At 37.5% G+C, this 144,179-nt stretch overlaps 1 protein-coding gene across 1 annotated transcript; it reads right to left on the bottom strand.

The window, feature by feature from the left end:
- Positions 1-68,155: 68,155 nt before the first annotated feature.
- Positions 68,156-116,455, bottom strand: QQT1 (P-loop containing nucleoside triphosphate hydrolases superfamily protein). Its single transcript, XM_089404701.1, has 10 exons — positions 116,109-116,455; positions 115,581-115,625; positions 115,099-115,178; positions 114,843-114,917; positions 70,305-70,408; positions 69,889-70,045; positions 69,235-69,322; positions 69,066-69,138; positions 68,829-68,959; positions 68,156-68,713 (listed from the first exon to the last, which is right to left on the bottom strand). Exons 1-10 carry the CDS (start codon positions 116,198-116,200, stop codon positions 68,668-68,670), a joined length of 891 nt encoding a protein of 296 aa, XP_089260827.1. The 5' UTR covers positions 116,201-116,455; the 3' UTR covers positions 68,156-68,667.
- Between the last annotated feature and the right edge of the window lie 27,724 nt (positions 116,456-144,179).

The following is a 144,179-nucleotide window of genomic DNA, read 5'->3' as shown; positions in this document are numbered from 1 at the left end:
TATAATGGTTTCTTGGACAAGATCCCATTTAAAACGGAGCTTGCCTGGTTAATAAGAGAGGTTGGCAGAGTGGAAGCATCGATGGGCGCAACTATTCCTGTAAATGGCCTCTTATCATTTAAAATGATAAAACTTCCAAAAATCCAGAAAACACTAAGAAATCTGCCAAAACCTGTTCACCCAGATTTCAAATATTATTAAGTTAGGCTTATAGTTTGTATCGTGTCCACGCCAAAGTCGCAATCGGCCTATCGGGGGTGTCCTTGTCCTGGTTATCGAGAATGACCGATCAGCGATCGCCGATCGTCGATATCGGCGTCAACCGATCACATCGGCGTTCCCTCATGTATCGCTCACACATATATATGTAAGACCTCCAATTGCGATTGCCTCCGATCTGCCGATCCAATTTGATTGGAGATCAGATCGGGGGTTCCATGGTCTGATGCTTAAGTCTGCCCTCATGCAACCTCCGATTGTGATTTGCCTTTAAGGCTTTTAAGACCCATTTCTAATGGAAAGTCCTCTTTTTCTTAAGGATTGAAGAGCCCTGCTTTTTGCAATAACTTCATCATCCAAACTCAGATTGAAGTACCGTTTGTGCCGTTGGAATTAGAATGACGAGATCTCTGTTCTGGTCCTAGGTTGACCACATTCTGATCACTTTGATCTTTCAGTTTTTTCATGCCCTTGCATCTGAAGATCCACCTGGATCATTCCTCCCCATTAAGGAGCTTTTGGATTGCCAAAAGCTTTTCATTAGTCAATTGGAAAGTGAGGGTATTGTGCCCTCACTTTCTCTTTCTCTAGCCATCTGGCCTTGCTGGGATGCATTCTATTGAATCCAAATCGAAGGTATTCTACATCTCCTCACCTTGATGTCCTGGTTCTTCTATCGAGGATTATGTCTTCGGGTAACTCATCGAGATATTCAGGTGCAAAATCATCGACAATAGGTACTGTACCCACCTCATCAGTGTCCATGATCAAAGGAGGTTCATACAGCTTCAGGTTCTCCACATTCACTACTGAGTACATCTGCATATATACCGGCAAGTCAAGACGAAAGGCATTGTTCCCAATATTCTCCAGTATGGTGAATGCTCCATACCCGATTGGCCACAACTTCTTTCCTTCTCCCTTCATCCTATATTTGCTGATGTGGAACCACACCTTGCCACCCACTTAGAATTGATGGTCAACCCGGTGTTTATCATGTCGAGCCTTGTAACGGGCTTGACTATTTTCCAACTGTTCTTGCACTTCTTGGTGAATCATTTGGATTCGTTGAATGAACTGTTGAGCTTTGCCTTTGTCATTATGTCCATTGGAGCCATCCTCCCTTCCAAAGACCATGTCTAAAGGGTCCTTTGGCAGGTAACCAAAGCATGTCTCGAATGGTGAAAATTGTGTCGATGAATACACTGCTCGGTTATAGGAATGTTGTATATAGGGGAGTTGTTCATCCCACAACTTGGGATGCTTCCCACAATAGCCTCGTAATAGATGTACCATGGTATGGTTAACAACCTCTGTTTGCCCGTCGGTTTTCAGGTGAAATGTCGTACTCCTTTTCATTTTGGTGTCCATCATTCTCCACAAACTAGTCCATAACTACCCAAGGAAGCAAGAGTCTCAATCTGACACAATTGATGTGGGTAATACAAAGTGGACCCAAACATACTTAAAGAAAAGACAAGCAGTCTGCTCTGCAGTAATCTTCTTTTTACAAGGCATAAGAATACACATTTTTCTAAACCGGTCAACGACGACATACAAATAGTCTTCCTAGACAAAGGTATACTTCCTACAAATTCCATTGACACACTTTTCCATGGACAACTCGGAATAGGGAGTGGTGTGTAGAGCCCAAGTTTTCTATTAGAGGGCTTTGAAATAGAACACATCACACAACCCTTTACATAGCAAGTCACAATGTTTTTCATATGAGGCCAAAATCAAAATCTTTGTACATGACTTAAAGTCTTCTCAACATCAAAGTGTCCAGACACAAGAGAGTTGTGGGCCTCTCGAATTACATGCACTCTTTTTCCTATGGGAATACACAATTTACCAAGGTGATACAACAATTTCCCCTGCAAGTGATAGTTGTCCACCTGTGAACCATGGGTTAGTTTTGCATAAACCTCCTTAAATTCATCATCATTAGCATATTGTTCAACATAAATTTCAAAAGGCAACGAAGCATTATGCAAAATAACAGAAGCAGAAATAGGAGGGCGAGATAGCATATCGGCCACTTTATTGCCAGTTCCCTTCTTTTACTTTATTACCAGATGAAACTGTTGAGGAAAGCCCATCCACTTGAAATGACGAGTTTGTTGCAACTTGGTTTGTGACTGAAGGTACTACAAGGGCTGATGACCTATATGGATGATGGTCTCCTTGCCGATCAGGTAGTGTTTCCACATTTTCACACTCTGCACCAAGGCATAAAGCTCCTTGTCATAGGTGGGATAGTTTATTACAGCTTGAGAAAAATTCTCATAATGGTAACAAATTGGCTTCTTTTGTTGCATCAGTACAACTCCCATGGCATAACTGTTGGCATCGGTTTCGATCTAAAATCTCTGTTGGAGATCAGGTAAGGCTAAGACTGTCGTGGTGATAATTTTTTCCTTCAATGTTTCGAAGGACCTCTGTTATCTTCCTCCCCATTGGAAGACCTATTTCACACTTGTCAATGTGTGCAAAGGTGCTGCAATAACAGAAAAATTAGCAATAAATCTCCTACAATACTAGACTGCACCTAGAAAGCTACAAACCTCAGTTACACTAGTAGGCTTAGGCCAATTTACAATTGCTTCAACTTTAGTGGGATCAATTTTTAACTGACCATGACCAACAATATGACCTAGGTAACCCAAAGAGGTTTTCCTGAACTCACATTTTGACAATTTTACAAACAGTTTTTCTTTATTCAACACATCAAGCACTTTCTTTACATGACCCATATGTTCAAACCAACTCTTGTTGAAAACTAGTATATCATCTAAATATACGAGAACAAACTCATCAATGAAGGGCTTAAATATATTATTCATAACCCGCATAAAGGTGGCTGGAGTGTTGCAAAGCCCGAATGGCATTACCATCCATTCGAACATTCCCTGCTTGGTTTTGAAAGAGGTTTTCCACACGTCCTGCTCCGCAATTCGAACCTGGTAGTAGCCACTGCACAAATCCAATTTTATGAAGTATACAACATTTTTTAATTGATCCAATAAATCATCTATGTGTGGGAGGGGATAGCGATATTTTACTGATATTTTGTTGAGCACACGGTAGTCCACGCACATCCTCCAGTTGCCGTCCTTCTTTAGCACTAGAACAATCGGCGACCCGCATGGAGAGGAGCTCGGCCTGATCATGCCTTGGTCCAGCAATTCCTGTACTTGACACTTGATCTCCTCCATTTCGATTGCTGACATTCTGTACATGTCGATATTCGGCAGAGGGGCATCATGCAATAGGTGGATCTCATGTTGGATCTCCCTCTGTGAAGGGAGTCCCCGCGGCTCCCGAAACAAGGCATTATAATCAGCAATTAAATCCATCAATTCCTCTTTATGCTTCCCATCGCAGCCTTGGAATGCATGTGCGAATTCGGCCTCCTTTTCCCTGATTACCATAAGCATGCATGCCTTGTTGGAGTTCACCATCCATTTCATCTGCCCAGCGCTTACGAGGCTAGCGTTAATTTTGTTTTGATGAGCCCGCACTATGTACTCTATCCCATCCTTAGTGATGTGGTATTTATTTTCATGGCGGAAAAAGACAGCTTTTCTGTCATATAGGTAGGGGCTCCCCAATACCATGCCATAGATGTCCAATGGTATAACATCCATCTCTACTTCATCTACCAGCTTAGAAGTAATCACAAATTTTACCTTGCACTATTGGGTTACATTCAATTTAGCTTTATCATGTATCCATCCCAGCGGGTAAGGCTTTGGGTGTGGTTTTGTTTCTAAGCCTAGCTTCTTTACTAGAGATTCTGTAATTAAATTTGCTTGGGACCCTGTATCAAACAAAGTTTCTACTTTGGTATGGTTTACTACTACTCTGATATGAAATAATTCAATCCTTTTTCTATCATTGGAAATGGACTCATCTACAGAACTGGTGCTTCCTTGTGATTTAGAATCAACAGGAGGTGTAAAGGTACCTTTTGTTCCCACTACTGTGACCAGCACTTCATCTCCTGAATCTAATCCAAGGTCTTGTTGTGTTGCTGCCACTGTTTTCTACTTCCCTTTTCCTCCATACTTCTTTGGGCGTTTCTCTGGGTGCTACTTCCAACAGTGATCATCATTGTGGCCTTCTTTCTTGCAATGATTGCAATAAGGCCGCTCTCCTTCTTTGGCTGTTGTTGTTTTCTTCTCCTTCCCTTTCCATTTCACATTGGATTTGCCATTGGGAGGTTTGAACGGTGGCTTTCGGGATTGGTCCTCTCTTTCATTCTTGCCCCTATTTTCAATATGAATGTCTTTCACGCTAGCTGTGTCAATAGTGGTTGGTTCAAACAACAATAATGAAAGCAAAATATAACTATGCAGTGAGCCAATATACTTAGTTACAACTTCAGCTGTATCTCATGCAATACCCAAATTCAGTGCTTGCTTCCTAAATTCTTCTGTAAAAATCTGAACTTCCTGCCCTTTGCCTTGCCTAAAATATTGCCAATTCATCAATGCTTTCTGTTTGTATCCTAAGGGACAAAACTATTCCTTTAATGCAGAAGTAAAAGCAAACCATGAGGAAAAGAGCTTACCCACATTTTTACTGCTCTGTAATTTACTCTCCCACCAAACGAGAGTTGTGTTGCCCAGCTGTAGAGATGCCAGCTGGATTTTCACCTCGTCCTCTACAATTTGTTGAATCCTACAATAAACCTCAATCTGCCTGATCCAATTGTTAAGCTTTTCTGCATTACTTTCACCATAAAACACAGGAAGATCAAATTTAACATCTAATTTAAAAAAAGGTTTCTTCGATGCATCCTTTGGATTTCTCTGATTATGGTGGTGTGGGGAAGAAGAACCTTCAACACTAGAAGGACAAGGAGGAGGTTCTTCTCCATCATTCCCATGTGCTGAACCTTGTCCTTTTGGATTCCTCTCTTTAGCTTTTTCCAGTCTTATAACTAGCTAACTGATATTCTCTGCCAATGAGTAGAAATTCTTTCTGAAATTGCACTCCTCTTCAATACAAGCTTCCTCTTCAGCCATGTTTCTTCTTTGAGGTGCACACCTGGCCTCTGGATCTAAAGGTTCTAGATTCCCTTCGCCTCTTTGAAGCCTGCCTCTTGTTAGCATACAAACATGCAATTCACATCTAAAAAGCCCTGCTCTGATACCACTTGATCCCGGATGTTTTCGCTTATAGATGCATAGAAAAGAACTACATATATAAATTGCAGCTTAACACATAAATGTGCACATATGAAAAGAAGAAGAAAACACATGAAAAGGCACAAAAGAGAACACCAAGGCTTGATAACAGAGTTCGTCCAATTCGGACTACGTCTCCAGGCCCAACTCAACAATGGGGAGGCCTTTCTTATTAAATGGCATGAATAAACATAATTACAATTATCAATCTATCCAAAAAGAGGCTTATACCCCCAATCAGCCTGATGGCAATGAAATGAATGCCTGAGATGGAGTGGTATGCAGCACCAAAGCTTCCCCGCAACAATAGAAGAGGGCTGGAGTCGTATAACTGTCCAAAACAGATCAAAGGATTCTCTCGGCCTTTGCAAAACAGCGTGCTGCAACCATAAAAATACCTCCACCGTGCTCTTCCATTGATCCCTTTATATAATGATTTCCTGGACAAGATCCCATTTAAAACAAAGCTTTTCTGGTTAATAAGAGAGGTCGGTAGAGTGGAAGCATTGGCGGGCGTAACCATTCCTGTAAATGGCCTCTTATATTTTAAAATGATAAAACTTTGAAAAATCCCAAAAACAATAAGAAATCCGCCAAAACCTGTTGACCCGGATTTCAAATATTATTAAGTCAGGCTTATAGTCTGTATCGGGTCTACGCCGAAGTCGCAATCAGCCTATCGAGGGTGTCCCTGTCCTGGTTATTGGGAATGACCGATCGTCGATATCGGCGTCGGTCGATCACATCAACATTCCCTCATGTATCGCTCCGATAATGATCGTCGATCCGATTAATCACCAATCGCAACCTATCACCGCCGATATACACACATATATATGTAAGACCTCCGATTGCGGTTGCCTCCAATCCGCCGATCTGATCTAATCAGAGATTGGTGATCGGGGGTTCCATGGTCCGATGCTTAAGTCCGCCCTCATGCGACCTCCGATTGTGATTTTCCTTTAAGACTTTTAAGACCCATTTCTAAAGGAAAGTCCTCTTTTTCTTAAGGATTGAAGAGCCCTTCTTTTTGCAATAACTTCATCATCTGGACTCAGATTGAAGTATCGTTTGCACCGTTGGAATCAAAACGATGAGATCTTTGTTCTGGTCCTAGGTTGACTTCATTCCAATCACTTTGATCTTTGAGTTTTTTCATGCCCTTGTATCTGAAGATCCACCTTGATCACTTCAAACTTGCGCTAGGATTTTGATGTCAATTTCTAGGCCCTTTCGTATATTTGTCCCTCTCTTTTCATATTTGGATAGGTGACCTGAGTTAACCCTTCTTCAACGTTGACATGCTTTGGATCATGTGTGAGTACCTTTGCTTCATGTAAATTTGTTATATTTAACTGACATCCTAAAGATAATCAACACCGTAAGATATAAGTTTTGTCACAGCCATATATTGGAGAGAGGGTGTTTTCTGCTTGAGGATTGGTTAACTATTCATGGCTTCATGGATTCATTTTTTGACTGCAAAATGAAATTTTTAGTCAAACCTAGAATTTATCAACTATTTTGGGGGTTTGGAAAAAAATTATGCTCTTGTGAGATGGAGGGTTAGAAATATGAGGAATGGACAATGTTTTAGAATCAAATATTGCCCACAAAAATGTGAAACAAGGGATTCATAAACTTGAAAAATGAGTAATTTTTACAGTGAAATATTGTCCATGAAAATTGCCCATAAAAAAATTGGAGATCGAGGATTCAAAAAACATGAGGAGAAATCAATTTAGTGTAGGGGATTTAGATTAAAAATAATAATAATTAATTAATTAAAAATCACTGTCAAATTTCATCCACGAAAATTTCCCATAAAAAATTGGAGAATAAGGGTTCAAAAAATGTGAGAAGTAAGCAATTTTTAACAAAAAATATTGTCCATTCAAATATTTGGAAAAATGTGTTTGAGAGTGTTAACTTTTGTGCATATTCATTTTCATAGCAAAAATAAATGTTGCTAAAACAATGTTATTAATTTTAGTCATTTTTTATTAATGACTAATTCCATTCTTTATGTTAAGGTATTTATTTGATAGATTGTCCCTTATATTTAAGAATTTATATAACGGATTTGAAATAATATATTGAATTTTTTTACTAAATCTTGTGTTTATATATATATATAGGGTTATTTTGATAAAATTGACATTTATTTGGGTAACTTTGGTAAAAGTAAAATAATAAAAATGATAGATATATAGGGTTATTTTGATAAAATTGACATTTATTTGGGTAACTTTGGTAAAAGTAAAATAATAAAAATGATATATTAAAATTTGTCTGCATAACATTATTTTATTAATTTCTTTTTTTTCTTATGTAGTATTTTATTTTGTCTGATGAAGGTGGGTCATTTATTGTGAGGTACATTAATCATTTTTGCATTCAAATACTTTTATTTAATGTTTAAGGAATTATAGAATGGATCAGGAGTTGACCACTTTTGGTTGTGTACTTGTTCCCTTATTTCACCTTCGTGGTTATCATTTGCCCGTACTCTAGTGTGGACTTCCTTAAGGTATTTCTTTCACTACCTAGGAGAGACACAAATATGAGGCTTTGATGATGGTAATGTTCCATGTTATCCATACTTAACACTTGTGATTGTTCCCCATATTTTTTCCTCCCATCTTTTGATTAGTTATTATCAATATTTTGTACTAGTTTCATGTATATGTCATTCCATGGGAACAAGGAGTTGGAAATACTTAATGTTAATGTAGCTATAAGAAAAGAAAAAACATAAGTCAAATTTTAAAATGTAAAAGAATGGTAATGTATGTATAGCAATCGAAATCCAATTATAGCTTGAGATCTACCCCCTCTTGTATAGCCACTCATCCCCGGGAGTATCCATGCATACCATGCTTATCAAAGTAAATGAAACTCTCAAAGAACATACCAACCTTGTTGAAGAAATAAATTTCCAATCATTAAAGGGATAGTGTATCATCATTATTACATGATAAATCAATCAAGCTCTTTAAACAAGCCATATCAAATGAAGAAAATGGAAAAAAAGGGAGATTGGAAAAATAAAGAGGGGAGGTAACTCAAGTAGCTAAGCTCTCCCTCTATAAAGGCACTCCTGGACAATAGTGTTACATAACCATTATAAGCTTATGACCCTTTTATGAAGTAAACCTCAAACCCTAACACATATCACTTGCACCTATGTAACTCAAGTAGCTAAGCTCTCCCTCTATAGAGGCACTCATGGACAATAGTGTTACATAACCTATTATAAGCTTATGACCCTTTTATGAAGTAAACCTCAAACCCTAACACATATCACTTGCACCTATCATTTGAAAGGGTTGTCCTAAAAACTATTCCTCCCTTTAAGGTCAAAGCAGCTAATAGGGTCATTTGATAACCCTTTTGTACCTAAGTTTGATAAGATGTATACAATCATATGCTAGCAAGGCATTTGAAGTTGGTAATTGCATGAAGTACTTTCATGATTTTGACATTGAATATGTCTCACCTTGATGCTCTTATGGTTCTTGTACCCATGATGTTTGTCTCACTTGATTCCTTAAGTATGTGTTAGATGGTTCTTCCTAATGCAGCTAAGATCCCTTAAGGGATGATATGATGCTTCTTTAGCTCTTCGAATATTATATATAGCCACTTTGATGGTGACATAAAGCACTTTGACAAAGGACATTTATCACCTTATGATAGGCGTTGACCTAGAGTTTGGCTTGTAATAGTTGATGAGATCCTCCCTCAACCTTAGGACTTTGGATGTTGGTGATCTAAGCTCTGGCATTGCTTAGATATCAGGTGCACCTAGGAGGTGACAAGATTCCCCCAAGCTAGGATTTTACCTTCTTAGTGGATTTTTCTCTTCTCCTAACGATGTTGGTGATGATTGATGATGATGACGGCATGCAACCCCTTTAAAGGGGATTGTACGTATTCTACCATAGTATCGCCATGCCCTAGTATGATGGCATCAACCTTATGATGTATCTGATGATGACATGGGATTTCTAGAGGAGGATGTTGGACTTGAGAGGGTTTTCATTCATGATGAGCCACCATTTTGATGATGAAACATGACTTTTTGGATAATTCAAACCCCTTGCATCATTCCTTGAACCTTTTCATGGAGATACATGCCTTTTTGGAGATTATATCACCCTTGGAGGGTTTCCTACTCACACCTCTGGGTTAATTAAGGTTTACTTTTAACTTATTACATTATGTTGGTTATGTTTGTGGGTTGGCTTAATGACTTATCCACCTTGTATCATGGGTAACTAATTTTAAGGGGATCTTAGTGCAAATTAGAGCTAAATCAACTTAGTTGCCCTGATATATATGGGGACGTTGATTTGTCTCTTTCTTCATTGTCATACTTGGAACATGACTTCTATTGATTAGTGATTCTTTTCTCATGTGTTGTGGAGTCCTAGTTGAGTGACTTTTTTGGGTGGATTTGTGATATGATGGGATCTCTTTTCATGGATGTTACATGGTGAAGTAAATTAGTTTATTTCATTTATCTTAGTATTAAGTTATGTAGGGTTAATGTTATTTTTCTAAGTCGGTTATTTTGTATTTCCTTTGTTGTCCCTTATTGAGATAAACCTTTCCTCCAAGTATTTGAGGAATAGAGATAGGTTTTTCTTTCCCTTAATCATCTAGAAAATGTAGAACCTAAATTTCAAAACATAGGGTAAGTTTGATTATTTTCCCTAGTTTTCATAGATTTTGTATCATCCCAAGGAAACCCTATAATTATTTGTATCCTAGAATCAATGTGACCTAGATTGAGAAAGCACTTGTCCATCTCTCTTGTGGCATTATTTTCAAATATAAAAGTCAATTTTATTTTTAATTCATGGTATTTTAGGGTTAAATTACAGAAAAAAATATCATAGTTTCAACATTTAATGACTTGTTCATGTATGCCCTAGGGTTAGACATTGTGTAAAAGTGTATTGGAGAAGCAAAATTGAAGTTTTTAATTCAAATTTTTAGCCATTTTCAAGGATTTATTTCAATGTTTTATTTATTTTTTTGAGCCTTATTAACCATCCAAATTTATTGCAACTTTTCCCTTAGTTTACTCTCTAATTTAGCCTACATTTCTTATAGTTTTGATGCAGGAGCATCCGAATGAAGAGGTGACAGCTGGGAAATATTTGTGTTGTTGGGTGTGGAGCCTGATTATCTTTTGTATTCAAAGGTCTCAACCAGATGTATACCCCAGGAAGATTGTACACCCCTCCACGCGGGGGGGTGCGGGGGGGGACTTGTCCTCCCCGCGGAGGTTCGGGAGCCAACATCCCCAAAGCTAAAAATAGATGTAAAATTGCCTTGTAAAAGTCTAGTAATTTCTAGTCAATCTGGGTTGTTCATTGGGCAGATGATATGACGATGGAAGTTATGTTTAGTTTAGGGTTTTTTGCCCTAGAAGGCAACCCCTCACTATAAATGAGGGAATTGTATTGCGTCTATGTATCTCTGTATTCTGAGTGAGGAAGAGAGAGGAGATTGAGCGCGAAGAGGATGTTACAGCGGATCTATTGTAGGTTGTATCTCTTTAGTTTGCTGGATAATATAAAAATAAGGACTGGTTGTTTCTTCGTGGACGTAGCCCAAACTGGGTGAACCACATATATCTATGTCTCTCTTGTTTTATGCATTTTCCATGTTTATATTTCTGTAATATTTTTATGTGTTCCATTGCTCTGTAATATATAATTTTCTAATAACTGGTATCAGAGCCGAAGGTCTATTTGGCTGATAAACTCGTAAGAGAGAAGGGTTCCTAGTTCGAGTGGGCGCAATGGCGGAATATGGTAGGTTTAGGGCCGAAAAATTCAATGGCCAAAACTACCAGTTGTGGAAGATGCAGATGGAAGATTATCTGTATCAGAGAGATCTATACCTACCATTTAGCGGAAAGACAAAGAAGTCAATGAGTATGACAAACACAGAATGGGATATTCTCGACAGAAAGGCACTTGGAACAATACGGCTATGCCTAGTGGCATCGGTAGCATTCAATATTTCAAAGGAAACGACAACAGAGGGTTTAATGTCGGCATTGGCCAAACTATATGAAAAACCCTCGACCTCAAATAAGGTATTTCTTATAAAGCGCTTATTTAATATGAAGATGTCAGAAGGTGGATCTGTTGCAAACCATTTAAATGATTTTAATACAGTAACAAGTCAATTAAGTTCTTTAGGGGTAAATTTTGATGATGAAGTTAGGGCTCTGTTATTTCTGCGCTCATTGCCAGAAAGTTGGAATGGCTTAGTTATGGCCATTAGTAACTCTATCTCTCGATCTAGTACTTTAAATTTTGATGATGTTGTCGGTGCAATCCTTAGCGAGGAAATGTGACGGAAAAGCTCCAGTGAGACAACAGGCAATGCTTTGACCGCAGAGACTAGGGGAAGAAAAATGGAAAGAGGAAAGAGCCCAGGATATCGTAGTAAGTCAAGAAAACGCAAATCCAAGTCTAGATCGGGGATAGTGTGCTGGAAATGCGGGAAGAAAGGACACCTGAAGAAAGATTGCAAGTCTCGGAAGGGAAAAGAAGGAGACACACAACAAGAAACTAATCATGAAGCGAATGTAACAGGTGATGTGTTGCAAGATGCTTTGATTCTTTCATTATAAAATATTATTGATGCCTGGGTGGTAGATTCAGGGGCCTCATTCCTTGCCACACCTGATAAGAAACATTTTCATGATTATGTTCAAGGAGATTTTGGACAGGTTTGATTGGGTGATGATAAACCCTGTAAAATCGTCGGAATGGGTACAGTTTTCATAAAAAAACAAAATGGAAATCAATGGCTATTGAAGGAGGTAAGGCATGTTCCAGATCTGAAGAAAAATCTGATTTCAATAGGGCAGTTGGGAGGTGAAGGTTGCATAATTACTTTCACAGATAAAACCTATAAGGTCACTAAAGGATCCTTGGTAATAGTGAAAGGAGGAAAGGTTGGTACATTGTATTTATGCAATGGTATTTCTAATTATGTTAATGCTTTAACCTATATAAGAGAAGATACGGTATTATGGCATCATAGGCTCGGACACATGAGTGAGAAGGGGATGCAGATTCTTCACTCAAGTAATTTGTTGCCAAGATTGTGATCTGGACTTAAACAAGAACGCAACAAATTACAGAGATAACCATAAACACAGATATGCAATGGAAATAATACTTCATTTCATTAATGTAAAATACTGAAATATGCTTACAAACAGTAATGGAAATAAACCAGCTAAGGCGATGGTAGCTTATCTCTGAGAAGAGATGTGGTGGCTACATGCCTCTGAACTGTTCTAAAACTATGTTACAATGAGGCTCGAAGGCCTATTTATTGTTGAGAAACAATGGAAAACCCTTCACATCGCAAAACCTAACCCTAGAAGATGAAACGCCAAATTGTGGGCCCCGTTTGGGTAAATTGGTACATCAATTTCCCGGGGTCGTAACTTTGGCATACGATCTCCATTTGAAGCGTACGATAGCTCATTAGAAAGATCTATCCGAGCACTACCACTTTGGGAAGGGAAACATCGGTCCATGGACCCATGTTGCCCCCAGATTCCCCAAAAAACGTCGCTTAGGGCCTCAAAACAGCTCCAGAAGTTCAGGACCCGAAAAAAATGCTAAAAATAGTAAGTTGTGCTACAATTACGGAAACTGAAAATGCTGAAAGAGACAGTTGTGGGGGTCGAAATGGGATAGGTGGGTGGCCACCAACATCCACCTGGATCATTCCTCCCCCCTGAGGAAGCAATGGTCCCCATTGCGTTGAGTTCCTCCATCTGCTGAACTTGTACTGCAATCTCTGATGTGTCCAGTAATAGTGGGAAGCATGGTCGACGACGGTCCACATTGAACACTTGGTGCAGGCGAAGGAATGGAGGAATGATGTGCTCCAAAGCATTATTCCCCACAGCCTTGGTACTGCTATAAGGACCATGTCAGAGAGCTATGAGCTTCTTATGGGTTCTGGTAAGGTGTTCTTTCTGTCGATGCAACCAGACTTTGTTTCCCACCTGAAACTTGTGTGGTACCCCTATGGGTGAGGAGAAGTTGTTCCTGTGTTTTGTCATGACTGTATCCCTTTGCTGATGTTGTTGCATGGAGGAACCCTTTGTAGGGGTCATGGATGTAGCAACGATCTTCCCCTTACTTTGGGAGCGAATCAGACAGAAAATGAATTTCCTAGTCTGGGAGATGAGCTTAGTGCCTTTCTTAGCAGTGATCAAAGAGGTGACGGTAGGTGGGGCTACCTTTGGTATCTTGTATAATGAATCACCCAAAGAAATGATGATAGCGCGAGGCCTTGACTCATACACAGCATGTCGCCTCCACAAGTATGGCTGGCCTAATAATACATCACAAACATCCAGAGGTGTAACATCACATAATACCTCGTCTGTGAAGGGCTTGATGTTGTAGGGAAGGCGGCACTGCTGGCGAACTTTGAGATCTCGTCCTTCATGAAGCCACCCGATACTGTACGGCTGCAGGTGTGGTGTATTCGGTAGGCCCAACTGCTTCATGACCTCTACTGAAACGAGGTTCTTTTGGCTGCCACTATCGACAATGAATTGCAGCGGTGAACCCTTCACCCACATTTGTGAGTGGAAAAGACGCTCCCCCTCCTCTAGGTCTTCGGGCTCATTCTTCTGGACCTTGGTGGTGGAAAAAGTGGCGCTGGATCCGCATCAATGATCTGCTTCCCTTTGCCATTCCCCTTGTTGGGTTCTGGCTCAGGGTCAGAACATGCATCTAATTCAGAAGCCTTCAACTCGGCCACCAGTGACTGCTTGGTCCAACACTCACTTGTGTTATGAGTGGGACTCTTGTGGAACTCACACCACTTTCCTATGTCCTTCTTCGGCTTCATGGTGTTGTTATTTTCTTGCGGCTTCAATGGGTTGTCTTAGGTCACCCCGCCTTGGCTTTGTCCTTTAGGCTTCAGATTTGCAGATCCAAAATCTCGCTTCTTCTGTTTGAACTTTTGCTCAATTTTGACAGCGTATCGGTACGTCCTGCGGAGCGAGGAGATGTTCAGGAACTCCATCTCTTCCTGGATGTATCTGTGTGGGCAGCCGTAGTATTTGAGTACCAGATGCAACTCAGAATCTTTGATATCCAACTATGTGCGAAGGGTATGAAAAATGTTTGTGAACTCCGGCACATCTTGGTCTCGTCCCTGCCACAGTGTAGTCCATTTGAAGTATTTGTCCTCATAGCTTTTTAGAGGGTAGTACTGCTCCTTGATGGCATCCCGGAAGTCATTCCAAGTGGGTGCGGCTGAAAATAGTGAGCCTGTACTTTCATCCTTTTGCTCGCAGTAGGTTTCCCACCAGTCCTTGACGTGGGGGGCTGCTTTGAGAAGAGCAAAAACAATCTTTTCCTGACTCGAAAATTCATGAACAGAAAAATACCCATCTAGCAGATTTAACCATTTATCTACGGCATCTGCATATATTTTACCCTCGAATATGGGGATTTCAAAATTCACTTGTACCTTAAATGGTGTGGCGTTCCCAGAGTAGCTGTTGGAAGCCGATGCGTCGCCTCTGGGTAGCCGCTGAAGGATATGTGCAAAGTTATCCATATTCGCGTTCCTTTGCCACTCGAGGGCTTCTTCGAGCAAGATTTTGATAGGATCTCCTACCCCCTCGTCTTTCTTCTCATCCACCATGGGAGGTCGTCGGGATTTGCGAGGCTGGTCTTGCAAAGGTTCGACCAGTTCAAGCCTTAACTCCTTATATCCCAACCTTGTTGGGGACACGCAAAGAAAAACAGAGAAAAAGCAGACCACTCTGATACCACTGATCCAGACTTAAACAAGAACGCAACAACTTATAGAGATAACCATAAACACAGATATGCAGTGGAAATAATACTTCATTTCATTAAGGTAAAATACTGAAATATGCTTACAAACAGTAATGGAAATAAACCAGCTAAGACAATGGTAGCTTATCTCTGAGAAGAGATGTGGTGGCTACATGCCTCTGAACTGTTCTAAAACCGTGTTACAATGAGGCTCGAAGGCCTATTTATTGTTGAGAAACAATGGAAAACCCTTCACATCCCAAAACCTAACCCTAGAAGATGAAACGCCAAATTGTGGGCCCTGTTTGGGTAAATTGGTACATCAATTTCCTGGGGTCGTAACTTTGGTATACGATCTCCGTTTGACGTGTACGATAGCTCGTTAGAAAGATCTATCCGAGAACTACCACTTTGACAAGGGAAACATCAATTCATGGGCCCATGTTGTCCCCAGATTTCCCAAAAAACGTCGTTTAGGGCCTCAAAACGGCTCCGGAAGTTCAGGACCCGAAAAAACTGCTAAAAATAGTAAGTTGTGCTACAATTACAGAAACTGAAAATGCTGAAAGAGACAGTTGTGGGGGTCCAAATGGGATAGGTGGGCGGCCACCAACATCCACCTGGATCAGATTGAAGCATGTTGATTTAAAATTCTGTGAAAATCGTGTTTATGGAAAACAGAAGAGAGTCAGATTCCTTAGAGTTGGGAAAGAAAACAAGAGCGAAAAAATAGAGCTTGTGCATACAGATGTATGGGGACCTGCTCAGGTATCATCTCTTGGTGGCTCTCATTATTATGTTACTTTTATTGATGATGAAACCAGAAAAACCTAGATTTATTGTATTCGAAATAAATCTGATGTATTTGATACTTTCAAGAAATGGAAAGCTTTGGTTGAAAATGAGACAGGGAAAAGGTTGAAGTGTCTCATATCAGATAATGTAGGTGAATATTGCAGCAAAGAGTTTGATAGGTATTGTTCAAAGAATGGAATTCGCAGAGAGAAGACAGTTCTAGGAACACCACAAGGAAATGGCGTGTCAGAAAGGATGAACAAGACAATCATGGAGCGTGCAAGGTGCATGAGATTGCTTCCAGGATTGTCTTTACAATTTTGGGCAAATGCTATAGATACTATTGTTTATCTAATAAATAGAGGGCCTTCAAGTTCCTTCGATGGTGGTATTCTAGAGGAGGCATGGACAGGTAAAAAGGTAAACTACTCATCACATATGCATCAGCAATTGGAAGCTTAATGTATGAAATGGTCTGCACAAGGCCTGATATTGCACATGCAGTGGGAGTTGTAAGCAGGTACATGAAAAATCCAGCAAAAGAACATTGGATGGCGGTGAAGTGGATTCTTAGGTATTTGAGAGTACCACAAATCAAGCATTATGCTTTGGTAATTCAAACATTGCTCTATAGGGATATGTTGATGCAGATATGGCAAGTGATAGAGATAATAGGAGGAGCACTACAGGATATGTATTTACTATAGGTGGAACAGTTGTCAGTTGGGTTTCAAAAATCCAAAGTGTTGTTACACTTTCAACAACAGAAGCAGAGTATGTTGCTGCTATAGAGGCTAGTAAAGAAATGATTTGGTTACAAAGGTCTCTGGATGAATTGGGTAAGAAGCAGGAGTTGGGCAGGTTATACAGTGACAGCCAGAGTGCCATACATCTTGCAAAGAACTCTGCATTTCATTCCAAGGCTAAGCATATATAGCTCAAGTGCCATTTCATACGTTCATCACTGGAAGATGGACAATTGAAGCTGGAAAAGATACACACTAGACAAAATCCTACAGATATGTTAACAAAAGTTGTAACCAAGGAGAAACTGAGAATCTGCTCAGTTTCAATTAGTCTTCAAGTATGATGAAGAAGATGAGAAACAGCCAGGTCCAAAGTGGAGTCATTGTCTAGCGAATGAAGCAGCGTTGGAGTTGCTATAATCAGTCTCCAAGTGGGAGATTGTTGGGTGTGGAGCCTGATTATCTTCTATATTCAAAGGTCTCAGCCGGATGTATACCCCAGGAAGATTGTACACCCCTCCACACAAGGGGGTGCGGGGGGGACTTGTCCCCCCCACAGGGGTTCGAGGGGGCTGATCCCCCCCGGTTGGGGGGTCCTGGGGCCAGCGGTCCTCCCGGCGGGGGTTCGGGGCAGCGCGCCCGAATCTAAAAATAGATGTAAAATTGCCTTGTAAAAGTCTAGTAATTTCTAGTCAATCTGGGCCATTCATTGGGTGGATGATCTGATGATGGAAGTTATTTTTAGTTTAGGGTTTTTTGCCCTAAAAGGCAACCCCTCACTATATATGAGGGAATTGTATTGCGTCTATATATCTCTGTATTCTGAGTGAGGAAGAGAGAGGAGATTGAGAGCGAAGAGGGTGTTACAGCGGATCTGTTGTAGGTTGTATCTCTTCAGTTTGCGGGATAATATAAAAAGAAGGACTAGTTGTTTCTCCGTGGATGTAGCCCAAACTAGGTGAACCATGTATATATGTGTCTCTCTTGTTTTATGTGTTTTCTGTGGTTATATTTCTACAATATTTTTATGTGTTTCGTTGCTCTGTAATATTTAATTTTCTAACATTTGTTTCTATTTTATTTTGTTTCATTTAAAATTAAGGCTGAATCAGTCATTTCTAGTTCCTAAATTAGGCAAACAAATTAAGTTAAGATTAGTTCAGAACTGTTTGAAGAAACTGTTGGGCAACCGAAAAATCACTGAGGAACAGTTTCTCAACTGTAAAAGAAACTGCTAACAATGTATTGAAAAGAAAGGAGAGAGAGAGAGGGAGGGGTTCTTCTTCTTTTTTTTAGCCAGGTTAGAATGTGTTTGTAAGCCTACGGGCAGAGTGTAAAAGAGGCCATTGATATTAGAAGAGCAAGCTAGAGAGAGAGAGAAACAAAGTCCAATATGTAACCCTATGTTTATTTGTTATATGCGGAGATTAATTCAAATCAGTATAAATGTGTGTTTTGAGTGATTGAATGTTGAATTTAATGTGAGTCGAGGTTTCTGTACAATAAATATATATGTGCAGGTGAATTCAACAAACATAAAGGGGAGAGCGAATACATAGAGAGGAAAGAGTGAAAACAAGGCGGAGGATCATGATGGATCATTGAATCCATTCGAAGGAAGAACCAAAGAAATGCTTGAAACATTCATGATTAAAGATCACAGAGTTTAAGCTCATGAGAGAAGAATTGCACAGCAGAATAGCGAAAGGAATAACCTTTGAAGAAATCCCAAAACCACAAAAGAACTAAAGAAATGGCGAAAAAAAAACAAGTGAAGAGAAGGGTGGAAGAACAAAGTATCGTTGGACCGTAGTCGTTGGATCTTTATGATCAACAGCCAGGATTAAATCACATCGGTGGAATCCTTTTGAAACTATCGGAACCAAGCTTTGGGCAGTTGCGATGAGCGATCACCGATTGATTGAGGACCATTGGATCGAAACCAGATCAACGGTTGTGATCTAATCACAAATCAGAAGTCAGAGGTGTCAAGGGATAGTAGCCATAGAATTGCGATGTTGTAAAGGCCGATACGACGATCATAGATGAAGCACTGATCGAGATCGGAGGAGAGTAATGCAACATGCAAAGTTAAGCGGACCTGATAAGGAATAAGCATCGTTGTATAGCGTTTGGAATACGACGTTATCACATATCGGAGGAGAAGGAGTTATGTGTTGTGTGACCACGGACAACCCCGATTGCGATTAGCGATAAAGGGGAGCCCTCGAGAAATGTGCAAAGACTATGGAAGAAGCGAGAAAAGGTGTGTTACACATGTTTTATGTGAATTTCCTTTATAAAGGTTTTATAATAATTATAACGCCGATTTGAAGGATTTATGTGGTAAGTCAAAGATAACCAAGACTAAAGAGGAGTGGTTATATATATGCAGGATTAAGGACTTAAAGGTTTATACAGGGTTATAGAGTTCCGATAGGAAGAAATGATGAAGGGAAAGACTAGGTTACTGAATTAAATCATTCCATAGAGACTAGTTAAAGGGGCCATAGCCATTAAGGTTTGAAGATTGGTGCACATAGGTATTTGACGACATCATTTTGGTATCAGAGCAGGTTTTCCTTCTCTTAGTAAAGATGGAGGTAGGAAGAAGGGGTCGAGGAAGAGTCGTCCGAAGAGCAGCAGATGAAGAGTTACGAGAAGAGATTAGAAATGTAACTCCACGTTTGGCAGCAGTGGAAGTAGGGAAACGTAGAGATCCGAAAGGTGGGGATGACAGTGAGGAGGAAAACATAGCCACGACAAATGGGTCAGATGACGAAGGACCCGAAATTAAGCTATTGAAGTCAATTTTTTTGGCTAGCAGCAAGCCAAGACCATAGCTCTCTAATTATGATGGTAGTTTGTCCACAAAGGCCTTGTTAGACTGGATAAGTGAATTAGATAAATATTTTGAGTATGAAGAGACCAGCGAAGACAAGAGGGTCAAGTTTGCTATCACAAAATTGAAGGGACATGCAGCATTGTGGTGGGATAATGTACAGGCAGAAAGGAGGAGATTAAACAAACCCATGATTAAAAAATGGGACAGGATGGTTGCTAAAATGAAGAGAAAGTTTCTGCCTAAAGATTATCAAATTTCCCTTTATAGACAGGTACAGAACCTGAAGCAGAGAATGATGACTGTGAAGGAATATACTGAAGAATTTTGTAAAATTAACCTAAGAGCTGGATATGTTGAAGATACCCCTAAGAAAACAACGAGGTTTGTAAATGGTCTACGGATGGAGATCCTAGATGAAATTAGTATTCTTTCCCCTAGGACCATGGAGGAATCTTATCAAAGTGCTTTGAAGGTGGAGGAAAATATTGCTCGGAAACAGAATGCCAGAAGAGGACGTGGGTTTGGTAGAGGTAGGGGACAAACCTTTGGCATAGGTAGGACTACCAATAGAAATGAAGAGGGTAGTTCTTCGAAGACTTTAGGACAGAGTGAAAAGGAAGGTAACACCAGAGGAGGAAGGCCATACCAGCGAGGAAGAGGTAATGGCAGAGGCAAAGGAAATGCCTATCAGTGTTACAAGTGTCACAAGTGGGAACACAGGTCCTTTGAATGTCCTGAAAATGAACAAACGGGGCAGAGGGGAGCATATGTTTCTCAACCCGATGAAGCGGAGGCACCACCACAGGAGGTGGAGAATATACCAAAAATCGAGGAAGCCTTGGCGTTGAACAAAGTATTATTAAAACCAGCTAAGGAAGTAGTTGATCAGACACAGAGGAAAGCATTGTTCCGAACTCTATGCGAGTTGCATGGGAAATGTTGCAAATTGATTATAAATAGTGGAAGTACTGATAATCTGGTAGCTACTGAAATGGTGGAAAATTTGGGTTTGAAGAACTTGAAGCACCCAAATCAATATAGGGTGTCTTGGTTGCAAAAAGGTCACCAACTGCTGGTCGATGAGCAGTGTGAAGTAGAGTTCCATATTGGAAAATACAAGGCCAAGGTGATTTGTGATATCATGCCTATGGACGTGTGCCATATTCTGTTAGGAAGACCATGGCAGTATGATAGGAAGGTCATCCATGACGGGGCAACAAATTGTTACAATTTTGTTAAAGATGGGATTAAGCATACCCTAGTGCCTATGAAGGAAGAAGATGCTACAGAAACCAGTGGAACAAAGACACTACTGTTAGGTGGAAAAAAGTTTCTGCGACAGATGGAGGATGATGAGGTGAAGTATGAAATTGTGCGAAGGCCAAAACCAATATTGGTCCATACTGAAGTCACTGACTTACCTAAGGAAATACAGAAAATGCTAAAAGAATTTAGTGATATTGTGGTAGACGATCTACCGAACAAATTACCACCGAAGAGGAGCAATAGTCACCATATTGATTTTATTCCACGAGCCAATTTTCCAAACAAGGCTACCTACCGGATGATTCCAAAGGATAATGAAGAAATCCGGAAGCAGGTGCAGGTTTGTTGGACAAAGGACTGATTCAGGAGAGTTTAAGCCCTTGTGCGATGCCAATGGTTTTAGCTCCCAAGAAAGGAGGTGAGTGGAGAATGTGCACGGATTCCTGGGCCATTAACAAGATTACTATCAGGTACATATTCTGATTACATCGGATGGATGGTATGATGGATTGTTTGAGTGGAGCAGCGTACTTTTCAAAGATAGACGTGAAAAGCGACTACCACCAAATCAGAATTCGAGAAGGTGGCAACTGGAAGACAGCTTTCAAGACTAATGAAGGCTTGTACGAATGGCTATTTATGATGTTTGGATTGAGCAATGCCCCTAGCACGTTCATGCGGTTGATGAACGAGATGCTCAAGGAATTCATTGGAAAATTTGTGATTGTGTATCTAGATGATATACTTATATTCAGCAAGACAAAGGAAGAACATTTTCGACACGTGAGGTATGTATTGGAAAAATTGCAGCATAATAAATTACTTATAGATTTGAAGAAATGTTATTTTTTCAAGAAAGAGTTAATTTATTTGGGATTTGTGGTTTCTAAGAATGAACTAAAAATGGATCCGGAAAAGGTTGTAGCCATAGTTAGCTGGCCATCTCCCAAAAGTTTGTTTGAGGTACGGATTTTTCATGGATTGGCGAGTTTTTATCGGAAATTTATTAAAAATTTTAGTGGGATTTGTGCACCTATGTTGGACACCATTAAGAAAATAAATCAGCCTTTCCATTGGATAGAAGTGGCAGAAAAGAGTTTTCGGCTACTCAAAAGGAAAATTACCGAAAAACTGATTTTGAGATTACCAAACTTTAACAAACTTTTCCAAGTTCGTTGTGATGCCAGTGGGACAGCCATTGGTGTAGTACTTAGCCAAGAGGACAAGCCAGTAGCCTATTTTAGTGAGAAACTAAATGAAACTAGGCAGAAATACATGTCTTATGAAAAAGAATTTTATACAGTGGTTCAAGCGCTAAAGCATTGGAGACATTATTTGTTGGCTAATGAATTTTTCTTATTTTCAGAAAATTCTGTGTTGCAGTATATTATGCAGCAGCATAAGTTGAACCATAAACATGTGAAGTGGGTGGAATACTTGCAGAGTATCACGTTTTTGTTGAAACACATCAGCGGTCAAGCCAACAAAGTGGCAGATGCGTTAAGCAAAAGGAATTTGATCCTATAGGAAAGTACAATACAAGTACTAGGATTTGAACATCTTAAATACTTGTATGAGGCAGATGCAGATTTTACGGAAGCTTATGAAGCTTGCCAAATCCATTGTTGAGAGATAACAGTTCATGGATAGACTATAATATGCAGGAAGGATTGTTGTTCAAAGGAGGGTAGTTGTGTATTCCGGAATGTTCTATGAGAGAGAACTTAATCCAGGAAAAGCATAATGGAGGTTTAGCCGGGCATTTTGTCATAGACAAGACCTTGGATCAGTTAAGCCACTTTTACTATTGGCCGAAGATGTGCAGAGATGTACAAAGGTTTGTGACTAGATGCAAAGTGTGTCAGCGTGCAAAGGGACACAGCTAAAACATAGGGTTGTATACGCCCTTACCCATTCCGAACAGACCATGGGACTCAGTCAGTTTAGACTTTGTCTTAGGTCTTCCAAAGACGCAATGGGGATTTGATTCCATCATGGTGGTGGTGGATCGTTTCACCAAAATGGCACATTTCATTCCATGTAGGAAAATCAGTGACACCACACATATAGCACATTTGTTCTTTACCAAGATAGCTAGATTACATGGCTTGCCAAAGTCTATTATTTCGGATTGAGACGTTAAATTTACAGGACATTTTTGGCGAACCTTATGGAAGAAATTAGACACCAAACTAAACTTCAGTTCAGCTTATCATCCACAGACCGATGGTCAAACTGAAGTGGTGAACCGAAGTCTGGGAAATTTATTGAGGAGTTTGGTTGGAGAAAATTCTCGATAGTGGGATCGTGTGCTTGCACAAGCAGAATTTGCTTATAACGATTCGCCCAACCAAAGCACAGGCAATAGTCCTTTCCAGATCCTATACGGAATGCACCCACGTGGAGTACATGAGTTACGGGATTTGGGACAATTGGAACGCAGGAGTGTTGATGGTGAAGACTTCGCAAAGGCAATCAGCAATCTTCATGAACAGGTGAAATTAAAATTACAGAACAACAGCCAAAGATACAAGCAGAAGGCAGATTTGAAAAGGCAAGAGGTACAATTCAACATAGGAGTCATGGTATTAGCACACCTACGCAAGAAGAGGTTTCCTAAAGGTGAATACAACAAGTTGAAATGGAAAAAAATTGGGCCTTGTAGGATTCTTCAGAAGTTTTCTGCGAATGCTTATGAACTGCAGTTACCCACAGGTATTGGAATTTCACCCATTTTCAATGTGGCAGATCTGTATCCCTGCGTTGCAGCAGATGACGAAGACAGTTCGGAAAGATGAACACGGGACACCCAGAAAGAGAATGATTTGTGGATTAAACAAATGCCCCCAGCAAAGCCTCTAGAGATCGAACAGATCCTAGATACCCAGGTGGCCAGACGGACTCGAAGGAAGGAATATTTGCAGTACCTAGTCAAGTGGAAGGGTCACCCTATTGAAGATAGCTCTTGGTTAGATGCTTGCCAGATTCAAAGCATCGGGTACTCTATTGAAGAGCTCATGGATAGGAGCCATGAATTTAATTTACCCCGGGAGCCTGATGCAGGAGCATCCGAATGAAGAGGCGACAACTGGGAAATATTTTTGTTTCTGTTTTATTTTGTTTCATTTAAAATTAAGGTTGACTCAACCATTGTTAGTTCCTAAATTAGGCAAATAGATTAAGTTAGGATTAGTTTAGAACTGTTTGAGGAAACTGTTGGGCAACCGAAAAATAATTGAGGAACAGTTACTCAACTGTAAAAGAAATGCTAACAATGTATTGAAAAGAAAGGAGAGAGAGAGAGGGAGGGGTTCTTCTTCTTTTTTTTAGCCAGATTCGAATGTGTTTCTAAGCCTATGGGCAGAGTGTAAAAGAGGCCACTAATATTAGAAGAGTAGGCCAGAGAGAGAGAGAGAGACCGAGTCCAATATGTAACCCTTTGTTTATTTGTTATATGCGGAGATTAATTCAAATCAGTATAAATGTGTGTTTTGAGTGATTGAATGTTGAATTTAATGTGAGTCAGGGTTTTTGTACAATACATATATATGTGCAGGCAAATTCGGCGAACACAAAGAGGAGAGAGAATACACAAAGAGGAAAGAGTGAAAATGAGGCGGAGGATCATGATGGATCGTTGAATCCATTCGAAGGAAGAACCAAAGAAATGCTTGAAGCATTCGTGATTAAAGAATCACAGAGTTTAATCTCAGGAGAAAAGAATTGCACAGCGGAATAGCGAAAGGAAGAACCTTTAAAGAAATCCCAAAACCATAAAAGAACTGAAGAAATGGCCAAAAAAAACAAGTGAAGGGAAGGGCGAAAGAACGAAGTATCATTGGACTGTAGCCATTGGATCTTTATTATCAACGGCCAGGATTAAATCGCATCGGCGGAATCCTTTTGAAGTTATCAGAACCGAGCTTTGGGTAGTTGCGATGAGCGATCACCGATTGATCGAGGACTATTGGATCAGAACCAGTTCAACGATCGTGATCTAATCACAAATCGGAAGTCGGAGGTGTCAAGGGACAACAGCCATAGAATTTTGATGTTGTGATGGCCAATACGTTGATCACTGATGAAGCGTTGATTGGGATCGGAGGAGAGTAATGCGACATGCGAAGTTAAGCGAACCCGATAAGGAATAGGCATCATTGTATAGCGTTTGGAATCTGGCATTATCGCATATCAGAGGAGGAGGAGGAGTTATGTGTTGCATGACCACAACCAACCCCAATTGCAATTAACGATAAAGGGGAGCCCTCGAGAAATGTGCAAAGACTATGGAAGAAGCGGGAAAAGGTGTGTTACACATGTTTTATGCATATTTCCTTTATAAAGGTTTTATAATAATTATAGTGTCGATTTGAAGGATTTATGTGGTAAGTCCAAGATAAACAAGGTTAAAGAGGAGTGGTTATATATATGTGGGATTAAGGACTTAAAGGATTATAAAGGGTTATAGAGTTTCGATAGGAAGAAACGTTGAAGGGAAAGATTGGGTTACTGAATTGAATCGTTTCGCAGAGACTAGTTAAAGGGGTCGTAGCCATTAAGGTTTGAAGATTGGTGCACGCAGGTGTTTGAGGGCATCAAGTTTATTCACTATTTTCACAGCTAAATTTGTTGTTGTCATAATTTATTATTTTGCAATAATTTCTTAATTTAAAACCCTATTTTATAGCATCATTTAATATTTTATTCAATTTTGGTGTGTTCGAGAAGCATATTTGGCACTCTTTAGGATAATAATATCCTTTCGATTGACCCATATCTCACTTGAACCAAAATTTGGAATTTATTCCTTCATCCACCTCAAACCCTAATTTGCCATGCCCTTATATGATGGATCTATGTTGTAGGATCCTTAGGAGGGACTTAGCTTAATATCCTTGGGTTACTTGATCCGTAAGCCCTACCAAGGAAGCCTCCATTATGTTGTATTATGTCATTCACTAAAGAAATGGAAGTAGTGATTGAAATGGCAGTGGTGACACTCTCATGTGTTACACATTGTCTATGTCGCGTATAAAGGCTTTTCACTAGGTTCCATATTTTTTTGTAACCTTTTTGGTGTCATTACCAGAGATCCTTGGGTTTCTTGATCCTCAACTTAAGATCCTAGGGTTTCTTGATCCTCAACTTAATATCCTTGGGTTACTTGATCCATAAGCTATACCATGGAATCTTCCCTTGTGTTGGATTTTGTCTTTTACCAAAGAGAGGGGAGTACTTGTTGGGGTGATAGTGGTGACACTCTCGTGTCTTACACTTTTTCTATGTCACCTAGTGAGGCTTTGCACTAGGTGCAATATTTTGTTGTAAAAATCACCACGTGACATGACTCCTACAACTGCTTAATGTTCTTATGTCCAAATGGGAAGTTATTTCTATGGATTCAATTGTGGGTTTTCCACTCACATCACAAAGGTGTGATGCCATTATGGTTGTAGTAGATAGGTTAAACAAAAGAACACATTTCATTATAGTTACGAACACTTATGATGTCACCAATGTGGCATGCATGTTTACAAGTGAATTTATTTGATAACATGGGTTGTCTAAAAAAGTAATTTTGGATAGACTTTTGGTTTATGTCCAGGTCTTGCATAAGTTTGCAGTTAGCATTATGGGCACTTGAACTTTAGCACAACTTATCATCCTAAAATGCATGGGTAGATAGAAAGACTGAATTGAGTTATGAAGACATGTTGAGGATTCATGCTATGCATAACCAAACCCATTGGAAGAAATACCTACCTGTGATGGAGTTTTCTCACAATAACAATTACAAAAACTCAATAGGTATGCCTCCTTATCAAGCTCTATATGGAAGGCCACATAGAACACCATTGAATTGAGAAATGTTAGAGGACCGAGTGACATTTGGAGCTAAATTGATAGAAGAAATGGTGGAACGGGTGATTCATATTAGATAATGGTTAAAGGAGGTGCACAATAGACATAAGAGTTGTGTTTTTGTACAAATTAAAGTTATGAGATAGGAGATTAGATTTTTATTTAGGTCGGACATAATAGGAGCATCATTTAGTTTGTAAAGGGGACAAAGTTGTCACATTGATTTATTAAGCCATTTAAGATTTAAGGAAGAATTGGACCAATTGCATGTTGTCTTGTATTTCCATTCCATTTGCATAAAACTCATGATGTTTTTCATGTATTAGTTTCACAAAATTTTGTTGTTAAGGAATATCACAAACTGAATTGGAAGGAATTGCAAGTCTCATATGTGGAAACCACTATGGTTGAACCATTATGCATATTATACTATAAGGTTTGACAACTTAGACATTGTCTAGTGTACCAGGTTAATATGCAGTGGGACAAGTATAGCCTACAATCTTCTACTTGGGAGCCTCTGAAGACCATATATCAATATCATCCCTCACTTTTTTTACCATAAATTTGGGATGAAGTTTTATAAAGGGTGGGTGTACGTAACACCCCATTTTGACCTGGGAAGCTACATTTACTTATGTCCTAATTGTATTTTCACTACTTGTTATCTTTGGAACATCGCTAAACATTGGTATCTTAATTGCCTATACTTTTAAAGTATTAATGATAATCCCTTAATTCAAGATAAAAAATCGAAGTAGACATCCAACCTTGACACATAAATCACAATTGGGAAGTTTTAAAGAAAATGTTATTGTCAACTTTGAAGGAGAAAATGCAAAGGTACTTTAAGTGTTGTGAGTGTTGTTTCGATCTATATGTGAGATAATCAAGGTATAATAGAACAAAGTGGACCATATCATAGAATGAAAATGATTTGGTTGGTTGAGAAGTTATTCTAATGTTCTGAAGGGAAAGGGGCATGACATGATAAAGTGAAATTCCCTAGGTTATGGACAATTTGTTCTTGAATTGATCCTCATGGTGGATATGGATGTGATTATACATGGAGAACTTGTCCAATAAGGAGATTAATTCATGGTTAATGCATTCATGAATTACTTGGTCAATGAAATGAGTAGAGAAGTTTCCTTTGGGACAAGTTTGGTTGATATTCTTGAAGTCAGTGCAAATATGAATATTGTCATGGTTTTTAATATGAGGGAAGAGATTGGATACATATGGGTAGATAAAATATATGTTGTAAGGTTTATCAACTTCTACTTTATTAGCAAGGGATTTTATAGGGTGAATAGGTCATTATTTTGTTGAATGAGTGTTTCATTCACTAATGTCTTGAAGTAAATTTTGATAATATAGGGTTCTATGCCTAGTTCTTTAGAATACGACTAAGCAAAAATTTCATGGAACTCTCAGCATAGTGCTTTCTAAGTTGTAACCTCTATGGGGGAATAAGAAATGATAAGAATATTTCAATGGCCCCACTAGTAGAAAAAACATCAATAGAAATGGTTCCAAAAGGGATAAGAAGGAAAAGTTGGGTAAGTGTGTGAGTGGGTTGGAAACGAGAAAGAGTTTGCTTGTTAAAAGGACAAGAACCCAACAAGTTGAATATCTGATATTTCTTTAGTGATTAAAGAAATTATTATAAGAGGGGTAATTAATTGGAATAACTAATTTCCTTAGGAATTTGGACATGTGGATCTTATGGATTAACTAGAATAGGAAACAAAAACAAAAAAAATTATCATTCATGGTTGCTCGATCATTATTTGATATGTTGGGAGAGTTACATGGATGCTTTTGGGTTGGCTGAGAAACCCATGACCACTAAATAGGAACACTTCAAGGAATTAAACATATCATAATTCCATCACATTGATATGAAGAGGATCAAATCATGAGATGGCAAATGTTATTACAGATAAGAGCAAGGACAATGTGTTCAAGTTTATATGTCTAAGATTCAAAAGTAACCCATTGTTTTAGGTATTCCACAATAATAAATTAGGATATTAGTGAACCACTTTGGAGGTTGACATAGCCTCCAAAGGTAGTTGTAACTTTTGAATTGGAAGCACACATGAACCAAGTAATAAAGCTTTTAAGCTTGAGCTACACATGAAAGTGGACTAGCAAAAGTATCAAGAAGAGGCATAAAAAAGGCATGAAATTTGAAACCACGACTTAGAAAGAAAAATAATCCAAAAAACACTACAAACATTGTGATGTAGATGGACACATGGATACAAAGTGTTTGAAGCTTCATCGATAACTATCCTTGAAAAAATACAAGTCTAAATGTGTTGGAAGTTTCATCAATAATTGTAACAAGATCGAGAGAGGCTTCTCAGTGAGCATGTGTTGCATCCTACAGAGTGCAGTAAGGTTGGTGATCAGTTTTATATTTTCTTATTTGGGACATTATCCTAGGACGAGAGCCCAAGTAAGTTCCATTATAAATTTATTAATGAAGAACTATTGATTGGGCAGAATTATGTTTATGTGTATGTGATTCAGATCAAGTAATTTTGCTTCAACTAAATATTTTTGGTTAGGATTCAGGAACTTAGTCATGTATTCAATGGATTCTTGAGAGCGGGAAAAAAAGCAGGAGCAGGGAGTGACATTTTCAAAAGCTCCCAAGTCGGGAGCAAATTTTATATAATATATATATTTATATATATTTTGATGCATATATGTCAACAAAATCATGTAAAATGATGAATTAGTGATAAAAAAACATAAAAACATGGATTAAACCATATAACATCATTCATATAGTAGTTATAATATTCATCAACCACAGGCCCACAAATTACAAGTTCTCATTTATATAACATGTAAGGGTGCACATATCCAAAATAACATTGAGTGAAATCGAGCTTTGAACTGCAAATATATCAACAAATAGGCTCTAGATGACCTATAGCATCCAAAAAATCATGCTACAACAAATACCTACATATCATCAAAATCAATGCCTATCTTGAGATCTTTGTCATTAATATCACCCTCTAAGCATTAACATAAGATAGAAAAAACATAAAATTTCAAGAGAAGATTTTTCTTGATTGATGGTTACATTTGTAGTAGGGTCATGATAGCACAGTTTGACAACCAATGTCACTAACATCAAGGTACATAGAGGGCTTGGTGCTATTGATTAAATACGAGTGGTACACGTCCAAGAAGGGAGTAATGGTAGCTACATAGATGAAATGCTTATGATAGAATGCAATTCTAATTTGGAAAGAAACATTATTTGGATTATATTACAAGAGCCAAGGGAAAGTGAAGAAATAAATGCACTCTCTAAGTCAAGGTTTAAGAGGAGAACAAAAAGGTAAATGCTCTTTACGATAATGTTTCTTAATGTGATCATTTTTTGTAGCTTTATTTGATGAACTTGATTTTAAAACATATGAACATCCATGACCATTTCCATTGAGTTGGTTGCAAAACAATTCCACTACGTGAATCATGAGGCATTATAAAGTTAATTTTTCCATCAATGTCGATTTTGTTGATGTGATGTGATGTTTAGAAGTTCTTATCTATGGAAGAAGGTTGCTCTCTTTTACAAAAAACAAAAACAAATATTGCTTGGTCAAAGATGGTGGGGCCTAATTCATGGAGGCACATGGGGGAAAGGATAAAACAAGTTTGGGAAAGAAGTTAATTAACAATAGTTAGAAGAAGGGTACCTTTCAGCACATTATATATAGGACTTGGAGAAACCTTTGGAAGTTATTTGTTTCCACCTTCTTTATAATTGAGATTTTATGGGTCCCAAAATCCTCTCATATTCTGAGGCGTGTTTTGAATGGAATAAGTTCCAAGTATGGCTCTAAAAGGATAAGAAAACTAAGCTGGCCAAGTATGCAGATGACTCAGAAAACAGACAGTCTGCTCATCTGAATGCCAATAATTCAAGAGGTTGACTAAATGTGTGGTATGTATTGAGTGATCAAATTCATTGGTCCAAATGGTCATTAATTATCACATGTAATTATGATACGGGTTAGAAAAAATTGAAACCTTTCCAATGAGCTAAAGAAACTTAAAAGTAGAGTCCATATCAGATATATATGGCTTCTACAAGACACACACACACACATGCACATATTTCATTAATAGGTGAATTCTAAAACCAATATAGAATTTGTTACATATGTCTATAATGAGACCACTATGATCCCAAGTGGAATCACCATGGGTAATGATATCATTGAAGCACCAAGTGGAAGTCACACCAACTCTTGTTACTCACCCATCTGGATATAGCCATGTAAGAGTATACAAAAATATACATATAGAGATTTCCTGTGACAGGTTAGAGTAGTGAGTTCAACTCAACAAGCTAGGAAAATTTTAAAGATCCATACTTATCTTAAAGTGTAGAAAACTTGGCAAACCTTTTCAATTCTTAAAATGCCAACCATAAAATGTTTGACAATTTTTTTGTAAAAATACTAAAATTTATAAGAATTTTATATAGTTTCTATAAATTTTTGCTGATGTTTAGAGTAAAATACTTGTATGTTATAAAATTTAAGCAAATGGAATGGAAATTTGTCAATCCCTTTTTGGGAAGAAATGGAAAATAACCTATGGGTGAAATTTAGCCCCTCTTATTTTTTAGTTTTGGTCAACAAGGTGACTTATTCATACAATACTAGTCGAGAAGATTCCAAGGGAAGTCAAATTTTTATACCTTTGCTTATATTTGGTTAATTTTTTGAATATCTCTATAAAAAGAGCATAGAGGGATACTAGAAGGAGGCAATGTATAATCTAGGCAATCTTTTGAAGATATTCAAAGAAATTTCTTCCTTGTCATTGTGTTGCTCAAGAATCTAGTATGAGAACAAAGTACAACATGATATTGGGCTAAAATATTTTGTAGAAAATGAATGTAATTCCGTCTATCTAGCTCATTTAGAATGCACAAAAAACATTTATGTGGAGAGTGTTCAAGAGGATTGTAATACCTTTAGAATAATAAGATAGTGCATTCCAATGTTATAGTTTTTCTTCAATTGAAGTTTTCTCTTAGTGTAAATCAAGTATGTTATCCATACATGTTTGTTTTTCTTTCTGCACTTAGTATTTAACAATAAATGGAATGAAAGAGTGTCGGTTTGAGGCATTAACACTAGAAGTGACAAGAGAATAATATTCCTCTCTATTGAAGACATGCCCTGACAAACTATCTAGAAACATAGCTTAAACAATTTATAGACTATTTCCTACATGGACATTTCTATTGCAAATCTTAGATGGTCATTTTACAAGGTTTTTTAACTTGTCAATGTGAATATTTGAGTAGCACACCCCACAACTTATTATGAAACTCTCTCTCTCTCTCTCTCTCTCTCTCTCTCTTGCAACTAAGTGATTTGCATACAAATTACTAAAATAAGGGATGTCTCTCTCTGTGACACACACACACACTTACATATACTATTGCAACTAAATGATTTGCATACAAATTACTAAAATAAGGGATGCTTAGTGTTGGATGTTTAGTGTTTAGTGTTTTAGCCATATAATACTAGTTGGGAATATCCCAAGGGAATTCAAAGTCAATATTTTTTATCATATTTGACTAATTTTTTTAATATCTCTATAAAAAAGAGCATAAAGACAAAATAGAAGCAAGGAGTGTACAATCTCAGTATTTTTTTAAGTATAGTTGAAGAAATTTATTCATTTTCATTGTGTTGTTCAACAATCTAGTATGAGAGAAAATTATAACATGATATCAGGACATAAATATTTCGTACAAAATGAATGCAATGTCATCTATCAAGCTCATCTACAATGCACAAATATATTTATGTGGAGAGTGTTCAAGATGATTGTAATACCTTGAGAATAATAAGACAATGCATTCCAATGTTGAATTTTTTTCCTCCACTGAGGTTTATGTAAATCAAGTGTCTTATCCATGCATATCCATTTTTTTTTCCACACTTAGTATTTAACAACAAATGGAATGAATGAGTGTTTATTTGAGTCCACACGAGAACTATCTGAGCTCTATAACACACATACACATTTGATTGATAGGTGAATTCTAAAACTCACTGTAGAACTTGTCACATATGTTCATAATTAGACCACTGTGATCCCAAGTGGAAGCACCATGGGTAATGAGATCATTGAAGCACCAAGTGGAAGTAACACCAACTATTATTACTCACCCATGTGAAGCTAGTGACATAAGGTTATACAAGAATGTTCATGAAGAGCTTTCATGTGATAGGTCATACTAGTAATTTCAACTCCCAAGCGAAAGTTGTGCTCTCGAAAAACTAGGAAAAATTTAAGGGCCTATAATTATCTTAAAGTGTAGAAACATGGTGAATATTACTAGTTTTTAAAATTCCAACCATAAAATGTTTGATTATATTTTCATAACATGCTAAAATTTACAAGTATTTCATATATTTTATAGAAAAAATTGGTGATTTTGAGAGTAAAATACTTTTATATCACAAATTTTGGGTGGATAAAATGGAAATTGGCAAATCACTTTTTGAAAAAAAAGGAAAATTAGTCCACGGGTGAAATTTATCTCATGTTTTTGTTTGTCAACAAGATGACTTAGTCATACAATATAGGAATATTCCAATGAAGTTTGTTGATGATAGTAGCATTAGACAGGTACTTTTGCATTGATCTAAGTGTCTAAACATGTGGGATTCATCCAAAGGACCTTTAACCTTAGCAAATTATTTTAATTAAAGGAAATTCCTTTTACAAAAAAAATAAAAAGGTGAGTTAATTTAATGAAATTGAAAGGTTATTTACATTAGTGAATTAGGTGAATCTCAACTGTTGATCTCAAATGAAATTGATATCTAATCTCAACCATTAATCACATTGGAGATTAGGGTTTTGGATTCGATCATTAACTCAAATTTATAAAAGGAAGGTTAAGTTAAGGGAACAAAACATCAAGTGAGTATAGAACTGTGAGATAGTGAGGATCTAAGTGATTGGGTGAAAGACATTCATCCAAGTGTTCAGGATCAAGTGAAACACAGTGAGTGATAAAGGAACTTCATTCAAGTGTTTAGCTCAAGAAAGATAGCAAATAATTTTTTAGTAGCATAGTAATTAGCTAGCAAGAAGGGTGTAGTTGGGCATACAACAAGCCGAAAGGTGGTTGTACAATGATTTCATAGAATAAGTTGTATGCGCGGATCTAGTTGTACAAGTTTCATGAGAGTCATTGCAGTAGGATGTAAATTTTGTACAGGTGCCACAATAGGCCAAACAACGTGGCAATATAGTCCATACAATGTCATGAGGGTCTGTACAAAAAATTGTCTGCAAGCAGTAGGTTTGTTGTGTTATTCATGTTTTTTGGAGGGGCCTTACCATCCCTATAGGTGCCCAGTAATTTCTAGAAATGTGTTGTAGGTTGTATTGATTCTCTAAAGGTTATTTTCCCACAAAGGGAGCCCTTGTATGCTGAAGAATTTAATTAATCAAACAATATATTTGAAACGAAACATTCATGTGTGTGCATATGTATGAGATTTGTTGTTTTACTTCCGTTATTTATATTTTAGTTGTTTGTTAAAATTCAAGCAATGGTTTTATCGAGTAGATCTATAGTAAATTAATTTACAACAAGAGAAATTACTAAGTAATAAATTTCCAATAGATAGGGTCAAGAAAATTAACATGGTATCAGAGCTTGCACTATGAGGGGGGACAACTTTTGGGTTTTACATAGATAAGCTAGCAATGAGATTGGTGGAGGCCATTCTTTGAAGGAAGAGAGGGAGGTTGTACTAGTCAATGGTTTGGTAGAAAAATAAATTTGTGTGGGTGTTTAAAAGGACCAAAACATATATCCATATAGATTTATAGTAGATCTATTAGATATACAAGGAAATTTGAGCATACCTATAAATAAACAACAATTTTTTATTATTCTGTGTGCTAAAATGACTTAGCACATGACATATTTTATCAAATCTAGTAATGGCAATAGGGAGGATCAATTTTGAAGACCTATTGGATGTAATGTCTAAATTCTTGTCCTAGAAGGAAAGGGTGACCTTTATTTAAAAGGAGCATGACCTTTGGGAGATTGCATAAGAGGTTGTTCCTGTATCGACAGATGTACCAATCAAGGCAGTTCATGGAAAGAAGGACATAAGAAACTAGAGAGTGATAATGGATGTCTTAAAGGATCATTTGATGTGACACTTGGTAGAGAATTAGTAGGCCAAAGAGATGTTTAAGGATCTAGTGGATTTGTTGCTAAGTGAGAACATGAACATGAAGATGATCTTGAGGAACAAGCTCAAATTCATGCAAATGTCAAAGTTCAATAATGTTACCTATTACTTCATGAAGATCACATAGATAGGAGATCAGTTGGAAACCATTGGGGAGAAAGTGGATGAGCCAACACTCATCAATGTGGCACTAAATGGGTTCACTAAGCCATGGGAAACACTTGTCAAGGGACTTTGTGCTTAGGAGAATCTTTGGGATGATTACATCTAGGAAGAGACTTACAAGGAGTTTAAGGCTAGAAAACAAGGGGATGGAGAGGAGAACTTGGCCTTGGTCAGTCTTACAAATAAGAGAAAAGGGAAGGGTTCCAATGGTAATGATGAGGGATCACAAACTAGGAAGAAGAAGGCTCACGTGCTTCATTTTCCATGATAATGGGGATTATGTATCACAATGTCCAAATAAGAAGAAGAGGAAGGGGAAGTTGTAGAAGACAATAGCATCAACAAAGGTATATCATAATGAGTTTGAAATGAATTTCAAGAATGAATTCTCATAGGACTCTTTTCTATTTACAAACGCCATCATCAGGAGTGCCTGGTACTTGGATAATGGTTTATCATGCCATGTGATAGAAGCACAATAGATTTTTAACAATATAATGAATAAATAATCAAGGTTTCATGTGGAGCTTGGTGATGATTCCAATTATGCAATGAAGGTAAAGGGAACCATTAAGTTCCAACTTGAGTCATTTGGAATGTTGGAAGCCATGGTTGTGTTATTTATACTAGGACTAGAAAAGGACTTGTTCTTAGTGCCAATTATAGAGGATAATGAATATAATTTCATGTTTAGGAATGGGTAGGTGCTTGTTTTTCTAGGGGATACTAACCCAAACACAATAGTTTCCATCAGGGTTAGAGAGGGAAAATTGTATAGGTTGAAGGGAAAACGTGTTCAAGATTTGGTATACAACCATGACATCTATGCTACAAGACATTTCCAATCCTGGGGGAGATTATCACTGGTATCTGATATTTCAATATTGCATAGAAGAGCGTGTGCACTTGGAAATAATGTCAATGTTTCTTTTCCAAGTACCTAGAGTGGGTCTAAGGGGATCTTGGATCTCCTTCATTATATGTGTGTGTACTAATGTTATTGGCATTAGTGAATTGAGTGTTATATTATTTTCACATTCATTGATGACTACTCTATAAAAACCAATATCTTCTTCATGAATACCAAGGATGAGGTCTTCAGCCAGTTGTATAAGTTCAAGGACCGGGTGGAGAACCAAACAAGCAAGAAGATCAAGGTCTTGAGGTTAGATAATGAGAGATATTGCACCTCTAGTGACTTCAAGGATTTCTACAAGGAGATAGGGATCAAGAGAGAGATGTTAGTCTCATACAACCATTAGAAAAATGAGCTTACTAAGAGAATGAACCAATCCATCATTGGTTTTGCCAAGGTTACACTACATGAATAGGATTTACCTATGTTCTTTAAGTAGAGCCATGTAACACTACAGTATATGTGTAGAATAGGGTTCATCACAGGGTATTCACATGATATAGGGGGACAAGACTCTTGAGGAAGCATTCATAGGAATGAAGCCATATATAGGATACTTTATGATCTTTGGTTGTAAAATATACATCCATGTCCCTATGAAGAAGATGATAAAGTTGGAGCCTTTAAGAGAGAAGAGGATATTTTTTAGAAATAGTTAGACCTCAAAAGCTTATAGAATCTTCATCCCAATGCGAAGGAAGAGAGTTGTGAGCAGAAATATTAAATTCAAGAACTTGGCATTTAGGAAGTCTCATGAGTTCCAACCCATAGTGACAGAGAATGAGGAGTAAGAGGCTCTGAAGGGAGAACAACACTTAAATACTTCTAGTTCAAGGAGTCAACCTTAAAGTGGGTAGTATTTAGTAGCTCCTTCCATTTCTTTCAAGAGACCTAGGTGTTTGAGCAGACACTAAAGGGTGCTCAAGAACATGCTGAGGGTCTTAAGAGCACATTCAGGGAGAGTATGCCTCCGAAGAAGTTTATGAAATACATGCCATTAATGACTAACATCATTGAAGAGGCGATAGACAAGTAGGTTTGGAGGAATTCCATGGTAAAGGATGATACATGGGACATTGTGTCAGGATTGGAGAGAAAGCTAGTTCCAGGTAGTTCTTTTAGAAGTACCTTCCTCACTAAGAGGGAGTGTTCATGATAGTAGCATTGGACAAGGACTTCTCACAATTTTAAGTGTTTAGACATGTGGAATGCATCCAAATAACCTTTAACCTTAGCAAATTATTTTAATTAAAGGAATTATTAAAGCAATTTCCTTTTAGAAGAAAAAATTGAATTAATTTAATTAAATGAAAAGGTTATTTTCATTAGTGAATTAGATGAATCCCAATCGTTGATCTCAAGTGAAGTTGATATATAATATCAATTGTCAATCAATTTGGAGATTAGGGTTGTGTATTTTGTTAATAAATCAAACTTATAAAAGGAATGCTAGGCTTAGGGAAAAGATACATCAAGCGAGAACAAGACAGTGAGATAATGAGGGTATCAATAAATAGGTGAAGAAGTACATTCATCCAGGTGTGCAAGGTCAAGAGAAACATAATGAGTGATAAAGCAACTTCACTCAAGTGTTTATTTTGGGAGAGATAATAAGCAATTTTTAAAGTGGCAAAGTAATTAACTGGCAAAAAGCATGCAACTAGGCCATACAGGGAAATCGTAGTACAAGTCGAGAGGTGGCCATACAACATTGTCACACAACAAGTCAAGAAATGGGTTGTACATGTAGATTTGGTTGTACAAATGATGCAAAAGTCATTGTAGTAGGTTGTACTGTTAGAAAACCATAAAGGTAGAAAGATGTTCTTATATTGATAATTACTTGTGATATTCTTGTGGACTTATTATCTTCTCTTTATGTTCTTATTTTATCTTCGCTTCATCAAGCAATAATCAAAACAAAACATGAATATCAACGACACCATATGTAGGCACTCAGTCAGGGCTAAAACCCCTCTCTAAGGGAAAACCCAGTCAAATTCTTCCACTAATCAAATTGAGATAGACCAAGACCTTAGACCTAACCAAAAGACTTTCCTTCTCTACCAAATAAACCTTCCAATATGATTCAAAAAACTTTAATAGTATATTATTTTCCAACAGCTACAGCCCAACAACAAACCTGAATTTCAACCCCCAGCAACCAAAATTTTGGCCTCCCTAGTAACTTCAGAATTTCGCATGTGTGAGGGTAGAGACAGAAAATTTGACTTCTTTTTGCTTGACAAGGTCGTCCTTCTTCTTCGCTATGGTTTTCTTCCTATTCATTAAAATTTTCACCATTTTTCTATCTCCAACTATTACAGATCAAACGTGTGGCTGATGTGCTCCAAATGAGCCAAGTTGTTGTCCTTTTATAGTGGATTCTACCTCCCTAATTAGGCTGACTTGTCTAGGTTGACGCCGACTTGGTGGAGGAGGCCTAAATGACCTAATTCACGTCAAATATTTTTTTCTTGATTGATAATGCCCAAGAAGGGTCTATTACAATATGACATGGACAAGGACACTTGACATAAACCCTAGAAGCCTAAAATAGAGGCTTTGACCTAATAACCATTAACCCAAGCATGAAACCCATGTTTTGATAAGTCAATTTCTTTTATAATAAAATTTAATTTTCTTTCTTTTGATAAATAAATTAGATCATGACTTAAATACAATTATGAAGACCTACACTAGTTACATTCTTCAACACTCCCTCTTAACTATGGAGGTATTCATAGTTACATATATACAAAGGTACGTGGAAGATCTCAAACGCTATACTCTATGAAGAGTCACAACACACGAAGTGCTATAGATTAGATACCTGACCAGGGTACTCTAATCAGGTGGGACTAAGGTGTACTCAAGCTTTAGACACTTTAGGTACCATCATGCTTTTAAGCTCTAATACCAACCCGGGGATCTAGGTGTGTATCTAAGGTCAGAGGTCCATGACCAACACCACCCTCCCTACTTCGGGATATAGACATCAACACATAGACCAGCTAGATGTCCTCCCAAGCATCTTGTTTCCATAATATGTTTCATCTCTCCTTATCAACTAAATCAGATATATATCCACTACTCCAAGCATGTTTCAAATGTTCAACCTTCTTATGGAGATATTTGCACACACACACAACCCCAATCAGTAATAAATATTTAAATATATAGACACAAACCTTCAGGGTCCTCAATCATTTATATCATCATCAAGCTGCACCAGAAGCTTTCTTCTTTCATTTCTCTAGTAGCACCAAATACAACCTTAGTACTTACTGATTCTTTTGTTTGCAAATTCATTTGTAGTACTTTCATTCGTTCTTCGGTTTCATTCTTTCTTCAAGGAATTCATTATGACTGTCATAATATGCCCTCCCTCTTAACTAGGGAGATATACCCTTTCTTTCATCCAAGCTCCCTCTTAACTTAGGGAGATCAACAAATTCCTTCTTTTATAACATTGTAGAGACTACAACTTTTCAAGGATTTATTTCTTTCTCATGGCATCAAGGTCATCTTGATCATCATCATTCTTATAACTTCCTTCGTCATGCTCATTATCAACATTTTCAACATCTTGAATATTATGTACCTGCAAAAATTTAATAGCAATTACAACCAAATACAAATATATAGAATCATGAAGTTAACCATATCAAAATCATGTCATTATAATGGAAGCATCAAAACATTCAAATACCTAAACCTAGTTAGGTTTGTATTCAACGATGGTTGCATATTTTATATTCTTGACTTCAAGAACTCGCTAGGGTTTTGTCACAAACCCTAGACTCCATTATCAAGACTTAAATCAACTCAAAAAATATATTAATCCAAGCATATAACTATACATCTACAGCTTCAATATTATTTCATAGAATTCACAATTGACTCTACTAGGGTTTTGTTACAAACCCTAGATTTCAGTAATCAACAATCAAGTTAGCATACTCATATATACATATCTAGGATTTCACTAGCATCTCATATCAATATTTATTAGGTAAACCCTAGATACAAACATCAATACATCAATGTTTGATATACAACAATTTTGACCAGGCTAGGATTTCAATCATACGGACAAATGCACCTAGGGTTTCATTCCTAGGATCTTACTTTAGTTATTACAAGGGTTTTGTTCATAAACCATAATTCATTAAACCCTAAAAATCTAATGTTTCATTATATAACCTAGACATTGAACAAAAAACCCTAAAGGAATATGGTTTTTACCATGACATTATCAAAACCTTAAACTTCAAAAGAATAGGATTTCATCATATGTTCTAGAATTTATCAACAATCCCTAAGTAGACTAGGGTTTCACTATAAATATTGACATACCCTTAGCACCAAGAGGTCAGGGTTTTAAAGTGAACCCTAAAGGTTAGGGTTTCACAAGAATAATAAAATGACAAGAGACAGTATATCGAGGGTAGATTCAATCTAATTATTAAACACCCTAACAAGAATCTTTATGATTCAAAACCCTACACCTAAGATAGTTAGTAATAAACGAAAATTTCAAAATAAAAATGATCATACCTTTTATATAAAGAAAGCCTTGTAACAAATATTGTAATCTGTGGCATACCTTCAGTTGTCTTTAACAAACCTTGTAGACCAACTCTTGAAGGGATTCCTTTGAAACAGAACTTATTCCATGCTTCAATTCTATCCTTTGAAGTCTCCTCCATAACCTTTATGTATTCTGCAAGCTTTCCTACCAAGGAAAATTATAAAGAAAAGGTTATTAGTATACAATGAAAACAAATCTCAATGTGAGGAGGAAACCAAACATAAGAGAGAAAACAAGGAACAAGATACTTATCTTTTGGTAAAATGGTGAAGGCTCCCTCTTAATTCAATATTTATGAGGGATACCTACAACATTATGAAAACAACTTCAAGAATTTTTAATAAGACATATTAGATCTATGAATCCTAAATATCAAAACATAAAACATTACAAAACTTAGAATAGTAGATTTAGAAGGATATGTGAGAGAAGACTTAATAGTATAAGCCTTTGACTTCAAATTCTTATGTCTTGTTGTTCTTTGGTGGAGCTTCATCGACAATATTTGCATGTTCTATTTCTATCTTCTTATTTCTTGGATTTTCAGGACAATGACTTTTGTAATGACCCATCTTATGACAATTGTAGCATTCAATCTTGGATAGGTCAACTCTCTTCCTAGGTCCTTTAAAATTCTTGAATACACCCTTCTTCTTGTGTTGAGCAGTGTAGGCATTTGAAATATTGTCTTCTTCATCCTCCTTTTTGTCACTTAGTAATGAGATGCGGTCTTCTTCTTGACTGTATGCATTCCATATTTGTTCAAAGGTTCGATTATCTTTCCAACAGTTGATCCCCGATGCAAAGGAGCTCCAAGATTCTCTTAGACCTAGTAGTGTAGAAATCACGAGTCCTTTCTCTGGTACAATTTCATCTATATCTTGGATTTCATCTCTTATCCTAGATATCCTTACAAAATATGATGAAATAATATCATCTTCCATCATCTTAATTGTTCTTAGTTGATTCTTGAGATTAGATATCTGACCAATATTCTTAATGGTGAACAATTGGAGAGGGATTCATACATTTCTTATGCAGATTCTAAGTTGGATATATATGGGATTAGCTTGTCCTTCACTCCATCTGCTATCATATTCATGGCCAAGATTTCAGTTTCCTTGTACTTCTCCTTTTATGCATCATTTGTAGGTTTCTTAACTTTTCCTTGAACAAGATCCAAAAATTTATGCTTAGCAAGAATAAGATATATCCTCTTCTTTCATGACCTATAGTTGGAGGCTCCTTCTAGCTTGTTTTTTGTCTTCATTTAGATTTTCATAGTCTTTAAAGATAGAAGTCTTCTCTTCTTATATGATCCTTTCCTTAATTACCTTATTTTTTTCCTTCCTCCCTAACTCGTCTTTCAATTGACCTCCAGTTGTCTTTTCCTTCCTTCTTCACCTTAGCCCTGATACCATGCTAGAAAACCAGAAAGGCAAAAATATTCTCTTACATTGATAATTACTTGTGATATTATTATGGACTTATTATATTCTATTTATGTTCTTCTTTTATATTTGTTTCATCAAGAAATCATCGAAACAAAACATAAATATCAACGACACTATATGTAGGCACTCAGGCAGGGATAAAACCTCTCTCTAAATTAAAACCTAGTCAAACTCTTCCACTAATCAAATTGAGATAGACCAAGACATTAGACCAAACCAGAAGATCTTCCTCCTCTACCAAGTTAGCCTTCCAATATGATTCAGAAAACTTCATTAGTCTCTTCTTGTCCATAGCTACAGCTTAGAAAATACCCAGAATTTCGTCCACCAACAACCAAAATTTCATCCCTACTGTAGATCCATAATTTCGGCCTCCCCAACAACTTCAAAATTTCACACGTGTGATAGTAAAGAGAGGAAATTCGACTTCCTTTTGCTTGGAAAATCCTTCTTTCTTCTTCGTTATGGTTTTCTTCCTATTCCTTGAACTTCACACCCTATTTTTGTCTCCAACTATATATCGAACTTGTGGTTGATGTGCTCCAAATGAGTCGAATTGTTGCCCTTTTATAGTGGATTATGCCTCCCTATTTAGGCTGACTTATCCAGGTTTAGGCTGACTTGGTGGAGGAGGCCTAAATGAACTAATTCACATAAAAATAAATTTGTTTCTTGATTGATAATTCCCAAGAAGGGTCTATTACATTATGACATGGACAAGGACACTTGACATAAAACCTAGAAGCCAATAATGGAGGCTTTGACCTAGTAACCATTGACCCAAGCATGAAATCCATGATTTGATAAGTCAATTTATTTTATAATAAAATTTATTTTCTTTCTTTTGATAAATACATTACATCATGACTGAAATGCAATTACGAAGACTGAAAACAGTTACATTCTTCAACATGTACAATATATATAGGTGCCACAATAGGCCACACAGTGTAATAGTATATTATACACAGTGCCACAAGGGTGCATACAGTAGGTTGTCTGGAAGCATAAGGTTCAATGGGTGATTCACGATTTTTTAGAGAGGTTGTACCATCCGTACAGGCACCCAGTAATTTCTAGAAATTTATTGTGGCTTGTGTTTGTCTTTTATGGGTTATTTTCCCAATAAGGGAGCCCTTGCTTATTGAAGAATTTAATTAATGAAGCAACATATTTGAAGGAAAGAATTTATGTGTGTGCATAGGCATGAAATTGGCTATCTTACTTCAATTGTTTATATTTTATTTACCTATTAAAAATTCCATCAGTGGTTTTATTTAGTAGATCCATTCTAAATTAATTTACAACAAGAGAATTTACTAGGTAATGGATTTCCAATAGTTAGAGTTAATAAAAATAACAAAGTCAAGGTTAATATACCTTTGATCATATTTCACTAAGTTTTATATATCTCCATGGCAAGAGCACAAAGACAAAATAGAAGTGGGCAATGTGCAATGTGCAATCTAGACAATTTTTTCAAGATAGTCGAAGAAATTTCTTCCTTGTCATTAAGTTGCTCAACAATCTAGTATGAGAGCAATATATAACATGATATTGGGTTATAATTCTTTTGTATAAGATGAATTTAATGCCACTCATCTAGCTCACTTACAACACACAATAATATTTATGTGGAGAGTGTTCAAGAGGATTGTAACACCTTGAGAAGAAAGAAAATGCACTTTAATGTTGAAGTTTTTGCTTCATTGAGGCTTTCTCTGGAATAAATCACGTGTGTTATCCATGCACGCCATTTTTCTTTCCACAATTATTATTTAACAAAAAATGGAATGAGAATGTGTTGCTTTGAGGCATTGAGACAAAAAGTGACAAAATCATAACATTTCTTTCCACTTAAGACATGCTTTGACAAACTATCTAGAAGCATAGCTTCAACATTTTATAGACTATTTCTACGTGGATATTTTTATTGCAAGTCTTATATGGTCATTTTACAAGGTTTGGAACTTGTTAGTGTGATTTAATAACCAACCCCATAACTTATTGCGCGCATACACACACGCACATATACTCTTCCAACTAAGTGACTTGCATGCAAATTACTAAAAGAAGGGATGTCTATGTTGGAACATATTATTGTTAAATTTTGTGGTGTTCAAGAGGAATGCAATACCTTGAGAATAATAAGACAATGCATTCCAATGTTGAAACCTTTCCTTGATTGAGGTTTTCTCTAGAGCAAATCAAGTGTGTTATGCATGCATGCCATTTTTATCTTCACGCTTGGTATTCAACAACAAATGGAATGGAAGTGTTGGTTTGAGGCATTAACACTAGATGTGACAAAGGCATGGCATTTCTTTTTTACTTAAGATGCACTTTGACAAATTTTCTAGAAGCATAGCTTCAACAATTCATAAACTATTTCACATGTGGACATTTTTATTACAAGTTTTAGATGGTCATTTTACAAGTTTCTTAACTTGTCAATGTGAATATTTGAGTAGTGTATCCCACAACTTACTATGAAATTATACACACATACACACTAAATTAAGAAGGGGGTGAGTTAATGAATGCAAAGAGTGGAGATCCAAGACCAATGAACCAGTGTGCATGGAGGTGAGAGTGAAAACAACTAGAGAAGGCTATAGATTTGTATAGGAGTCCTCGTAGGCATGTTGAGAGTTCAATTACACCCAATTGTAGTAAAAATGGAAGGTCAATAGGAAAAAAAAATTAAATAAAGAGACATCATTACCTCATGCAAAATTGAGGGTACTAAATCACCAAGCACACAGTAGGAGTTGATGCAGCTCAACAACAGTTGAATTCCATTATGGCCAAATATGGGGAGATTGGGGAGATTGGTGCCCTCGAGTGGCTCCAAAATTCAAAGGCAAGTTGCCTTAAAACCATAATCCACACCAAAATCACAAAGATAATTTCACCACATTGTTTCCAGATCCCATTAATGTTCATCACATGATGATCATTACCAGGGTTGGTGCAGTAGCATAGAGCAATTATTGCTCACAATGTCTATAATATCCCAAATAGATAAATTTATAAGGATTTTGGGATATTATAAAATGTTCTCTTTATTTTTAATTCTTTTAATTTTGAAAATTTAGAACAACAACAATTTTCACAAAATGGGGTTGAATAGATGTGATTGTTGGGCTTCTGAGCCTACATAAGTTGTTGGCCGACTTTGACAATTAGTCCATAATAAAAATAAATTCATATCTCCATAAATACTTATCGGAATCGGATGATCTTTAGATCAATCCTACACCTCTCGATGAGAGGAATCTAATAAAAATATCATCATCCATGAATAAGATGACCCACATGAAGTTTGGCACTAGTTGCCAAGTTTAACAGATGGATTCTATGAGGTTAGGGTTGGAGAGAAAACCCTGGTTTATGGCAAAGACTTGAGATTTGATGTATGAAGCCCTAGATGGGATAATCCCTAGCAGATCTGGATGGATACTTGAGGGCAACATTGGTATATGGACCATGGACATTGATGACTCTTGAAGATTGGCTCAAGAGGGAGAGGATCGCTCATTGAAGATAAGTATTTCTTGACTTATGATGCTTCTTACTTGTTATACTTATAGATATGATGATTATGTTTATTGCTTGTACTTCCTGCATATGTATTTGAGTATATGGATGTTTCTAACCTCCTTGATGAGATGTGATGAGTAGATCCTTCTTGAGGATCATTTTGAGATGCAGATCTGGAAAGAGATAAAGAGGTACTTGATGAAAAGATGACAAAGTGCTTCAAGCGACCTATGTCTAATTAAAAGGTGCACAGGGAATACCACAAAGTATGCATGGTATGTTGTGTTTCAGCTATTGGCTCAGTAAGCCCTAAGGTATGATGAGAATGTTTCTTTCTTTAATGGCTCACACATGCATATGAAAGTGACTTGTATATATGTCTCCTATGATGGAATTATGCACTTGGTTTTGAAAATTTTGACCTTCTTGAATTCTATGAGGCTATCTAATGTTTATACATTGATACTCTTGATGTTTGGCTAACATTTATGATCTATTTGTTGGATATCTTGATCCTATAAAGAAGGCTAGCACCTTGGCTCTAGAAAATGATACTCTTGATACTTGTCATAATGGATTTCATATAGAAGGATAGTTCATTGACTCCTATACATGAGTTTGTTGGTAATGCTTGCGATAAGCATCATGAAAGCATATGGAGGAATGATTGACACTTTTGTTGTTTTCATAAAGCTCTATTGAATGACCTAATTTGATCTCATTGGTCATGAAGAGCATGATAACCTTGATGTGAGAGGTATAAGTGCAAGATTTACATTCTAGATCTCTTATTACCTGTGGTCTTATCTTGACAGCATATGGTCAAACTGGATACTGTAACTTGATGGAGTGACTTGATAAAAAGTGTTATTATGTTCATAATATTTGAGATCTATCTGCTGCTTTGAGTCTAAACCTTCGATGAAAGATTGATGTGATGATTTTGATAGTCATGTGTTTATGATCTAACAGATCTGTTATTGAATGACTCAAGTAGAGACAGGTTGCTTACATGAATGAAGATGAATGATGCAAATCCCCAGTCAGAGGGAGAATCTCTTCTCAAGATTCTTACCCTTATTACTATTTGTATTCTATGTTGCTGAAGTATGATTTATGTGCATCTAACAAGTATTGATCTACAACAGAGTCTTAGATATAAAGCCCATACAGAAATTAGGGTTTTTGCTCCGGTCACAGTCACAGATCTAGGAGATCTCGTCCCTAGACACACGCATGCTAAGGCCTAGACATCGTCTAGGCAACTAAAGTCGCTCTCATGCTAACTTGAAGGGAGCGACCAGAGGTTTGACTATTGTTGACCATCATCTGAAGCTTTCTAAAGTTGTCTGAACTCTGAATCATGATGTCCCTAACATATTCTGCCACTGTTAATTGATTTCTGAAATTGTTGAGTTAAATTGTTGATCATATAATGAAGTATTGTGCATGAAATCAGATGGTCACTTGGAAGATGTCAGTACCATAGATGTATTTTGAAGATAACAACAAGTTTTGCTGCAGGAAAAGCTTGAATGTTTTCCATAACATGAACATGCAGATTGAACTTGTGTTTGCAGGTGACCGGGACATATAGATATGTCACTATGTTTGTGCTACAAGAGATTGGCATGATTTGACTGATTGATATAGATGAACAATGTTTGTCATGGTGCATGACATTAACTTTGATGATTGAGATATGCTCTAAATATAGATCTCACTACGATAGCAAATTTGGACTTGAGTTGATGTCTAATAATTCGATCTGAGGATTGTTGATTTTCCCTAATGTCAATGCTATGTGGGCACTATGACTTATGTTGTGACTATGAGAATGACTTATGCTATGATTATGAGTATGACTTTGAAGCATAAAAACTGATAGACACAAACATATTTGTAATAATGATCTATTAATATATATATCAATGTATAAGTGATGATTGCTACAATGAGGACCCGCATATATATACCTAAGCAGGTGTCCTTTCGTGATGGGGCATGTCTTTTAGACATGCTTTTTCACTTAACTTAATGACTATTTAACCTAATCAATATTTGATTATTTAATATTTACATTTATTTTATTTATTTACTTGTTATGAATTATATTCATAACATAGCCCCTTCCTTCAGAAGCTTTGTCCTCAAATCTTATTGTCGGCGATTTCCTTCAGTTTGCTTTTGTCATCTCGGCATATGTAACTCAACACCATTGGTACCTCTGCCTGTATAATTCGCTTGGTAACGCTATCTTGAATCCAGGGTTATCAATTTTTTATTTTTTTAAATAACTCTAATTTTTTTTGTTAACAACTTTATTTATTTTTAATAAATTGATTATTTAAATAGCAATAACCTTAGTATATATATAAAATTATTGTAAGCCAAAAAAATCACGGCAACCACATCATTTTCCTGGTGAACCCGACGTGAATCCAGACTATTAGGGCTGCACTCGTTTGACTATGATTTACCCACGATCCAAATGACAGAGTGTGGTGTCGTGTTTGGTTCGAGAGCCCGGCCGACAAGCAGCGAGGTAATTGACTGTGTGGATGGGGCAGTTCGACAAGGGGAACACGTAGGGCAGACGAATGTCAGCACAAAAAAGGGTTCCGACTGAGAATGTTGTGCCTGGCAGCGTGTTTGACGTCAACGACAACACAGGAAAGGGTGCCAACTGAGAATGATGTGCCTGGCAGCGGGGTCGACGACAGCATGGACAACAGCGGAAGCTTGTATTCACATGTGAACTGACGCCCGACGCCATATACATATCGAGCTGAGTGAACCCACGCAAGACACGTGGGTTGACCCTTGACAGAAGAGATGTTGCTTGATGGCGGGGGGGCGCACGACGATGTTTTTGTTTTTTGTTTTGTTTTTAAACTAGGTGTCTGCCAGCGACAACTTAACATGTGAATCCTACTCATCCGCCATATCCTTCCAATAAAATTGCCAAAAACTCGTACAACATTGACCCTTATTTTAGAGCCTTCTTCCTTAAGAATTGTCTCCACAATATTTATACTAAATTGCAAATGAGACGATCCCAGGAATTTGAAACCCACAAGGACAAGTTTCAACATTATGACAGTTTCTGTTATTATATTTGATTCTTGCAGCGTCTCTTTGGACTGTCGGAAAAACTCATTTTCTCCTTCTTCAAGAGACGTGGCTGTGAGTATGCAATTGATTAACCAGAGTCCTCCTTAAAGTGCTACAACAATTAGATCAACATTCTTCACTTCATCATCCTCATTATTTTTATTTACCATTTTAGATTCATTACTTATAGTTGCATGGTGCAAGTAATGCAAATGTGAGATGCAAAGAATTACTGAATCAACTACAATGCCATCGTAATCACACTACGACTTGATTATAGTCAGAAATGACATCTAGCCTTAGGGTTAGGGTTTAATTTCTCACTATATATCGCAGCATTTCTTGTCTCAACTCAGCCTGGGGAATAACATTGCTAATGTCAAAGGGCTAGAGGGTAAATGGGTTAACTGCTTTGTGCTTGTCATCCCAAATAGTTCCCAGTGTCACTCTGTTTTATAGAACTTGAGCTGGGTCTTCGATGAGCAGTATTCTAACTGGATCATACATAAATTCTTGCAACAACAAATCTATATACCTGTCAGGAATCTCAGGATCCATTTTACACCTCAATGATCTGCAAGATTTGTCTTTTATCTTACACGATGGTTGCTTCAAAGTGTTGCTTGCAAAAGCAAAAAGGTCTTCAGGAGCACTTATGAAGTCCTCATCCAAGTCAACCCCTAAGGAAGCTACAATATCAAACCATGTCTCCTCCTTGCTGACTTCGGAATCTGCTCGGGTATGACACCATTAAAGTTGTCTTACATGGCTGTTTAAATTTGCAACTTCATTTCTTGCTTGCTTATCACAGGTCTGTGAAAGACTCTTAGATGATGCCTCAATGAAATGTTTCCTTTCACCACGTTCATTACCTTCCTCCCAAGAGGAATCTGGAATGCCTTGCTTTTCTTCTAACACAATGTTCTTGTAAGAAACATTTATAGCATGCTTCTCTGCATTACACTGATCGACTTCAACCCTCATCAAATCCGATATTTGTTCTAGTTTCCCACTATTCTTTTGGTTAATTGTTTCAATATCAACATGATCCCCAATATTACTCTTTTTTGTACTCTGCAATGGATCTGACATGTCTTGGATTTTGTTTGGCATATCAACCTCCATCGCAGTGTTTGTAACATGTTTTTTAACAGTTTCTTCCAAGCTTGGAATGTCATCTCTATTATTTCCATTTGGATCATCATCTTGATTATTTTATGCGACACCTTCATCTTCAACATTATCATCATTCTGATCAAAATCTTATTTTCTTGCTTCACCTAGTTTTTATCGATTTCCTTTCGACATGCTTTAACTTCTGCAATTGATTTCTTCTAAATGCTAAAATGCTTCTTGAATTTTACTAAAATTCTCAACGCATTCAGCACGAGAACGTAATGGCACATTGTGTGGCGAACGACGTTCAAATACCCACATAATTATATTGTGCGCCATGGCTTGGATACCACTGAAGCATAAAAACTGATAGCTTGTTGACTTAAATGTAAAAACACGCAAACATATTTGTAATAATATTTTTTTAATATATATATAAATGTATAAGTGATGATTGTTTCACTGAGTACCCGCATAGAGACCTAAGCAGGTGTCCTTTTGTGACGGGGCATTTCTTTTAGACATGCCTTTTCAGTTAACTTAATGACTATTTAACCTAATCAATATTTGATTATTTAATATTTATGTTTATTTTATTTATTTACTTGTTATGAATTATATTCATAACGGACTTATGTTATGATTATGAGAATGACTTGATGAAGCCTAAGACTTATATCACATGGATGATTACAACTTGTTGATATGATAAATAATCAAATTCAGACTTGATATGAGCTCTACCTGTCTCCTGGTTGAAATTATTGATACTGTGATAATGATGACTTTGATAATGATCGTGATCTGACTTCTAAACTCTGATGAGATGATATTGCTGATATGATGATACAATATTGATTTATGTAAGGCTGATTATGATGGCTTAGCAAGACATTATGCTTAGAGCATTGCATGAAGCAAGCTCCCCGATCCGATATGTCTATATTTGACAGTGACCTAATGAAGTCAGGATGATGAGTTCCAAGGTATGGCTTTGATATTGATTATGGTTTTGGTTTTATATCTTGATGATCTACTTGTGACAGGTGATGAGCCTCTGATGATTTAAATCAAAGGGAGATGGCTTATGAAGCCCAGAATGATGTATCATGGCATGATAAATCAATTTATGGAATTTGGGAAAGAAATTCCATATTGTAAAGCTATTGGGAAATGTTTTTGAATAATGAAAATGGAAATCCTTGGATACTCTGATTTGAAGTTCAAGATGTTATTAAACTTGGCATGGCTTTCGATGGTTGAAGCATTGTTCCGTTTTTGAACATCCTTATATATATGATGTGCATAGAACCTGAATAAATTCATGATTGAGCTGCTTCATTCACATAGAGTTGCCACCGAGCATCCTTTGAAATATCTGCATGAGGTGTTCTATTTTTTGAGATATTTCTCCTATGGTATGTGTCTGCATATATGTATTGTTGATAATGTTGATAAGCACATTTGGATGTTGCTTTAGTATGAGATATGCCATGATATCTTGGATGAGAGGTCCATAGCATGACCGAGGTTGATCATGATGCTGCTAGCATGGCTAGCTGTGAGGCAGGATACAAAAGCTCCTTAGAGAGTTGTTTGAGCATGATCTGGATATGACATGGTTATATATATATATATATATATATATATATATATATATATAGTTGGGACCGAAATACTCTCATATTTTGAGACAGTGCAATTGTTCGAAACAAGCTCAAGCTTGTGGTTGGCACCTCCTTGAGAGGGAGGATGATTATGACATCCTTTTATGATTTATATGATTATATATGACCTGACATGATATTTGATTTGATGTTCTGTATGAAAAGACAACAACTGTTATTGAGACAAACAAATTGCAGATATTTTCACAAAGGCATTACCAAAGAGAAAGTTCTTGTTTTTCAGAGAGCATCTTGGACTGATGGATGTATCCCCTTTGGATGAAGAGCAGCGCTGATTGAGGACACTGAGACAACTCTTCCTACCATGTTTGATCTCCTAGGGTGAGGAATCGAGATAGAGGGCTCCTAGTGTTGAGGGAACTTTGGACAATAGGGCGTTACCCCTATCTGTTACCCATAGGGTTGAGGATTTTACTCCCTTGTCTGGTCTTTGCAGAGTATACCCCGGTTGACATCATACCCACAATTCAAGCTTGTTGGGAGTACCGCTTGTTGTCTGGCCAATGCGTTGAAAGTGTACTTGGGGGTGTACAACCCAAGGCGATTATGATGCAGGGGTTCTACCACATGACTATTTAGGGTCATTGTTGGGAAGATCGGTAGACAATAGGATTTCGGGTTGAGGGTAAAGCTCCCCTATGAAATTCTAGGGTTGAGGGTGTACTCCCCTGTGTGATCTGGGGTCGAGGATGTACTCCCCTGTGAGATGGGTTATCCTATTGCTCAGTATGGGTGGAAGCTATTGGTCCCCGATGTGATTCCAGGTTGAGATGTGCTCCCTGATGATGTGCTCTCCAATGATGATTCAGGTAGTAGCTTGCCGACAGAGATTCCAGATAGAAACCTGATGAATAGAGGGTGGTACCTTGAGCTTCTCTCCAGTATCAAATTCTTCTTCTTCTAGATCCAAGAATGTTCAACATTCGAGCTGGAACAATCAAGAGATAAACAAGAATAAGAAAAGGATAGATTGAGATGTACAATGATGATTTGTGATGATGAGACACTTGAGATGGACATGGCACGATGACTACATGACAAAGATGATTTGTGATGATACATGATGACACTCGAAGATTCCAGAATGGCATATTGTTCGATGGACAAATATTGGCAGGTGGAATTCTCCCTAGTTGAGAGGGAGTGTTAATTTTTGCAACTATGGTCAAATTCCACCTTGGACAACTCAAATGACTAAGATGATGATTGCATTGTATTCCTCTTATCGAGAGGACGAAAATCGACCTAACGATCACACAATTTGGTCAAGCGAAAGTTGAGTTATGAATTATTTTATTCATACATGTATTATGGAATGGGTCGGCCCTAACCACATGAGTAACTGCTTGGGTCAGTCTTAACTCCAAGTGAACCTTCAGGAAAGCCTATAAATAGAAGAGACCTCAAAATCATTTCAACACATCTTCAACTAAGTTGGTCTCTTAGTTGAGATATTCTTACAAAATATGAGGCCACAGTGTCATCCTTACATCACAAAGCTCATTCTTCAAACTCATGACTCGACCAATGTTGTTGAATGTAAATAGATTAGTTAGGGCATCATACATTTTCTTTGAAGTTTCAAGCTTTGAGATATAGGGGATCAGATGATCTCTAATGGAATCCACAATAAGGCTCATGGCAGTGATGCCATCCTCTTTGAAATTTTCTTTTCTTGAATCATTTGATGATTCTTCAATCTTGCCCTTCACAATATCCAAAACTTTGTTCTTTGCAAGAATAAGATCAATCCTAGTTTTCTGAGTTCTAAAATTTGAAGTCCCTTCTAACTTGTTCTTTGGATTCATGGAGGAAGCCATGGATGTAGATCAACAATCACCATGGTCTCAACAATAGTGATCTCAATGTCCCTTCCTTCACCAAAGCTCTGAAACCGGGTTGATTTTTCAAAGCAACAGATACAAGCATAATTTCTGAAATCTGATAATCACTTCTAATGATGTTGATCTTCTTTTAATTTTTCTAGTATATCATTATGCAATTTCTCTTAAGAAATTTAACCATATAAATACAGTAGGACAATAGAGATCACAATGCACACAGAGAACATAAGATTTACTCTGGGAAAACCCACTTGGGGATGAAACCCAACAACCTTTTCAATATAGGAATTCTTCTTTTCAACAAGAGACACAACTAGACTCCTAATCAACAAATCTATGGTCAAACGTGGTCAACAACCTCCAAGTCAAGCCTTCAATTTCTCCCAACAATTTGGCCTTCTTGATCTACCTTGGGCCAAAATTTGGCCTCATAGCAAATGTCCGGAAACCCAGAATTTCCGTCCTGTGATTGCCCAAGGAATTTCGGCCCTGTAACTGCAATTGCCCAAAACTTATGCAAGCTGGATAGACAGAGAGATCCTTCACATGTGTGAGTTGCATAGAGAGAGAAAGAGATGAATTCATCCTTCTTTTTTGTCCTCCTTGTCCTTGTCCTTCACTAGGATGCCTAGAAGATTCTTGCTTGAGCGAGATCAAATCACTACTTTGAGGAGGAGCTCCAACAATCTATATATAGAGATCTACTGGGTCGAATGGGTGTCTCTTTTGCTTGGGCTTACTTGACTAATTTTGGAGCCAAAAATTCAATTTTTTCTCTTTTTAAAAGTCCAATAGGACATGACTCAAAACTATTTTTTTTTCTCTAGTGGGAAGAACATGCTTTACATTAATCAATATTAATACATGAAGGGATAAAATATACATTATGAAGGCCGACCATAGTTACAAAATTCAACAGATTTGTAGAGAAATCTAGGGGCCAACCCCTAGACCTTGATTTTATGAGCTTTTTGCACTCATCATGGCACTAGAGTAGCTCAATGCATGCCCTAGAAGGGCCTACAACAACATTACGTCAACATGTTGATGGACTATGACATTTGGAGTTGTTTTGTCTATCTTTGGAGCTATTCTTTGGATGAATGGAATGGATTCTTTTCATCTTATCTTGTAAGTGTATCTAGATGTTGAAAATTTATTTTCTTACATGTCTAATGTATGGAATTTTGTTGATTTTAGAAATTGTAATTATGCCCTAATTGGTTCGATATCTATTGAATACCAATCTAGATGTTTCATGCATTACTCATAAATGTGTAAATGAATGTCCTTGCTGGTGAACTCTTTGGTAGCTCTCCCATGAGAAATCCATCTTCCATTGCATAGGCAATTGTTCGAATTTTGATTGCCAGGGCATCAAAATTTCGGCCTCCCTAGAAGCTCTTTGGTTGATCTAATGCATTGAGGACTCCATACTCCTAAAGAATAAGGGATTGGTCCATTTGGTTAGTGGTCATATGTCAATTTTATCCATTTTCTTCTTCTCTTAATTTCAGTCCTTTCGAGGCTAGGGTAGAGAATTAGGTCTTAGTGCGAAATTCTAGGGAAGAGGTATTTGGTGGTTGGAGAGCATAAACATCGTGAGGATAGGGTTTGCCACAAAACCTATCTATTTGGTGAGCATCCACTCCAATTTTGTCCATAAATTCTCTTGCCCTATGTGTTTGCCCTAAGAAGGAAACCCTAGTTTTTCATCCCTCAACTAAGGACTTCCTTGAATGTTTCATGAGCCTTGGCATTTTGGCATACTTTGTAAGAATCCTTTTCTTCTAGCCTTGATCTTGGGTTGCTTCAACACTCGTTTAAATTATTAAACCCTAGGTCTCATGCCTTTATTTCTAAGTATTTTTATAGAAAGCGAATTACTTCCTTGTGAAGCGTTGAACTGAAATTGTGTCTTTCTTGAAGAGTTCCTAGTGAGATCATTTCACCTAGAATATCTATTATAAGTGATCTCTTTCCTACTGGAACTCCTCCCATCAGTGAAAATCCGTAAAGTGTACGGAGTTTTGATTGTGGTGACATTGGTCCACTACCCCATTGTTTCTTCTCGGTCTATCTTATGCTTTGTAGGGTTTCCCTTTTCAAGGTCTGGTAGATTTTGCAGCAAGAGGGGCATCTATGTGATGACAAGTCGCCAAGTTTTTTGAAAATAGCAGATGGGAAGGAACTAAAATTCTTGAACCTGAGGAATGCTATCACCATTGAGTACATTTTAAAATCTGACAAGGACAAGGTGTCAAGGATAATTAATGAGAATATAGAAGGTGTTACAACAAAAACTAACACCTATAAAATATGTAAAGTCCCAAGCACCAAGGTGTTAACTTTTTGTACACACTGCCCATTGTGACCTTAGCAGTTCTTCCTGACACTTCAAGTTGGCTCTTCTCAAACACAAGTTGGGATTTCTGATGGTAGGATTGTTGAAGCTATGGAGTGGAGGCTCAAGGTGAAGTTTGAAGAGTAATAACAAAACAAAGGTTGTAGTATACCAAATCAAATGAAAATGGAAATGGGGAAAGGCGATATGGGAAAGGAAGGAAATGAAGATGAGGGGAACAAGGAAATGATAATGATGTGACCAATGCCTATCAACCTGTTGAGCTAATGGAGTCATGAAACATTGCATGAATGAAAGAACTAGTGTGTCACAAGCTAGGTCATATGGTAGGAAGGGAGAGTTTACCACATTCCACCAACTAATGGATGAAGGAACTATTTGATATATTCATGATTAAGGTGTGTACGTAAGGCAAAAAGGGCTTAATTTGATGCAATTTATCCCTAAGTATTTTTTGGATATTAATATGTGGAAACTTAATCTTGGAGTGCTATGGTTGCTAGTCATTAAAGAAATTTGAAAGTGTTGTTATATCTAGTTGAATTATAATTTCATTTCAGCAACTATGTTTTATTATTATTATTATTATTTTCTTTATTAAATTAAACAATTAATTTACCATGGGAAATATCTTTATATTCCATATGAGGAATAAACATGTTTTGGTCCTTGAGGGATTGCTCAACTCAACAACAAGGCTCGAAGCCATCACAACAAACTCATCATGTCACTTGTTGGAATTGAATTTGGGTGGGGAGGATAACAATCATTCCCCCCAACCCCCTGAGATAAACCAAAATGACCATTTGAGTAACTAGTTTATGAGATGAAGAGAAGTAAAACAAATTTATAACAGTAAGAAAAGCAATAGGGTGAACCTCTTCACATTGTTTAACTCATAAATGAAAAAAGAAATTCATTAATAAGCTTTCAAATTTAAACGATAGCAAGAGGTTTACTACATATAATTAACAAAAAATTGTAGAGCATAACAAGAACATACAAGAAAGTATATTAATGCCCAACTCCTTTAGTATTCTTTGAGAATGATATGTAAGTGAACTCCATACATTATCATCTCCAATCTTCAATCACTTTTCAATCTCTCTACATTTTTCATATTCCAATTACAGAATGAAATGGAGAGATTAATGCCTAACTCCTTTAGCATTCTTTGAGAATGATATGTAAGGGAACTCCATACATTATCATCTCCAATCTCCAATCTCCAATCACTTTTCAATCTCTCTACATTTTTCATATTCCAATTACAGAATGCAATGGAGATAAATCTCTTTTTTTTTCTAGAGGGAGTCTCTTCTTTCTTACAACAAAGTACATTATTTCTTAACTAATTTCATGAAAATTCAAAGAAATAATAAACTAATAAAGTTGTTAGATCTATCCTTAATCAGTGGTTGACCTTATCAAAATGGATGTGGACTATAGGCTCTCCAAGAGAGCTGACCCCTTGCAAAATTGTGAAAGAAAATGCAATTAAAATCAACAATAGAGGGTGCAACACCTAAAATAGGTATATTGGCCAAGAAAGATGTTATAAGGTCCACATAAAGTGCGCTCTCCAAGATGCATGCATGCAAAAATACAATAAAATATCTCTGATATGTGTTTTCTTGGAAATCTCGCTACATCTATCAAGATTTGTATATTAAAGATCATATCCAAACTTGCAAAGGAAGTATTAGATGGAAGTTTTTCTCCGCTTTATCCGGCATATTCAAGGACGAGAATGTATGGGTTATTGACAGTGGTGCCTCCAAAAATATGATGCGAGAATGCAGTGAACTCCAAACCCTATCTAAGGGAGACTCATCTCACTTTATCGAACTTGGAGACAACAAGAGCTATCTAGTGCAAGGCATTGGATCTACATCATTGGAGATCAAGTCAGGAGGAAGCATTCACCTCAACAACATTTTATATGTTTGAAGTTTGAAGAAAAAATTACTTTCTATTTCTTGTCTAGAGGATAAGAGTGATAGAGTTGCTTTTGTTGATGGAAAGATCTTCGTTTAGGGTATGGGCTCTAGTATTAATGAAGCAAGGGTGATTGGTATTCATCAAGGAACATTGTGTAGACTTTATACTCCCCTAGCTCAAGCCCTAGTTCACCTATAAGTGAGTCCTTAACTATGGCATAGAAGGTATGGACACCTTCATTATAAAATATTGCCATCCCTTAGTAAAATGGTCCATGGCATCCCTAAAATAAAAGATCATAAAGGGATTTGTAAGGGAAGTGCTCTGGGCAAGAATGTAAAGAAACCATTTGCAAGTAGTGACACCATATCTATGGAAATTTTAAATCTCATACACTAGGATGTTTGTGGGTGTATGGCAATAAAGTCTCTTGGTGGGCATCAGTATTATGTACCCTTCATTGATGATTACTCAAAGAATACTTGGTTATACCTTCTATTGTCGCACAAAATGTCTAGGCACCGTGACAACGGCTCAGATCGGGGGCTATCACCCTAATCCTCAATCTCTTTGTTTGAGTTGTCTCCCAATAGCAGACTAAGGGGAGTAGACCCTATGGAAATGGAATGAGGAAAGATTAGTTGAGAATCAACTAATCTAGGAGACACAGTTAAACAACCAATACTCGTTTAAATTGCGCAAGATTTTGAAGGATTCAATTTTATTTGAGGAAAATGACATCAGTGCCTTGTGGAGTCAACTATCTTGCGAAGGAAATAAATGTCAAGTAATGGATGAGAAACTGTGGCTAAATGATTAGACTATCTCATATGCAAATGCAAAACTTAAAACTAAGTGAAATGCAAGGACTTGGTTAATTTTAGTTAAATGCATGTTCTAAATTTGATCCATCAATCTTCTATCAACCAAGCTTATGCTTGGAAGTAAAATTTTAATGTGCAAGTACTAGCTTAGTATGCAAATGCAAAGTGAAATGATGTGATGGTAAAAGGGGGGCCTAAAATATGAGTTATTCTGAGATATTTTGTGAATGTTTTTAATTTTAAAGCTCATAAAAATTATCTTAATGTGAAAGAAAATACTTATACCAGCAATGTAATATATGAAGTCTACGCAAGTAATTATTGAAAACACAACAGGAAACCAATGTAAAATGTTGGAAATAAAACATTTTCTATTCATAAATCCATTTGTATGATGTACTCAATCAAAGATCATTAGATGCATAAGTAAAACTAATTAGTCCTACTTGAATGAGCATGTAAAAACAAATGTACTTCAGGAATTAAATCAAGTGTTTAAAATCCGATCACAACAATTAGGTGCAAAGTCTGAAATATCAGTTCTAGTAATTTGCTCTTAAAACAAATGACAATGCCAGTATTTTATTTTAATCAGTGATCCTATAACCATTCAAGATTCAGATTTTTTTCTGTGTAACAGCAGAAACTTCACATGACAAACTGATAACTAACAATTCAGAAAATTTATGGGTTTAACTATTTCCAATCTAGTAATGCATTTGATCTTAAAACTCATAAATAAATTACTGAAAAAGCAGTGAAATAATATTCAAAAACTTGTCAATTACCATGCAAAAGTTTCTGAAGATAATTCTATTTTTGAAATGCACTGGAGTTAAAGATGCAAACTAAATTTGTTGTCAAACTTCAGCTAACTGAAACTCTATGTCAATATTAGTCTTGTTTTCAACCAAATCAATGAAATGGGGTAAGGGTTTAGAGAATATGCACTAGTCATCCCTTGGGAACTTGAAGGTACTTGGAGATAAGCTTCCCAAATCACTGTAGGTCTTCAGATCCATATGCCAACTCAAAAAGAAAATGACAAAATTTTGTTAAAATTTTTAGGAAAATTTTGTCAAAATTGTTTGGAAATTGCAGGGAAAAATTTAGTGAAAAATTTTGGTGAAAGAGGGTGAAGGAAGAGAGGCTTCAGGGTGAGGGTCAAGGAGGTAGGGGACCGAGGGCTGAGGGAGAAAGGGAAGTTGCAAGGGAGGCCGAGAGAGGAGGAGCAGGGGAGAGAGGATGTCATGAGGGAGAGGAAGAAAAGACAGCAGGGGAGCCGAGAGCTAGGTTGAGAGGGCCAAAGGAAAGAAAGGGAGGTCGTAAGGAGAAAGGGAGAGAGGAGGCGCAGGGGAGGTCGTAAACTAGGCCGAGAGGGAGAAATGAGGAGGTCAAGGCCAAGAGGAAAGACATGAGGCCGAGAGTTGGAAATGGCCAACGCATGGCCTCTAGGGCCTAAAATAAAATTGTCCATGATCTTTCGCAAGATTTGCAGAACCTAGATTCAAATTTTTTGAGTTTCCTTTCTGAAATTTTTCTTTGACCTGCAAATAAAATGGAGATAAAATCTTGCCCTCCAAGGCCCAGATCTGTCTCCAAAATCCACAAAAATCATTGGCAATCTTCAGACATATTCATACACAAACAAAAGATAGAAAACCTCAAAACATGTATATACAAAAAACATAAAATACCTAAAACCCCAGTGAATTTAAAAAAAAATGAAATTTACAAATCTATAATAATATTCTACAGATTTAGCAGATCTGCAGATCAAAGCCCTATATTAGCCAAATCTAAACAATTTGCACGAATTTATAAATAAACTGGAAATTTTAAAGAGGCACAAGCCCAAAAAACCATGCAAATAAAATATTTTGTAAGATGATTTCAAAAATTTAAAACAATAAGCTCTTTATATTCTGTAATCTGAGAATCAGTTGGTCCAATTGAGGACTCCCCCAAACACCCAAATCCTGAATAATAACTTATGCACACTTAGATTTGATTGTTGGATTAATAGAGATTCAAAATAATCATAAAATCATCAAGAAATAGAGATACATGCTAGTTCTATTAAATCAAAATGATATTTTAAAAACCCAGAAATTTGTGCAAAATACTTTTGCACGGATCAATCTTCAAAGGCTATTATCGAGCAAATACAAGTAAAAGCAACATAGTATTAAGATAAATATTACCACATAAATCTGAAAGAGGAACACCACGATCTGTAACCCTAAAGTCTTTGTGTTTTATTAACCGAACAAAAAAAAAAAAAAGGAAGAAGAAGAAAAAAAAAAAAAAAAAAAAAAAAAGAAGAAGAAGTAAAAAGTTACAAGAGTTTTTCAGAGCAAGTACACGATTCAATAATCATATCCAAATAATGGATAGAGGCCTCTAATTTATAGATTCATTCTCCAACATCTAGATAATTTGATCCCCGTCAAAACAATATCAACCGTTGATGAAGATCAAATGATCTTTTAATCATCACCATTGAAATTAAGTTACTTTTTGAAGAAATGCGAATTTTACTTTTAATTTCTTTTTAATTAACTCAAAAATTATTATTTTGAGTTAATTGATTAAAAAAAATGATTTTGACTTAACTACTAAGGCCCAAGAGTCCAAAATATCTTGAAATTTTCAATATTCCTTTGGTCGGGGACCTCCAAAAATTAAAAAATTTAAAACCCACAAATTTTAAATTATTGAGAATTTATTTTTTCCTATGAGCTAAATTAATCAAATTTCTGGCTTAGCATTTTTAATTTATTTTAGCCAGAAAATTTAATTAATTGACTCATGAGGGGATTAATAATTTTCCCAACCCTCTAATATTTAGTCATGGTATCTAAGTATGAGAGATCATGCACTAAATATTTTTTACAGCGAGATATTACAATTTAATACATGAGAGGGGAACACATGTTCGTTATAGACCCTCCCATTTTTGTGACATAAAATATGATCTAGTAGACTAAGTGACTTGTAATAAAATAATCTAACCAAATAGCTAGAATTATTCTCAAATCACTTTTACAGAGACTCTATAAATAACACTAGGACTCATCTAAAATCCTGATGACAAAATCCACCCTAGTTTTGGGGTGAGGTTGGAGGGAAAAACTACGTCGATCATTCATGTTTAGAAACACACATGAATTGGTGAGATGAAAAACCTCCTATGATAGAAATCATCATTAGAAAAATAAATTAACCTTAGTTGTTACATACATTTGTCTTACTATAATCATTTACATTACAAAATGCAGAATGGGTTTACAAAACTCCAGTGTACATAAAGTTGATAATGTTGAATCTGTGGATCATCTGAGTGCTCGCACATGATGGAAATCCTTGTGCAAAAAATGTACATCTATGGGGTAGTTGACATGGAGTGGTCAACACCTTCTCAAGAACAAGGATGAGGTATTCGAAAAGTTTCAAGAGTTCAAGAATGAAGTGGAAAATCTAACCAAGAGAAAGATCAAAATTCTAAGGTCAGATAATGGTGGAGAATACACCTCCAAAGAGTTAATAGCTTTCTGCAAGGAAACACAAATCAAGAGGGAGCTCATTGTTCCCTATAATCCTGAACATAATGAAGTGGCACAAAGTAAGAACCGTACTATTGAAGAATGTGTCAAGGTTATGCCACATGATTAAGATCTCCCTCGATTCCTATAGGGAGAGATGTGCATGACAACTATCTACTTACAAAATCGAAGTCCTCACAGGATTCTTAACAACATGACTTCAGAAGAAGCATTTACAAGAAAGAAGCCAAGTGTGTATCATCTTCGAATATTTGCGTGTTGTATGTATATTCATATGCCCAACGACAAGGAGAAGAAGCTAGATCCAAACAATATATAGGGCATCTTTGTGAGGTATAATGCTTCATCTAAAGCATATAGAATCTATATCAAGGAGGTTCATTGATTTTAAGTAAGCAGGGATGTCATCTTTGATGAGAGCATAGCTTACAAGAAATCAAGGGATGTTCTGGTTGACTCTGATGAAGAAGAGATACCTATCTTTGAGGATATCTCTGGGGAGAATGATGGTCGTGAACCAAGACCTGCTCAAGAAGATGTTGAAGGTCTTTGTGATTCTATACAACAAGTAATTGTTCCAGAAAATCAGAAGAGAATTGTTTGGCTAAAAACTACTCTTTAAGAGGCAGAAGGACATAAAGCATCTAGAACATCCAAGGAAAGTAAGAGACCAAAGAGGTATTATGGGTATGTTGCATGCATGAAAAAGCTTATTGAAGCGAAACCTTTCTCCTATGAAGATGCATCTAAAACATAAAAAATGGAGGAATGTTATGCAAGAAGAATACTAGTCCATAATGAAGAACGATGTCTAGGAGATTGTCCCTAGGCCAAGTGATAAGTCTACAGTCACTTCAAATTAGATTAACGAGATAAAGCACACTGCAGATGGAAGCATAGGCAAATACAAAACAAGGTTTGTAGCAAAAGGCTTCCGCAGAAGGAATTGATTGAGGAAACCTTTGCTCCCATGGTTAAGTATACAACAATAAGATCGCTTGTTTCATTAGTTGCTACCATGGGATGGAACATCCATCAAATGGATGTCAAGACAAATTCCCTGAATGGGACCATTGATGAGGAGGTTTACATTGAGTGACCTCAAGGATTTGAAATAAATCAAAGGGAGACTCATGTCTGCAAATTAAAGAAAGCTCTATATGGCTTAAAGCAAGCACCTAGAGCTTGGTATTCAAGGATGGATGCATATCTATAGAGACTTGGTTTTACCAAGAGTACTGCAGATCCAAACCTATATATGAGGGTGGTCAAGGATGAACCAGTTATCATACTCTTGTATGTGGATGATCTACTAGTTACAGATGTAGAGCATTGAATTCAGGAATGCAAGAAGAAGTTAGCAGCATAATTTCATATGAAGTGTTGTGGGATTATGCACTATTACGTGGGACTAGAGGTATGGCAAAAGTTAGGAGAGATATATCTAGGTCAAGGTAAATATGTGATCAAGATGCTTCAAAAGTATGGCATGATAGATTGCAAGTCATGATTACCAATTTAAAAAAGTTGAGAAGTTCGGAACCTAGTCTAGTGGATCCTACTTGCTACAAACAACTGATTGGGTCCTTGATGTATCTAGTAAATACTAGACTGCACATTTGTTTTGCAATAAATGTCCTAAGTCAATTTCAAATGGAGCCAAAACATGATCATTGGATTGCATCCAAGCATATCCTAAGGTATTTACATGGAACTATATATCGTTGCCTCTGGTACACTAGTAATGAAGTCCAACTCGTGGGATATACAGATTCGGATTGGGGTGGCAGTGAGACAATCAGAAAAAGCACAAGTGGATGCTTCAGCATAAGATCTTCCATGGTCTCATTGATGAGCAGAAAACAGGATAAGGTTGCTATGAGTAGTGTTGAAGTTGAATATGTTGTTGCAAGCAAGGTCTGTCAAGAAGCAGGGTGGCTCAAAAAGTTACTATTAGACTTGTTTGAAGGACCACTTAGCCCTACATGGATACATTGTGATAATTAGAGTCGCATAAGATTGACGGAAGACCTAGTGTTTCATGTAAAGACGAAGCATATAAACAACAATTACTACTACACCAGAAGCTTGGTACGAGATGGGGTCGTGGAGCTGCACTATCGACCTACAAATGGACAGGTATCAGACACACTAACTAAAGCATTACCAAACAAAAAGCTTGAGTACCTTAAAGGTAAGCATGGTTTGGTGGATATCTCTTCCCTGATTGAGAGGGAGTGATATCGGATAGTTCTTGTCTTTGTGGGTCATCCACTAGACTATGACTAACAACCATAAATCTTAGTGAAGGCCATAAATAAATAATGGAGTCTAGAGGATTGGATAAGCATCTAAATTGGAACTTCTTATGGATGGTAGAATCCAATGAAAGAAGTTGTTGACCGATACTCTTTGAGGATGAGGTAGGGCATCCAAGAAAGGAGTAGTCGAAGAGGATCGATATTCTTTAAGGATCCAGGTTTGGGAATCCAAGATAAAAATAGTCCTAAAAGGACATACCTTGTAGACATTCGAAAGGGATATGTGCCTTAATAGGTGGTGTGGCAGCTCAAATAAATCCTCCCAGCATAACACTCATAATTAAAGATGATCTTGTCCAGTTAAGGCCTTCAGGGACAGTGTTGGTTAAGATAAAGATGCTTGAAAAAAAGATGGCTTATCAATCCGACTCTTCTTATGATAATGCTTCAAGATTGAGATTCCTTGTACCACGAATACCTCCCTAGTTAAGAGGGAGTGTTGAAAATTGGTTCGGTCTTCATTACAATCATAACAGTGTATATTCTTTATAAAAAAGAAAAGAGAAAGAAAAAAATATATATTTTATTTTTGGAGTATGGGTTTCATACTCAAGTTAGGTCTTCTAGGTCTTTCTAGGTTAAAGAATAATATTGGTCATGTGCCATATTCCCATTTGGACTCATTGTAACAAAGAAAAATATTTGCTTTATCGAGAAAAAGCCATGGATAAGCCCATGACCAAGTTGGCCCAAGAGCAAGATCAAGTCGGCCTAAAGGAGGGGTATTCAACCCTCAAGAAAGGATATAAATACAAGGGAGTTCGACCTCATTTTAACACACATCTCAAGCAAGTTCGATCTGCAATAGCAAAGGAGAAGAAGAGTATCTAGAAGGACGAAGAAGAACAGTGGAAAGTCAAAATTTTGTCAAGGAAGCTTTTCTCTTGTCTTGCTAGGGTTTGTGAAGCTACCAGTTGCAGGAGAATGAAATTTTGTAGTAGTTGCAGAGAGCCAAAATTCTATTGCAGGGGTCAAAGTTGCAATAGTTATGTAGCAGTATCAAAGTTCTAAAAGTTGGAAAGGAAGATTTTTCTGGGGGTTCATTTGGGACATGGATGATTTGTTGGCTTTGGTCTTTTGGTCTTGGAAGTTGTTTCTGTAAGCAGATTCTAAAGAAGAAGAGAAGCATTTTCTGGGTTTTCCACTTGGAGGGGTTTTCCCCTGGCTTTGAGCCTATATCTTGTGTACTTTTTTTCAGAGGGGAAATCCGCTTTTGAAGAAGCTTTATATTACAACATGATACAATTATATTACAACGAGATACAATATCCGTACATATGTTGTGTCAACCGACAGCAACCCAGCAAATCCATACAATCGTTGCATACAGCAACCCAGCAAATCCATACAATCGTTGCGTACAGCAACCCAACATGTATATGCGTGTTTCGAAAGCAGGTGGGGAGAACAATATTGCATCGTCCCAACCACCCGGGACAACAAAGCGGTCTTGTGTACTTTGTGTCTATGTGATCTCCATTGTTTTTGGTAATTGCTTGATGAACAGATCTAAAGAAGTAATAAAGAACCAAATAACATCACAAATAATTATCATGATAAGGAAAACAAGTTCTAATCTACAAGTCTCCATATTTTCCAACATCCTCAAGGTTCTTCATAGAGTTTAACTTGAGAAATCTCTCAGCGTAGCCTCCTAATAAATTTTATTTATTTCTATTGTATAATATCGTGAATTCATAACTATGGATTCACCCTGTATCTCAACTTCCTAGTCATTTTCGAAAAAACCAAGCTTTTAGAAGGCAAAGCTCCAGATAAGGAGTTTCAACATTAAAAAGGAATTCCAATTCCTCATTTGTAAATAATCTTAGTTTCTTAAATTATTATAGAAAGTATGGGTAATAGTTTTAGAAAAGCTATCGATGGGTAAGATTTTTTCCATAAAGCAAAGGCAAATCTGCCTTGAAAAGCATGAGAGATTTTGGGAATAAATAATGGAGTGATTCATGGATCTAGGAAAATCTACTTTGTTTCTAAAAGTTGTATTTAATCATTGTAAGCCTAAGGGAAAAGTTAATGGCTAAATGAATGCAAAATCAAGCCATAGAGAGTGAGGGAGACAGTGAAAAAAGGCCCGAGAGTACGCCCATCCTGGGTGGATCAGGCCATTAATTTATGTAATAGTTTAAGAATGAATGATATTCTCTGTGTGAATTAAAACTGTAACTGAGTTATGCATTTCCGTGAATAAATTTGTGTGGTCAATTATATGCACAGAAGCTTATATGTATAGTCTTTGGAATGGTTTTGTTGTGGTAGTATTTATCTACAGGAATTTCCTGTAGAAGGGTTGAATGGTTTTGGAATAAAAGTCGATTTCTGCTTATGTAAGTGAGAATCAACTAGTGGGATGATCGATCAAACAGATCTGATCATGAATCAATGAAATGGCTGTGTATGAAGCCATTAAATAACAGAAACAATTATTAATTTGAGCCCGGATTCCAACAACAATCTGAGATGATCACTGAGAGTGAGGATGTGATTCTGAATAAAATTACTGGAAGAGGTCATACAATCTAATGAAATGCTAGAGTGTGCAAGGGTTGGATGCAGAGACCGTATTATTAATTGATGTCATTGAAATCGAGGTAGAAATCTTTGTGGTTTAGCAAAATTGAACTCGTGGTGTTGTATTGGCATAGATCTGTGTTTCTCTGCGTTGAGCAACCTTCCAAATCCAAGGCGAAAGAGTACCCCGGATGCATGGTTGATAATGTATTTGCCCACAATTCAATCTTGACCAATGTCTGGTCAAATTCTAAAGGGAGAAATCGTTGGAATAGAAACGTGATTTGAAGTAAATCGCCCAGTGTGTTAAGGGAGGCACCTCGATGATCTCAATTTTGCATTGCAGGGTCAGTTTGGTTTCTGCTAATCTTAGCATGGCTGGATTTGATTGGATCCCTGAATTATAGAATCAGAGATGCCTCCATATGGGGAATTTAGATAGACAGATAGAGCAGCTATTAGAATGCAAGCCACTGTCAGAGCTGGAGGAAAAGGGCCTATGCGATCAGGCAAGTACTGTTTTAGTGGAAGATTGGGTATCCACTAAATGCTGCCAAACACCTCTAAATTTGAGCTGCAAAAAATAACAGAATTTTCAATACTAGACAATTGCATGTCCGTCGGGATGCATTGAACCTCAAAGGGTGTACACAGAAAGTGATCTGAAACATTAACTGCTTGAAGATCTAGAGTGAGGCGTTTTCCAGCCTTTGATACACTTTACCCCAGAATTAGTATTATATTTTCATCTTAACCGAAAATACAGACCAGAGGAGTTGAAGATGCAGGAAGATTTAGATTTTCCTGCATTAATTATGGAACCAATGGTGTATCTTAACATGGGCTGAGATGGAACTCCTTATTTGTAATTTTTTCTTTGGGTCCTTATCCCTCTCATATGAACGTTTCAAGGACAAACCAAGTAGTATCCTATAGAACGATGACGCACCTTATCCTCATATGAACATTTCAAATTCAACGATAAACAAAGTATCCGAAAGAACAATGAAGCACAATCCAAGGAGTGAATTTCACATCATCTGAAAATACCCACAAACTAGTTCTACTTACAATAAAAGTAAACAATGTCTTAGAAGTTAGAATATGTATAAATCAGCAATCCATCAGTCAGCCATGTTAGAATCATATTGTCCAATCAAGAAATACAAACCCATGGAGAACTTTGCATGAACTATGAAAAAAATGTCCAAAACCACTAGCAGCAAGCTAGACAATTGGTATGCCAGTCTATTCTGAAGGCATCAAATCTGAAATGGAGAAAAGATAGTCCGGATACTTTGAAAATCAGTGCCTTTGCTCAGCTAACATCAATACAACAAGAATTTGTTTGTCAACAGGAAATAAGGAAACAGATTTAACAGAATAGCCTCCGTTTCAGAACTGAAGAATGTGACAGAGCACCTTGATAGAAATTAGAAATGTCGAGAATTTGAGAAAAGATGTGTAAGATGCCTGATGACCAGAGCACCCACAGGCCACATGAGTTGGATTGCCACAAGAATGCCAACAGTTCATGTCTTGAATGCATCTTGAGCAGCTTTACAGTTAATGCAAAGACATCTCAGAGTGATATCTTTAAACAGGCCTGATTTGTAATTAGTCGTCGTCATCCTTCATATACTTCTCCTGTACAGCTGCAGTTGTAACCTCAGCTATCAAGAAAGACAATTTGCTGAACACAATAAAAAGATTATCTTGAAAAATAACTAAAAGCATATATCAAAAGTGCATATCATAAGCAAAAGTCAAAAGGATATCTGTAATAATCCCAGTCCAAGGGTGCAGCTGCAATTTTGCTAAACTCAACAATATCTCCTTCAATACCAGCAAAGACATATCCATTTGCTTTATCGATAAGTTTAACAAGATTCCCAACACTCTCCTTGTCCTGCCAGTTTGCAAAAAGAAAAACTTCAAGCATTCAAAGAGTGAGAAGAGAGCCATGATTTGGCAGACAGCATGATACATGCATTCTTTCTCAGATATATACTTGCCTGGATGTCCAAGGTTGCAAAACTAACCAAGGAGAAGTCTTCAATCATCTCACACAATGCCTTGGTAAGCTTTCTGCAATGAACAGTGGCATTAAGTTTCACTACCTACAATGAATGATACACCATAGCTACAAAAAAAAGATAAATATTACCAGATAACGAAGCTCACCTGTACTTAGCAGAACGAGGATCCTGATCTAGATATTGTTGTAAATATGACAGGTCTTGCACATCTGTGTAGAATTCTAAATTGAAAGCTGCAACAAATTTAAGCAATTTAGTATTCAAGTAAAGCATACTGTAGCCTAAGGGGTTAGCTCCACCAGTCATGACCAATGTAGCTGGGCATTTGGCCAGTTATGTACCAGCAGGTGGATAGTTCAAATTCCCCTAGGTTAGGCCCAAGAGTCTAAGCCAACAGGTTTACAAGAAATTCCATCCACAATTGTGGGGAAGGATCCCTCAGTTTCCCACAAGGTTTTCCTTGGGAAAAGAAAAACATACTGTAAAATTGCCAACATACAAACCATAATTGAAATACTATATAATGTTTTTCCAAAAAGCATGTCAAGAACACATCATGACTTCATGGATTCATATAAAAATGAAGGAAGAAATAATTGAAAATTAATTTGTCTGCACTGCCCACTTCGTCATCTCTACCCGAACCACCAAAATGGAACTATGCAAGTTAACACCACCAACATTCCCACTGCCAATGCCAAAAACAAAAGCATAGCAATGATGTAAAAGGATATCGTTAGAAAATCATACGTGACATATAAGATCTAGTCATCGTACAAAAAAAGGATAAGTAAAATACCGAGTTTTCCATAACTCTCAATAAGATCCATCTTGGACAATACATTAATATGTGGCAGCTCTAAATGCAACATTGTTGTCAAAGACAGCAACAGAGCACTAATATATTTCCCAGGTTCACTACAAAGATGAGCATCAACTAAGTGGACTGCTGCGAGCTGCATCAAAAGAACTTGCATAAGCCACTATACATCGAAACATATAAACTAAAAGCTACGACATTACTATTTATTTTTCATGTGGATTGAGCATTTCTATGTTGAACATGAAAAGCTTCAGCATAAAATCCTCTGTTTATATAAGCAACTGCCCATTCTTAGGACCTTAACTACACACATATACTTAGCCTATCTTTCCAGTCATTTCAAGAATGAAAATCCATTTGAATGAAGAGTGAGGTCTTAACTACAAACATACTCTATATTCCATCTTTGTTGTCATTTCAAGAATAATATTCTTGGCATTTGAATGAAGAGTGAAGAGCTCAACCTGCCCCGGAAAGTCAAAAAGGAAGTAGTGATCTGAAAATATGCCACAAAAGGATTGGGATCAAATTATGTTGAAGCTGACATAAATTTGCATATATCAATAATTAATGGCTGCCACAATACAAAAGACATTTAGTTGTACAAAATAATACAGTAGTAATTGGAGAAATAACTATAGAAAACAGGCAAGCACTAAAGCCAAATTACGATCTTTGATCAATGATGCAGAGTACAAAGTGAACCCCGTTGAGTTATAGAATTTGAGGAAATAAACTTCATTTAATGTCTTCGACCACTATAGTTACTGTAGAATTTTGTTTGCAGTTTCTCATTGTTAGAGACCATCCACTCCAACCAGAAGACAGACTCCCTAAGTCTTTTGCTATCTAGTATATTTTGTAATTTGTATGGATTAAAATATGTCAATCATGTTGAAAATTGGGGCAGCTATGGGATGAATTTCCCCATAGGAACCCAACTACCAGAAAAGAATCCCGCGTTGCCCCAAGGAAGAATTAAAATTGGTTAAAGGAAAATATTATCATTGATGTGTTCTTGCCACTCCTCTTTAATGTGACAACTTTACTTGGGCAAGCAATCATCAATGTAATTGATAAATTCATTTCATATATTTAAGTATGAGTTGAAGGGCTTTCTTCAAGTCGGCTTCATTTAATGAAGGGTCATGTTGGCACATAAAAAACCCCTTGGCACCTCCAACGTATTGTATAAATAGAACATCCTTGGAGCTCCTTCAAACACACATGACATCTCATTTTCTCTTGTTATTCTCTGATCTGAAGTTCATATGGTCTCTAGAAGCCGCAGATGTAATTTTCTATGGCCTTTTGTGAATGGAAAGGGGCTGAGTTTATGGAGACATCTTCACTGGTTGTGAAAGACTACTTCTGCACTTGTTAGGGCTATATCTAAGCTAATTGCCACTGTAATTTCTGTCTCTATATCTATGGAACTTTGCTCAAGATTTGTATGGAGAAAAAAGGAAGGCCGATAACTTTTATGGTGTCCTCAAGACCTTTATGGCAGGGCCGAGTTTGAGTGGTATCCTCACTGAAGTGAAAGGCAATTCTGGGCATATGACTTGACACTATCTCTCTGTGACAAGGCCGTTGGTACCTCTAGGCCGAGTCTCTGTTTTGGGTAAGCCGAAAAGCCTAAAAGACGTTGAAGTTAGGCCACAAATGATTAAAGCTAGAACGCAGGAGTGAAGGACCTGGAATGAAGATTATGCCAGGTTTTGAGGTATCTTAGTGACCGAAATTCAGGGCTGTCATGATCTAACAGAGAGCCCTAACCAGGGCCAAGATTCTTCAAGAATCAGTGCACAAGTTGATGTGTAATCAAGGGCTAAAATATGTCGTCCTTCAAAGGTATGCATTTGTCTTTTGGTTTTGATTAATTCTGAGTATAGAGGGGGCTAAGTTGGACAGTCCAGTATGGAAGCTTATGTACAGTTTGGAGAGCTGTTGAAGAGCCCTTGTCTGAAGGGCATAAAGGGAAATTATGTGGGCAGTATACTGTGCCCTAGGGATTCTGCATTCAACAATAATATATGGCAGAGGAATTTGTTCCTGTATGGCAGTAATGTAAGATGTATGGCAATCATCAGTGATGAATGACAGAGATGTTTGGTAATGACTTCAGATTTGTCCTTATAACAGTGTTGTATGACAGTGCTTACAACAAAGAAGTATAGCTGTGACTTATGTGCCTATGTCAGCGAAATATGGCAGTGTCTCTTGTGTTTTATAATTATGATATCTTCTATGTATCTTCAGTAATGTGATTCTTGACAGTGATTCTTAACAATGCGTATTACAATGATATATGGCAGTGTCCATGTGACAAAAATGGCAGTGATATCTATGACAGATGTGACAGTGCCTCTATGACAGAGGTGTGTGGCTATGCATATGACCATGATGTATATGACAGTGATGTACATGACAATGATGTCTATGACAATGATGTATATAACTATGATGTGTATGACAGTGATACTTATGAGAGTGTTGACAGTAACTCTTGTGACGAGGATAGGAGGGCTTCTGAATACCTCCCTGTGAGGCATCATGCATGTCTGTTGCTATCTTATCTTCCACACCCAAGTTCAATTGTTGCAATTGACATGTTGAGCTCTTAACAAATATATCATTGTAATAGCTTCAAGCCTTGTTGTTGACTCACTTTGTGCCCTGAAAATTCTAGGGTTTACCCTAGGTACCATCCTTGAAATGAGGAGAAGTACTTCGGAGTTTTATCGGGCATGTAACCTGGGAAAAACAACTCCCTAGGAAATTCCCAGGTACTCTCTTTGATCCAAATGATACCTGTTACCGACCAAAAAGTGAGTAACCTATAGGAGAAATTTTACTCCTCCTTGGACAACCAGCCAGCAAGCAGCCCTATTGATCAGCAAATGACATGATGCTATAGACCCTCCGCATATTGCTTTGGTTAAATTTCTTTCTCCCAACCAATATTCCTTCTTGAAAGAAGGTGGGTCATCCACCGGTGGGTACTTTAACCATGTTGTATTATGTGTTTTAACTTTTTACTTAACGTTTTCGGGCATACTATTATGAATCAAGGGGTGATCCAGATGATTGACTGATCTTGATTGTATTCTTGTTCCCTCACTTCACCTGGGAGGTTAGTCTTTGACTCTAGTCCAATGGGGCCTCCTTTGAGGCCTTAGGGTTCTAGGAAGGACACTACTAGGGAGGATTTTGTTGAATTTTGTAGCTACGGTCAGTAAACTCTAGTTGTATTAACCCACAAAATAAGAGGGGGGAATTTGTAATTTAAATTTGAAATTGTTTTGCCCCCAAAAAGGTCAAGTCGGCTCCATCAAAATCAAGCGGTTCAGTCAAGGTAACACACCACTTGGGGCATATTCGACCTCCTCCAGTAGACACCAACTCCGATCATCAAAGCTTATCTGCTTTTGTGCATCCATGTGAAGAAGAAGGAAGAGATGAAGGTCTAAATTTGTCCAAGTCTATTCTAGCTCAAGTTTGACTTCTGTTGACTTCGCATGTGTGGGAATCCTCTGTGATTTTTTTGGGAAGTAGACCGAAATTTCTGAGTAAAGTGCAGGAGCCTGAATTTGTCTCTAGTTGACAAGTTTTTCCCTGGGTATGTTTGTGGTCAATTTGATATTGTTTTTGACTAGGAAATCAAATTGTATCTCTTGTTGAATTCGAAAATTTCTCTAAGAAAAAGTTGTTGGGTTTTTCCTTGGTTAGGGTTTTCCCAAGATAAATTGTGTCTCTTGTGTTTCGCTGTCTCTTCATGATCATGTTGTCATTATTGTTTTACTATTCAAGATTTTTTTTGTATAATTGCTTAATGATGAATGTGACACAAGATAAATTAATGGAGAAATCATTGGAAGTAATTATCAATCTAGGAAATCATAAACTCAACACGGTATTAGAGTTGGTTGAAGAGTAGCCTTGAAGAAGGAAGGTCAAAGAGTAGCCATTTAAAGTGTATCCCTACTCAAATCAATGATGGTCAAGTCAAGAAAGGTCAAGACTCAAGACAAGGATGGATTTGATTTTGTTGATGACTTTGATTGTACCCTAGAAGAAGACCAATAACCAATACCTCTGGGTGGACAAGGAAGGTACTCTACCTAGATTGTGACCAGTTTACAAAGAATTGAAGTTCTGTCAAAAGGGTCGAAGAAGTCTGTGGAATTAGGCCAAAAAGCCTCAGTCGAAGCCTGAAGAATTAGGCCAAAGAACTCTAAGAAATTAAGCCAAAAAGCCTCAATAAACCAATTGCAGAAGGTCGAAAAGGCCTCAGGATGTTACAGGAAGCTTAGAAAGGACTGATAAGACTGAGTTTGGCAGAAAAGAAGTGGTGATTATTTCAAGCCTAGTTCGAATTGAAGTTTGCTTTAAGATTATCAAAATTTGAAGCTGGGCCAAATTTTAAGAAGTTTAAGGCTCCAAGGTTTCCTAAGGCGTCAAAATCTTATCAGCTTGAAAGGCATATTCAATTTGTAAGTACTACAATCTCTACATCAAACGGTATGGACATGCTTTGTGTAACCCATATTAGCATTAAGTGCATCTCTATTGCTCCATGATCTTGGTTTTTTTTTAAGAAAAGGTTAAGTTGAGGATGCCTTGTATGTGCTAGTACTGGCAGAGATATGGTGCCATTTACTTATATGGCAGAGTTTTAGATATATGGTAATTTTGATTAATCAAAGGGTACATCTTTGATTGATACACCAAAGGAAGTTCCTCTCTGAGCCAGAGGAAGTTAAGAAGGACATTGGAATGCCATTTTTTTATGAAGACATGAAGCATACTTTCATGTCTCTAGTAATATAGTAGCCAAAAAGGGCTTTCTTAAAGAAGAGGCCGAGTTTCTCATCAAGTTTGGAGATTGGAGTTTTCTTGTGAAGGTCGAGTTACTATTTCTACAATGATTTTGTCCCACAATTAACAACTAAAAAGCCCCTGTATAAGAATTGGAGGATAGTCTTATGAAATTGTATGCCATGAAAAGGTGTTATGTATGGTTGAAGCATCTGTGCGTTGTTGAGCCAATGTCTGCATCCATTAGGGCTTCTTACTATTGAAGAAATCCAAACCCTTAATCTAACTAGTTCTGCTGAACAGAGAATGTTGCGAGTTTACTCTTATTGATCAGGGTTTAGTTTTTGGAATGCCATATCCCCTTTTGAAAGAGACATCTTACCTCCAATGAAGATTTGTTGTTGGTAAAGAAGAAAAATACAAAACTATATTTGCTTGAACTAACATTGGTGATTTGACCAAAATGGAACACATCCTTGATTGATGGAAGTCGGGAAATCACAATTTCAAATTCAAAGGAACAGGTACTCTATGGCACATACTTTTCCACTTATGGTTTTGGACATTTGTGTGAAAATTTCAACTCTATTGCAACAACTAGAAATTATTCTTCTAGCTATAAATTAATTAACAATTTATTTGCTCACACAAATAACAAGTAATTCACCACTGCAATTTTCACCAAATTAAATTTTACGGAAGATAAACTAGAAACTGAGAAAACACTGGCACGCACACACACACAATAAATTTGGCATAGTTATTTTTGGACAAAATACCCAAGAAAAAACCAACTTGGGAAAATCAGTGCAGCAGCTTAGGGATTTTATTATTAAGCAACAGTGAGAAATTCTGAGTACAATACATATCACCAAACTAGCGAATCTATCCAAGAGGAATACTGGCAAAAATTCTCTGAGAGAAATTACCCTCTCTCCAAGCAATCCCAGCACTTGACTGCCTCTGAAAAGCTAGTTGTCCAACCAGCACTGCGCAAGCCCTGTGTCACCTTAACGCAGTCCCTCAAATGCATAGCCTAAATCAGTTGCCACTCTAGTTTTCGTGCCTGCTACTGACTGAGAAAACACTTCTTCAGCCTTCTGGAAAACTTTCTCGGCCTCTGGAACTGAAAACGTCTTCCTCTTCAACTGGATCGAACTGCTCTTCTAAGGCTTTGTGCTACCTTTGTGCAGCCTCCTGGAGAAAATCTCGACCTCCTCTTTCTGACTCTCCAAAACTACAAAAATTCATCCGGACTCACTGTCCTGCTCCTCTTTGTCTTTGCTTCCCTTCTTTGGCTCAAACTCTTCCGGCAACTGTTGCTCCTCTCTAGAAATCGAACTACCCAAGAAAATTGATCTCTAGTGTCTATTCCCCATCTACCCATTGACCTCCTCTTATAATCTCTAGTTGGGACTCCAACGGCCATTTATGGATGGCTGAGATTATTTCTGGATCAATCCTTGTGAGTTTCTAGATGATTCCCACCTTTCTCAATTAATACTGATTAATTACCCCCTTTTCCTAAGTTTAGACTTAGGAATATTTAAATATAGGCTAATAATCTAATTGAGACACTTCTAGGTGGATTTTCCAGAAATGATTTCTGGGTTATGGAGAACCATTGTAGCCTCTCCACAAAGTTTCGAGACTAGAACACCTCTGATGCTACAGACACTAACACTCCCTCTTAGCGAGGAAGGTGTTCTAGTGTTGCACTACTGCTATGACACCTTGTTTCTGTATCACCCTCTATACGTTGTTGATGTCTAGCCACTGTGACTTCCTGCCACTGCCCACCAACCACTATGCAACTCTGATGTTGCATTTCTGTTGCTGCAGACACTGTTATATTGCTGCCAACTTTGCATCTACACTGCAACACCCTCTCATTTGTTGTTGCTGCTACTGCAACTGAGAAGCATCAAAAATACTAAATCAATTGTCTTTGCCAATTGTTGCATATGCCTCCTAAGTATCTGACTGCTACTAGCCTCTGTGTTGTTCACTGAAGAATTTACGCTACTGTTGACTCTTCTACTGAGCCTCCTGCTTTGCTGTCAACACCGCAATGCGCTCCTCAGCACCTGACTACAACTAGTCTGCAACTGTCACTTTGGAATCTGACTGCATCAATTGACATTGATCCATCTTGCTACTGAATATTGTACCATCCCTCCCCTCCCGTAGCAAGGTAATGATCCATGAGCAAGATACCTCAATGGACCCTACCCAAACTCTACAAGTATGGGACTATAACTCCAAATCACCCCACCTCACTCCTGAAGGTATAGTTGTACACATGGAAAAATCTTCCTCCAACCTAGAGGAAAATTTGTCTATCTCTATGGATGTTGTCGCCTAGTCCTACTTCTCCTGCTTGTCCTTCTTCCTAAGAGGACACTGTGTACTGTAGTGGCCAAGCTCGCCGCACCTGAAGCACTTGACCTTAGATAGGTCCTTTTTCTTTTTCTTCTCCCCACGGTCCCTGGTTGGGAACCTTTGATGCTAGGGTCACATTCTCCTCTTCCTTCTCACCTTTCACGCCCTTGTTGTTGCTTCCACTGACAGTGTTATTTGATAGAGCTCGCCTCAACTCCTCCTATTGTAGGTCTAACCACATCTTGTCCCATCTAGGCAAGTTTTCTCGACCAAGGATACTTTGGACAAAGACTTGCCTCTCCTCTAAGACATTGTTCAGTGCCAACCGTACAAGCTCTATCAGTTGAGGTGCCTCCCCAACGGCTACAAGCTGATCTCGGACCTTCTGAATCCTGGTGAGGAAGGAATCTATGCCTTCATGCTTCTGCATCCTGATGGTTCCCAACTTCTCCTGTAGGAACATCTTCCGCTACTCAGAAGAACACTTGCCAAATACATGCAAGATTATATGGTCCTGGACTCCATCTAGGATCAACCACTTCGTCTTCGCCATCTCTTTCCCATTTTCCTTCAGTTGATCTGCATCTTGAGGAACTGCTACCACATTATCTACATAGTCTTTCAGGCCATGTTCATCTAGCAAGAAGGACATCCTAGCGTTCCCAATGACAAAGTTCCCTCCAACCTATCTCGATCTCCAAACCCAATTGGGGCCATCTCTAAATCTAGTCGAAAATCTCCCTCTTTCTCGCTACTCGATTATTGAGTCTGCTACACGTACTCCCTTCTAGAGTGAGAAACTCTGCTCACAGCTTCTGCCAATCTGCAACTGGAAAATCGGGTTTCTAGAACTTGAAAACCCTCAAGAGAAATTCTTTGTGTGTGTGCCTTTCTCTTCCACCTAGCGCTGATTTTGCTACTGCAAAACCCTTCTGCGCCCAAATAAGGAATTTGCCCAGCAAAAATACCTGAGATGTTGCTCCCTTTGCCTGATGGAATCACTCAACTGGCAAGCCGAATCTTTCTGCCAACCCACTATGCAACTCTAATGTTGCATTTTTGTTGTTGCGGACACTGTTATATTACTGCCAACTTTGCATCTGCACTGCAACTCCCTCTCATTTGTTGTTGCTGCTACTGCAATTGAGAAGCATCCAAAATACTAAATCAATTGTCTTTGTGTTGCATCTGTCTCCTAAGTATCTGATTGCTACTAGCCTCTGTGTTGTCCACTGAAGAATTTACGCTACTATTGACTCTTCTACTGAGCGTCCTACTTTGCTGTCAACACCGCAATGCGCTTCTCAGCACCTGACTACAACCAGTCTGCAACTGTCACTTTGGAATCTGACTGCATCAATTGACATTGATCCATCCTGCTACTGAATATTGTGCCACCCCCCCCTTCCCGTAGCAAGGTAATGATCCATGAGCAAGATACCTCAATGGACCCTACCCAAACTCTACAAGTATGGGACTATAACTCCAAATCACCCCACCTCACTCCTGGAAGTATAGTTGTACACATGGAAAAGTCTTCCTCCAGCATAGAGGACAATTTGTCTATCTCTATGGATGTTGTCGCCTAGTCCTACTTCTCCTGCTTGTCCTTCTTCCTGAGAGGACACTGCGCACTATAGTGGCCAAGCTCGTCACACCTGAAGCACTTGACCTTAGATAGGTCTTTTTTCTTTTTCTTCTCCCCCGGTCCCTGGTTGGGAGCCTTTGATGCTAGGGTCACATTCTCCTCTTCCTTCTCACCTTTCACACCCTTGTTGTTGCTTCCACTGACGATGTTATTTAATAAAGCTTGCCTCAACTCCTCCTATTGTAGGTCTGACCACATCTTGTCCCATCTAGGCAAGTTTTCTCGACCAAGGATACTTTGGAGACTTGCCTCTCCTCTAAGACATTGTTCAATGCCAAGCGTACAAGCTCTATCAGTTGAGGTGCCTCCCCAACGTCTACAAGCTAATCTTGGACCTTCTAAATCCTGGTGAGGAAGGGATCTATGCCTTCACCCTTTTGCATCCTAATGCTTCCAGCTTCTCCTGGACTCCATCCAGGATCAACCACTTCGTCTTCACCATCTCTTTCCCATTTTCCTTCAGTTGATCTGCATCTTGAGGAACTGCTACCACATTATCTAAATAGCCTTTCAGGCCATGTTCATCCAACAAGGACATCCTAGTGTTCCCGATGACAAAGTTCCCTCCAACCTATCTCGATCTCCAAGCCCAGTTGTGGCCATCTCTAAATCTGGTCGAAAATCTCCCTCTTTCTCGCTACTTGACTATTGACTCTGCTACAGGCACTCCCTTCTAGAGTGAGAAACTCTGCTCACAGCGTCTACCAATCTGCAACTAGAAAATCAGGTTTCTAGAACTCGAAAACCCTCGAGAGAAATTCTTTGTGTGTGTTCCTTTCTCTTCCACCTGGCGCTGATTTTGCTACTACAAAACCCTTCTGCGCCCAAATAAGGAATTTGCCCAACAAAAATACCTGAGTTGTTGCTCCCTTTGCCTGATGGAATCACTCAACTGGCAAGTCGAATTTTTCTGACAACCCACACTGAAAAATCGAACTTCCTTGAGCAACTCGCACTGCCTGGCTTAGGCTCTACGCAGCCTCCAGAAATTCGTCCTACTGCTCCCTCTAAACAGCAAACTTTACTTCCACTTCTAAGCTTCCCCATCTAATCAAGATTGCTCTGATACCATGTGAAAATTTCAACTCTATTACATCAACTGGAAATTATTCTTCTAACTGTAAATTAATTAACAGTGTATTTTCTCACACAAACAACGATTAATTCACAACTGCAATTTTCACCAAATTAAATTCTGCAGAAGATAAACTAGAAACTGCGAAAATACTAGCACACAATAAATTTGGCACAGTTATTTTTGCACAAAAGTCCCCGGAAAAACCCAACTTGGGAAAACCGGTGCAGTAGCCGAGGGTTTTTATAATTAAGCAGCAATGAGAAATTCTGAGTACAACAAATATCACCAAACTAGCAAATCTATCCAAGAGGAATACTGGCAAAAATCCTCAGAGGGAAATTACCCACCCATTGAGCAATCCCAGCGCTTGACTGCCTCTGAAAAGTTAGTCACCCAACTAGCTTTACACAAGCCCTAGGTTACCCTAGCGCGGTTCCTTAATTGCATTGCCTGAATCAACTGCCAATCTAGCCGTCTTGCCTATTGTTGATTGATAAAGTGCTTCTCCAGCCTTCTGGAAAACTTTCCCGGCCTCTGGAATTGAAAACGTCTTCCTCTTCAACTAGATCGAATTGCTCTTCTAAGGCTCTGCATTGCCTCTGTGCAGCCTCCTAGTGAAAATCTCTACCTCCTCTTTCTGACTCTCCGGAACGGGAAAAATTCCTCCGGACTCACTATCCCTGCCCCTCTCTGTCTCTGGTTCCCTTCTCTAGCTCGAACTCTTCCGACCATTGTTGCTGCTCTCTAGAAATCGATCTCTAGTGTGTGCTCCCCATCTACCCATCGACCTCCTCTTATAATCTCTAGTTGGGACTCCAACTGCCAAGATTAAAACATAATTGATGGCAGAGATTATTTTTGAATCAATCTGTGTGAGTTTCTAGATGATTCCCACCTTTCTCAATTAATATTGATTAATTAACCCCTTTTCCTAAGTTTAGACTTAGGAAATATTTAAAAATAGACTAATAATCTAATTAAGACACTTCTCATTTGAATTTCTAGAAACGATTTCAGGGTTATGGAGAACTCATGTGTTTTAGCCTCTCCAGGAGGTTTTGCGACTAGAACACCTTCAATGCTACAAAAACTAACAATTTGGATATGGAAAGAAAACTTGCATATGACAAAGGTGTAAAGAAAAAAATTGGAAATCGAGGGTTTATAAACCCTAGCAAACTAGAAGGCTTGATAAGAAAGCCCTACGGTTTGTGGATAAAACCCTAGAGCTAGACCTAGGTTGATGTTTCTGCTAAAAGAAGAAACCCTAGCTCATGCAAGGAACAAAAGGAAGACAACACACTTATGATGAGGACGGGGATGATGAGTTTGTAGATGGATTTCAATAATTTCTACAAGAAGCCAAGGATCAAGAGGGAGTTGACAAATTCCCTTCAATCCTCAAAAGATAAGCATCGTATATCTCTCTTCCTTGATTATAATGTTTACAATTAGTTAGGCCCTTGTTTTTTATTCTTTTGCTGGGTCATAATCATTTCCTCCATGGCCTCCTAGTGAGCATTGCACGTACATCGTGAAGACTGCCAAGGCTCTGGTAGCAGCTGGAAATATTGGAAGAACGAAATAAAAGTTTGTGGCAAGTGGATTCTCCTTGGAGTGATTCATTTTCAAGAGGGAGAAATTGTATTCATATCTGGAATCATGCCGAAAGGGCTCCTAGTTCAAAGGAAGAAGGAAGGCCAGCAAGTTTAAAGGATGTCATTGTGCCAAGATTTGTGGAAAGTCAATGGACTTCAAAGTGGATCTACAAGATTAAGCATTTGGTAGATGGCAACATAGAGAAGTAAAAACGAGGATTCTCCCAAGAAGGAGAGGACAGTAGGCATTTTCTCTAGTTGTCAAGAAGAAGTGTACAAGGAAAAACCTTTGTATTTTGAGGTACATGAGAGGGGATCTCATGTTTGCAAACTGGAAAAAGATTTGTTTGGACCTCGACCTTGGTATGATAAATCTAGGTTGATCTTGTTTCTAATGAGAGTGGAAGGACTCACTTGTCAGAGGGAGTAGCAGCAGAAGGAAGATTTGCTTATATGATAGAGGGAATAGTCATGACAAAGGGAGTTGATCTCTAGGATCAAGATGAAGGATCTTGGTTGGATATATTACTTCTTAGTACTAGAAGTGTGGCAGAAGTCAAGTGAGGACTTCCTTGGTCAAAAGGAAGTGTGTTATTACAATCCTTCAAAGATTTGGGATGATGGACAACAAGCCCATGGCCATTCCCATGGTATTCAATCTAATGAAGCTGAGTGGCAAAGGGATCAGCCTAGATTGTCTCAGCAGAATTTGTTTCAACTTTAGAGGGAGCACCCAATCAAGGTGATCGAAAAGTAGTTGTGGTGATGGATTCAAGTTGGTCAATTTATGGTTGAGCCAAGGCATGTGGCACAAGATGTGTTGATGTACCAGCATGATACAATTGCATATGGATTGAGATATGTCTCATACAATTGCAAGGATTCACAGATTCATATTGGACTGAGAATGCAAAAGACAGAAAAAGTACATAAGGATGATGATTCGGCTTGGGATCTTCTATGATGAGCAAAATGTTGACAGCACTACTGAAGCAGAGTATATTGCAATTTGTTTGGCGAGTCCTGAAGCAGTGTTGCATTGGAAGCTACTTGCAGAATTGTTTGATCAAGTGCAAGAGACGACCGTGATGACAGGTCAAAGCACATGGTACAGAAGGAGCAGCGAGGTTCCCTATGTATTTATATAATCGAGCTAGTTGTTACCATTCTCACAAAGCCTTTGTCCCTGCATGAAGTTGGCATGCTTCTCGGACAACCTTTGGGTGATTAAGAATGCTTCCCTTGGTTGAAGGAGTGTTGATGTTGTAACATCAAGGGGTGGATAATCTTCCTTAGGTCATGAGTATTGACTGGGAAGGCATGTAATATGGTTGGGGAGATTGGCCCAGTAGCATCATGGCCTAGATTGCTCCCCCGATCATGGGTTATCTGACCATGTTGCCATGGGTTTTGGCTAGTAGGTGGAACTTGAGCTTTGTACGGACCTTCGGCTTGGTATGAGAAATCTTGGTTGATCTTGTTTCTAATGAGAGTGGAAGAACTCACTTGTCAGAGGCAGCAACAATGGCAGGAAGATTTGCTTCCGTGATAGAGGGAGCGGTCATGACATAGGGAATTGATCTCTAGGATCAAGATGAAGGATCTTGGTTGGATATATTACTTCTTGGGACTCGAAGTGTGGTAGAAGCCGAGTGAGATCTTCCTTGGTCAAAAGGAAGTGTATTATTACAATCCTTCAGAGATTTGGAATGATGAACAGCAAGTCCATGGCCATTACCATGGTATTCAATCTGATGAAGCTGAGTGGCAAAGGGTAGCCTGGATTGTCTCAGCAAAATTTGTTTCAGTGTTAGAGGGAGCACCCAGTCAATGTGACGAAAAGCAGTTGTGGTGATGGATTCAAGTTGGTCAGTTTATGGTTGAGCCAAGGCATGTGACACATGTGTTGATGTACCAACATGATACAGCTAGATATGGATTGAGATATGTCTCATACAACTACAGGGATTCATAGATTCAGATTGGGCTGAGAATGCAAAAGACAAGAAAAGTACATCAGGATAATGATTCAGCTTGGGGTCTGCAATGATGAGCAGGAAGTTGACAGCACTACTGAAGCAGAGTATATCGCAATTTGTTTGGCGAGTCATGAAGCAAAGTTGCTTAAGAAGCTACTTGTAGAATTATTTGATCAAGTGTGGGAGACAACTGTGATGACAATTCAAAGCACATGGTACAAAATGAGCAACGAGGCTCCTATGTATTTCTATAATCGAGCTGGTTGCTGACATTCTCACAAAGCCTCTATCCCGCTGGTTGCTAACATTCTCACAAAGCCTCTATCCCTAGATGAAATTGACATACTTCTGGGACAAGCTTGGAGTGATTGAGAATGCTTCTCTTGGTTGAAGGAGCGTTGATGTTGTAGCATCAAGGGGTCGACAATCTCCCTTAGGTCATGGGTATTGACCTGGAAGCCATGTAATATGGCTGGGGAGATTGACCCAGTAGCATCAATGCCTCGACTACTCCCCCGGTTAGGGGCTTAGTCACCGGATTCGCCGTTTTTTATCCATAAAATTCGAAATTTGGCGAATTTGAAGGCCAAACGAACATATTCGTTCGAGTTCGCCATTAAATTCGGCGAACTCGAATTTCATGTCGAATTCGAATTTGAGACGAATAAAATCGTCATTAAATTCGTTTGAATACGTTGAAATTCGACTGCTGATGATTAAATTCGTTTTTTTTTCGCCCGCGGGTTTTAGTTTTAGGTTTCATTGACTGTTTCATTGACTCAGGTTTCATTGTTTCACGATAGAAATAGGCGTGAGGTGTAACTAAAGAACCCAAAACCAGTGGGCCTTCTCCATGTGTTCGCAAAAACCGAGGGCAATGATATTATGGATACAATTTGCAGTAGGACATATGAGTGTTACTTAAATCTGCGAGTACGTCTGGCAGAACGCCCGCGAGAGTGTATAGTATTTGATGCGTTCCTGCATATGTTCGCCCACATTCAATCCATAAACCGTGGGCTTTTGTTGCTGCGTAGCGTGAATCAAATGGCGAACCTATTTGTTTATTGGTTCAAAGTATCAGTCGTGTTTCCACTTGCCCGCCACGTTCTGCAGCAACGTATATCCATTTTTCAAATAAAACATATTTAATATGTCAATTATTTTATCTAAATTTCACGATCAAATCCAATCTTTTCATTGCCCTAATCTTATTAAGGTTACTTAAATAAAATTGTTAGAGCACTTTTTCCACGGGTGGTCCCCGCGCTTTGCAGCGAGCACTTTTTCCACGGATATTCCCCGCGCTTTGCAGCAAAGGATAGTAGCGTTTTAATGTTTTCGTTTTATAAACTTGTTAAAAATATATAATTATAAACATTTCACCAAAATATATAATGTAATAGAAATAAAAATAATAAACCGTATTCCAGAATCTAAGATCGAATGAAGTGTATTATCGAAAAGATTGCATATGTAATTTATATATTGCATTCTTAGAATCGAAAAGATTGTAATATATGTTCTATATAGATATCACGTATAAAAAGAAAAGGTCATATAATAATAAATTTAATGGCTATGAATTCACCTTTTTAATGGGTTTACAGTTAGATTTTAAATTTTAATATTAATGTGAAAAAAAAATAATAAAATTATAATTTTAAAAAATTTGGAGAAATTAAGTATATTATTTTATAAGAAATATATTTAAAAATATTTTAGTATTTTTAGGATGGAGATGATTAATAATTTGATGGAGGATTTGATGGAGGTGAGAGGGATTGGATCACTATTTTTATGCGAGAACAATTAGGTAGCTTAATAGTATATCTAAATAATAGGAAGATGGTTTGGCTTGTTTTTCATGCCTTGATTGATATATCTATCTTTAATATACATTTTTTTTTCGAATTTCTATATGTCGAATTTTATCGACAAAATTTGAGTTGCCGAACTTTATTCGAATTTCATGGTCCTCGAACTCGAACTCGAACTCGAACCTGGTGACTTAGGTTAGGGGTTATCTGACCATGTTACCATGGGTTTTAGCTAGTGGGTTAAGCTTGAGCTTTGTACGGACCTCAAGCTTGGTATGAGAAATCTTGGTTGATCCTGTTTCTGATCAAAATTGAAGGACTCACTTGTCAGAGACAGCAGCAATGGCAAGAATATTTGCTTCATGATAGAGGGAGCAGTCATGACAAAGGGAGTTGATCTCTAGGATCGAGATGAAGGATCTTGATTGGATGTATCACTTCTTGTGACTAGAAGTGTGGCAAAAGCCAGGTGATATCTTGCTTGGTCAAAAGGAAGTGTATTATTACGATCCTTCATAGATTTGGGATGATGGACAACAAGTTCATGGCCATTCCCATGGTATTCAATCGGATGAATCTTAGTGGCAAAGGGAGCAACATGGATTGTCTCAGCAGAATTTGTTTCATCATTAGAGGGAACACTCAATCAAGGCAACCGAGAAGCAGTTGTGGTGGTGGATTCAAGTTGGTCAGTTTATGGTTGAGCCAAGGCATGTGGCACAACATGTGTTGATGTACCAGCATCATACAGTTGGATATGGATTGAGATATGTCCCATACAGTTGTAGGGATTCACAAATTCAAATTAAGATGAGAATGCAAAAGACGGGAAAAGTACATCAGGATTATGATTCAGCTTAGGGTTTTCTATGATGAGCAGGAAGCTAACAACACTACTAAAGCAGAGTATATTGCAATTTGTTTGGCGAGTTGTGAAGTAGTGTTGCTTCGAAAGCTACTGCAAAATTGTTTGATCAAGTGCGGGAGACAACCGTGATGACAAGTCAAAGAACGTGGTACAAAAGGAACAGTGAGGCTCCTATGTATTTCTATAATCGAGCTAGTTGTAGATATTCTCACAAAGCCTCTGTCCTTGGATGAAGTTGGCATAATTTTGGGACAAGCTTGGTGTGATTGAGAATGTTTCCCTTGGTTGAAGGAGTGTTGATGTTGTAGCATCAAGGGGTGGATACTCTCCCTTAGGTCATGGGTATTAACAGAGAAGCCATGTAATATGGTTGGGGAGATTGGAACCAGTAACATCAAGGCTTGGATTGCTCCCCTAGTCAGGGGTTATTTGACCATGTTGCCATGAATTTTGACTAGTGGGTTGAGCTTGTGCCTTATAAGAATCGGGCAAGTATTTTCACTATTCAATAGCATGTGACAACATGTGGGAATGGTAAATGGGCCTCGAGTGTCACCATGGGTCAAGTGGGTTCCTGACAAGACTCCATGTGATGACTTGGTAGATTGGTTACTTCACCATGGGTGAGGTGGGTTCCTGAGAAGACTCCAAGTGACAACTTGGTAGATTGGCAACCCAATGACTAGTGGGTAGATAGTTCCTTTATTTGATGTTTATGTGGGGATAATTTTCACATGGTTCTAGTCTAGAAGGTCAATGGATTCATCAACATAGCTAAGCTCATTCAACCTTTTCTTAGTATAGAGAAGTTTTTCAACAAGAGAACATCTGAAGAAGTCATTATGAATACCACCCTAGCTAAGAGGGAATGTTGAATTTTGTAGCTACAATTGGAATTCTCCATTTGTATTAACCCACAAAATAAGAGGGAATTTCTAATTTAAATTTGAAAATGTTTTGCCCCCAAAAAGGTCAAGGAGTAGCCCTAAGGGCTAGTTCTTGAAGCACTAAAGACCATCCAAGTGGGTTTATGAACAAGACCTAGAGTTTGCAGACTTTGAAGGACTAAAGGAGCAGTGAAGTGGGCAGCCTCCAAGCCCTAAGTACAGTCTTTTGTGAAGGATTACAGGTTGTTAGTGGGTAGGTTTTAGAGAGCTCTCAAGGGAAGCAAGATGGCTTACCAAGGGTTGAGAGCAGATCACTGTTTAGAGGGAGCATCAAACTTTGTTCCATGGAAAGGGAGGATCACAATAGTGTTGGAAGATAATGGGGTGGGATAGTACATCAAGCAAGCGACAGCGCCACCTCAAGACCCCCAACAATTGGCCCAACATAATAAGAATGATATCAAGGCAAGGAAGATCATTCTAGAAGGGGTCAAAGATCATATAGTGCCTCATATCCATGAAAAGAAGACAACGTTTAAGATGTACGATAAAATCCTGAAGGTGTATCAGAGTACCAGTGATTCCAAGAAGCTTGCTCTTAAGGAGAAGTTGAGCAATATCTGGATGAGCAAGGATGAGCCCATCGTACCATATTTGTCAAGGTTCACTTGGGTACGAGATGAACTAGGTGGGGTGGGAGTGGTTGTATCTGATCATGATCTTGAGATTTTTTCCTTACTTCGACTTCACAAGTCATGGAAAGGGTTCCACGATGTTAGCGGGAGAAAGAACTTCCCAAATTGGTAAAGGTTTTGGACTGATTGCATATAAGAAGAGATCCGAAGAGGAACTACTGACCACATTTTGTCAATAGTCCAAGGAAGCAGAGTACAAAGACATGAAGAATTTTTTTCAAAGTTCAAAGTCATCAGCCAAGACCATTGTATCATTGTAAACACAATTTCTGCAAGTTGTATTGTAAATGATGCTAGTATGACCGTTTAATGATGTAACAACACCCAGGTAGGCCTTTGAATTTAGTAACGGATTTCATCCTAGGAAGTTTGATAACCTCACTGAATTATGTGTGTTTCTAAACACAGATAATTAACAAAGTTTTTCTTCCAACTTAAACCCCAAAGTCTTGACAAGGTCTTAGGTGAGTCCTAGTGTTATATCAAGTCTTTTGTAAAAGTGTGTTTGGGAATAATTTAACCACATTTGGCTAAATTATTTTATTACAACCACTAGATCAGCAGAATTGGATAATATCATAAGGGTCTATGTGTAAAGGTGCATTCCCCCTTTGAGGGTTCTGGCAATATTGTTTGAACTAGGAGCTTGTCACCTATAACCTTCTTTAAACATGAAACATGGAAAACTGGGTGCACTCAGAAAGCTGCAGGAAGCTCCAATTTGTATGCCATAGTACCAATCTTTTGCAACAGCTTGTACGGACCATAATACTTTGGTGATAATTTATTATCCTTCTTAGCTTGCTTGAGAGACATTTGTTTATATGGCTGTAGCCGTATAAATACCCAGTCACCTACATCAAAATTTATTTCGCTGCGATGTTGATCTGCCTGTCGTTTCATTCTATTCTACGCCAAAGTGAGGTTATCCTTTAAGAGTTGGAGAACTTCTTGTTGATGCTCGATGTGATCTTCTGCTGCTTGAACTTTAGAATTTTCTCTTAAATATGATGTGATGGACAGAGGATGATATCCATAAAGTTCCATAAATAGGGTCATTTTTGCTGCAGTATGGAAGGAAGTGTTATACCACCATTCAGCGATAGGCAACCATTTGACCCATTGTGTCTGTTTATCAGATACAAAGCAATGAAGATATCCTTCCAAACATTTGTTTATTATCTCAATTTGCCCATCAGATTGAGGATGATAAGATGAGCTATGAACTAAGTACCCAGACAAGAAAATAATTCTATCCAAAAATTTCCAGTGAAAATGGGATCTTTGTTGCTTACAATAATCTTTGGGTTTCCATGTAGCTTTTGAATTGTTTCCATAAATGCAGTAGCTACTAAACTGGCTTTAAATGGATGAGATAATGCACAAAAGTGTGCATACTTGGTAAGTCTGTCAACTACCACCATGATGACACTCTTTCCTTCAAACTTGAGTAAACCTGTGATAAAATCCATTGAAACATCCTCCCAACGTTGACTTGGAATGGATAAAGGTTTTAATAGACTTGGGGTCTTAATTGTTTCAACTTTATTTTGTTGGCAAACCAAACACTCCACCACAAACTTTTGAATATCAAATTTAAGGCCATCCCAAATAAATTCCTTCTTAACCCAGTGGTAAGTTTTTAAAAAAACTGAGTGCCCTCCTAAGGGAGAGGTGCGCAATACCATAAAAATCTTTTGTTTGAGTTGGTAATTCTTACACAGGTATAAGCAATCTTTGTACCATAACAAATCATTTTTCCAACTAAATGTATCAGATGTACTGGGATCTTGTTGTATCTTTTGAATGAGTGCCCACACTTCTTCATCATTCTTCCATTCATCCCTTGCTTCGTTTATCCATTCTAGTTGGATAATAGAAATGGCGCAAAGCAATGCTTCCACATCCTCATACTTTCTTGAGAGTGCATCCGCAACAACATTTTGCTTCCCTTTTTTGTAAATGATTTCAAAGTAATAACCCAACATCTTTGTGACCCATTTTTGCTGCTCTTTTGAAGATAATCTTTGTTCTAAAAAGTATTTAAGACTATCATGATCTGTTTTTACCTTGAAGTGTCTTCCCATCAGGTAGGGTCGCCATTTCTTAAGTGCATGTAGTATTGCCAACATTTCCTTCTCATAAATAGCTTTGTGTAAATACTTTCCTTTGATTGGATGACTTTCGAAAGCAATGGGTCTTTCTTCTTGCATTAAAACAGTGCTAATTCCATTTCCTGAGGCATCACATTCCACAATAAAGGTTTTTGTGAAGTCCGACGTAGCTAAGACCAGTGTTTGGCACATTACCTCTTTAAGATGTTCAAAGGCCTTCGTTGCTTCTGGAGTCCATGAAAACGCATCTTTCTTCACTAATGTTGTTAAAGGTGCTGTTATTCTCCCATAATTCTTAACAAACTTGCGATAATACCGTTTCAACCCGAGAAATCCTCGCATATGCTTTATGGATGTGGGGATTTTCCATTCCTTAATGGCTTTAATTTTGCTAGGGTCTACCTTAACACCTTCATGAGATACAATATGACCCAGATATTCCACCTCTTGTACTCCAAAGAAATATTTGGAGCTTTTTGCATATAATTGTTTCTCCTCCAACAGTTTGAGCAACCAGTCAACATGTTGAACATGATCCTTCCAAGACTTGTTGTAGATTAGTATATCATCCAAAAATACTAACACAAATTTTCTAAGGGTGGGTTTGAAAATGGAATTCATCAAACTTTGAAATGTAGAAGGTGCACTGGTAAGGCCAAAAGGCATGACCAAAAATTCATAATGACCCTCATGAGTTCTAAATGTTGTTTTCGAAATGTCTTCAGTCTCCATTTTGATTTGATGATATCCTGAACGAAGATCCAACTTGGTGAAGTAAATTGATCCATGCAAATCATCCAATAATTCATCAATGACAGGAATGGGAAATTTATCTTTAATAGTGAGCTTGTTGAGCTCCCTATAATCCGGACACATGCGCCATGATCCATCCTTCTTGTGCACCAATACTACTAGAACAGAGAAAGAACTTTGACTAGGTTGAATTATACCAGCCTCTAGCATTTCTATAACCATACGTTCAATTTCACTCTTTTGGGCATAGGGAAATCTGTGAAGCCCGATGTTTGGAGGAACACTTCCTGGAATCAAATGAATAGCATGATCATGATCACAAATAGGTGGGAGGCCTTTGGGAGTCTCAAATACCTTGGAATGATTGTCCAAGACCTTTTGGAGATCTGGAGAAATAGATGATTTCGATGTGGGAACCTCTAGCGAACATAATTGTGCAATTACACCTCGTTATTCTTTCTTTAGAAGCTTTGTCATGCTGTTAGAGCTTGATTATCTTTCCCGGTTTTCCTGCGATACCCCTTAATTCAACTTCCTTTCCTTCCTAAAAAAATTTCAAGAAAAGTTCATAAAAATTAAAAGCTATCGTACCCAAAGATTGTAGCCATTGGACTCCTAGCACAAAATCAGCACCACCCATTGGAATGGAAAGCATTGGGCTATTCAATACATATTCTCCCATGGATAGCTTGATATTATGGCACTTTCCAGAGCAATTTATGGTTTCTCCATTTGCAACCATCACTTGACACTCTTGTGTTGGATATAGGAAGCAATTCAATTCCTTGGTTATCTTACAATGAATAAAATAATGGGTACTGCCCGAATCAATCAACACTATTACCTTTTTCTTCCTGATATGTCCTTCTATCTTGAGAGTTTTAGGAGTGGTAATTTCAGCCAATGCATTACAAGATATGGTCAGACTCATTTCTTCTTTCTCTAGGGTTTGTTCCTGGTGTATATCCTCTTCTTTTGGCGTTTCTTGTTCTTTTCCTTCCTCTTCTTCACAATATGTGTAAAAAAATTTCTTCTGAACACACTTATGACCTTCAGTGTATTTGCTATCACAATTGTAACAAAGCCCTTTTGCACTTTTTTCTTCCAATTGTTGTGGTGTCAACCTTGTAGGTTATGGAATGCTAGAAGCAACAACACCTCCATCTTTATAGTTGTGAGTGGTTACTGGTAGGCTTCCTTGTTGCAATAATTTTGCTTTCAATTTTTCTTGCCAACCTGAATGCCTTCTCCAATGAATCAAGTTGCCGAAGGCGAACCTCATGTTGGATGTTATCCTTTAAAGCCCCTATGAACACATCAAACTTATGCTCCTCTGGAATATCTTTTATCCTTATATTCAATTTTTGGAAGTCCTCAATGTGCTCCATCATTGAACCCTTTTGTTTGAGATTTATCAATTGGCTAAAAAAGGTGTTGCTTTTTGTATCCTCATAATGTGGTATTATTTATTCCGTAAAAAGTGCCAATTTGTTTACGAGAGCAAAGTCATCGATACCATACAAATTGATTTGGTTCCAACTATAAAGTTGCAATGCATACCTTTTGTGTGTTTTGCACATTATGGAAATCGAAATATTGCTCCATCTGTAGTATCCATGTTACGGGATCCTTGCATCAAACTTCCTCATATCGATCTTTGGAACATGGTGGGTCTTCAATCCAACGTTAGAGTCTATGAAATCATGATTAACATTTCTCTTGTTCTCATTATGAGTTTCCTTCACTACCCTTTCGCCATTAGTAAGCATTTCTTGTAGCAACTTTGTCAAATCCAACTTCAAATCTTCCATGTTGCCATTAAGTTTTGCTTCTATACCATCCATCTTAGCTTCCATGCCTTTCTTTGAACCATCCATCATAGTTTCTATTACCTTTTGTGAGAGTGAAAATTGTTGCACTTGGTCTCGTAATTTTGATATATCATGTTGCATTTCTTCCTCTTCTTCATGAGTCATGGTAGAGCTTTCAGGTTGCTTACTAAGTGTTTCCATTTTATTTCTTCGAGGCATCAATTAATGATAATTATGCCTCACTATGCCCTTTGAATCACTTCAAACTAATTTTTCAAACCAAACTTATGCAAAAAATAAAATTAAAAACTAAACACATTTTTTCGCTTTGTAGGAGCTCAATATTGAATCTGTTGTATCTCTGTAATTTCGGATCTCCAAGGTCTAAAATTACGTCCTATGGTATCCCTCCGAGTCCTCTTTCTAACCCCACCAGTATGATCAATATTAGATTCTTCAAGCAAAAATTATGCCAAATCTCCCACAATGACCTGATTATAGACCAATTCAAGAGAGCAGACTTGTACGACCTGACATGTGTCACTGTTTCGACCTTCAAACCTGAAAACAATACACAAAAAACTACAGTTTGTCCTATTTTTGTAACTTCTTACGAAATTTCAATCCGATGCTCAAAGAGAAAGTTATGACGATTTTCCCAAGGTCACCTGTTTGGGATGTAATTCGGGAGCCTGCAAAAAGCCTAACTTCCTTGGCTCATAGCTCCGAAAATATAGCGAGAAAATATTTGAAATTCGAACCCGAGGTTCATCAAGATTTCGGCTCAAATGGGTTTTAATTTCAGCTTCTGAAACGTCGTAGAAAAAAGGTTATAGCAAAAATGCCACGATGACCTATTTGGAGCAGCGAAACCCTAAAATCCAAAGCTCTGATACCAAATGTTATGCAACCAGCTCACAAAATAGAAGAAAAAATAGATCAACGACTTCAAAATAAGCCTGTTCGAGGGGGCAACCTCCTTTACATTACACAAATGAATAAATTCTTCGATGATTCAAATGACAAAACCTTCTTTCTATATATAGGAGTCTAAGGGGTCACAATATAATCAAAGTTGACATTACAATAATAATATAAGGGCACAACAATAACAATAGTGGGCTTCTATGGGGCGCAATAATAACAATATGGGGACAATAGGGGCACAACAATAACAATAAGGGCTACAATGATAATAGTAATGGGGGAATCACTGGTATTATAGGGACATAACATTCCTACTAGCTTGACTCAACCTCCCTTATGACTTGAACTTCTTTCAACTCGGCTACCAAAAAGGACTGTTGTTCTTCTTGGTTCCTTCTGTTGCAACTGATCTTTTGCTACCCCACACATGTAGAAGAAATTATCCCAAAACAGACCTGAAATGAGCTCGGTTTATACCTTCCTTCCTTCGCTTGATAACAGACTTCCTTTAGTTGTACTATCGATGGATGCATCGTTGTATCTACCATACTCCCTATACTAGGATGACCTCCATTGATCTGGAATCAATGAAACTAATCTAGGATCAGTATGAGTGGTTTGAGACACTCTCTTGTGATATTGATCTGGGATCAATGAAACTGACTTCGGGTCAGTAAAAGTGGTATGACACACTCTCTTCATATGGAACTGACTTCGGGTTAGTAGAGAATGGTATGAGACATTCTCGATCAATTCTTCTTCTTCATGGTTTAGCAGAACTCAGCAGAGCAAGACACTGATGGCAGAGATAGTACAGTCAGACATATGGATCAGCGGATAGAGTTCTCCCTAGTTGAGAGGGAGTGTTAAAATTGGCAACTAGGGCCAAACTCCATGTGGGTCATCTTATTAATGGCAGTTGATATTTTTCTTGGATCCCTCTCATCGAGAAGTGTAGTATTGATCTAAAGATCATCCGATTCCGATAAGTATTCATAGAAATATGAATTTATTTGTGTTATGGGACAATTCGTCAAGGTCGGCCAGCAACCAAATAAACCCCACTTGTGCTCAACGTTTTAGCATAAATAGAGGTGGCCTTCAAGTCATTTCTTCACACTCACTTGGGATCTCTTCCTCTCTACTAGTCTTTGGGTTTTAGTAGGAGGAGAGATCCTAAGTGATAACGCTGCCCTAATGGAGCAAGGTTCTACGCTGCCCTAATGGAAAAGCCCTAACGCAGTTAATCAAAGAAGGCTCTATGCAGTCCTAGGAGGCGACACCTCTACGCAGTCAAGAAGGGTTCTACGTTGTCTTAATGGAGATGAGATGTCCTAGCCGCGGTCAAATCTAGGAGCTCAAGTCAATTGTCAAGGAAGGTCTAATGTTTCCCTATACACAGTCCTAAAAGGAAGTAGATCTTGCCTTATCTTAGTCGCAAGTAAGGGAGAGTCTTAGCCGCAGGCAAGGGAGAGATTTGGTCGCAGTCAAAGGAGAGCTCTAGCAACGTTAAGGAGGAGATAATCCACAATCCAATAAAGGTGCCTTAGCCGCAGTCTAAGGAGGCCTAACGAGCAGCAAGTAAAGGCCCTAATCCACAGTCCAATCAAGGATAGCTAGTCGTTGTTTTATCTACAATACGCAGCCCTTATCAACAACACAAGGAGGCCTATCCCTATGTATGTTGTAGGTGACAACATGGAAATCTAAGTGTTGTAGGTGCCTATGTGTGTTGTAGGTGACAACATGTAAATCTAAGTTTTGTAGGTGCTTATGTGTGTTGTAGGTGACAGCATGTAAATCTAAGTGTTGTAGGTGCCTATGTGTGTTGTAGGTGACAACATGGAAATCTAAGAGTGTTGTAGGTGACAGCATGGAAATGTGTGCTGTAAGTGCAACAATGAAGCTTGGTGAAGCATGGACAGCATCAGCATGGTAAAGTATGGACAGCTGTAAGCATGGTGATGCATGGAGCAGCAATGAAGCTTGATGGAGCAAATAAATGAGACAGCAGTATAGCTATACATGATCAATACATGGACAACATGTACATGATGCAATACATGGATAGCAGTACATGAAACAATAGATGGGACAGCTAGTACATGGAGCAACAAGGTACAGCATGTCTAGATGGGACAGCTAGTACATAAAGTAACAGTATAGCATGTCTAATTGGGACAGCTAGTACATGGTGCAGCAAAGTGCAGTATGGTACATGGGCTAGCAGTGGCAGCATAAGGTGCAACATGATGATGTGTACAGCATGGTCATGAGGTCCAGCAATGTGGTGATGAGTGCAACATGGTGCAGCACAGTGAGGTGCAGCGTGATGACGAGACGCTACACAATGATAGGTGAAGGAGTCACTTTGGAGAATCAATTGAAGCAGCATGTCTTCAACTGATCTCATGTAGAGATGATCTATTCTCTTATCTAGAAAGTCTAAGTGTTGAATTTTGTTGTAAATGTACTATCTCTCTCTCTCTGTTGAACTATTGAAGAACATATAAGAAGAATTGATCAAGGGTTTCCCCACTTTGGGGTTTGTCCCTGGCCAGCGCCACATCTTGTGTCCTCTTGTCTTGGCTTGTCTTCTGCGATTTATGTTTATGCTCTATCTGCAGTTAACTTTAACGCTGATGTGATTGCTAATTTGGACAAGATATTGAGCTAACTATGAAAAATGAAATAAATTGCTCTTAGCATAGACTATACCTAAACTTAACAACATAGAATCTATGTGCCTAGTCAAAGAGATGTGGAAGTAAGCCATGATGTCACTTTCGATGAACACTCTACCCTTGGGAAAGCCAAAGATCTCCCCATTCCAAGGAAGGATAATGATGATGCTGCAGAAAAATGGGATGAACCTCCGACAAATGAGCCTGTGCCCGATGTTAAAGGCTCGATGGATCCCATTGATCCACCTCCTGGTGATCCCTCTACTTCAAGGAAAAGACCTTTGTGGCTCAAAGATACTCTCGAAGATGCTGAAAGACATATTGCTCCAAGAGGGTCATTGCGTGAAAGTAAGAAGTCAAACAGGTATCAAGGGTACTTAGTTGCTATGAGTATTATTGTTCAAATTGAGCCATGTACAATTAAAAAAGTCGTAAAGCACCAAGTCTGGAAGGATGTGATGAATGATGAGTATGAATCTATCATGAAAAATGATGTCTAGGATGTGGTGCCTAGACCAAAGGACAAGTCCGCAGTCACCTCAAAATGGCTATACAAAATCAAACATGGAGTAGATGGGAATGTTGAGAAATAAAAGGCCATGTTCGTTGCTCAAGGCCTCTCTCAAAAGGAAGGAGTGGACTATGACGAGATATTTGCACCGATTTCCCGACATACCAATATCCGATCTATTATTGCTCTTGTTGCCACTCAAGGATGGAGCCTACATCAAATGGACGTTAAGACTGTTTTCTTGCATCGCTCACTTAAGGAGGAAGCCTACATGGAACAACCTCAGGGCTTCGAAGTACAAGATCGAAGGACACATGTATGCAGGTTGAAGAAAGCCCTTTATGGGTTGAAGCAAGCCCCTAGGGCTTGGTATGAGAGGATTGATAGTTACCTTATGAAGCTAGGATTTACCAGGAGTGATGTCGATCCTAACCTATACTTCAAGGTTCAAAAGGACATGCCTCTCATCTTGGCCCTTTATGTAGATGATCACTTTCTGACAGGTGCAGACCCTCTCATTTATCAATGCAAGAGGGAGTTGGCTTCCGAGTTCAAGATCAAGGACCTAGGACTGATGCACTACTTCCTAGGCCTAGAGGTCTGGCAAAACCCAGGTGAGATTTTCCTTTCTCAAAGAAAATACATTATGAAGTTGCTCGAGAGATGTGGGATGGTGGATTGCAAGTCTGTGTCTACTCCGACAGAACTCAACTTCAAGAAGCTATGTGGAAGTGCTGCTAGGCCCGAATTAGCAATCCCTTCTGAATATAAACAACTTGTAGGGGTCCTGATGTTCTTGGTAAAATCTCGTCCAGACATATGCTTCGATGTGAATAAATTGAATCAATTTATGGTCGAGCCTCATCGCACACATTGGATTGCTACTAAAAATCTCTTGAGATATCTCCGTGGCACAATCAACTATGGACTGAAATACATTGTCAGGGATTTGAGGCTACATGGATATACTAATGTTGATTGGGCTAGCAGTGTGGTGGATTGAAAAAGCGTGTATGGATGTTGCTTCTCATTAAGATCTACTTCGATGTCATGGATGAGCAAGAAGCAGAAATCAGTTGCTTTAACCATCGTCGAGGTCGAATACATTGCAGCTAGTATGGCCTGTTGTGAAGTTGTTTGGTTGAGGAAGCTCTTCAGTGAGCTATTTGAGCACATGCTAGATACCATCGTGATCTTCTGCAACAACCAGAGTGGGATTCGCCTTTCAGAGAATCCCGTGTTCCACGACCGCTCCAAGCACATTGATATCAAGTACCACTTTATCCGAGATATGGTACAACGGGGAGCAATAAGGCTCCAACACATCAGGACTGATGAGCAGGTCACAAACATCCTCACGAAGCCCTTAGGGAAGGTCAAATTCTTAGCCTTCTAAGAGAGACTTGGAGTCATGGAAAGACCCTCCCATGAGGGTCCCACTTGAGTTGGACATTGAGCTCTAGGAGCTCCTAGGGGCTTGGGGTACTTCTTGGAGCTATGAGTGACCATAGGGTGAGTGGTTCACCTTCCCCTATTGGTGCACTATGTACAGGGTGAGTGGTTCACCTTCCCCTGTGATACCCCATGATGGTTGACATGTGTGTAGGGTGAGTGGTTCACCTTCCCCTACGATTGATGACACATGTGTGTAGGGTGAGTGGTTCACCTTCCCTACGATTGACATATGCATAGAATGAGTGGTTCACCTTCTCCTATTGATGCCCCAGCATACATCCTACCCATGTAGTCCGAAACTCATGGGAAGTACCTCTCATCTGACCAATGAGTTGGGAAAAGTGGTTAGGGACCATAGCACTACTAATGGACGCATCGTGTATTGTCATACTCCCTATGACTAAGATGCATGATGTTCAACAACTTGATCTGGGATCAAGTCTGATTGAGGTTCTACCTCTAGACTAACTTTTGTCAGTGGACAATGGTAAGGTGTTATGACTTACTCTCGATCAATTCTTCTTCATTATTCATATTAGTGTTCAACATAGCAAAGATGAGATGAGAAACAAAGGTGGTTCATGTCGACAAGATGGCATGATGATCGATGATGATGGATGGATTGGCAGGTGGAATTCTCCCTAGTTGAGAGTGAGTGTTAAAATTGGCAACTAGGGCCAAATTCTAGCTTGGGTTAGCTCATTTGAAGGAGATGATGATTGCATTGAATTCCTCTTTTCAAGAGGACCAAAATTGATATAAAGATCATCTAATTTGGACAAGAAAAAGTGTGTTTTTTAATTTATGCCCACAGATGTGCAAATTGTTCAAGTCGGCCAGATCATCATGTAGGCTCATGAAGCCCAATGGACGTGTCACTTCACCCTCAAAGACTTGTATAAATACAAGTGACCTCTCACCTCATTTGGCATCATCATCACTCACACATTAATCTCTCTCCTTCTCTCATTGGTTCATATAGCTATTGGGCATTTTCTCTCTCTCACACGGGTGGCACAAGGAGGTAGGTCAAATTTCTAGACAAAATTGTCAGGCCAAAAATTTCAGCAAATGACCAAGTTTGACCAATGTTGACCAATGACTCTTTGACCAGTTTTGACTATGATTATTGGAGGATTATTTTTGTTTCTCTAGGCCGCATTATTGAGCACAAAAATCAAGAAAATTTGAGCACTATAACCAGTGTTGACTTCAGGGTTGATTACAACTTTGACCGCTGAAAATTACAGCAAACTTTCTCTCCTTTGACCGAATTTGACTGGACTTTGAAGGATTGTTTTGGGCTGACTTTGACTAGCAAGGAAGGCCAAATTCGACTGGGTTTGACTGAGCTTCAAGTGGACTATTTGACAGTTGGGTTGACCATCTTTGAATTTCTAGTTAGGGCTGAGTTTGACAACAGATTTGACAAGGTTGTTTTGACTTTGATTTGGCAAGTCAATTTTGACTTTTGTCCTCTCTCTTTGTTGAACATTTGATATAATAATAAGAAATATTTATCAAAGTGTTTTCCCCACATTGGGGTATTTCCCTGGCATCTGCCAAATTTGGTGTCCTCTTGTCTTGACTTGTCTTCTGCATTTTATTTTATGTTCTATCTACAGTCACTGTCAATGTGATTTATGGTTAATGTGATTGCTATTGAAAACTAATTTGGAAAATTATCATTGTGTTGCTTAAAGTACATTGAAGTAATTGTGCTAAGCATAGAACATACCATTATTATCTAAATTTAACAAGTCAGCCCTAGTGAAGGGACACACCAATTCGGTTCATTCAACATCTATATATTTACATTCATCCTCTCCATTTGGGCATATCAATTCAGATCACTTTTGTTCACACGTGAGGGATGAAAAGGACAAACTCTTAGGCAAAATAAAGGATCAAATCTAAGGTAGACCTAATTCTCTGAGGCAACCCGAATTTTTGAGGCTATTCAGAGACAGTTTGACTAGGTTTGACCTAGGTTTGAACATTGGATAGTTTGACTTGATTTGACATGAAAATTCATATTGTATTCTTTGTTGAATTGGACAACTTTCTCAAAAAAAGGTTCTTGGGTTTTTCCCCTGGTTTGGAGTTTTCTCAATATAATTTTTGTGTCTCTTGTGTTTAGTTGTCTCTTCTTGTTTCTACTGTCACTACTGTTGAATATTTTCTATGTATAATTGCTTAATGATGAAGTGACACAAGATAAATAATGAAGTAATCATTGCAAGTAATTATCAGTATAGAAAAACATGAAAAATCAACATGGTATCAGAGCCTATCGTTAAAGAAATAGCCATTGAAGTAAGGATGATAAACTTCACTTAGAAATTAGCCCCAGAAGAGAGCCTCAATCTAGGAGTTCGAGTTTGGAAAAGTAGTGTCTGCTGGAAGAAGGCCAAGTTCTTTCCTAGGGAGACTGACTTAGTACTATTCATAAATTTGGTCAAAGCATTGATGGTAGGTGTGTTCTCTCAACCGAAAAGGGTCGAAGGCTATCTAATAAACATACTTGACTTTGATCATTAAGAGAAAGATTGAAGTTCCCTTGGTTAGGCCACAATCTGAAGTTGCAGTAGGTCGAGAAGGTCGTGAGGTTTGTTACAATGGGTCAAGAAAGCCTCAGGGCTTCTTACAAGGGACCGAGAGACCTTGGGGGGGGGGGGGGGGGTTGAGGAGCCTCGGGACTATGTCGCAGGCCTAGTAGAATCCAAAAAGGGCCTCAATTCGAGCATCCAAGGCTGAGGAGTCTCAAAAAATGGCCAAATGAAGTCCAAAATATCTCTATATGTGGAAAAACCAACAAAGTTGTCTTTTGTGCATATGGTCTACTAAAGTTTGCTTTAACACTTAGATTGTGGAAGGCATTGTACATAGGAGAAGCGATTGGGCTACTGTTTTAGTAACAATGACAAGTTTGAAGTGTTTCAAGTATCACATGCTTAGTTCTCTTTGAAGACTTGTAAAAGATACATCAACAAGACTCCATGTCCAACCCATAATACTAAACTCTATTCTTTGTGTTGAGAATTGGCAACTCAAGGATGAATTTATAAAAATAGAATTTCTAAAAATAGAAAGTCTCAAGCATGACTTTCCAAAAATAGTAAATCACCTTGCATCAAATGGTAATCAAGCATTGTTGATGGAAAATCCCTTTTGATCATCAATCAATCCTAATAAGTTCAATTTCAACTTAATCGTCAATATTATTATTATTATTCAAGTCTCTCAATCATGTCATATGTAACTCCCTTCAATTAATGCATATGTTACTCTCTCTCTCTTAATGGATTCATTCCTCTCTCTCTTTAATGCTCTTACACACCTCTTACATTCTCTTACACACTTTAATGACTCGTCATAAAAAGATTCTTCCTACACCTCTTTAATTCATAAGTTACACTTCTCTCCTAAATGCATAAGTTACACTCCTCTCCTTTATGGCATAAGTTACACTCCTATTTTGGCATATGTAACTCCTCCTCAAGGCATGTGTATTGCTCCTCCTTTATGTCAATAATCCGTTGCCCCTCCTATATATGTGTCTCATATCATCTCACCTCACTTACTTGTGCATTGTGAATTCGAACTTGAGAGAGAGTTGGAAAGACTTGAAGGAGATTTTGAGAGAGAGAGACATGGAGAGTAAGAGCAGATCTTGGAGAACCAAAGTGATTCAGTGTTTGCATTAGTCACTGCTATCAGAGATATTCTTCAGATTTTGGTGAACTTATTTATTCTCCCATTGTACTTTGTATCTCTGCTGAACAATTGATTTCTAATAGAAGAAGAATATGGTTGGGTTTTCCCCTTGTGGGTTTGCCCTGGTCATTGACCTAAATTCTCTGTCTCATTGAGTTCTTGGTTGTCTTTCATTGTGCATATGGTTTATATGGTTTATGTTCTATCTACAATTACTTAACTTGTTTTGCAGCATAATGAAGTTCTGAATTTAAGTGATTGTAACAGCATAGAACATCAAAATTTCAACACTTTGCACATCAAGATAGTAAAAAATGAGATAAAGAACGGGATCAATATTATTAATGTATTCTAAAGAAAGCACATTACAATATGTTGAGGATCCATCTATATAGCAAAAACAAAGGGTTGTTCTTTTTTTGGGCTGACTTAAAGTCCTCTTGAGTTATTTCAAGCTTATAGGAGATCTTAACTTTGTTTCTTGAACTAGATTATGAAACCATTCTTGAAGGAGTTGCCTATACTAATAGTCCTGTAGAAAACTATGAAGCAAATCTTTGTGGAACAAATTTCAGTTTTGATGATAGTTGAAAGGGCATTCATTTGTTACTGAAAAGGGAAGGCCAAGTTACTTTGTCTAGAAAGACCGAGATCAACCATCTAAGTTCTGCCAAACATTTTGTGATACTATGCAGACAGAAGTTGTTGACAATTCTTTTGTAAAGGAAGTTTGCTCGTGCCACTTAATGATTGCTCATTTGATGGAGTGAATTTTCTTATAAGATTCTATAGAAGACCTGAAAGGAATAAGGACGATTGCATGCTATTATCCAGCTACTAGAGCACTTTAGGAAGTTGTGATGTCACTTGTAACACCCGTTGTTCTGTTTTGGATTATGGTTCAAAGACATGATGAGATCTACAAAGAGGGATGAACCAAGTGTGTGTTCCATACACATGTACCAAGAACGTTCAGCATATTGAAGATATATTGGCTTGAAGTTTTATTTCCCTTGGTTATACTATACTACAAGATATGTATTCAAAAGCACTAAGTGTTGTTTTGAAGTTGTTGAGATTTGAGCCTCTAATGCCACATGCCTTGTGAGGGCTCTTGGTGAAAGTATGATTGTACTGGGTGAAAGGATGTTGATTACTAGAAAGAACTCATTAGCTTACAGCTTAGTCTTTAGAATGGAAAATTTGTCCCACCTATATTAACTATAGCAGAATAAATTTGCACATAAGTTCTTGGGATTGCGGTTTGTGAACCCTAGAAGACCTAAAGCATAATCCTGAATAAATTATGAATTTTGTGACAGTGTTAAAGCTATGGCATAAACTCAAATTTTGAAACAAAACCCAAGTTGATCTGTGTCGTAGATTGTGCTTATTGCTTACAAGGTTTCATTGTTGGAGCTACTAAGAGTATCAATTCATTAAGTTGTCCACTAACTTGAATAGGATGAGCTTAGATCATATTGATGCCATTGCATATAGCAAGAATGCTAGTTGTAGAAATATGTTGCCTACGCTATGAGAACAAGTTTGTTGCCATGATGGCCAGAAAGAGAATCATTTATAGCACAAGTATGGGTTAACAATAAAATGACTAGCTCAGTACTAAAGCAACAAGTTTGATAGTAATCAAAAAGGACAGCTTGGTCTAAGATTGAAATTCCTAAGGATGAACCCCTAAATCAAGACCTACAATGTTGAATGCAAATGATGTATATCCTTGATAACATGAGGATGTTTTAGACAAAGAAAACCTTGCTCATGCAAGGAAGCAAGGAAATCAAGATGCTAATGAATAAGGATTATGAGTTTGTAAGAAGGAAGCAAATGATTTCTACTAGAAGGCAAGGATCTTGAGGGAGTTGACAATCCCCTTAAACTTGCAAAAGGTGAGTACTTTATGTCTCTCTTCCTTGATTATTATTGTTTTGCTATTAGTTAACCTATTGCCTTTGTTTCTTTTGTTGAGTTGTAATCATTCTTCCATGGTCTCCTAATGAGGATTGCAGGTACATTGTGAAGGATGTCAAGGCTCTGGCAACAAATGGAAGCATTTGGAAGAAAGAAGCAAAATATGTGGCAAGAAGACTCCCAGGAGTTATTTGTGTTCAAGAGGGAGAAATTGTACTGAAATCTATATTCGTACCTAATGACTGAAGAGTTCCTAGTTCAAAGGGAGCAGGCAGGCCAGCGAGTTTGAAGGATGTCGTTGTGATGAGATTTGTGGAGACTCAGTAGCGATGGCAACATAGAGAAATACAAAGCAAATTTTCTCCTAGGAAGAGGGAGAGGACGTTGAGAAGACATTTGCTCCAATTGCAGTTTGGCAAGTTGAGAAGCAAGGGAGCTTCAGGATTGTTTGATTAGGTACAATCATGATGATAAATGTACGTGGTACAAAAGGAGCAGTGATGCTCCTATGTATTTCTATGGTCTAGTTGTTTGCTGACATTCTCACTGTCCCTAGATGAAGTTTGACAAGCTTGAAGTAATTGAGAATGTTTCCCTTGATTGAAGGGAGTGTTGATGTTGTAGCATCAAGCGGCGGATAATTTATGGTTGGGGAGATTGGCCCAATTAGCATCGAGGCCTTCGAGTGCTCCCACAGTCAATAAATTTTGACCATATTGCCATGGGTTTGGCCAGTGGGTTGAGCAAGTGCCTTATAGCATCAGGAAAGTATTTTTACCATCCAATTACATGTGACATGCAGGAATGGTAAATGGGCCCAAGGTTTCACCATGGGTCAAGTGAGATTACTAATAAGACTCCAAGTGACGACTTGATAGACTAGTGAGCCAAGGGATTCATCATGGGTCGAGTGGGGTTCATGACAAGACTCCAAGAGATGACTTGGAGATTGATGACCCTAGGACTAGTGGGTGGCTAGTTCCTCTATTTGATGTTGATGCAGGGATGCTTTCCACATGGTTCTTGTATAGAACATGAGGTGGATGGATTCATCAACATAACTGAGCTCATTCAACCTTTTCTTGGGATAGGGAAAAAAAATTCAACAAGAGAACATCTGGAAAATTCATTAGGAATACCTCCCTAGCTAGGAGGGAGTGTTGAATTTTGTAGCTATGGAGGGTCTTCATAAATCAAGTTTTAGCCCTCCAAATATACAAGAAATGATAAATATATATGTGGATTCCAAGTCGGCGTCAAAAAGAAGAAAATTTGAATTTTAAATTTTAAATTTTTGCCTCCAAATGTAAAGTCAGCTTTCACGTCGACCCCAGTGAAGGGACACACCAATTCGGTTCATTCAACATTTATATGTTGGCATTCGTCCTCTCCATTTGTGCATCAATTCAAATCACTTTGGTTCACACATGAGGGATGAAAAGGACGTAATTTGAGGCAAAATAAAGGATGAAATCTGAGGAAGAATAAAAGGACGAAATTTGAGGCAGACTAAATTCTTCTAAGGCAGGTCTAATTCTCTAACGCAAACCAAATTTTTGAGGCTATTCATAGATACTTTGACCATGTTTGACCTGGGTTTGATTACTAGTTTGTTTGAATTCATTTGAATGGAAAATTCAAATTGTATTCTTTGTTAAATTGGACAAATTTCTCTAAGAAAAGGTTGTTGGGTTTTTCCCCTAGTTTGGGGTTTTCCCAGGATAATTTTTGTGTCTCATGTGTTTGGTTGTCTCTTCATGTTTCTACTGTCATTATTGTCTTTACTGTTGAATATTTTCTACGTATAATTGCCTAATGATGAAGTGACACAAGATAAACAATGAAGTAATTATCAACCTAGGAATTCATGAAAAATCAACACTTGAGGGTATGTTTCAGGTAGTTCATTACACATGTAGGAGATATCCCTTGCGGGATAGCTTGACATCTTTCTAGCACCATTTAGAGGACATCTTGCCCCAATCTTGAGAGAAAATATGACCTTGCAACCCCAATGTTGCCCCCCTGAGATGAATGTTGGGCTTTGAGGAACCTCCACATAATAGTATGCCTCTTGCTACAACTTCAAATCCTAAAATGTTAAGCCAGGAAGCGAAGGTGTTGACTTTTTCAATGATGTGCCCAATCGGACCCAAGAAGCCCCATGGCTGGCCTTGACCTCGTTTAATGATGAAGATCACTAGGATGATTTGAGAGGACTAGCACACCACCCCCAAAATATGCAAGTTGCTACTTGTGATAGGCTACAACCTAATTAAAGCACCAACCTCGAAAGTATGCAAGCAACTGCTCACTGTAAGCTAAAATTTGATTGAGGCACCAATCTTGATGATGACCAGGCTCCAACCTAATAGAGGCTCCAACCTCAATGGAGGCACCTACCTCAATGGAGGCACCTACCTCCTTCTTCAACTCCTTGTGGACCTCATTTCAAAATCTTTCACCCTAGATCCACTGTCAACATATATGGTTATTTGTTAATAAAGGTAAATAACCTGCAATCACTATTGCCACTATCACAATTTGTACATGTTGTCACCATCATCACAACCTATTCATACTGTCACCATCATCACAACCTGCACATTCTATCACTACAATCACTACCACTACAACCTGTAAACATTGTCATTGCAATTATTGTCACAAACTATCATATCAATCACTATCACTAGTTGTCATATTGTTGTTTCATACTCTACTCCAACTAGTTGTCACATAAACTTCTTCTCGAAACATATTTTCACCATACATCCAAAACTAGTGTACCCTACTCATAAACCCTCAAAGCCATGTAATAGGCATTATGATCATGAAATATATGTCAAAAAGGGTTTTTATGCCTCCAAAAGCATTCACCTCTAAGCCCTTATCATCATACTTCTTTCACATTTCAATTTCGACAAATAATGAGCTCTAAAACTCAAAATAACCATTTAGAACCATATAATAAAATTAACCATTATACATATTGGCTCTTTCAGGGCGCATTAAACAAAAGGGTCATAATCTAGCACCAACGCTACAAAACTTCCACCGTCCATTGGTTAACCAGTCTACAAAATGATTTTCAATAATAAAGAATTTAATCTAACCTGGTTGTTGTCGAGACTTGAACTAAGGTCTCGATCAATTCACTATTGGCGCCCCACCAAATGTGTTGCACAATGAACCTTGTATATCCAAGCTTATATTGCAGTAATAACCCTGAATTTGAACCAGGGCAAGGGTGTGGAACCTCCAAGCTAGTACTTGGTCTTATGTGTTAGGGTCATGCCAACATACACTATTCGATCTTGGTTAATGCCCACGATAGTCAAAGTGAGACAATGCCCAATAGGACAGGCAAATATTATGTATCAAGGCAACTCGAGGCTCGACCAAATATTGTGTATCAAGGCCCCTCAAGGCTTGGGTGAATATTGTGTATCAAAGCCCCTCTGGGCTCAGCAAATACTATGTATCTATGTATCAAGGCCCATCCAAGCTCGGAAAATACTATGTAGCAACACCCATCTAGGGTCGATGACTATTATGTATCAAAGCCCCTCCAGGCTCGAATTGTAACCAAGGAACGTGTCTTCTCCGGGCAAGAAATTGCAACCAAAGAATCGTGGCCCTTCCAAGTTTGAACTATAACCAAAGAATGTAGCCCCTGCAGGTTCAAAACCGTAAACAAAGAACGTGGCCACTACAGGCTTGTAACAAAAATGTAACCAAATAACGTGGCCCCTCAGGGCTCAGAACTATAACCAAAGAACACGGCTCCAACCTCCAATTGTATCCAGGAATCGTGGCCTCTCCAATCGTAGCCAAAAGGCATGGCCTCTCTAAGCTCAAACTGAGACCATCAACCAAATACCATCCAATCACACCAATAGACCATAAACTCAGAGTTGTTCATCACTGTATTAATTTATAGTGAATTCGTTTGTTGTATTGAGATGGTGCTCGGTCACATGTACTTATAGTTTTCCCAGGAGGGCTAACCAAGAACCCGGGGCCCAAACAATTTTTAACCAAGTCGACCAAGGCACTCGATCCTTTACCGTGTGTGGCCAATCCATGTGACCTAATTACAGGGGGGTCCATGGTCATTTACACAATGACATCAGCGTGATGTCATCATGTTGTGTGGCAACCCGAGAGGGGTGCCATGTGTCATCCACATTTTGCCTAATTGACCAATCAAAAACCACAAATTTGCCTGCCATGTGGCAGTGCTAGGTGATGTCACATCACCATGATGACATCAACTCCTCCAATCTACCTCTGCCATGTGTCATACAATGACTGGCTTTCCACTGTGAAACCAAATTGTGCCACATATCACAATGCAGTAGGCCAGGATGGGGGGGTTGCTTCTAGTTAACTTGTGAGCAATTCTATCAAACACCCATTGTTGAAACTATCATAGATTTACTTGATCCATTGGATTAAGCGAAGTTACTCGATGTTTAACAAGTTAAACATCATGCATGTAGGATCTCCATCAGTCATTGACCCGATTTATGAATGATGGATCTGTCTTAAAGTTGCATCCCTTTTAACGTATTGAAAATGTGGGTTTTGCTCTAAAGTAGTGAACCCATGATTAATATTGAATTTTCAAATGACCATAAATTCTCAACCGAGAGGAGAATTTCAAAGCAAGATATACCATTGGAAAGGTATTGAAGAGACCTACACAACCATACTATTTATAGGATCATTAGATCACCATAATTGCATCAAAAACTCAAGTAAATTCAAGCTCCTTTGACTTCACTTGATGAGATCCTACAAGACACCTAACTATCATACTGCTTCATAGAGAGTGTTGTTGCTTCCTTAGGCACCATGGATGATATTGTTGTTGTCTTAGACAACCCTTTGACATCAATGACAACATTATGTGCAACATAAAGGAGTGCACACTAGTTCTCTTGTACTTTTCTCTTGGACATAATGGATATTTAGTGGAGCAAATAGCCTTGGGAGGGAGATTTTTGCATAAAGAGACTTGTTTGGGATTGATGTAAGTTTATTGCCATTTTCTTCCACTTTGCATTATATTTTTCTAAAAGTAGGGTCTCTATCAATGTTACCAGACTCGGAATCAACAATAAATCGGCGAGGCAAAAGAGCAAAGAGCTTTAATCGGATCTGGAAAAAATCGATGAATTCAATAATTTAAGATATACACATATATTGAATTAAAAAAAGAAAACATTTTTCATTGATATTCAATAAATCCATTTCCAAACAATGCATAATATCAATAGATGTCCAAAATATCATGAATGAATAACTATCTCATATATGAATAACCCTTTGCCATGGTCTGCCTCTTCATCTGGTCTTGATGATGAACCACACTTGTTGGTTCGAAACGTGTCGGCCAAAAATTTCTCGTAAGTGATTTCTACCGAAAGACTTTGCTTATCTCATATATGTTATGAGTCCAAACATGATCCAAAGTACTAGGTCTTGACTCCTAACTTGTGACTACTTCGAACCAGAAGCATCTGCTTCTAAAAGTTTATAAAATAATGCATACTAATTAGTAAAAACACAGTGACTGAAATCTCTTGATTGCTGCTAAAATGATACGATAATGGTTTGCTACTGAAATCTTTGACCAAGCACACGCTGAAACTACAATGGAGCACACTACACACTACGACTCTATTACGTGGAGTAAATTGAAACTGAAACCATGCCTCTATTACCTTCTCGACGTATGAGTTATAGGCGTCACCAGTGAGAAAAGTCAATTACAGACCGACTTTCAATTTTCAACCTAACCAAACTACACAACAAAAAATGCGGAAACCCTAAAAGTTAAAACCCGTGCCCCTCGAGTTGACGATTGAAAATCACCTTAGTCACCTAAATCTAAATTAATCGGTGAGTCGCAAGTGAAACTCGCGTTGACCACGAGTCAAACATGGTCAACGCAAGTTTGACTCGCCCATAGTTGAATTGGATCGTTTGAGGGGAGAGCAGAGTTTGACCCGTGATTAATCACGAGTGATCGGAGATTCATGTTTCACTAGTTTCTATTGTGCCATATTAAAAAGTGCAATATCTTTCTTAAAATCTTGATTTTTAAGGTATGTAAATTGTCTTTCAAGAATCCATCAAAGGAACTAGGTGCATGCATCATTTGACCTTAAATATTCCACAAAAACAAGTCGCTAAGGATTTTAAGAGAAGAATTTTAATCCTCCACCCTCTTCATACAAGGCCCTCTATCATAGAGCTTTCCCTAATTGACTCAAGTGCCCAATTGAGGAAACACACTAGTCTAGTTGTGGTGATCATCTTAAAACTCTTCTTTTCCTAATTTCTTGGTAACTAGGGTTGGGGTTTGGTTTTCATTTGGATTTTATGGTAATTTTGCATCTATATGTAACTATTGTATTGATTAAAATTGTATTTAATAAATTGAAAGGCAAAATCTGGCATTAACTGCACTTTTGTTACAAAAGTAAGGTTGACAACTAGGCTTCTATTATTGTTATATGCATATAAAACCATTAAAAACCATAAAAATTTTATTTTCCGTGGCTTACCTTTTGATAGCTTTTGATACTTTATTCTTTTTTGGGAAGTTTAGAAAATTTAATGATCAATCATAAATGAAATACATCATATACCATCATGACTCTTTTTCTGGTACAGTGTGCCACCAACTGACAAGGAACATTGACCAATGTATGATACTGAGAATATCAAAGGAAACATAGAGGATAAGAAGAAACAATTAAAAAGGAGAATCACCCAAATTGGGGTTGATACTTGAGGCGACCTTTCCTTCTTTTCTTTTTCAAAACCTTGACCTAACTTTCTGAAGGCGAATTTATCAAAGTGATCTAGAGATTATCATTGTGCGTTGAAGGAGATTCCTTATCAGAGTTTGAAGAAGCCGACTCATGAGCTTGTTTCAATACACCCAAAGAAGCATTATTCTTCACTATTTTTGTGCTTGTCAAAGAAGCATGGTTCACAATAGGATCCTCAAGAGATGTTTGAGGAACTAAGGTCTGAACCTTGTCCACCGAATGGATTTCATCATCAGATCCTTCATCGTCCTTGTCTGAAGCGGAGAAGGCCTTGCCCTCCACAGGAGGGTCACAGGGCTTCCAACTTTTAGCTCTAGAATTACGAATGTTCCACTTTGTTGAGATTTGAACATAGGGCAAGAATTTTATAAATGGCTTGTTTGATGACATAAGCGACAGCAAAAAACAGTATTCTCGTACTCCAGAGCTTGGGTCCAGTGAAAATCAACCTATTTTTAAACTGATTTGGTCTGGCAGCCCTTTACTGATATCGATTTCAACACATATTCTGCCATTGGTGTAAACACCAAGCTGCCCACAAGAGGCACCAGTTGCAAGGAAACGGCCTAGGGAGTCTCCAATGCCCTAAAAGATTGAGTAGCGAGACAAGTGAGCTGGAAGATTAGGAAGCTTGGTAATGATTGTTGTGGAAGCGTCAAAATTTGGAAACCAAGAAGTTAGGAACAATCCAACTTGTCCCAGAATCAGGGCCCATTAGATAAAACTTTCTGAGAATCTTTCAATTCCACAAATAACATAATGAGGAAGCCTTTTGAGCAGAAAATAACATTGCAATTCTTGGTCCAAGAAGAATGGGTCCATTGGTAAAGATCAACCGTGTAAAGCCATTGAAACAACATATTAGGGCTGACTCTGCATAAAGTTGATGCAGATACTCAAGATCAAGGTGAGAGATTTCTAAGGAGGGAACTTCCTCAAATTTATCAACCAGAAACAGTCCAAGTGTTGCTTGGGACTAAGCTGCCTTAGGGAAGGGTTGAGCATGGACAGCATCTTTATAGGAAAAATCCCAAGAGGAGGAAGGCCTACCCACAATGCCCTCTCATAAACGAAGAGCCATGAAAATAGTGCCATCTTTACCAATGTTATAGACAGAGAGAGGGAGGCCACTGAACAGCAATAAAGAGTCCACTGAGGTGACAATGTTGGCTAATCTCATTGTTGCCATAATACTTAGGTTTCCTAGTGAGGCTTTATACTAGGCCTGCTAGATTTTGCAGTAGAAGGCAACAAACACCAACCCCTTATCCTCCACCACCGTTCCAAAGGCAGACAACCAATCTTTTAACTTAGTGGCCCCAGTCAGGTAGCTCACCATAATACCTATCTTGCTCATGTGAATGGCTAAAAGTTGGTTTCACAAGAGCATCTATCTAGAAGCAAAAAAATTCTAAATTAAACTCAACCAGAGAACCAAACATCTTCTTAGCTATCTTTTTATCTACAATGTGTGAGATGAAATGATCCTTCAAAAAATCAATAATGATTCTCCTAACCTTGGGTTGCCTCTTCTAATGAGCAGCCAACTGTGATGGATAAGTAGATTTTGGAATCATTTCTCAACATGCTCCCAAAGATCAGCTTCCTCCATAAGTATTTGAAGCTTGAGCTTCCATGGAACAAAAATTCTAAAATCCTTCCAACCTGTCACCCTCTCTAAGACAAAGAGTCATCTAACACATCTTGAACAAATCTCAAGTGGACAAATCAGCAAAAAAGGAAGTAGACAACACCCTTCTAGGGTTCAAGTGCTTCACCCGAGCAATTTAGGATATCACACCAACAACCTCAAACAAAGTCACGCACATATCCCGAGTAATCTTAGCTGACATATAAGCACCCTCTTACAAGCTCTGATACCATGCTGAAATTTCAGGAATTGAGATTTATAACACAATTCAGAAAGTTCACCTCTTTAACAATAGTTTCCTGGATCTTAACCCTATGACTTTTCAACCTTAGGGCTGTTGTGAAATAAGCATAAAACAGCAACAGCAGTGGAAAATATTTCAATCCTTAAAAACCTCAAATATCTAGGCAATCCTTATTTCAGCCCTCTAGGGCAATTTTATCATGCATAAACAAAATGTGAAAACACTTATGGCATTAACCATATATTAAGTGCATGGTGGAAGGATTTGGGCAACCATATTCCTGAGCCACAGAAGCTTGCCATCTGTGCTGAGCAAAACCTGCAATGCCTTTGGATGCAAAAGTAACTGGAGTGTGTTCTAGCACATTCAAGTGGTTCAACAGTAGCCCGGAAAAAAGGAATAAATTTAGTGTTTATGCACACTACACCATATTGGATCATCAATAAGAGTAGGCTACTTTTCAATATGAGGAACCAAATGGATTAGACAGAGGAATGATTTAGCAGCACCACTGGAAACAGGAGTTGACCAACCAGGCTCTCATTCATGAGATCAAGGGTTTCTTTAGCCTTTTATTTGACCATGTCTAATAATTCATCAAATATGCCGTGTTCCATCTGTTGAAGAAAGTGTAACTAGGTTCGGTCCTCACAATGACATGTCATTATGACTGATGTAAATGATGTAATAAAGAGAACAAAATTATTATTGTAAACTTGCTTCATGGGTTTCAGGAGCAAGTGATTTTAGAATAATAGGATTTGTCACTTAGAGTCTAGAATTAATGTCATGTATGAAGAGCTCTTCTTGAGCCTATGTTTAATGTATACAAGTCTATAGAAATGTCTAGAAGCCCTCCAAAGACAAGCACAATCCCTCTTGAAGAAGTCGACCTGCAAATTGAATTAAAGGAAGATCATGTCGGCTTGCATCAATAGACACATCTCTTGACACTGTCATGTCGGCCTAATATCTGGGTCGAACGGTCTTCACAAAAGAGCAGTGCAGAACTTGGATTCATCTGAAGTTTCGGATGGCTGTCACAGAAAAGGGTTTCAGATGTCACAGTAAGGTAATTTCGGAAGTCTGTCCATGGTGCAGTATGCAGATATCTCTGTGTTTTTCGGATGGATACCACAGAGATGAAGACTCGGCCTCCTCACAGTCTTGGTGATCACTGTCTTGGCATACTAGACGCAGTCACAGTTTCGGCATATTTGTGATGAGAAGGATCTAGGTGATCTCACAGTGATACACACTTGGCATACACTCTAGACACAGTCATAGTCTTGGCATAGTTGTGATGAGGAGGATCTCGGTGATCCCACAGTGACACACGCAGTCATGATCTCGGCATAGTTGTAATCATGGTCTCGGTCATGATTTTGATGAAGACGTAGTGACAAGGTCATGATCTTGATAAAGATCTCAGTGCAGCTTTCATAAATGCATATACATATCTCAGTATATAGATCTCATTGTCATGGTGAAGATCTCGGTGCAGCAATGGTGCAGCAGTAATGATCTCGGTGGTGCAGTAGTGATGGTCTCAGTGTTGCAGCAATGATGATTTCAGTAGCAGTGATGATGATATCAGCAATGAGGAAGAAGAGGATTGGTGTCTTGGTCTTGGAGTGGCTTATAGGTCAAGGGTCTTGGTCTTGGTATTCGTCAATTGGAATCTCTATAAGAAGAATTTGTGTGGATAGGGCCAACATTTTGTGTTCTTGTCTCTTCTGTTTTGGTAACTATTTGATGAAGTAAAAGAACATACACTAATAACAAGAGAAGATTGTGCTAATAAGAAAAAGTAAAAAGTACCTCACAAGTAGTTATCATAGTCCGAAGAATGTCACCCTAACCTAAATTCCCTAGATTCTTCAACACCATCACCCATATTGTTTCAACTTTCTAGAAGAAACCACTTGTATACAAATTTTGTTGTCTTTGAACTATTTGTTACTATTTATGTCCATGTTGAGTCTTATTGTGCATTTCATCTTACTAGCTTATATCATGTTTTACAATCTCATTTTAAGGAGTTGTCATGGAACAAAAAATCCTTGATTTTATCTTGTGTTATTTGGTAGATTTTGTATTTTTCATATTCCAAGTTATTGCTAGGTTCTTTGTCAAGTTTGCCAAGTTGTCAAGTTGACTCCATTTGAGTTTGTCAAGTTGTTGTTGAGTCCAACCACAAATGATGGAACCTGTTGTAAAATGATTTGAAACTTTACTTAGCAAGGCATTTTGTTGGCAAGAGAGCCTAAAGCTTGACCGTTGCAAACCTACTACTTGTAGCAAAATAGAAACGGACCATAATGTTTCAATGATGATAGAAAGTTATTTTCAATCCAAACAAGTACTGGAAGTTATAAAACTGAGAGACCACCTCAGGATAAAAGAAGACAGGATACATTAAACATCACAACATCTCTCTGGCCTATGCACTTGTTTTTGGAGAGCATATTTAGGATATATAACATAAGCTGGGTACAAATTTCACTCACCTTTTGCAAGAGGTTCTAGCTTAGACTGCAACCAGTCTATATTCTTTTCCAGGTAATCCATGCAATAAACCAGACCTTGTTCATATAAACAAAGGATGGTAGTGAATACATATTCTAAAGTCTAGATATAAAACTTTACTCATGTTCTCAACAAAATGTTTCACCGGCAGGAACAGAACCCCGATATCTAATGAAAACTTTAAAGCAAGACAATGCAGTTTATCTTTCCAAAAGGTTTCTATGATAATAAAGTTACCTCCATTGGGGCCAAGTCCATGTTCAGCCATTACATCTTCGAGCTTGATTAGATCCTTAATGTCGATGACACATTCATAGCTGAATCATTTCTTAAGAAATATCTGATACAGTTGCTGGCACTTACATTACGAGACTTACAATAAACAGATACAAAGAAAGGTTATTCCTAACATTAAGAATATTAGATTTCAATAATGGATGATTTAAACTATAGTGGCTGTTTGCAATGAAAAAAAAAAAAGAGAACTGTAGCCTCTAAAATGAAATAGCAACCATAAACAGGCTTCACATCTTTGCTAAATAGCTGTTTTTTTGGTACTAACTGTAAGTTTGCTGATCGAAATCTTGCCCACTGACTTTCAAAACAAAATAGGGAAAATATAAAAGAAATGGAAAAAGAATAACATTTTTCTTTATATTTTTCGTATTCATCTGAAAGGAAAATCAATATATTAATGTCTATTGTGAACGAAAGGATACGGCAAAGCATCATTCGCAGGATCCAAGTTGATCACTGCCACTTTCCTGGCGCAACAGGAAACATACTCTTGATAAGATTCAAAAAGACGTAACCCCACCAAATAAAATGAAAATTGGCTAGACAATTATATCGTCATATATCTCAAGTCACAGCAAAAGGATGTAACCCAACCAAATAAGGAAAATTGGCTAGAAAATTAGTTATCATCATAAATATCAAGTCACAGCAATTAGCAAATTCTGCACCTTTCCAACTCTTTTTAAGAAATCCCAAACTTTTCTCCCTACCAAACCTATTCATCTTTGCAACCTGGTAATTATGTTTCAAACTCCTAATTGTTCGTTTTGACCTGTAAACTCATATTTACAATCGAAGGACAACCCAATTTTGGGATGAATTGACGTTATACCAAACCACTATTCATGGTGTCCAAAACTGAGCATTCACAGAGACAAACCTAAGTTGTAATGTGATTCTCAACTTCAATACAGAGAACTATTGAAGAGAGAACACAACATAAAGCATACCTCCCAACAAGTGTGAGAAACTGAGACATGCCATTGCAGTAAGTAGTTTTTCCAGATCCGGGAGGCCCTATCACTACCTGTCCAAACACCATTCTCTCTGCTTTTTCTGGCTTCTGTTGCCAAACAGGAAATACAAAAGATTTTGTTTCCACCGTCCCCTGCGCGAGCTTATATTTTTCTAGCTTCCGTTACCAAACAGGAAATACAAAAGATTTTGTTTCCACCCGTCCCCTTCGCAAGCTTATATTTTTAATTCAATTTGTTTTGAATTTATCCTGCGCGAGTCAGGTATATATTTCCCGACACTAGTCATCTGGTCGCGCTCTCCGCGATCTAGAGTGTTTTAGGCGAAAGAACCACGGAATTTATTCGCGTTTTTAAATCCGCATCATAAATACCTTAATGTTTTCACTATTTTTTAATTTATTTTTTCCTATGGTGTATATCGTCATTCTACCATCCATTTTCTTGAGAGGAAGGTGTTCATTTGAGTATAACAAACTTTATGGGAAATAAATATTTGTGTTTATCCATTTATCTTGTTAAATGTTTTTTAATTATTATTATCTAATTTTAAGTTCATTATTTTATGATGGTTAAATGTTTTTTTAATTATTATTATCTAATTTTCAAGTCATATCTAATTTGACACCAAATTGATGTATGAGGCCTCCTTGTTTGTGGAACAAGGGATTCACCTCCGCGTAGCGATTTGATTGCTAAGTCTATGAAGACATACATACTCTATAATGTATAATATGAGTTTTCATTCATAATAGGAATGAGACTTTGTAAATGTTATTAACTATTAAACAATGGTATGTTCAGGATAAAGGAAGCAGTTTGTCTCATAAGAGATTAGGGAGGTACATGTTAAGGTATTTGTGTTTAAATTCAAATTTAGTTTTAGTTTGTTATTATTTTCATAATGAGCTACTTTTATTTGAAATTATCATCTTAGAGTAGGCTTTCCTCTATGCCCTAGCCATTGAACACAAATTTCCAATGTCTTTTATAACTTCAACCGCGACCCTAACCCTCTCACTGGCTCTAGTCATAATGGCCTCCCTTCCTCCAACCCTCATCCATCTCCCCATAATTCAAGTATCGATGTAACCACCCAACCTCTTACTATCTTGCATGATGGTGTTACCATCACAAAAACCTAGGCATTGTGATTCAAATGACCCAAGTTTATTGTAAAGCTTCTTGGACTACTTCAACATGGTGGCTAGTGCTTTAGTTTGTCATTGCAATCAACACTCATCTATGGGACCCTGTTTTATTGTTATACCTCGTCATAATAAGCATTGAGGACAATGTTTTTCTAATGGGATGGAGAGTTGAGATCCCCCCGGAGATGTAATGGGGGTCAAAGGTCCTATTAAAGTAATAATGGTGGAGGTTATTCAATAAAAAGAGGACTAGATTCACTATGTTTGCTATTATTACATAAGACCCACTATGGTAGTCAATATTGAATAAATATAATGTTAGCTTATTAAAGAAGTCCCATTAGGTAGTTAGTACTGAATAAATGTAATGTTGCCTTATTAAAGAAGGTTCACTAGATAGTCTAGGAGGTTGTTATGATTAGAGTTCTCTTGAAAACTATAAGGGATGGAGTCCTCTTGATTTATGTGTGGAAGAATTATATATTTGGAGCTTAGCTTATTGGTAGATCACCCAATCTTAAAAGATAAGTGAACAAGTGTGGATTTCTTTTATAAATAATTATTATAACGGGTTGCCCTACTTTTAGGGGTTTTGATATTAATATAGTGTACAACATTTTTTATATCATGTTTGTGATTCAATTTCTTGGGTTAAGGATCATAAGATTGGTATTAGAGCTCTTTCTTTGGTTTGAAGGCGAATTTTTTCCCTGGGTAGATTTTCAAAGGGAAAAAGAGGGTCACAATACATATATAAATTCCTATATCTTTTTGAGAAAAAAAATTAAGAAACCAACTATAGATTTTAGTTCCTCTTAGAAAACACTCAATTTCAGAAATAATAACAATAATAATTATTATAAAATAAAATAAATAAATACAAATTAAATTTATATATATATATATATATATATATATCTGAAATTAGAATTTGAAAAGTGAAGATATCATTGATTTAGAATAATTCGTTTTAGGGTTTTTCCATGATGAGCCCATGTACTGCAAAGCAAATATATTTTAACCAAGGTGCTCAAATTCCAACCAAATCAATGCCATTAGATATAGAATTTCAAGGGTTTGATTGATATAGTATATGTTATACTTCCAATCAATATCCAACGTGCCACAACCCTTGCAAATTTCCAGCACCAAACCCCAACTCTCATACTTACAATAAATTATGGCATTTTACTTTGATACGTTAGCCCCATCATTGAAGAATATCTAAGTTTCTGTGAAGATATTGTGGAAGGAGAAAATTATATTGAAGAAGCCCATTATATAAGTTTAATTAAACTTTGTATGGAATATGAAGAGCTTATCCATAATGGTAACTCATATTAGAAGAATTTTATACCTCAAAGCAATTCATATAAAACAACTCTACCTAGAGCACAAAATATAAAAATACACAAAGTTTATGAAATAATCCAAAGGTTGGAATTTTGGAGGCATATTGATGAAGAGTATAGAAGAGACATATATCATTTGTGTAAAGTGCCTGAGATTTATATAAAATCACACACAATATACCCAATATTAATATAGAAATGTTCTTCAATTTATTAATGTCAAACCCTTGAGGTAGCACAACACCTTACAATTGATCATTTTATGAAAGGAATCCACTCCTACTCACTTACCTTTCTGAGAGGGCAAACTCCTAGTGAGCTAATAACAATACTCTTCCACACAAACGATAAGGAGTTCTTCATCCTTATTTATTATTATCAAGAGAAATATAATCATAACAAATGAATGACTACCTAATGGACCCTCTTAATGAGGTTGCATTGCATTTATTCACTATTAATTAACATGGTGGGCATTATTTAATAATATAATGGACGTAGTCAACCATACATTGAATGGCATCCATATTATTACACTACTATGGGCCCTTTAGCCCCCCATTACAGCCATAGGGAGTATCCTAACATTCCACCCCCCTTAGAAAAGCATTGCCCTCAATGTTTGTTGTGAGAAGGTACAACCATATACCAGGTGACCATCAATGAATGAGAACCATAATGTTTAAGTAGGCTAAAGGACCAAGGTCTCATTAATACTTGCTAACCACCATGTTGAAGTAGTCCAATAAGTGTCATTGCAAACCTAGGTCCCATATCTAAGTGTTGATGTTGACTCCCCTTAGAAGATAGCTAACTCAATATCTAACTAGAAATGATGCTCCAAATCCCTACCTTGGTCATGTGTATCTAATTTTATAAATCCATCCATATCTGAGAAATCATCTATATAACACGTTGCAACTAAAATAAGCAAGTTGAAAACTTGTAGCCATGGTCAATTGTTGATGTCCCTATATGATATTCTCTAAATAAGGTGAAGTGGAGGCATCAAATAGAAGATGAAAGTAGTTTTCATCTAAAAAATGACAACAATCTACATACCAATTAGTACAAACATCCTTAAGACCATGCCCAGGATATCATTATTAATCATATTCTTCTCTGATGTCAATGTATGTGGGCATAAGAAGAGAAATCTCGTAACATTTACCTATATTTTATTGTATCTCTTTGATTCTCGAAGACCATTCTAGATAAAGTTTTTTAACGACCTCAGCACATCGACATCTATGAGGATTAGAGGGAAAAGTTGCAATGGTTGTAGCATGCTTTTTATTTTTTTCGAAAAGCCCGAATGAGAAATTTATATTAACAAGAATTTGCGATGTGATTGAAACTAATATATCAAAACTAGGCTCTTCTAATTGGTTTGCTTTCCCACATGTCTATTCTTGGAATGTTCATTCTAAAAATTTTACATGCATGATATTCAAGCTTCTTAATCTACACATGCAGATATACCAAAAGACAAGCACAATAAGAAAAAATTTACAATATGTAAATAAAACCTTAGGGATGGACTACATCTCCATACCTAGCTCCTTCACGCTATGGGGAGAATAGAAGATTTAAATCGGGAAGAACTTGATCTAAATTACTAATAATGTTGCTAGATGAAAAGAGGTTTATAGGTTTCTTGTTAAGTGAGTACTACAAGTCTTCAATTTGGTGTCATAAGCTTGTGATCTTATCCTTTATCCTATGCATAATAGCTCGTTGGTTGATTAGTATCTCCGTTGTGGAAGTTAGGCTAGTAACAAGTTGATTATATCTTATATGCAATGAGAGTATTTCATCCTACATTTGATTAATCTTCTCTAAAATCTAATAATTCTCATCACATGAGTGGCACGACATGACAAAACCCTTCCAATTATGCCTATTGTCAGGGCTATCAAGGCAAATCAATTTAATCAAATCAACTATTGGGAGGAGCTTCACTTTGACTAGGAAATGCTGGAGCATCCATGGCTTGACGATAACTTCCTTAACTTGATTGGTTGAACAAAATTAAACTCCACTAGTTGTTAGACGAATTGGTTGTTGAGCAAGTTGGCAGTGGTTGTCATTGATGTCAACTCTTGTCATTGATGTTAAGTTCAGGAAGAGTTTCAAAAGCTCTTGCAAAGTCCCTGGTTGGATAGTCCTCTCAAAGACATTTCCAACAATATATGGCACTTAGTATAAATACTAAGGGATAAGGAGTTATCTCACTTGGATGTTGTGATAAGGTTTCAAAGGGTTCTTGGTTTCGCAAGAATTAGATCAGATCAACGTAATAGAAAATAACAAAGAAGTAAGGCCACAAGGCCAACAAGCAATGACAGTGAGGTTGTTGGACACAACCCCTAGTCACAAATACCTAGAGATAACCGTTGAAGTGTGTATCGATCACTCCTTCCACTAATATGCATTCACTTGCAACTGATAGCGAGTGACGAGTAGTGTTCTCCAGAGCTCTAGGTCGCAACACTTGGTCACCAAGTGCTTTCTTTAAGCACCTGATTTTTTATTGGACCGCCTGGTCCATTTTATGTGCAAAAAATAACAACATGTGGCGAGTGGTGGAGCGAAAGCCAAGATGACATGGCAGTCTTAGAAGCGACACTTGGCAAGTACTTTCTAGCCTTTTTGGGTGGCCAAGTGGGTCTTTTGAGTGACACATAGGAGTGATATGGCATGACAAGTAGCAGAGATGATGACATGGCAACATGTGAGTGTGACACGTAACAAGTGGATTTGATGATATTGGATGGCCAAATGAACGGTTGGTAAGTGATACGTGAAAGGTATGTGTCAGTAAAGAATGAGTGACATGTTATGATTGGTTGATGTGGATTGACACATGGTAGACTGTGATGTGGCATAACCTTAGGATTTGCACCAAGGACTGGTTTTACGAAGGCTTTTAGTGTTAAATGTTTTCAGTGATTTTCATAGATTTACGAAGGTGGGGACATCAACCACTACCCATCACCCAATGACAAGAACACAAGATTTTGAATGGCAACAAGTGATAGAGTGCAAGCATGGAAGCACTAGACAAAGTCTTTCTTATCAAAGGGTGGCATTGTCACATAACAGTCTAGTCTATTGATCACCATTGGTCAAATAAGGTGTTACGTACACCAACAAGTGAAGAGTGATAAGTAGCGAGCAATGGGTCATGGAGGAACAACCTTTAGTCATAGCCCCCAATCATAGGAGTGAGCAAACAAGCATCGAGCGGCCTATCGACCATTAGCGTTTGATGCGTTGGGTCAAATAGAAGTGGGCAGATAGAGTGACGACTGGTAGGTGATGAGCGTTAAGTGTATTAGGGCTTGAGACCTCGGCTTTGGCCCATAATTTGCTGAGAAAATGAGTTGACAAGAAGGAGCTACGAAAATTTAGTGTTGTTGTATTTTGGGTGATTGGAAAAATGTTATATTTGGTGCCAAATTTATTTGAAAATTAAAGTTTGTTCCGATAGAAAATAAAAGGTGCAACATGTGGAATAAAAAGATGCCAACATTAAGAAATAGAGTTGCTCTTATGCACACGAGTGAAGTTAATTGCCAATGTAAACACTGAGAGTGAAGTGTTGTCTATGTAGAGCATAACATTTTTTTTATGGATATGAGGAGAATGATGGGAATATAGATGGTAGATCTATAACTAATATTTTGATATGAGAATTAAAGAAAAAGAAGAATGGTTGTAAGAGACAAAGAGGATTTCAAAGAATTATCAAATTGTTCAAGAATACCTTAATGCCATGTATCTTGGTTTGAAAATTGGATGAAATATAGATCTAATTCGTTGTTTCAGGTTGGTGCTTGTAAAGATCAGAGGTTGGTGCCTCTAGCAAGTTGGGGCTTACATATTTCAGGGGGTGGATGCCTCTTGTGAGTTGGTGCTCACAAAAACTTGATGTAATCAAAAGTTGGAGCTTAAAATTACATCATAATCAAGACAAATTTTGTGGTTTTTTCTTGTATAGGTTTCCACATTATTTCCTATGTTCAATTTTTTTATGTCAATGGGGCTTTGTTGTGTCAATTGATTACATTTGATTGAATAATTGAATAAATAAGTGTAAATTTTGTATAACATTGATTCACCACCCCCCCCTCTCAATATTATTTGCTTCCCAACAATTAGTATCAAATTGAATTCCTTCAAAAACAATTTAATAACTAGAAGGTAGATCCATAGGGAATCATGGCCAATTAGGATGTCTTTTCAAATAGAGCACTAATGTTTGTTGGATCTAATTATGTATTTTGTAAAGTGAGAATAGAAGCTTATCCAATGTCTCTTGGTGTTGATGTTCGGGCATTTGTTGAAGTTGGATACACAATTACAACAACTCCTCTAACATATCCACATGAAAGAAGAGCCTATTCAAACAATGCAAAGGCTAGAAATGCAATCTTGTTTGGTCTTAACCAATCTGAGCTAGTCATAGTAATGCAGTGAAAATATGCTAAGGAGGTATGGGATAAACTTAATAATAACTACGAATGAGATGCCAAAGTTAAGAAATCCAAAAATGAAACTCAGAGAATGAGGTTTAAAAGTTTAAATATGAATGACGATGAAAGTATAACAATATATTTTCTCAGAGTTAATGAGGTAGCTAACATGATTAGAGGCCTTCATGAGAAACTTGAAGTAGATGTAGTAGTTCATAAAGTATTGAGATCTCTTCTTATGAGATTCATTGCCAAAATATATGCCACTGAAGAGATGCATGATTTGAATACTCTCTCGATGGAGAAACTTCATGGAATTCTCACAGCTTATGAAATGAGAATTGAAAAAAGAAGTCAAAACCAATCGAGGTTGCCTTTAAAGCTTCAAATAAGCCTAGTGAATACCAAGATTGCTCCATTTATGAGTAAGATCAGGAGATGGCTCAATTGTAAGGAAGTTAAAGAGAGGATATGGCAAGCATAAAGTATATTGCTCTTCAAATGCTTTTATTGTGGTATAATTGGTCACTTTGCTTCAAAATGTCCTTACACTAAAGCTGAGAATCAAGAGAAAGAAAAAGATCAAACAAATAGAAATAAACCTCACAAATACCAAAAGGGAAATATTCATAGAAAGAAGAGTTTATATTTTAAAGAAGATAGTAATTCATCTAAAGAAAACGAAAAGAGTATGAAAATCAAATGTTTGAGAATAGACAAAGGAGGAGAATTCACCTTGAATGACTTTTAGGAATTCTATGAAGAGCATGGGATCAAAAGACAATACTCAGTAGCCAAAACTCATCAATAGAATGGAGTACTGGAAAGAAAGAACATGGCAGTTCAAGAAATGGCAAGAGCAATGATGGATGAAGAAAAGGTTACAAACACCTTCTGGGGAGAAGCAGATCAAAGAACAATCTATTTATCAAACATAGTTAAGTTAAGACCAAACAATGATAAAACCCCTTATGAGTTGTGGAAAGGTAAACCAACTTTAGTAAACATCTAAGAGTCTTTGGAAGAAAGTTCTACATAAAGAGAAATAATGACAAGTTGGGGAAATTCAACTCTAGAGCAAATAAAGGTATATTCCTTGGCTATTTAATTAGAAGCAAGGGATACAAGTGCTACAATAAAAGATCAAAGAAAATAGTGGAATGCATTGATGTTAGGATAGATGAAGCTTTGGCACAATTAGTAGAATCTAAATCAAACGAAAATTCAAATGATGTAGCAAGTGTCTTTAAAGAATATGAAGAACAAGAGGACCAAGATGAAGAAGAGGAAGCAGAAAAGGCCCCTCAAAAGTACAAAACTCCATCCAAGTATGTATAGAAGAAACATCCCAAAAATCAAATAATTGGGGATAAGGAATTGGGAGTTCAGGCTAGAAGGAAATTCATAGGCACTTCTAGACATTCAAATTTGGAACTATTGTCCCAAATAGAATCTAAAATTTTTAATCAAGCTAGTGAAGATAAATATTGGATTAAGGCAATGGATGAAGAGCTAGATTAGATAGAGAAAAATAACACTTGGGAATCGGTTTCTAGACCAAAAGGAAAAAATATCATTGGTACCAAGTGGGTGTTTAGAAATAAGTTGAATGAAGAGGGATAATTAGTAAGAAATAAAGCTATACCAGTATGCAAATGATACAGATAGGTAAAAGGTATTGATTTCGAAGCTAGATTAGAAGCTATTAGGATGTAGTTGGCATTTGTAAGTCATAGAAATTTTAAAGTTTGCCAGATGGATGCCAAGTTAGATTTTCTTAATGGTGAACTGGAAGAGGAAGTATACATTGAACAACTAGAGGGATTTCAACTATTTGAATATGCATATCAAGTTTGCAAACTAAGGAAAGCGTTGTATGGGTTAAAACAATCTCCAGGAGTTTGGCCCTATACCTAGATTAGAATATATTAGGATGTTTTTGACATTTGTAAGTCATAGAAATTTTAAAGTTTTTCAGACGGATGCCAAGTTAGCTTTTTCTTAATGGTGAACTAGAGGAGGAAGTATACATTGGATTTCAACTATCTAAAGATGCATATCAAGTTTACAAACTAAGAAAAGCGTTGTATGGGTTAAAACAAGTTTTAGGAGGTTGGTATGCACTATTGGGAAAGTATATACAACAATAAGGATTTAAATGAGAAATAACTAATAATAACCTCTATATTAAATTTGATAGTAATAAAGTGCTAATCATTGATGTATAAGTAGATGACAACATTTTTGGGAGCGATTTGGAACAAATGGGTTAGTAGTTTGCAAAAGAAATGCAGAAGGAGTTTGAAATGTCCATGCTAGGTGAGCTTTCATTCTTTCTTGGCTTACAAGTCTCTCAACCAAACAAAGGTATCTTCATTTATGAGTCCGAATATCTAGAAGAATTTTTGAAGAAATTCAATATGGAAGATTGCAAGCCTATTAGCACACCCATGGTCACTGGAAGTAAGTTGAGCAAGGATGATGAATCCCTCGATGTAAATCAGACTACTTATAGGTCAATAATCAGAAGTCTCTTATATTTAACAGCCTCAAGGACCGATATAATGCTAGTTGTAGGATTAGTTGCTAGATTTCAGTTTAACCCCAAGGAGAGCCATGTGAATGACATCAAGAGAATATTCAAATATTTACAGAGCACAATTGATTATGGTCCATGGTATGCTAGATGCAAAGATTTCAATTTAATAACATACATTGGTGCAGGTTGGGCAGGTAGCATTGATTATAAAAAGAGTACTCCTTTCTGAGAAATTATCTAATATCTTGGGTGAGAAAAAAGAAAATTATATTTCTTTGTCTACAACTAAAGCTAAGTATATAGCAGTGTCTACATGCTATACTCAAATCCTCTGGATGAAGCAAATACTTAAGGATATGAAGGTTGAATACATTGATCCTATTCCGATCATGTGTGATAATACTAGTGCAATTAGTATTTCAAAGAATCTTCTCATGCATTTCAAAATGAAGCATATTCCAATTAAATATCATTTTTTGAGAGATCAAGCTACTAATCAGGTTGTTAAGCTTGAATATGTTTCCAATAATGAGCAAATTGTAGATATATTCACCAAACTACTTCCTAGAGAACCATTTGAATACCTCATACAATGATTGGGATTGATATCTACTTCAACTCACTGATTCAGTATGTATGGGGACTAGAAGCTACTCAACACATGGAGAAATTTAGCAAGTGAGCTACAGGGGAAGAATGATGAAATGGAAAGTTTCTCAATACAATGTCAGGGGGATCTACTTGTTTCAGCAATGTGAAGTCTTCAGGGGGAGCGTATGGGTCTTCATTTAAATGGTAACTCAACAGAAGACTTAGATCAGTTGGAAAAGCCCAAGTTTAGTGGGAGCATAATCACAGGGGAGATTAATTTGACATTTGCATCTCGAAGCCCACAGGGCACCATGCACAAACAATATAGTTCTACAAACCAACACCCTTTACCATTGATTTCAAAGGGGGAGAAGTGATCAAACATTGGAAATATGTACATAGTTTTTGAATATGGAAAGTGTGCAAAGGGGGAGAGTGATTATCCATTGGCTTCTCAATAAGGGGGAGTGTGAACAAGTAGTAGCAGTAGAGAGTGAGCAGCTTCAGGGCTTGACATGGGGAGTGTTGCTAAGATAGTTGCTAAGCGGAGGTGTTGCCATCAATAACATGCAATGTTTGGTGGTGTTTCCATCAACGCCAAAGGGGGAGATTGTTAGACAAATTGGTTATTGAGAAAGTTGTAAGTGGTTGTTTAATGGTTATCACTTATGTCAAGTCTTGTCATCAATTTCAATTTCAGGAAGATTTTCAAATGCTCTTGCAAATTCCCTGGTTGGATAGTCCTCTAAGAGACCTTTTCTGTGATATATGGCAGTTGGTATAACTCCTAAGGGATAAGGATTTATCTCGATTTGAAGTTGCTACGGAGTTTTAAAGGGTTCTTGGTTCCATAAGCATTAGATCGGATTGATGCAACAAGAATTTCTTCATCCATGTAGAAATTCAACTAATTTTTAATAATAAACTTTGAAGAATCTTTGAATATAGATGTTTGAAGTCTTTATGGATTTGATCAATGTTCAATCATAAGTTCTATATATTCAACCTACATCCTATTGAAACACTACAAGTAATTAACATTTACACAACTTGAAATTGAGATTCACACTACAGGAAATAAACCTAAGTGATCCTTGAACTAACTCTATCTTCTTTTTGTGGAGTTTTTTGAGCGCTTGATTGATAACTATAAAGGAAAAAAAAACATTGGTTAAGAAAAAAATTATATAAATGAATGTCATAATGAGAACATAGCACTGGAACTCATGCTATGAAGACAAAGTATAGGAATCAAAAAATAGTAATAAAACAAATGTAGGGAGACAACAAACAAAATTATACTACAAAAAAGAGCATCATATGTCCTACTCAAGAGACCGTCCTGGTGGTTGCATGAGCCTTGAAAAAAATAAGGAACTAACTTTAAATTAGCTCAAGAATGCATACTCGCATGATGAATAAAAATCAGTTGTGTATAATTATGATATGGAGAAATAATTCACGCAACAAGTCAAAAACTCAAGTCTATCTATGTCTCATCTCCGATTTTCGTCAAAGGAGTTATAGTATTTATAGAGTTTATGAAAAAACACTATTTAAGGATTTTTTCTACTCCAATTTGGTATAGGGTAACAAACTGCAAATAATTTGGATATTGATGATATCAGATACAAAGATAAACCAAGATCTAATTAGAACTTATCTCCCTGCCACGAATTTACCAACATATCTCATTCCAACCTCGTTTGCTTGAATGGGCATTGGGTGACACATTAGCAAATTGTTTATTCATGCAATCTGACAAAATAGGGTTCAAAGAATCATGAAAATCTCTCATATCCTTCACATTTTGAGGAAATCATCTGCATTTAGCCTAAATGGGATCCTTTCACAAAAAACATCCATTTTCTAGTTTGTCAAAATTCATCTTCAATTGCCTACAAATCACATCAGAAGTTGACTTCTTGAAAACCACTGCTCATTGCCTTTGATAAAATGTTAGAGGTTCACACATGTGATTTTGGTGAGCTTTGAACAACAGAAATCCATATTGGGGTTCTTAGGAAAAAACCCATGTGCTCGATTTTCTTCTAGACCTATGTTGATACCTCGACCATGAAGATGGATACTGAAACTAACTTCAAACTAGTCAATTGCCATTAGTAAAACCAATCAAATCCTAATTAATTAATAAATAACAAAGAAAATGCATGACAATTAACCACTTGATGTTTATAAACTTAATAAGGCATATTTACAAATAACTATGGTGAAAATGATGATGAATAAGTGAAAGGATGATTAGAAAGGAATGATTTTGACGGTGAGAAGGATGCCATATTGGTGACCCAACAAGAACCCCCATGATACCCAAGAAAAATGACTTTCAATGAGAAGAAAGGGTAAGGAAGCTTTCACAACTACCACCCCAATATCCATCCATATTTGACTCTACTATCTTGATAAAGTCTCTGCATGCTTTTGTAGCATGTACATCAACAAAGCATTATATGAACCAATCCTACCCTTAGACTCCTCTATGATTTACTCCAAATTAGGGTCATACAACCACTCACCCTCTCCAAGTCTTTGTGTGATATATATAATCTCCTCCCTAACATGTTTATACTAAGGATGTGGAGGATCATCCTTACACTCCTGGATCACGAGTGACTCATCCACCAGATATATGAAATGATCCAAGAATATTGTCTCCACTCCATCTATCTCTCTCTAATTTAGAACTCTATCATGGGTACTATCTCCCAAAGTTAAAAAAAAATATATAAATATTGTAGCAATATATTCTCCACTTATTGAAACTTGTCCCCTAAATATTGAATCCTCTTTTCATGTATTGAAACAATCTATTTGATCATCTTTGCATCTCCCATCCCCAATGAAACTCTATCACCCATGCATATGGATGTCACCCAAGATCTCACCCCATCACTACTGCTCTCATAACCATAATCACTAGTGAAGGTATATAAATTATTATCAAATTATATAATTGAGGAAACAAAATGGCTAATGTTGGTATCATAAACCTTTGGCCTAACACTATCTCATAGCCATCAAATTGCATAATTGTAAGATACATCTCACCTTGACACTCGTAAAGCTATATCTAAACATAATTACTTGTGCCAACCACCCTTTTCTTTTCTAAATTAATAGCCTTGAAGGATGTGCGTGGGGGCTTAGGATACAACCCAAGCTATCTCATAACATCCTCATTAACACAGTTATGAGTCACTCCAATGTCAATCATAACTAGCACCTTCCTCCCATTAAATTCTATATATACATAAGTCAAATGGGTTTCCACTAAATATTACATTAGTGTGATTTTTTCTCCCAAAACAACTCCTAAAACCTGCATTACCCCAACTATGTTCTTTTTTTGTCTATTCTAAATCCTATAACTGCTACTTTAATGGACATTCCTTTGCATAATATTCCTTAGCACAAATCCAACATGGTACTAACTTCTTCTCTCTCAAGGCAGCTAACTTCTTTGACTCTCCATCTTTTCAAACCTTTGACTTCCCCTTCTCCTTCTTCTTCTTTCCCTTACCACCATGCTCTATCTCAATACTATTTGGAGGAAAAATCCTTTCACCCTTATATTCCAATTATTTATCAGTAATAGTGTTAGCTACTATAATAGATTGAATGTTCTATCACCACAACTCACTTTGTGCCCATGAATATAGTCCATTCATAAAATGGAACAATCTATCCTCCTTTGACATGCCCTTAATCTCCAACATAAGCGCAAAAAAATATTTAATTTCAAGGAAATCAACTGATTCATAGCCATACATGTTTGGTTATTAGGCCGAAACTATACATGTAAAGTAGCCCTCAAATCTACCCATGTATATATCCTATCCATGACGCAACCTACTACAAAGTCCTCTACTTGGTTTCTCCACCATAGCTTGGTTTCCCCTATTAGAAACATAGTTGTAATATTTATCTTGGCCTCATCTAAACAACTACTCTTCTTATCCAAGAATTGCTCAATGTCCCAATTTAAATTCCCTAACACCTTTGCACTTCTCATTCCATCATACATCTATAATTCTCTAACATTGGTCTTCATCATTGTGTTGGATAAGCCCAGGCAAACAACCTTCTTGAAGATAGAAATCAAATCATCCCAATCACATAATCTCTATCATAAAATCACCAACTCACTCTCTATATCTTTCAACCTTTCTTCTTGTTTATTAGATCTCTCTCCATGATTTTGTATAGTGTCAATCAAGTAACCTACAATAAGATCTACATTTGGCAATCGATCATTCATATTAGGGGTCTTATATTACCTATCTATGTCACTACCTTTGTGCTTTGAAGAAGCCATAAATGAAAATGAACCAATCACTCCAAAAATCCAAGCACAACTGCCAAAACAATCCATCTACTGCAACTGCAATGATTTCTCTCCTAGAATTCCTTTGTCATGGAAGAAATAATGAAGACCATCATTGCACTCTCCTAAAACCCTTATCATACAAATCTCCACCATATACCATTGTTAAGAACTATCCATTTATGTGCAAAACTATTGCTTTGTTATCTCACATATCACAAAGTGACAATGATGAGGAGATTTAAATCATGTTATATAATCCTTTAACTATATTCATGGTCTTCTATTTTGGTACCACCTGTTGTAGCATGCATTTTTTGTTACCTTTAATATTCATGTTTCATTCAAAAATCACTTGAAAATATCTTTAAAAAGAGATAAATGACATAGCGTAATCCCTAAAAGAATTGTAAAAGAATCGGCCCCGGAGTAGCCAAAGTTGCTATACAAACAAAACAAGTCATTATATAAATGGTTATATGGAGCTAGACCCGATCTATATATATATATATATATATATATATATATATATATATATATATATATATATATATATATATATATATATATATAATGTGTTTAATAACTCTGACGGGTCCGCAAAGCCTTTTATGCATGTATGTTGGTTCCTTTGCCGATTGCGATGAGAGATGGGGATTCCGGACCCGATAGTTTATATGCTATATTTTATAACTCAGCGCATCCGTCTTATCGCGGGTTGTAAAGGTTTTTATTGATATATCATTTGAAATGGGCCGATTGCGATTTGCGATGGGAATTCAGAAAGCTGTTGAAAAGGCGGATCCGATAGATTTATTAAACAAAGTTAATTCCTTTCAGTTCCGCTTGGCGTGTTTTGTGATGATTTTGTTGTGTAAGCGGAAAAATTAGTGTTAAAGCCGAATTTGAAGAAAAGGCAATTGTTCGGGTTTCTTGGTGTTTTGGCCAATTAAAATGCATCCGATACATGCGTAAGCCTAGGTTTATACAAGTCAAACATAGTTCATTATGGTAAAACCGGATTAATTATTAGTAAAGTGTTTACAGAGGAACTCAACAGCGGATTAACAGAGCAAGCCAACAGTTATCATCCTCTTCCAAATTCAGTTATGTTCCTGTTATTTTATGCTCTTTGAAATGTCTTTACCCTCTTGTAATATTTTGTAATAATTCTTACTTCAGATAGTTAGAGAAACAATTTTAGTAGTTTGATAGTTTCAGAGATCAACAACTGTTTCACAATGTATAAAAAGAGGAAAATTTATAGAGAAAGGGTTGGTGGTTGGAAACCCGGAGACTAGGCCATTGTATTCCTGATATCATCGTTGATTAATGAAAGAATCAGAAGTTTCCATGAGTTGTTGGGTATAATTTTGTAACCTTCTCTGTCATGTGTCATGTTATGTTTTCTTCTTTCAAGTATAGTAATGAAGAGGCAGGTCTTTATTTGCTTATGTAGATAAAGTTAAAATTCCTTAAAAGAGCGCTCCTATACTTGAAGTTTCCACTTTCCTTTTTAAGTTATAGATAATAGTTTCTGTGAAAGATCAACATATTATCTTTAACTTCTCCAAGGGTCACAGGTAGTAGTTTCTGTGTCACAGGTAGTAGTTTCTGTGTTAAGCAACATATTGTCCATGATTCAGTTCTCATTTTCATAATTCTTCTAACTAACGGATAATAGTTTCTGTGAAAGATCATCATATTATCTTTAACTTCCCTTTCAAGCTTTCTTCATTCATCATTTATATCTAGCAACAAATGGCATTCTGAGATGTTCTGGTCATACATGTATTAAGGGTTAAAGGCCAAGTTCTCCCGGTCCTTCATTTGAGGACACGACAAACAATAGTGACAAAGAAGTGACGATATATAATATTTATTAATGTCTTAAGCACAATTTCTCTACAGCTAGGAAATTGGTTTCTTAAGGTACAACATTAATTGGCGTCGTTGCTGGGGAGAGAAGACAAGAACACTTTTCCCTGGGTTTTCAATATTTTCCTCTGGTTGTTCAGTGAGGAGGAAATATTTGGCTGTTTCGAATAAAAGCAATAAAAGGCAACTCCATTGTGACAAAGACCACAGCCTGCAAAGCAATAGAATAAGATGACTTTTTCTTGGGTTCATTAAGTTTGAAGTTGCTTCTTGAGAGTGACAAGTTTCAGCAGTTGGTTGTACATTCACACCTGTGATTTTCACTTACCACATTGATTGGCGACTCCACTGTACTTTGAAGTTTTATTTTATGAGTTTTAATGGCTCTCCCTGCATTCTTAGTCCATAAATTTGATCCATTTGATTTTATTGGGATCACCGACTATCCTCATGATATGCTTGCATTTTATATCCAGAATGAGTATCTTCCAAAATTCAGTAGAAAGGAATATGAAGATCTAGCTCAACATCTCCAAGAGTTTCATGAATGTATGGAACAGCATGGCATCATTCATGAAGATGAAGATGTTTTTGTTTTCTTTGGACCAAGAAGCTAGGGCTTGGTTCAGGTCTCTGCCTCGTTCAAGCATTTCATCTTTGAAAGATTTCCATTCAGTATTCAATTCTTCTTATAGAGTTTATTATCCACACAAGTTTCTTTTTGAAAATTGTTGTGAATATTATGATTTTAAAGAAACTTTAAAAGCTCAAGATAATCCTATTGAGGAAACTGATGATTATAGCCAGATTAACTATGAGCAAGTCTCTGAAAGCGAGGAACTATTATTTTCTCAAAATGATGCAGAGAAGTTTATAAAGCATTCTTCTTCAATAATCTCCCAAGCAAAGAATTGGTTGACTATGTTCCAAGCAGATCGAGCATCATTTTCTCAAAATGATATGGAGAAGTTTATAAAACATTTCTCTCCAATGATATCCCAAGCAGAGAATTGGATGACCCTGTTCCAAGCAAATCAAGAGAGTATTCAGATGGAGGAAAGTTCAAGCATGCATCAAGAATTTCTTCTCAACAGCCGAGAAGAGGAAGAAATAATTAAGTTGCAAATCAATCCCCAAAGTTCCTATTTTGTTAAATTTGATGATCCTCCTATTTATAATGAAAATGGTTTAAATGGGGAACAAGATGAAGTTCTTCAAGTTCATCAGTTGGGTGTTGAACATACAGGAAGAAACCAGCAAGTGGAATATGTTGGACAGCAATATATTGAGCCATCTATCATAGCAAAAGAGGCTATCTTATGTAAGGAGAAAGCTGATAAAGAGATGGTATATCAGTGCATTGAAGAACATAAGGATGCCCATGGATCAGAGGTAAATAATCTATTTGAAGTTGATCATATGTCATATAGTAATGATAAAAAAAAATTCTTTCTCCCTGAAGTTAGAATTACAAATTATTTTCAATCAAAGCTTAGAGATGAAAAGAGGAGACATGAAAGTGACATAGATCATTTCCTTAAAGATGTTGTTGATTGTTCTGTTGAACATATTAGCCCAATAGAAGGTTTAATCGAGTAGGAACCTTTATACATAGAGAATTTCTTTTTTGGAGCTGATCAAGAACATATTTTTTCTTATACTTTTGAAGATCCTGTGGTAGATTACATGGAGGAATTTATCAGCAATCTACACATATCATTTTGTGGATATACTTCTAATTTTTGTTGTGAGCTACCTTTATGCATAATTTATTTTTTATTCAGGATGAATTGCATTTTCAAGATTCACTGGTAGAATGGTTCTAGATTAAGCACCCAAATGCTAACCTGGTACCATTGGAAGATTGACTTCACCTAATGGAGATCAATCATGTTCATATGTAGGAACTTGTACATAAATAAGCTCAGGTGTTGAGCATTTGGTTTCTAGTTGCAGTTCTTTCAGTTTAATCATTAGTTGATGAATAAGGGTGACTTTCCCAGTTGGAAACTGGTTTGTAGAGGTTTCAGACTTCAAGATTGTCAGGTTCCAGTTTGTCAAATTTCAGGGTTTTCGCAGTTTTGGACTCCATGCCCAACTAAGGCTATTGATCTATGATTCTCAATACTTTGCTATCAAAGCGCAAGAATTTTATCACTGCAGATATTACAAAATTTTCACACAGTTAAGTTTGGTGAAGCAATATATGACTCCATGCCCAATGGATAAGGCACTAATCTACGATTCTTAGTGTTTCTGTGGCAGAAGCACTATCCCCAGGTGGAGCCAAATGTTGTAGCATGCATTTTTTGTTACCTTTAATATTCATGTTTCATTCAAAAATCACTTGAAAATATCTTTAAAAAGAGATAAAAGCAAGATGAAGAAGTGACATAGCGGAATCGCTAAAAGAATTGTAAAAGAATCGGCCCCGGAGTAGCCAAAGTTGCTATACAAACAAAACAAGTCATTATATAAATGGTTATATGGAGCTAGACCCGATATATGTATATGTATATGTATATGTATAGATATATATATATATATATATATATAAGTGCATATCGAAACGAGAAATAAATAAAGAAATATATCGGATTTACAAAGGAAACAAGTGTTAAAGTGTTAACACCAGACCTGAAATATATATGTTGCATTTAAAAGTTCGGCGGGTCCGCAATGATTATGGACGATTGGTTCTGCTGACAAGCGCCGATTGCGATTTGCGATTGGGTTCCGGACCCGATATTATATATGCCATGTTTTATAATGTCGGCGGGTCTGAAATAACATAGAGCGCTTATTATATATGTATGTGATCCCGCCGATCGTGATCTGCGATAAGGGCCGGACCCGAATATATATATATATATATATATATATATATATATATATAATGTGTTTAATAACTCCGGTGGGTCCGCAAAGCCTTTTATGCATGTATGTTGGTTCCTTTACCGATTGCGATGAGCGATGGGGATTCCAGACCCGATAGTTTATATGCTATATTTTATAACTCATCGCGTCCGTCTTATCACGGGTTGTAAAGGTTTTTATTGATATATCATTTGAAATGGGCCGATTGCGATTTGCGATGGGAAGTCAGAAGGTTGTTGAAAAGGTAGATCCGATAGATTTATTAAACAGAGTTAATTCCTTTCAGTTCCGCTTGGTGTGTTTTGTGATGATTTCGTTGTGTAAGCGGAAAAATTAGTGTTAAAGCCGAATTTGAAGAAAAGGCAATTGGTCGGGTTTCTTGGTGTTTTGGCCAATTAAAATGCATCTGATACATGCGTAAGCCTAGGTTTATACAAGTCAAACACAGTTCATTATGGTAAAAGTGGATTAATTATTATTAAAGCGTTTACAGAGGAACCCAACAATGGATTAACGGAGCAAGCCAACAATTATCATCCCCTTCCAAATTCAGTTATGTTCCTGTTATTTTATGCTCTTTGAAATGTCTTTACCCTCTGTGTAATATTTTGTAATAATTCTTACTTCAGATAGTTAGAGAAACAGTTTTAGTAGTTTGACAGTTTCAGAGATCAGCAATTGTTTCACAATGTATAAAAAGAGGAAAATTTACAGAGAAAGGGTTGGTGGTTGGAATTGTGGAGAACCCGGAGACTAGGCCACTGTATTCCTGATATCGTCATTGATTAATGAAAGAATAAGAAGTTTCCATGAGTTGTTGGGTATAATTTTGTAACCTTCTCTGTCATGTGTCATGTGTCATGTTATGTTTTCTTCTTTCAAGTATAGTAATGAAGCTGCAGGTTTTTATTTGCTTATGTAGATAAAGTTAAAATTCCTTAAAAGAGCGCTCCTATACTTGAAGTTTCCACTTTCCTTTTTAAGTTATAAATAAAAGTTTTTGTGAAAGATCAACATATTATCTTTAACTTCTCCAAGGGTCACAGGTAGTAGTTTCTGTGTTAAGCAGCATATTGTCTATGATTCAGTTCTCATTTTCATAATTCTTCTAAGTGACGGATAATAGTTTCTATGAAAGATCAACATATTATCTTTAAATTCCCTTTCAAACTTTCTTCATTCATCATTTATATCTAGCAACAAATGGCATTCTGAGATGTTCTAGTCATACATGTATTAAGGGTTAAAGACCAAGTTCTCCCGGTCCTTCATTTGAGGACACAACAAACAATAAAGTGACAAAGAAGTGATAGTAAATAATATTTATTAATGTCTTAAGCACAATTTCTCTATAGCTAGGAAATTGGTTTCTTAAGGTACAACACCACCTAAAATGGATGTGATAGTGGTGAAGATGACCCACAACCTTATCTAGGATCTCAACTCTAATATCGCTTATCATCGGCCCAATGATACTTACATGGTTCAAGAAACACCATGAACTCCTAGGGTTTGTAGCACCAACATTTTTTCATTTCACAAGTTTTCCCAAGACATATTTACTTAAAACTTGGACTACACCTTCACTTATTTTAGGTAAGTGTGCAGAGTATATATGTTAGTTAACAAAAATTCACACATAAGCAACTTTCAATAACCTTGAATTATACAATACAATGACACATGCACATAATAAAATATGTTGTGGGTAGCTCACCAATCTAATACCCAAATGATGTATAATAATTACAACAATTACAATATCAACCCACTAACGTACAACAATAACAACTCAAGCCAAGATATACAACAAAGGCTCTCTTTGGCCAAACTGCAAAATCAAATGCCAAAATTGAATTCATTCATGAACACCAAATTTTGTTCCACAGGTACGAATTGCTTCCTTGAGGCTAAATTGATCTTTCATGTAGGCCGATTTTCTTGAGGCACCATGACAAGGTCTTGGAGGGTCTTTGACTCTAATTTGACTCAAATAATTTTTTCTTTACAATTTGATATATTTTTCTTCATGCCAATTCATAGTTTAATGTTTGTTATATTGGAAGCAACTCCATGAAAACGAAAACATACCATTTTTAATCCAGTACCATGTATAGTTATGCCATACTAGATGGGTTTTGACATACACCACAATACATACTATATCAAAATAATCATCTAATCAAGCATATCTAGATGATATTTTTTTGTAAATGGTATGACAATGATCTTGCTTCTTCAATTTAAATTTATGCTTGATCTTGAGAGCGTATCGATAGGCGGCGCCAAGCGAGGAGATGTCTAAGAACTCCATCTCATCCTAGATGTATTTGTGTAGACAATTGTGGTACTTGAGTACCAAATGTCGCTTAGAATCCTTGATACCCAACTTCGTGCGAAGGTTGTGAAAAATATTCGTGAAATTCGACACGTCTTGGTCCCTTCCTTGCTACAGTGTGGTCCACTTTAGTATTTATATTAATAGCTTCCGACAGGGTAATATTGCTCCTTCATGGCATCTTGGAAAGAATTCCAAGTGGGAGAATTCCCCTCCCTTGGGAGCTTTTGCGAGAATTCCCCTCCCTTGGGAGCTTTTGCAGCTGATTCTGAGGATCCTGTGACACTGCTTTCAGGCTCCTCTCAACCCACATGAAGTCAGGGATGCTGCTTCGTCTGTAATGCTTGAACTTTCTACTAGAGCCTCGCATGATCTAGTCCTTGAAGAAATTATGGCAACCAGTAGTCTTATAAACATGGACACAGATGCTTGGGCGATAACAATTTCCACTGCAGTTTCTAATGTTGTCCGCAATGCTTACACTCCAACCAAATCCAAGAAGCCTCTAAACCTTCTGGTATCTAGATGAGCCCCTTGGTTTTGATGTACCAAAGAATCACTACTCACCAACCCACTGGAAGTTCCATCACTACCGCCACAAAGCTCCATTTTTCAATCATGGTAGGGCACATGGTATCATATCTCGGTGGCTCTCGCTATTATGTTAATTTTATTGATGATGCAACTAGGAAAACCTAGATTTATTATATTCGAAATAAATATGATGTATTTGATACTTTCAAGAAATGGAAATCTTTGGTTGAGAATGAGATAGGAAAAAGGTTGAAGTGTCTCAGATCAGACAATGGAGGTGAATATTGCAGCAAAGAGTTTGATGAGTACTGTTCAGAGCATGGAATTCGCAGAGAGAAGACAATTCCAGGAACACCACAATAAAATGGTGTGCCAAAAAGGATGAACATGACAATCATGGAGCGTGCAAGGTGCATGAGATTGCCTTTACAATTTGGGGTAGATGTTGTAGATAGTGTTGTTTATCTAATAAATAGAGGGCCTTCAAGTTCCTTAGATGAAGATATTCTAGAGGAGGCATGGATAGGTAAAAAGGTAAACTACTCATTTTAAAGACTTTTGGTTGTGAAGCTTTTGTCCACATTAATAAAGAAAATAGAACATAGCTTGAGGCAAAATCAAAGAAATGTACCTTTATTGGATATGGTGTTAATGATTTTGGTTATCGCTTATATGGTTATGAAAATCACAAAATCATTAGGAGCAGAGATTTCATATTCAATGAAAAGGTTTTGTATAAGGATTAGATGCAGGAAAAGAAACAAGAAAAATAAAATAGAGAATACACAGTGCTTGATGAGATCACAAAAAAAGTAAAGGTGCTTGAAAATCATAATGATCAACAACCAGAACAATAACAATAACCACAACAACAACAAGCACCTAAAACCCCTGAAAGTGCTGTTAGAAGATCTACCAGGATAAGTAGACCCCTGAACGATACTCTCCTTCATTATATTATTTATTGTTGACTGATTTTGGTGAACCAGAATGTTATGAAAAAGCAGTGCAAGTAGAAACCAGGAAGAAGTGGGAGCTAGCCATGAAAGAAGAGATGGACTCCTTAGTACATAACCAGACTTGGGACTTAGTTAGGTTGCCTGCAGGTAAAACAAAATTGCAGAATAAATGGGTTTATAGGTTGAAGTAAGAAGATGGAGGTAGAAAAAGGTATAGATATAGACTTGTGGTGAATGGATTTGCATAGAAAAAAGGAATATACTTTGATGATATTTTCTCCTCTTATTTAAATGACTTTAATCAGAACTATTTCAAGTCTAGTAGCACCAGAAGATTTGCATCTTGAGCAGTTAGATGTAAAGACTGCCTTTCTCCATGGGGATTTGGAGGAAGAGATCTATATGCAACAACCACAAGGATATGAGGTCAAAGGTAAGGTGAAACTAGTGTGCAGGTTGAAGAAGAGCTTGTATGGCTTAAAGTAGGCTCCAAGGCAGTGGTATCTAACAGGTTTATGTCTGAACAAGGTTATACTAGATGTCACTCTGATCATTGTTTTTATCTCAAAAGACAAAATGATGGCAGCGATATTATATTGTTATTGTATGTAGACGACATGATTGTTGCAGGGTCTAACATGTAGGAAATAAATGTGCTCAAAGGAAAATTGGCAAATTCATTTACAATGAAGGATTTGGGTGCTGCAAAACAAATCCTTGGTATGAGAATAACTAGAGACAGGAAAAATTGCAAATTAACATTGTCTCAAAGTGAGTACATACAAAAGGTGTTGAAAATATTTAATATGCAGAATGCAAAACTAGTTACTACACCTTTGGCTAACCATTTCAAAATAAGGAGATGTGTCCCAAGACTCAGGAAGAGATGGATTATATGTCTAAAGTTCCATATGCATCAGCAGTTGGAAGCTTAATGTATGCAATGGTTTGCAAAAGGCCTGATATTACACATGCATTGGGAGTCGTAAGAAGGTACATGAACAATCCATGAAAAGAAAATTGGATGGTAGTGAAGTGGATTCTCAGGTATTTGAGAGGTACCACATATCAAGAATTATGCTTTAGTGGTTCAAACATTGCTCTATAGGGATATGTTTATGCATATATGGCAGGTGATAGAGATAACAAGAGGAGCACCACAGGGTATGTGTTTACTATAGGTGGAACAACTGTCAATTGGGTTTCAAAATTGAAGAGTGTTGTTGCACTCTCAACAACAGAAGCATAGTATGTTGCAACTATAGATGCTATTAAAGAAATGATTTGGTTACAAAGGTTTCTGGATGAATTGGGTAAGAAGCAGGAGTTGGGCAGGTTATACAGTGACATCTCGAGTGCCATTTATCTTGCAAAGAACTCAACACACAACTCAAGTACCATTTAATACAGTCAGTGTTGGAAGATGGACAGTTGAAGCTGGAAAAGATACACACTAGCCAAATCCTGCAGATATGTTAACAAAAGTCGTAACCAGGGAGAAACGGAGATTCCGCTCGGTTTAAATTGGTCTTCAAGTACGATGATGAAGATGAGAAACAACTAGGTCCAAAGTGGAGTCATTGTCCAACAAATGAAGCAGTGGTGGAGCTTCTATAATCAGTCTCCAAGTGGGATATTTTTGGGTGTGGACCCTTATTATCTTCTTTAGAGGTATTACCACATTAGACCCTAGTTCGTAATGGGGCGGCAAATCTCGCCACTAGGGGGGTCTAAGGGGGAGCAACGATGATTTTTAGAGCCCTCCCCTGGTGGGGATTCAGGGACAGCACCCCCGAAGCTAAAAATAAATGTAAAATTGCCTTGTAAAATATTGTAATTTCATATTAAATCTGAGCCGTTCATTAGGCAAATGATCTGATGGTAGAAGTTATGTTTAATTTAGGGTTTTTTTACCTAGAAGGTAACCCCTCGCTATATATGAGGGAATTGTATTGCGACTATGTACATGTGTATTCTGAGCGAGGAAGAGAGAGGATACTGTGTGAGAGCGAAGAGGAAATTATAGTGGATCGGTTGTAGGTTGTATCTCCTCATTTTTGCTGGATAATATAAAATGAAGGATTGGATGTTTCTCCGTGGACGTAGCCCAAATTGGGTGAACGATGTATATCTGTGTCTCTCTTGTTTTATGTGTTTATATTTTTGCAATATTTTATGTGTTCCATTTCTCTGTAATATATACTTTTCTATCACTCATCAGCAAATCCTCCATTTATGAGGTCATTGTTGCTATCTTTCATGCCATTATCATCAATAATATAATAAGAAGGATGGTGTATGTTTCCTCTGTTCGATTTATTATGTAGATATGCATCGGTTAAGCATGAAGAAAGGTTTATGAATAATTTTGTCTTCACGGGAGAGGAGGCGCATTTGAGTTATAATGGAGACATTTTATGAACCATAGTTTTTCATATTGACATACTGGCAAACCAAATATCTTGAAGTCCATTTGCTAGGCTGCACACTGTTAGTATCACAGTTGGTCACAAACATTATAGGATATCTCTATCCTCGGATCTTCAATTGTCATGGTTATGGGTCATCCACAAACCCACGCTTCATCAAAGTCCATTTGCTAGACCGCACACTATCAATATTGCAATTGGTCACAAGCATTACAAGGTATCTCTATCCTTAGATCTTCATTCATCATGGTTATGGGTCAACCATGGAAACCCTTTCCATCAAAATCCATTTGCTTGGCCACACACTGTCAATATCACAGTTGGGCCACAATAATTATAGGGTATCTCTATCCTTGGATCTTCGTGCATCATGGTTACAGGTCATACAAGAACCATCGGTTATGGGTCAACCACGCAAAACCCTTGTCTTCAACAACACTTGGTCATCCACAACTCATCTTCGAAAAAATCTTCTCCAGAGGTAACTTCACGCAATGGGGACTATTGCTTCCTAAGGAGGGAGGAATGATCCGAATGGAAATCCGCCCATGGTATTTTCCCACCCAAGGTATTTACCCATGGTAATGTAACTAAAAAATGTTATAAATAACGAGCCTCTTTTTGTAAGAGCGTAGATCATCCAACACAGTGTAGTTGCAACAATCATTTCTTGATCTAATAAAAGTTAGTTCCTGATTTATTTTCTGGTTTGGGTTTACTTTTGTTCTTTTCCTTCGCCCTCGCAATTACTCAAATCTTGTGGCCCCAAAAGATCTGGATAATGGGGGGAAAGGAGGTAGGGAACAGGAGAGGGCAAGAGATGAGGGGTAGGAAGTGAGAGGAAGGGAACAAAAGCAAGGGAGTGGGAGTGAGAAGAAGGGAGAGTATTGCAAGGGAGGCAAAGTGAGTGAGCGGTGTGTGAATAAGGATAAGGGGACATGGGGATGGGGAGAGAATGAAGGGGGTTGTGTAGTGGGGAGAAATGATTAAGGGGGTGGGGGCAGCGTGGATAAAGAGGGAGGGATGAAGGGGTAACAAGGAGGATGATGGATTTAGGAGGTAGGGGAAGATCGAGGGGGTGAGAGGGAGTGTGAGTGGGGGGATGGATAGTGTGGTGGGAGATGAGGGGTGATGAAAGGTGGGAGAAAGGGAGAGGTAGTTAGAGGAATGGGGAGAGAAGCAGGGTGGAGGGAGTGAGAGGAAGGGACTAAGGGAGGGAAGGATGGACGAGTAAGATGAGGGGGTGGAGTGTAGGGGGGGAGGTAGCATCAGGGTGGCATGGCGGGAGGCAATGAGGAGGGTTGGTAGGTGGTGTGAGTGTGGAAGAGAGGAGAAGAGAGTGAGAGAGATGGAAGTAGCAAGTAAAAGGTGGGAAATATTGGGGTTGGGATTATGGTAGATGTATCAAGGGAGTGATATGGAGTGAGGTATAAAATGACATATATCACCTCACTCATTGACACATTCAATTACTGTGCGATAATAGATGCATAAAACACATATCACCTCCCTCGTTAACATCTTCACTTGTTGTGTGATAATGGATGTGGAAAAATGATGGAGTGAGGCACAGAAAAATTCTCATCATGCAATATAATGGTGATTTGCTTTGCCTTCCTTTAAATTCAAAAGGGAATCATGTTTGAACTTTGCCTTTTCTTTACATTGGCCATAAGAAATTTTGTAGTTCTTAACTCACAACAATGTTGCTTTGTTAGAAGTTAACCCACTTAGGATGGTAAAAACAACATAAGTGAAAATTATGAGTTGCACCCTCAGCTTTGACCTATTAAAAGCGGTAAGATTAATCTATATTTTCTAATAGTTTTTCTGTTTGGAGTCCAAGTAATTTTAAAATAACTCCTTATTTTCATAGCAATGGTTCTATTATGCCATGCATTAGCTATGTTTCATAATATCAAACATGTTTTGTTTATGTTTGTTTTCCTTGAATTAACATCTTCACATGATTAATGAATTGTAATTTTTGTAGAGGTCATTCTTATGAAATTGAATAGTGAGAAGAAACATTTATAGAGATCAAAGCATGGGAAGAATACAAAAATGCCAACTCATTGAACAAGTACAACATGTGCCATGTCTTTCATTATGATTTTTATATGTGATGAATTTCATAAATCAAATAACCTCTATGACAATTTCTACTTCTCAAAGTGTTATGTAACCAAATCATAAAAATAGAAGAATAGATAGATCAACGACTTAAAAATAAGCCTCTTTGAGGGGGAAACCTCCTTTCACATCACATAAATGAACAATTCCTTGATGATTCACATGGCACGACCTTCTTGGTATATATATGAGTCTAAAGGGTCAAAATATAATTAGGGCCTACATAAAGATAATAATGCAAGGACTCAATAATAACATTAATGTACCTCTATGGGGCACAACAATAAGAATATGGGGGATACACTAGTATTATAGGGATCTAATATGTTGCTCTCCTTCAAAAAAATGGTGTCCTCAACACTTGAATAGTTTCATATGCTTCTGTATCGAATGATCATCCTCCCATGTGGAATATTTAGTAGGTAAGTTCTTTCACTTTATGA

This window comes from Pinus tabuliformis, chromosome 2_2 (genome assembly GCF_031772625.1).
Source record: "Pinus tabuliformis cultivar Carrire ecotype Pingquan chromosome 2_2, CPIR1, whole genome shotgun sequence".
Taxonomy (NCBI): domain Eukaryota; kingdom Viridiplantae; phylum Streptophyta; class Pinopsida; order Pinales; family Pinaceae; genus Pinus; species Pinus tabuliformis.
Note: the sequence above shows the minus strand (reverse complement) of the source record. Positions and strands in the feature narration are given on the sequence as shown.

Coding starts and splice junctions, on each gene's coding strand:
- QQT1 (XM_089404701.1), bottom strand. CDS start 116,200: ATGGTGTTTGGACAGGTAGTGATAGGGCCTCCCGGATCTGGAAAAACT. Junction 70,409..114,842: donor GCTAGAACCTCTTGCAAAAG/GTGAGTGAAATT, acceptor GCATATTTTCAG/ATCACTACTTCCTTTTTGAC. Junction 70,046..70,304: donor CAACAAAGATGGAATATAGA/GTATGTTTGTAG, acceptor CTTTTGATGCAG/CTCGCAGCAGTCCACTTAGT.